This window comes from Stegostoma tigrinum, chromosome 19 (genome assembly GCF_030684315.1).
Source record: "Stegostoma tigrinum isolate sSteTig4 chromosome 19, sSteTig4.hap1, whole genome shotgun sequence".
Taxonomy (NCBI): domain Eukaryota; kingdom Metazoa; phylum Chordata; class Chondrichthyes; order Orectolobiformes; family Stegostomatidae; genus Stegostoma; species Stegostoma tigrinum.
In genome coordinates, this window is record NC_081372.1 from 57607173 (window position 1) to 57734640 (window position 127468).

Below are 127468 nucleotides of genomic sequence, written 5' to 3' on the forward strand. Positions count from 1 at the left end.
TCATTGAGTGCAAATAAGGACACACCTGGAGAAATAAAGCGTTACAGAAACCAGGCAGGCAGCCGCAAAGACTGACTTCTGTGAGCTAATTCACAAGCCCCTGTACCTGAAAAGACCCTTCCTCTTTGCTCCTAACAAACTAGAAAGGATGGAGGAGGGGAGATTGACAGAAAATACAGTACCCACGGGAGAGAGAGAAATGTTGGGAGCTCACCTCAGGACACAACGGGGGATACTGAGATGGAAAATGAAGCCAAGAAGTCTATTGGTTTTTACTGCTGAGAAATGGGTCGTCCAGGGCAACTGCTAGAGGCTTCAGGAGAAACCATTACAACTTATCGGGCCATGTAAACTCCTTTGCAGAGAATTGGAACTGATCAGAGAGCCTAACAGACCATGCTATGGCCTGGCTACAGATGAGAATCCATGTAACATCAAATCCTTAGATCTTGCGCGAATTGTTCTACCTGTAGGAAGGGTAGGTTGGCAGGGAATGGTGAGAGACCCTGGAACTGAATACAAAATGATTAAAGCAAAATACTGCAGATGCTGGTGATCAGAAACAAACACAGTGAATGCTGGAGAATCTCAGCAGCGTCTGCGAAGATGGAGAAACAGAGTTGACATTCCGAGTCTGTTTCAGAACTCTAACTTTGGGGAAAAGGTATGAGCTTCTCATGGGAAAATGCATTAAGTGCCAAGGTGGTGGGGAAAGGGATTTGAAGGAGGGAACAGGCCCCTCACTCCCACCCCCCTTTCCTGGGTGCATGTGGAATGTGACCTTGTGTTGGGAGCTGTGACTGTGGGAGGTGTCCCCTGGAAATGGCGTCAATCTGCTCCTTGGCCATGATCTGTAGGATCAAAGTTAATGACCCTCCCCAGGGGAGCAGTATCTGAGAAACCCTTCGGCGTCTAGGAGCTGCAGGGAGACAGTACCAGCCGTGGGTAAATATTGCAGGGAGCTCACAGGGTTCTGATGGCTAGGAATAGCTGGGATATGTTCGGGATCAGCCAGCATTATCCTGCTGTCAGCTTCACAGGGACGGAGGAAAGGTTGTACAGAACCCACCACAATGTGCGACAGCCTTGACCTGCAATAGAATGTGGAGCTAGGATTCCTGAGCTGGCTTTAGGGGAACGAGTGAGCAATGGGTCAGTGTGGCACTCCTGCCTAAAACAAAGAGGGGGCTCCCAGGAATATCTTTATCATCACGGGTGTGACTACCCACTTCCCAGAGACAATTCCTCTCAGAACCATATTTGCCAATACTGCCAATACTCAATGCTTCACCAAGTATGGTATATCCCTAGAGATCCTGTCAGATCCAGGCTCAAACTCGATGTTCAAAATCTTCCAGGAAGTCACAGGTAGTCTGGTCATGATGCAGTGGAAGTCTTCAGTGTGGCAACAGTGGGTGCTAGAAGGATACCAGCAAACCCTAAAATCAGTGAGCAGGCCACACTGCCATCAGCACCCTGATGACTAGGATCCAGGATCAGGTTTTCGTTAGTCGGGTGCCAGTGACTCTCCAAATGCCCGCTAAGTTTACTCCCTGTGGATTAGTTTACAGGCACCGAGTGTTAGGGCCTCCCAAAGTAATCAAAGAGAGCTTTTCAGAATAGAAGGAAGAAGTCTCCAGGTGAGACTGCACTGGGAATGATGCACTTGAGCCTGTGAAGTGGCCTGAGAACATTTGCAAATCTCCCAGAGAGCTTTGAGAAAATACACCAGGTGACCATGTGTTAATGGTCCTCTCAAAATCAGGTCCTCCTCTCTGAACCCTTAAAGACCCAGTTCAGTGGTCTATACGGCATAATGAAGAAGCTCAGGGAACTCTCTGACTGAGAACACAGGCCAGGGCAAAAAGCAAAGGATGTGACCTGTCGATATAATAAAACAATGCCTCAGTCCAGAAGGTGACAACAGGCAGCATTGTGTCCCAACTGAGAGGCTGAGGGAATCAGCAGGATTGAATTAGAGCAGGACGTGGGTGAGGCCCACGCTGAACTCTCTACTCCATGGTTACCCAATACAGAAATACTGACAAATATAGACTCCTTGTTCACCCACATGGGTGCAATAAAGTGAGCACACTGACAAAGGCATCTCCCTGTATTCAAGGGCTTAAGGAGAGACAAGCCAGGCCACACCATCCTTGCCTGACAGGATATGGACTTGGGAGAGGTTTCTCTCATAATCCCTATTGGCTAAGCCCAGAAAATCTGCCCAGGTCCAGGAGGAGATGAACAGCATTCCGGAGAACCAATTGATGGAGTCTAGCAGCAGTACCTGGAGCTTTGAAGCTGAAGGTTTTATATACAAGGTAACTACCAAAGGGTTAATGCAGTGACCATGGTCAACCCTACCTGCTGGGTCAATGGGAATGGTGATGGCCCAGTGATATGATCGCTAGACTATTGATCCAGAGACCTGGTCCATGGTCCTGTGAGGGAGCAGTGCTAACCACTGAGCCACCTAAAACAACCAGAAAGAAGGTTTGGACTGTTATGCATCGCCAACAACAGATTTCCAATGCTAGTTTACTTATTTTGGAGCGGTTTCCCTATCCCAGATTGACCTTCCTGGGGACCTGGGTTCAAAGTCTACTTTGGCGGATGGCGAAATTTTTAAAAAAGTTTGGAGTTTAATGATGGCCGTGAATTCATTGTCAATTGTCAGAAAAACCCATCTAGTTCACTTTCAGGGAAGGAAACTGTCTGGTCTGGTCTACATGTGACTACTGACCCACGGCTATTTAGTTGAGCAATTAGGGATGGGCAATAAATGCTGGCCTAGCCAGTGACACTTTCATACCATGAATGAATAAAAAAAGAAATCCCAGCTGGAAGATTACAACAGAGGATAGATAGTATAGCTTGTGTTACCAAGATAGATTTACTCCAGGGGTACTGGCCTGGCAGGTTCTCTTACTGCCTGTATGAATGATATCTTCACCTTTATGACTCCAGGCAGGATATACCGATGTGGAGACACGGCATTTGGGTTCTGAATACCCCAGCCACCTTTCAAAGTTTGTTTATTTAGACAATGGCAGCTGTAACGCAATGCACAGTGCAGCTATATGAGCTCCTAGTGACACGTGGAAAATGCATTTCTAGCAACTTGGAAGTCCTCTTCCAGATTATACAGTAAGTTGACCTCCCAAAGAGTAAGGCCCAAGTGACCCTCCAGGACAAACAGTGGGTCGAGGACAACTCACTTCCCAGGGCTTCAAACATGGATACAGCAGCACAGTTTCCTGTTCCCACAGCAAAATGGCAATGCGTGGATTCTGCTACAAGCTTGTTCAGACTCCAGCACAATAGCTATGCTGTTGACTTAACCACTACAGAGAAAAAGCAATTTTGATGGAAAAATCCCAGGCAACTTCCGAGAGGTTCAAGGCTATCTTAAGAAGTGAGCCGCCATTTGCAGCTGCAAATTTTAACCAGGCCTTAAATTGACCACTGATGTGATGACACCATTATGGGGGCTGTCCTTCTTCAGGAAGGTCAATCTGGGATAGGGAAACCGCTCCAAAATAAGTAAACAAGCATTGGAAATCTGTTGTTGGTGATGCATAATGATCCAAACCTTCTTTCTGGTTGTTTTAGGTGGCTCAGTGGTTAGCACTGCTCCCTCACAGGACCAGGGACCAGGGCTTAATTCCCACCACGAGCAACTGTCTGTGTGGAGTTTGCACATTCTCCCCGTGTCTGTGCAGGTTTTCTCTGGGTGCTCTGGTTTCCTCCCACAGTCCAAAGATGTGCAGGCTAGGTGGATTGTCCATGCTAAATTGCCCATAGTGTTCAGGGATGTGTAGATAGGGTGGATTAACCATGGGAGATGGAGAGTTGTTCTAGGGATGGGTGTGGGTGGGATGCTGTTTGGAGGGTCAGCATAGACTTGACAGACTGAATGGTCTGTTTCCACACTGTGGGCATTCTATGAAATGATACTCCACGATACAGAGGGAGCCCTCAGTTTATTGTTTACTCTGATACACTTTAAAGTTAATGGTGAATCCAGTACAGTCTAAATTGACCACTACCCATTGACCTTTTCAGAAATGTTCAACATTATGATGCCCTATGCTGCAGGTAAAGTAAGGCTTTCTCTCATTCTGAGTGCTGAACGCCAGAAAACTGGGAAAGTCACAATTGAGAGGAACACAGGACGAAAGTCTGACAGCTAACTGTGAAACCAAGAATCTTGAACTGAACTGCTTCACTACAAACGTCACTGTTGGCCGGTATCACTAACTTAATAGCCACAAATTCCGTCGTCTACTCTTCATGGAACCCAGAGACTGATTCATGTATCATTTTAATTGTTACTTTTTCACTCAATTCACATTTTTAATCTGGATGTGAGTGTGTCATGTTTTACATAGCAGCTGATGAACTCACCAAGAAAGCCTGGTAAATTTGGCTTCTTTTAATACATGAATACATTTGGATGGAAAAAAGATTCAGGCGGGATGTGTTCCTTCATAAACTAACTTCATGAAATCAACCTAAAGAGGGGTTGAATCAATAAAGGGGTGACAGTTCATCCCTTCTCACTCAAGATACAATCATTTAGGGAGATCCTGTCTGGGATCATGGCAAATCTGGGAGTCTCACATGGGAACTTCCAGCGCTGTTACTCATATCTGATTGTCGCGGCTCTTGGACTGTTACTCACGTCTGATTGGAGGGCTGCTGTGCTGTTACTGGCTTTTGATTGGACAGATTCTGAGTAGTTCCTGCAGTCTGATTGGAGGGAGTGTGGCTGGAGCTTTGGATTGATTGGAGGGGATTCTGGACTGTTCGTGGGATCTGACTGGAGTGACTGTTACACTTCATTATATTAAAGAACTGTGGATTCTGGAAATCAGAAACAAAAACACAAATTGCTCTGAAAACTCAGAAGCTCTGGCAGCATATGTGGACAGAAAGCAGAGTTAGCGTTTCAGGTCCAGTGATCACTCTTTGGAATTGATTGTAGCTCGGAAAAGGTTGGCACATATGCTGATGATATGGTGGGGGAAGCAGTAGACAGTAGATGGAGATGGAGCCCAGCGAGAAAGAAAACAGTTGGGCAGACGAAGGAATGGGTAAAGGTCAGCATCAGAGAATCAAGAGCTGCTAATGGGCACCATTGATGGCTGACAATGGGTTGTTAGTGGTGTCCCCAGTTCCTTTACTCCATCTCACCCATTCTAATCTATCTCCATGCCATCGGACAATGGTGGTGCTATTGTTGTCTGGCGGACTGATTTCTATGTTGCAGAGACTGAGCACCAGCTCTCAGATACCTCCTTCTATCTCCCCCGGATCATGACCCACCATAGAACATCATTGTGTCCACAACGGTCACTAACCTTATTTCATCTGGTGATTTCTCCACCACTGCCTCCAAACTCATAGTCTCCCAAACCCACACAGCCTGCTCCTACCTCCTTCCCAAAATCTACAAATAAAACTGCCTGGGCACACCCATTGTTTTGTGCCTGCTCCTGCCCATGCAACTCATCTCTTCCTACCTTGACTCCATTTTTGCTCCCCTTCTCCAGTTCCTTCCCACTTAACATCCACAATTCTTTGACATTTTGTGTTAGCTTATGGGCTTCAGCTGCCTGCTCTTCACTATAGATGTGCAATCCCTTGATACGTCCATTCCCCATTAGGATGATCTCAGGCATCTCCACTTCTTCCTGAAGAAAAGGACTGAACCAACCACCTTCCCCCCCACCACCGCCCGCCCCATGCCAGGCTCATCTCTCACTTTCAACAGGGTCTCTTTTAACTCCTCCCACTTTCTTCAGGTCACACAGGTGGCACTGTTATGCCAGTCTCTTTGTGGGATATGTGGAACATTCCTTGTTCTAGTCCCATTCTGGCGTCCACCCACAACTCTTTCTCCAGTATATCAATGACGTCATCAGCGCTGCTTCCTTTTCTTGTTGAAATTGGAAAAGTTTGTCAAATTTGCTGCCAATTTCCACACTGCCCTCACCTTCACCTGGTCCTTCTCTGATTCCTGCCTTCCCTTCCTCACATCTCTGTTTCCATTTCCTGGAATAGCCTGGCCACTGATATCCACCTCAAACCGGCCAGAACCCAAAGTATCTGGACTATACATCCTCACACATTGCTTTCTGTAAAGACTCTTTTCCATTCTCCCGGATCTTCTATCACCGACCAAGGGTGCCAACTTCCTCAACAAGATGAGCTCTGAAATGACACATCACAGAATACCCACCATGTGGAAACAGGCCCTTCGGCACAACAAGTCCACACCGACCAATAATTTCTCCAGATACTGAAGTGTGATTTGAACTCGTGACTCTGGATATTTTGCACATATTCCTTGTTTACCAGTCCATTAAATTAACCACCATGCTACTCTACAGCCACTTCGCCCTTCCTCACCTGAGGATTCCCCAGCACCGTTGCTGATTCGGTACTTGGTCAGGTCTGATCCACCTCCCACACCTCTGCCCTCATCCCCTCTCATCCCTCCCACAACAGCAATAGGGACCCCATGTCCTTACCTACCATCCCACCATCATCCACATCCAGAGGATCATGAGCTGCCATTTCTGCCACCTCCAGACATACATTCCCCTCCTCTCCCTTGTCTGCCTTCCACAGGGCCCATTCCTTCCAGGTCATCCTGGTCCACTCCTTCTACCCATGCACCACTGCAGAAAGTGTAACCCTTGACTGCTCACTTCCTCCGTCCTCAGTATCCAGGGGCCCAAACACACCTTCACAGGTGAAGTAGCGATGTACATGCACTTCACTCAATCTACTCTCCTGTACTTTGGGGAGGTGAAGCGTAGACTAGTGACCACTTTGCAGGACATCTACGTTCTGCTCGCAAAAAGACCCTGAGCTACCTGTTGCCTGCCACTTTAATACACCACCCTGTTTCCTGGCCAACATCTCTGTCTCTGGCTTGCTGCAGTGTTCTAGTGAAGGTCAGCACAAGCTGGAAGAACAGCACCTCATTTTCCACTTGGGGACCCTACAGCCTTCTGGACTTAATATTGAGTTCAACAATTTTGGGGCCTGAGGCACGTTCTCCCATGTCCTTTTCCCCACTGCCACACACTGGGCCTTAGTATCACATGGTCTGCCACCACAAACAACCCATTGTCAGTCACTAAATAGTCACCATTAGCAGCTTTTGATTTTCTCATGCTGACCTTTACCCAGTCCTTTGGTTGTCCAAATATTTTTTATTCTCTCTCCGGGCCCCATCTCCACCTATTGTTTACTCCTTCCCCCTTGCCCATTCTCATCTTTCGCATATATACCAGCATTTTCCTTAGCTACAGTCAGTTCTGAAGAAGAAATGTAAACTCTGCTTTCTCTCCACAGATGCTGCCAGGCCTGCTGAGTTTTGCCAGTAATTTCCGTTTTTGAGACTGTGACAGCCGCGACCCCCCCCCCCCCCCGCATTGCCCCCATCCCCCACCTCCTCACTGTGAAGTGAGCTGGAAATCAAGGCCCCGCCATTCCCACGGTCATTACAAAATTAAAGATTTTAAACAACGCAACAATGCACAGAATTCCCCAATTTACCTGGGATAGTAAGAACTGCAGATGCTGGAGAGTCTGAGATAATAAGGTGTAGAGCTGGATGAACACAGCATCAGAGGAGCAGGAAAGCTGACGTTTCGGGCCTAGACCCTTCATCAGAAAAGGGGGAGGGGGAGAGGGTTCTGAAATAAATAGTGAGAGAGGGGGAAGCGGATTGAAGATGGATAGAGGAGAAGATAGGTGGAGAGGAGACAGACAAGTTAAAGGGGCGGGGATGGAGCCAGTAGAGGTGAGTGTAGGTGGGGAGTTAGGGAGGGGATAGGTCAGTCCGGGGAGGACGGACAGGTCAAGGGGGCGGGATGAGGTTAGTAGGTAGGAGATGGGGCTGGGGCTTGAGGTGGGAGGAGTGGATAGGTGAGACGAAGAACAGGTTAGGGCGGCGGGGACGAGCTGGGCTGGTTTTGGGATGCAGTTGTGGGGGGGAGATTTTGAAGCTGGTGAAATCCACATTGATACCATTGGGCTGCAGGGTTCCCAAGCGGAATATGAGTTGCTGTTCCTGCAACTTTCGGGTGGCATCGTTGTGGGACTGCAGGAGGCCCAGGATGGACATGTTGTGTAAGGGATGGGAGGAGGAATTGAAATGGTTCGCAACTGGGTGGTGCAGTTGTTTATTGCGAACCGAGTGTAGGTGTTCTGCAGAGCGGTCTCCAAGCCTCTGCTTGGTTTCCCCGATGTAGAGGAGGCCACAACGGTTACAGTGGATGCAGTATACCACATTGGCAGATGTGCAGGTGAACATCTGCTTGATGTGGAATGTCTTCTTGGGGCCTGGGATGGGAGTGAGGGAGGAGGTGTGGGGGCAGGTGTAGCACTTCCTGCGGTTGCCAAGGAAAGTGCCAGGTGTGTGGGGTTGGAGGGGAGTGTGGAGTGGACAAGGGAGTCATGGAGAGAGTGGTCCCTCCAGAAGGCAGACAAGGGTGGGGATGGAAAAAACGTCTTTGGTGGTGTGGTCGGATTGCAGATGGCAGAAGTGTCGGAGGATGATGCGTTGAATCCGGAGGCTGGGGGGGTGGTACGTGAGGATGAGGGGCATCCTCTTGGGGCGGTTGTGGTGGGGGCGGGTTGTGAGGGATGTCTTGCAGGAAATGCGGGAGACATGGTCGAGGGCGTTCTCGATGCGGGAGGGATATAGCGGTCCTTAAAGAACGAGGACATCTGGGATGTACAGGAGTGGAATGCCTCATCCTGGTAGCAGATGCGGCGGAGGCGAAGGAATTGGGAATAGGGGATGGAATTTTTGCAGCAGGGTGGGTGGGAGGAGGCATTTTCCAGGTAGCTGTGGGAGTCGGTGGGCTTGAAATGGACATCAGTTTCTAGGCCGTTGCCTGAGATGGAGACAGAGAGGTCCAGGAAGGTGAGGGATGTGTTGGAGATGGCCCAGGTGAACTTGAGGTGAACCACAACAAAAATGCTGAGTTTCTCTAGCAATTTCCATTTGTTTTTGATTGGAGCGTTCCTAGGCCGCATTTGGACCTGATTGGACAGGTTTGGGTTGTAGTTGGAATCTGATTGGTGTAATCCAGGCTGTGTTAGGATCTGATTGGACAGATTTGCTTTGCAGCCGGGGTCTGTTTGGTGCGATCGGGGCTCTTTTGGGATCTAACTGGAGGGATCCAGGTTATAATTGGGATCTAATTGGAGACATTCTGTGTTGTTGTGATGAGAGTTAGCCCAAGACGCATCTGAAGGACTGGAAAACGGGCTGCAATGTGTTAAGATAATAAAATGTGAGGCTGGATGAACACAGCAGGCCAAGCAGCATCTCAGGAGCACAAAAGCTGACGTTTCGGGCCTAGACCCTTCATCAGAGAGGGGGATGGGGGGAGGGAACTGGAATAAATAGGGAGAGAGGGGGAGGCGGACCGAAGATGGAGAGTAAAGAAGATAGGTGGAGAGGGTGTAGGTGGGGAGGTAGGGAGGGGATAGGTCAGTCCAGGGAAGACGGACAGGTCAAGGAGGTGGGATGAGGTTAGTAGGTAGCTGGGGGTGCGGCTTGGGGTGGGAGGAAGGGATGGGTGAGAGGAAGAACCGGTTAGGGAGGCAGAGACAGGTTGGACTGGTTTTGGGATGCAGTGGGTAGAGGGGAAGAGCTGGGCTGGTTGTGTGGTGCAGTGGGGGGAGGGGATGAACTGGGCTGGTTGAGGGATGCAGTGGGGGAAGGGGAGATTTTGAAACTGGTGAAGTCCACATTGATACCATATGGCTGCAGGGTTCCCAGGCGGAATATGAGTTGCTGTTCCTGCAACCTTCGGGTGGCATCATTGTGGCAGTGCAGGAGGCCCATGATGGACATGTCATCAAGAGAATGGGAGGGGGAGTGGAAATGGTTTGCGACTGGGAGGTGCAGTTGTTTGTTGTGAACTGAGCGGAGGTGTTCTGCAAAGCGGTCCCCAAGCCTCCGCTTGGTTAATGTGTTAATTTAGGTCTGAGCGATTATTTGGGTGGGATACTGCGCTTGGAGTCAGATTAGTTAAAACCTGGTCATTAAAAAACGCCACAGCACCATCCCTGACAATTTAATAAAGTGGGTACGAGAATGATTTAAGCAACAAGAGCTACCTTTAGGCGGAATAAGAGGGCACAACCCGAAATATCAACATTAAAGGTAATTTCTTAAATAGCAGCAGAAGTCCGTAAATGACATTCTTTCCCTAACAGAACGCAGGCACAACAGGAACGAGGTCAGAGAGAGAGATTGAGAGGTTGTTGGGGTCAGTACACGACAAGTAGGAGTCTGTCCTGCAAATCTCGCAATGAGACAGGCGGGGAGGTATTTGATTTCAAAGAAAAAACAAAATGAGCCGCTGTCGAAACCGTGGAGAGCGAGTGATACTGGGTCAGGTCCCTGAGCTTGTGTAGGAAGATGCCTCGTCCTACAATTATCTCCGACATTTATAGAACTTGATGGTGCCAGCCAGTAACTAGACCAATAGAAGCTGGGCTGGGCTCTTTGGCTTTAAATAGAATCAAGAATCCGAACTGATGAGTGTTAATCATAAATCAGATTTGATTCAGCCAAGAGCAGCTACTGAGAATAAAGCAAGAGTGAATGAGAGCGAGCAGCACAGACACACGCTTCCATTGGCTGTTTGAACACTAGATCCCTTGAAACCGCTTTTCAGATCCGATTCCAAGGGATTACTCCTCGTGGCGAGTCAGTAAAGTGGAAGAAACCGGTTCCAGAACACGGACAAAGGAAAGCGGGCTAAGGTGAGGAAAGTCTTCGTAGGCGGAATCATTAGGAACAGGGAGAGGACACGCTGAAGCTTGCTTTGTCATTTAAGCTAGAATCTCGGCTGCAGCGTATCCATGTTTACAAACTGTCCACTAATCACTATTAGTCCCAGGGACCCTGCCGTGAGCAAAGCCAGGAGAACAATCACAGGAGCATTCAATAACATTTGTGCCTTTTTTCTAATTTCTGGGATTTTTTTATTCATTGTCAGAGACTCTCAGAAACATTTATGGTGAGTATTTTAAAAATTGTTTATGGGATGAGGGTGTCACTAGAATGGCTTTGTTGCCTACAGGGTAGGTAAGTTAGCCACGTTGCTGTGGGTCTGGAGTCACGTATAGGTGAGGATGACAGATTTCCCTCCCCTAAAGACATCAGTGAACCAAGCCAGTTTTGGGTTAATGACAAGTTGTGATTTTAGGCTACCTTCTTATTCCAGTTTCTTTTTTATTGATTTTCAAATTTCACTAGCTGCTATCGTAGAGTCATATAGCACAGAAACAGACCCTTCGGTCCAACCAGTCTATGCCAAACATAATCGCAAACTAAACTAGTCTTACCTGCCCACTGCTGGCCCATATCACACATCCGCCCCCCCCCCCCCCCCCGCCATCTTTCCTATTCATGTACCTATCCAAATGTTTTTTAAATGTTGTAATTGTACCTGCCTCCACTGATTCCTCAAGAAGTTCATTCCACACGCGAACCACCCTCTGTAGAGCAAATAAATCTCTCTCCTCTCACCCTTAAAATATGCCCCGGTCTTGAAATCCCACATTCTAGGGAAAAGACAACTTTTGTGGGATTTGAGTTAACGAGTTGTAGAACCGGATGGACACAGCAGGCCAGGCAGCATCAGAGGAGCAGGAAGGCTGACATTTCGGGTCTGGACCCTTCTTCAGAAAAGATCCAGCTCCGCACCTCGTTATCTCAGATTCTCCTGCATCGGCAGTTCCTACTACCCCTTGTGGGGTTTGAAACCACACCTCCAAAATATTAGTTTCAGCCTCTGAGATTACTAGCCCAGCAACATTACCACTACATCATCATCATCATCTCCCTCTGCTCCCAGCCCCATTTGCCATAATTGTGCTTTGTGGGCAGCAGAATGGCCTAGTGGTTAGCACTGCTGTCTTACAGCTCCAGGAACTTGAGTTTGATTCCAACCTTGGGTGACTGTCTGTGTGGACGTTTGCATGTTCTCCCTGTGTCTATGTGGGTTTCAAACAGGGTGTTCCAGTGTAATCTGTGCAGGTTAGATCAATGGGCTATGCTTAAAATTTCCCTGTAGAGTCCAGGAACGCGCAGGCTAGATTAGAATAGAAATTTATTCTCACGGGTATTTTAACAAAAAAAATCAGTGACAAGTTTTAGAAGTTGCTGTACTGTGGTGCCTATATTAATAACAGAAGTCATAAATAAGGGGGAAAAAAGTAAAGTTCATCACAGTTGAATTAACGGGTTTGGGATACACTGGCAAACCAGGCCAAGGTCACCATACCAGGCTGAGAAGAGACCTCTACGCCAGGACCAGACCTTAGCACCAGCCTGCTGAAGTTACCCGAAAGCTGCCAAAAAAGACCTCCACGCCAGGCCGAAGCTGACCCTCCTGGACAAGGCCGCCACACTGGGAGACCATCCCACTAGGCCAATACCATGATTCCAGGCCATTGGGAGCCCACCTTAATGCTGAGCCACAAGACACCTTAAGCCAAAGTTGTTCAAAGAAGGTAAGTTACAATAATACATGGAAACATTTTAAAAAAAACAAAGGGCTAAAATAGTAAAGCGGCTGAATAGACGAGCTCCAGGATGCTGGGCTGAGGAGCCAACATGTTGCATTGCTACCCTGCTGCCACATGGCCAATGCAGGGTTACAGGGATAAAGTGGGTGGGATGCTCTTCAGAGGGCAGGTGCAGAATTGATGGGCTAATGTAGTCATTCTGCAATTTTTACTGCGAAGGAAACGTCTTCCAATCTCCAGCCCATCTCCCACCCCAATCCAAAATCCTTTGCCATTCTCCAATTCACCTCTCATAGCTCCCCCTCTTCAAAAGACCTCTTTTCCCCCAAAGCACTTCACCCCCACCCACGTCCCTCCCCTGCCAAGTTCCCTCTCAATTTTCGTGTGACTGCACGGACCTTTTGAGGTGACTGTCTATTGTAAATAAATCATTTCTCTAGATTACAGTTTCCATCAACATGAAGGAAGATTCATTGCTCTGAGGACCTGGGTTTGAATCCCCACCATGGCAAATGGTGGAATTTGGATTCAATAAAAATCTGGAATTAGCAGTCTCATGATGACTATGAATCCATTGTCAATTGTCAGAAAAACCCATCTGGTTCATTAATGTCCTTTTTAGGGAAGGAAACCGCCATCCTTACCTGGTCTGGCCTACGCGTGACTCCAGATCCACACCATAGTGACTGGTTCTTAATGCCCTCTGGACAGTTAGGGGTTCCGAGGAAGTGTCACCAAACCCAAAACGCTAATTCTGTTTTTGCCTTTACAGATGCTGCCAGACCTGCTGAGCTTTTTCAGCAACTTTGTTTTTGAAACTGAAATGTTGTTTTAACTTGCATTTATTGAAAGTAGTGAAGGGCTTGAGGCCTTTGTTGATGGTTGTTAATCAGCTGACTGCAGCTTCCAGTGTTCTTCGTCTGGATGGTTTAATGACTCATGTTTTGTCTTAGTCTCTCCAAACAGTGGCTAGCTGATTTGGCGTTAGACACGCGGTTGAAGTGGAGTTTAATCTCCAAATAAAGGGACACGCTGTGTTTCTTGACTCACTCCTGGAGTGGAGAACAACACCAACCCATTGCCAGAGGTTCTGAGGGATTTTGTCCAAACTCACTAGCACATGAGCAACTTGAGTTGAGAAATTCTCGAGAAGACTTCAGCCAAAAATGTGGGTGTTGTCATTGAAGCACGGCAGTGTTTGGTCATTAATATGTTACTAGGTGCTCCTCCAACCCCACCCACCTCCCCCCCCCCCCCCCCCCCCCCCCATGTTTGGACAGAGGGTAGAGGGAGGAGGTAGGGGGATAAACCACAGCAGCTGTAAGAGGAGGGAGGATGAGAAAATTCAGAACAGTGAGGAGGACTCCTGTGATACAAGACATTCTGCATCTGTTAGTACCTCCAGAGCCATTTATGTTTTAATTTCACACATCTACTTTATATGTACAAGAGATCTTTATGTACATATACACTCACAAATGCATTTCAGTTCTGTATGGTAACTTGTCAAGGAAGGAAACAAACAAACAATGGAGTTTGACTCTATCCAACAAACAAACGTAAGGCATCTCTTACTTGAAGTAGAAGTATATATACATGCATTTTAGGCACCAGGAAGGTCCCATAACTAAACAGACCCCAATTTAACTTTTGGCAGAAAGACCTCAGATAGTGTTTTTTCCCCACTCTGCCTTGGCGGAAGCTGCCCCAACCTTTAGTGCGTCCCTCAGCACGTGGTCCTGACCTTGAAGTGTGTCAGTCTGTGACACTCAGTCTGAGTCAACTCCTTGTTCTGGAAGACCAACAAGACCAAAGAGCATTTTTTAACTGAGTTGATGGTCCTCCAGGCGTTTGTGTTGGTGTGCATTCAGAGAACAGACTGTAGAGCACAGACTCCTGCATCATGGAGCTGTTCGGGACGAACCTTGACAAAAATCATTGCATCTTCCACCAAAACTATGTCTGACAGACAGTGTAGCCTTTCATCAGGTCCCTGGGACATGTTGTAAACTGCTCATGTCAGTCAGTCAGTGTGTTCCCCACTCTCAGTGGATGTGTGTACCAGAGCTCACCTTCACTATTCTAATTGTGTCCAATAAGAGGTTGAGTGTAACCTGTAGGTGTCTGAAACTAATTCACATCATCAAATGAATCAGTTAGAGCCCAGCTCCAGCTCTCAAACAGACCAGTCTCTTCAAGCCCAGCATGCAATGTCAAAACCACAGCCAGGCAGTTCCAGTCACTCTGTCTGCCTGACCTAGCAAAAGAGCAGTGATAAGAAAATGAGGAACAAAGTTGGAGATTTCTTGAAAGAAAGTTAATTAGAAGGAAAAACAGTTTGAAATTTCTGCAGAGCACTTTAGTTTAGCATGTTAGGAATTTAAAATGAAATTATGTACAGTTAAAAATTATTCTTGAAGTGGTAGTTTGGTCCTCTGGGAGTATGACCTCTCACTAGAGATTATAACCTTCCTGCTGTAAGTGTATACTTGGGACCATGCAACTGAATGTGCTTCTTTTTGCTAAATGAACTGATTCAATAGCTTCAATGTTGCAATGGGCACTGAACATGTAACAGTCTCTGCTCACTTGTGGGAAGAAAGAGATGCTGTGCAAAGGCAGGAGCAGGTGTGCAGGCAGGATTACTGCAGCGAGTGTCCTCAAATCCTATCAGGCCTTAAGTTGTGGCATGGACCACTGCTGATCAGGAACAGGCAATGTCTTGTCAAGCACCACGCTCTCTCTCTCACAGGCACTGCATCTAGCCCAACACGTTTTTTCGGGAATGGTGGGAACATGCCCTGGTGACGGTACTGACAGTGGCACTATATCTCAGTCAGGGTGGACCTGGACCAAACAGTAGAACTATATCCCAGTGATAGTGGAACTGTAGCTTAATTGCGAAGTGGACACATACACGACAGAAGAAGTCTAATGTGGATAAGTGTTCTCCACGTTGGTGGAAAAACCAGAAAGACAGGTTCATGTCTGAATGGTGATACATTGGGAATGGGGGGAGGTGCAATGTGATTTGGATGTCCTTGTGTACCAGTCACTGAAACTAAGTGTGGAGGTGAGGGAGGTAAATGGGATGTTGGTCTCCATAGTGAGAGGATTCGAGTACAGGAGCAGGAATGTCTTTCTGCACTTGTACAGGGCCTTGGTGAGACCACACCTGGAGTATTGTGTGCAGTTTTGGTCTCCTTACCTGAGGAAGGATGTTGTAGTGGTTGAGGAAGTGCAGCAAAGAGTTTACCAGCCTGATTGCTGGGATGGCAGGCCTGACGTATGAAGAGACTACTGGATCGGCTAGGACAATATTTGCTGGATTTTGGAAGAATGAAATTGGATCTCATAGAATCCTACAAAGCACTAACAGGACTGGACATGGTAAATGTCAGACCATAAGACATAGGAGTGGAAGTAAGGCCATTCGGCCCATCAAGTCCACTCCGCCATTTAAATCATGGCTGATGGGCATTTCAACTCCACTTATTTGCACTCTCCCCGTAGCCCTTGATTCCTTGTGAGATGAAGAATTTATCGATCTCTGCCTTGAAGGCATCTAACGTCCCGGCCTCCACTGCGATCCGTGGCAATGAATTCCACGGGCCCACCACTCTCTGGCTGAAGAAATGTCTCCTTATTTCCGTTTTAAATTTACCCCCTCTAATTCTAAGGCTGTGCCCAGGGGTCCTAGTCTCCCTGCCTAACACAAACAACTTCCTAGCGTCCACCTCTTCTAAGCCATACATTATCTTGTATGTTTCTATTAGGTCTCCCCTCACCTTCTAAACTCTAATGAATACAATCCCAGGATCCTTAGCTGTTCATCGTACGTTAAGCCTACCATTCCAGGGATCATCTGTGTGAATCTCCGCTGGATATGCTCCAGCGCCAGTATGTCCTTCCTGAGATGTGGGGCCCAAAATTGGGCATAGTATTCTAAATGGGGCCTAACTGGAGCTTTATAAAGTCTCAGAAGCACATCACTGCTTTTAGATTCCAACCCTCTTGAGATAAACGACAACATTACATTCACTTTCTTAATCACGGACTCTACCTGCAACTTAACTTTTAGAGAATCCTGGACCGACACTCCCAGATCCCTTTGTACTTCTGATTTACAAATTTTCTCACCGTTTAGAAAATAGTCCATGTCTATATTCTTTTTGCCAAAGTGCAAAACCTTGCATTTGCTCACGTTGAATTTCATCAACCATTTCCTGGACCACTCTCCTAAACTGTCTAAATCTTTCTGCAGCTTCCCCACCTCCTCAGTACTATCTGCCTGTCCACCTATCTTCGTATCATCAGCAAACTTTGCCAGAATGCCCCCAGTCCCTTCATCCAGATCATAAATATATAAAATGAACAGCTGTGGCCCCAACACTGAGCCCTGCGGGACACCACTTGTCACCGGTTGCCATTCTGAAAAAGAGCTTTTTATCCCAACTCTCTGCCTTCTGTCAGACAGCCAATCCTCAATCCAAGCCAGTAGCTCACCTCAAACACCATGGGCCCTCGCCTTACTCAGCAACCTCGCATGAGGCCTCTTATCAAAGGCCTTTTGGAAGTCTAGATAGATAACATCCACTGGGTTTCCCTGGTCTAACCTACTTGTTACCTCTTCAAAGAATTCTAACAGGTTTGTCAGGCACCACCTCCCCTAACTAAATCCATGCTGACTTGTTCTAATCTGACCCTGCACTTCCAAGAATTTATAAATCTCATTCTTAACGATGGATTCTAGAATTTTACCAACAACCAAGGTTAGGCTAATCGGCCTATAATTTTCCATCTTTTGCCTTGATCCTTTCTTAAACTAGGGGGTTACAACAGCAATTTTCCAATCATCTGGGACTTTCCCAGACTCCAGTGACTTTTGCAAGATCACAACCAAAGCCTCCACTATTTCCTTAGCCACCTCCCTCAGAACTCCAGGATGTAGCCCTTCGGGGCCAGGAGATTTATCAATTTTTAGACCTTTTGACTTTTCTTGCACTTTCTCTTTCATAATGCCTACCATACTCAACTCTGCCCTGTGACTCTCCCTAATTGTTGGCAAACTACTCATGTCTTTCACTGTGAAGACTGATGCAAAGTACTTATTAAGTTCTTCAGCTATTTCCTTATCTCCCATCACTAGCCTTCCAGCATCAATTTGGAGCGGCCCAATGTCTACTTTTGCCACTTATTTGTTTCTTATGTATTGAAAGAAACTTTTACTATCATTTCTAATATTACTAGCTCATCTACCTTCATATTTGATCCTCTCCTTCCTTATTTCTCTCTTTGTTATCCTCTGTCTGTTTTTGTAGCCTTCCCAATCTTCTGATTTCCCAGTGCTTTTGGACACTTTATAGGCTGTCTCTTCTTCTTTGATACATTTCCTGACTTCCTTTGTCAGCCATGGCTGTCCAATCCCACCCCAGATAATCTTTCTTTTCTTTGGGATGAACCTCTGTACTGTGTCCTCAATTACACCCAGAAACTCCTGCCATTGTTGCTCCCCTGTCTTCCCCGCTAGGCTCTGCTTCCAGTCGATTTTCGTCAATTCCTCTCTCATGCCCCTGTAATTACCTTTATTTAACTGTAACACCATGACATCCAATTTTGCCTTCTCTCTTTCAAACTGCAGACTGAACTCTACCATATTATGATCGCTGCCTCCTAAGTGTTCCCTTACTTTAAGATCTTTTTATAAAGTCTGGCTCATTACATAGCACTAAGTCCAGAATAGCCTGCTCCCTTCCATCACAAGCTGTTCCAAAAAGCCATCTTGCAAACATTCCATGAATTCCCTTTCTTTGGATCCACCGGCAACATTATCCACCCAATCCACCTGCATATTGAAGTCCCCCATGATCACCGTGACCTTGCCTTTCTGACATGCCCTATCTATTTCCCGGTGCATCTTGTGCCCCTGGTCCTGACCACTGTTCGGAGGTCTGTACATAACTCCCATTATAGTTTTTTTTGCCTTTGTGATTCCTCAACTCCACCCACACAGACTCCACATCCTCTGACCCTATGTCATTCAGTGCCGTAGATTTAATTTCATTCCTAACTAACAAGGCAACCCCACCCCCTCTGCCCATCTCCCTGTCTTTTCAATAAGTTGTGAATCCTTGGATGTTTAACTGCCAGTTCTGAACTCCTCGCAACCATGTCTCTGTGATGCCTACCACATCGTAATCATGCAAGATAATTTGTGCTGTTAATTCATCTGCTTTGTTGCGAATACTACGAGCATTTAGGTAAAGTGCCTTAATGCTAACTTTCTTATCATTATTAGAGATATTGGAAATCCTAAAATGCCTTAAGCTATCCTTCCTTTTTGCTGTATTCCTAGTCTGCCTCGAGATTAAACCCACTTTTACACATGCTATCCCGTGGCTTATCTTTCCATTTAACTCCATACTCCCTGTCACATTCGCTCTCTCTTCCCCCTGACTCAGAAGTTTAAAGTCCTACTGACCACCCTATTTATCCTTTTCGCTAGAACACTGGTTCCAGATCGGTTCAGGTGGAGACCGTCCCAACGATACAGATCCCCCCGGTTCCAAAACTGATGCCAATGCCCCATGAAATGGCATCCCGCTTTCCCACACCAATCCCTTAGCCACGTGTTTACTTTCCTAACTTTCTTATTCCTATGCGAATTGGCACGTAGCTCAGGCAGTAATCCGGAGATTATGACCCTTGAGGACCTGTACTGCAATTTCTTTCTTAGTGCTTGATAATCCCTGAACAGGTCCTCTACCCTAGCTTTGCCTATGTTGTTAGTCTCAACGTGGACTACAACAACTGGATCGTCTCCCTCCCGCTCCAATATCCTTTCAAGCTGGTCGGAGATGTCCTGCACCCTGGCACCGGGCAGGCAACGCACCATGTGGGACTCCCAGTCTGGGCTTGCATAGGATACTATCTGTCGCCCTAATAATAGAAACCCCTGTAACAACTACCTGTCTTTTTGCTCCCCCCTCTTGAATGGCCTTCTGCATCACGGTGCCGTGGTCAGCTGGCTCATCCTGTCCACAGTCCTTTTCCTCATCCGTGCAGGGAGCAAGAATCTCATACCTGTTGGTCAAGGTCAAGGGCTGAGGCTCCTGCACTCCTGAACTCTGAATCCCCCTACCTGTCTCAATTACAGTCGCACCTTGACCCTGAACACTTTCTGAATTTGAGTTATTTAATCTACCGGGTGTGACTGCCTCCTGAAACAAAGTGTCCAGGTAACTCTCCCCCTCCCGGATATGCCGCAGAGTTTGAAGCTCAGATTCCAGATCATTTACTCTGATCCGGAGCTCTTCCAGCAACCAACACTTGCTGCAGATGTGGCCGCTGCCGTTCTCAATGGGATCAGCCAGCTCCCACATCATACAGCTACAGCACATCACCTAGGAATAGTGTTCCCAACAACCAGGAGTCCAAGGGTTGTTTCTAAGGATGAGGTAGGCCATATCAGACTAAAATGAGGAGAAATGTCTTCACACAGAGTGGCGAGTCTGTGGAATTCTCTGCCACAGGAAGAAATCAAGACCAAAATATTGAATATTTTCATGTGAGTGTCAGCTACAGTTCTTAAGCTAAAGGGATCAAAGAGCATGTGGTGAAAGCAGGCTTAGGGAAGCATGGTGGCTCAATAGTTAGCACTGCTGCCTCATAGCACCAGGGACCCAGGTTCGATTCCAGCCTTGGGTGACTGTCCGTGTAGAGTTTGTATGTTCTCTGGGTGCTCCAATTAGATGGATTGGCCATGCTAAATTCCCCATAGTGTCCAAGGATTTGTAGGTTAGATGGGTTGGTTATGGGGATAGGGTGTGGAGGTGGGCTTGAGTGGAATGGTGTTTGGAAGGTTGGTGTGGACTCAATGGGCCAAATGGCCTGTTTTTGCAATGCAGGGATTCTATGATTTAGAGCACTGAGCTGGGTGATTAGCCAGGATCATGTTGGATGGTGCAGCAAGCTCAAAAGGCTGGATGGCTTATTCTTGTTTCTGTTTTCTGTTACCTGTTTCCCATTTTATCCTCTCTTCTTCATACTGGAAGACTAACACACACAACTTCAGTAAGAGATGGCTTCCTGGTGATGGAGTTGTAGGGAGATAGTCAGTCAGCCTCGTCATTATCTCTTCCTATCATATTTTTCTTTCAGTTTGAAGTTTCCTATCACATTTCTACAAGATCAACACTCCATATGCCTGTCTTTAAAATTCATTCACTGGCTGCTGTTAGCATGCGAGTTCCAGGATTTTGACCCAATGACACTGAAGGAAGAATGATGTATTTCCAAGTCAGAACGGTGAGTGTCTTGGAGGGGAACTCGAAGGTGGTATGCTCCCACGTATGTGCTGCCTTTGTCCTTCTGGATGGAAGTGGTCACGGGTTTGGAAGGTGCTTTCTGAGAAGTCTTGGTGAGTTTCTGCAGCGCATCTTGTAGCTAGTACACACTGCTGTTACTGAGTGTCGATGGTGGAGGAAGTGGATGTTTGTGGATGTGGTGCCAGTCAAGCGGGTGCTTTGTCCTGGATGGCGTCAAGCTTCTTGAGTGTTGTTGGGGCTGCACCCATCCAGGCAAGTGGGGAGTATTCCATCACACTCCTGACTTGTGCTTTGTAGATGGTGGGCAGGCTTTGGGGAGACAGGAGGTGAGATACAGTTTTCCTTGCATTTGACTTGCTCCTGTAACCATTGTAGATGGTGAGTCCAGTTGAGTTTCTGGTCAATGGTAACGCCCCAGGATGTGATAATGTGGGATTCAGTGATGGTAATGCCATTGAATGTCAAGGGGCAGTGGTTGGATCGTCTCTTATTGGTGATGTTCATTGCCTGGCATTTATGTGGCACAAATGTTATCACTTGTCAGTCCGGGCCTGGATATTGTCTGGATCTTGATGCATTTGGACACAGACTGTTTCAGTACCTAGAGTTGTGAATGATGCTGAATATTGTGTGATCATCAGAAAACATCCCACTTCTGACCTTATGATGGAGGGAAGGTCATTGAAACAGCTGAAGATGGGACACTACCCTGAGGAACTCCTGCAGAGATGTCCTGGAGCTGAGATGACTGACCTCCAATAACCACAACCATCTTCCTATGTGCCAAGTATGACACCCAACCAGTGGAGAGTTTTGCACCTGATATCCATTAATTCCAGTTTTGCTAGGGCTTGTTGATGCCACATAGTCAAAGGCAGCTTTGATGTCAAGGCCTGTCACCCCCACCTCTCCTCTGGAATTCAGCTCTTTTTGTCTATGTTTGAACCAAAGCCTTGCAGGGTCTGAACAAACTTCTGTTTTGTTTTTGGCACCAGCCGATAATATCTCTTAAAAGATCATATTTTGGAATTTAAAGGTTAACAATGTCTATGATATGATGGGGTTCTGACCCTTTTTTTATAATATACCCAAGGATGATGAAATTGTCCGAGAGTGATCCTAGAACTGTACCCCAGCAAGAGTTGAACACATCAGTAAGAGTGGAATTATACCCTACTAACCATGGAAATGTTGTTCTGACTCACTGGAGAATAGCGCACTTTCTATCAGACTCCGCTGTTCCCATTTGTTTAATCAACCAAATTTCTCAATTTTACCTTCATGCTGAATTTAGGTTAAAATGATATGTACCAGAGAATTTTTATTTTCATTGACAGGGAGTAACAATTTATTGTAACCAAACTATGTTTTTAGCCAATGGCAAAAGCGCACCAAATGAATTGCTAATCTACAGCTGCGTAACTTAAACAAGAATGGTAAAAAGAGCAGGATTTCTACTTTATGTAAATTAAACTTTGATCCCCACTATTTTTGGGATGTTTTCTGTGTCCTCCTTTGTAAAGACAGAAACAGTGTGTTTTTAATTGGCCTACCATTTCTGTTTTCCTCATTATAACTTCCCCTGCTGCTGACTGGTGGCACTGGTGAGCACGGGGCGGTGCCTCAGCAATAATTGTGACAGAATGAAATTAGACAGAAACACGAAAACACTTGATTTTGTTGAGGTCAGGCGTGTTGCATAAATCATATTATTGATATTCATCTTTCAACATATTCTATTTCCAGAGTAATTGTTTGAGTTCTTATTAATTTTGGTTTCAGTTGTAAGGCTATTGAGAATCTCCCACAGGGCAATATTAGACAGCAGTATCTAATGATGCACTTAGTCCAAACTGGGTTGGAGCCAGGATTTCCTGGATGAGAGCCTGAGAACAGCCATGAGGCTGGGAACATTCCGGCTTTTAGGAAACAAACTCTCGATAAACAATCGGACCTGACGCAATGCAATGGGATGAATCTAGAGACTGGAACCAGCTGAAACCCAGCGTAGGGGCGTCTCCACTATTAATGAGGCTCCTGATTAACACTGTGGATGACTAGATACTATTTAGCCTGACACTCCTTCTCACATACACCCGAACACCCACAGCCTGCAAAAATTCATATGTACATGACAGGTGTGGGATGGGCTGTGCACGGGCCCAAATGTCTCCAACCAGAGGAATAGTGCAACAATGCAATATGTACAGGACAGTGTCAAGTGTGCACAGGACAGGATCCATTGTGCACAGGACTAGACTAACTTCAGCTGTACTTGAAATCCAAGGATAAGAACAGCATGCACAGTGAAAGCTGAGAAAGTACAGCCTGAGCCTCATATGTACAAATAGTGTACCACACAGGCACAAGAAGGGCTGTGTGCATATATGCACAGTGAGATACGTAGTTTCAGAGCACGGCATATCAAGGCAGAGGGCAATGCCCACAGGCAGGGGGCTCCATGTGCACACAAGCATGGCGCTGTCTGTATATACAGAGCATTGCATGTACAGATGGGGGCACTGTGTATACAAGCTGGTATTGTATTGGAGAAGAGGTGTGGAGGCTCTTAATTGAGAGTCCAGCATCGTCCAATTGGTTATCAAAGAATCAGATTGACATGGGTTCAGGAGTGTGGGGATGAGCCATTTAACCAAATGGGGAAGCAGTGTTGGGGTGGGGAGCCGCAGTGAAATTGGTGCGGCCAGGGTTGGTAACACAAACAGGAGCTCTGATGGGTTTCTGACACTGACTTCCAGAAAGATCCAGGATCTTCCCAAGAAGCTTTGCTGGGAGGCTGCTTCCTTCAGGAGCCTGGTGTTAGATGCTCGCAGTGTGTGAGAGAGGGCAACCCCTAGGATGGAATGGGTTAACGCTGTCTCTCTGTTCCATGTCTACACCAAAAACGGATTATCCAGAGAACACTGAGCCCTGCAGTAATCCCCAGATTATAGCACAGTGTGGAACAGTCTGCCCTCTGAGAGCATTTGACAGAACAAAGCCTGTCTTTCTTCATGCTGCGAGTTCCCAGCCTCTCAGCTCAATGTTTGTCATACACAGGACTTTCTGTAACCCCTCCACTGTTTCCCAGCAAGCAGGAAGATGCCATTGGATAGAGAGGGGTTCACAGGTCACCGGAGAGCTGAGGGTTACTGAGAGTGCAGCCAAGACTGTGGGGGTCAGTGAGTGATACCATCTAGGGATCAGAGCTGAGATTCGGCTCCCACTGTCTCCAAGCTGGCTGCAAACAGAGCCCCTCTCTCAGGACGCCACTCACAGATAAGTACGATGTTCACATCTGCTTTTTTATTCTTGATGCGTATTGTTTGTGGACAACGTACCCTTGCGGGGATCCCTGAAGTGGCAAGCTAATCAATGTAGTCACTCCTTAATGTCGACACTGCTTTCAGTAACAGGCTTCTTCGAATCCATCGCTTCAGGTAGAGACAGGGAGCATGGTTCCAAGCTCATTCCACACCCCCCCCCCCCACCCCAGTACAGCTTCACTGCTCTGAGACCGTCATCATCAGCCTCCCATGTGCTCTCAGCTCCTTTTTTTTAAACTAAGCACCTTGTCAAATATCAGCTCATAGCAGCGATGTACAATCACTGTTCACAATATGCGCGCTGGCCTCAGACAAGCAGGAGCACGCCCAGGATGGGCTGGAGCAGGGTCACAATTCTGCTTTGGGCTATTGCCTTCCATTTGATTCTGGAAGAACGTCTGATTCGATGCAGTTTTGTATTCTACATCCATGAGCTGTCCCTATCAAACCCCTGCAGAGCTATTATATCTGCTTTGCTGCCAAGCTTGGTTCTGACTGATTTCCTGTAATCTAACAGATGGCGTCCTTTACCTGCAACACAGTTGTGATTAGGTCATGGTTCGCTGACTCAGTTCCAGGCTGGTACCCAGTCATACCTCTGCTCAGAGGCACCTTCTTCAATATCACACCTCCTTCAACTTACAGACTTGGGTTGAACTGGGTTTTTTTAAAAACTCCCCAGTTTTGCTGTTCTGATCTCATCTGACATTATTACTGGGTCTAGCTTGATACATCATTTTCTTCTGGTTTTAATGAGATGGCCTTTTCCCTGAAACAGAAATGTGTAATGATGTAGATTCATATTCAACAAGAAATTGGAAGCTTATTATGCAAATGAAATTTAAGATAAAATAGAATAAACTACACTATTTTCATATAACACAAGTTTTGAAGCATGTTGCAAAATAGAATTCAAGTAGTCCCAAGGGCACTCCATTTATAGTGCTCTCACCAGAGACAGTTCTTTTCTCTTTCATATTTATAGCATTTAATTTAACTGTAGCTTCAAGTCCTCACCAAGAGAATCTAAGATCTTCCTTGATTTGGCATATGTGATTTTATACTTTCTCAGCTTGACATGACACCTTCAGGGTTTTAACCAAACACTTCTGGTGTGGACTTAAACTAACCTCCTCATATTGAAGTAACCTCTTTAATAACAGTCCTAAGGTACCTCCTATCCTCAGGAGTACCTGCTTCATGCATTGAGCTACAACTAAGATCTCTGCAACATGTCTGAACTGAAACTTAAAAAGCTTTTTATTTCAAGCTGTGATGTTTCCCTTAATCAAAAGAGAAAGTGATTCGAGAATTTTCTATCCACAAGTTTAATGCACTATTCTATTTTCTTTGTAAACGTCGGAAACTCTCTCAATGTAAACAAATTCCTATTAGACACCAAGACTATTTATCTCAGATTTTTATTAAAATCACCATGGCTCCAGAAATCCTACAAGTTAGTCTTTAAGCTCTTTCAGGCACACAGGAATCCCATATGCCACTAGTTCAAAATTCTAAAATTCAAAGCAAAGCATATTATAAGGTACGTGATTGATATACATTTTACTACACGGTATATATTCGAAAGGGAAAAATGCAAATTTGTCTCACACAGACAATTGCCTTCTCTCCTGCAGTGCTGACAGTTTGAGATATTCCCAGGAGAACACAGACTAGCTTGTATTGCTTTAGTCCCTGACACCTGTCTACATGACATTCCAGAGTTCCTCTCCAGGCAGCCACTGTATTTACATCTGTAATTAGCTTGGCTGTATCAGCCTTTTTTTAAGATAAAACATAGATTGGAATTTAAAAGTTCGATACATCCATAGGTGAGCTGGGGCTATAATCTGTGGTTGTGCCACGAGAGACTGAGGAGACATTAACTAGTTCAAATTGTGTCTCAGTCTGAGTATCTAATTCATAACCTAAGGCAAAATGAACTAAATGATACAAATTTGAAGATGATGTAAGAACTAAGCCAAACTTTGAATGTGGAAGGATGAGTTAATAAAGCTGTTGAAAAGTTCAGGGCTCAATATGAAGTTCAACACCTTCAAATGGTGAACCCATTCCTTCCCTTTCTTTTAGCTTTGCTTGTTACATTCTCTGTGCCATGTCCTGTCTCTCCTTTCCCCCTCCGCCCAACCCCAGTTGGACTGGCCATTAGACACACCATTGTTCTGCCATTCTCATGTTCTGATCACTGAGATATTAATATTCTTTTATCCCCCAGCATTCTAACACCATCATCCCGCCCGCCATCCACTCCAATATTTCATAAATGGTGTCAGGCATACACATGCACCACATCAGCCCTGATGAGGAGACATGAAGACTGGAAATGCCAGTTTGCATTCCCTCCATGGATGCTGTATGACGAGCTGTGATCTCCGGCATTCCTCTTGTGGTGTTTTCAGTGTTGATAAGCCTATTAGATTCCTGGCGTTGTTAACATAAATACTTTTGTTTTTCCTGTTCTATCCCGCTTTTAAAGTTTTTTTTTAATATACAGCTTGTTAAACCTCAGTTGGGGTATTGTATTCAATGCTGGACTCCAAGGAAGCATGGAGCGTGGTTAGAATGGTACCAGGGGTTTCAATCACCTGGGGCAGGCCCATCTTATAGTTAAGAGGAGATCTGAGTTGCTCCACATGATGAATGTCCTTGATGAAGAAAGAGGGTAGTGTTGCTAACCCTCCAAAATTGCCCTGCAGTCTTCAGGAGCTAATATTCCCCTCTTAGACACTGGTTCACACTGCCACATAGAAGTTTCGGAATTAAAACGGGAACCTAAAAACCCTTTCCATTCACCTATTTTCATGTTTTATGTCCTGAAAACATTGGAGATGAAGATAAAGACAGGTTGACCAGGCAGAAGAGGTGGATGTGGAAGGTGATGTGATGAGAACTCCAGGGAATTAGCCACTTAGAGCTGGCAGTCCTAGAGGCAGTACATAGATATCCCAGTGTTGATCTCTGACCTGAGGTCTGGGTACAACTGATGGGCAAAATGATTAGAGGGAAGGCCACAGTCACATCTTCCCACTGGCCATCTCAATGTACAAGACCAACAGGACAGGAATAATGTCCTCCTTATTAACACTTGGAGGCTATGCCACATGTCAGCTGTTCCCTGAGGTAGTCATACTCAAGACATTTAGACAGCACACTCTAAACCCACCACTGTTTCTATCTTGAAGGACAAGGGGAGCAGATACACAGGATCACCACCATCTACAAGTTCCTCTCCAAGCCACTCACCATCCTGACTTGGAAATATATTGCCGTTCCTTCACTGTCGCTGGGTCTATATCTTGGAATTCCCTCCCTAAGGGCATTGTGGGTCAACCCTTAGCAGGTGGACTGCAGCGGTTCAAGAAGGCAGCTCACCCCCACCTTCTCAAGGGCAGGTAGGGATGGGCAGTAAATAAATCCCAGAAAGAATATGAACAAAGGTGTACAAATGAATTCAGAGTTCACCCGTGACCTGATTGAGTGATGAACACATCTGAGAACAGAGAAATGAAGACGTGCATTTACATAACACTTCTCACAGCGTGAGGCTATTCCAAAGTTTCACAACCAATGATTTTTTTTCTAATGGACTTCTTTTGTTGTAGGATACCCAGCTGCCAATATGTGCAGACCACACTCCCATGTTCCTCAATCCGATAACAACCAGATAATCTGCTTTGTAATGTTGATCAAGTGATGAAGGTTACCTGCCAGTCTCGTGCTCTTCTTCAAAGCTACCATGAGATCTGACAGATCCACCTGAGCGGGTAGACAAAACGCATTGTATGTCTCTTCCAAAAAGACAGGAACTCTGATAGAACAGTATTTACTCACTATTGCACACGGGTTACCTAGAATTTGATGCTCAAGCCCTACGATAGGTCTTGAACACAGAACCATTTGACTCAGAGGGGTTAGGCAGGGCTGTGGGGCTGAATGGCCTCCTGCTGTAACAGGCTGAAGAGGGGCTAAATGGCCTGTTAATGGTGTCAATCTTCAGAACAGCTCATTTTGTTAGCAGGTCAGGGTTTTGTTGCTGTGAAATTCCTAGTCATGCAAAGAACAGGTCAGTGTGATGACAGTCACCATGGTGACTGTGACGATCAGTTCTATAGTAGTTGTGTTGCTCATTGCTGGAGTGACTGATGCTGGGTCACACACTGCCTCCTTGTTCTACAGACAGACCAGGAAATGATGGCTGCCTGGTTACTCAGCTCCATACTGCTGCACCTTGGACTGCACTCTGCCCTGGGCACCAAACCTGCCTGTAGGATCCGGATCACATCGCCAGGACTCGAACTACGTAAGATCCTGCACGAATGGGGCTGCTCCCACCCAAATAAATACATAGAAATTCTTCTACCATGGGGTTTGGGAGCATCCGAGTGAAAGTGCTGCCTTTAAACAGACCCCTTTTATTGAAGCATTGTGGGAGAGATGTGTTCCTATACACACGCTCCGCTGCTAAACCCTTTACCTCGAGACATCATGTCAGGAAAACCCATAAACATTTCCCATTTGCTACAGTGGAGGCACATCATGATACCATACCTTCTGGACAAACACACTCAGCTCCTGCACCTACATACTCGTGCACGCTCAGCCCTTGTAGACAAACACACTCAGCTCCTGCACCTACACACTCGTGCACGCTCAGCCCTTGTAGACATCACACAAGCACACCCCATGCATTTCCCATCTCACAGACACTCCTTGGCCACACATGTACACATGCATACACACAAACACACTCTCACATACACACTGCACACGTGATCCTGGATACACACTGACATACAGTAACTCTCACTCACTCATCCACACACACAAACACTTAGAGGCACGCACAATCCTACATACACACACACTAATTCACATTTACATGCCCAAAGCCAGACTCTGTCTCACACAAACTCATTCATACTCTCACACTCAGATGCACACGTGATCCCATATTCACTCTCTCACGCACACACCACACACACGTGTGAATTGAGTTAGATTGGTCAGTCATACCCTGACAGAGATTCTCTTTGGGCTGGGATAGAAGGTGAACGGTTGAAATGGGAACACAATGAGTTGGAGCAAACATTGGGCTGTAAACTAAGTGACTACAGTTGAGAAGCTCATCAGAACATTTTTCTGTTCTCTGCAGTTCGATCAGAAGCACTGAAGTTTGTTGCTGAAGAGCTGGAAAATATCTCCATAGGGGATTTTACTGGGCAGCAAGGGCCATTGCGCTACTCTATCAGTGGGTAAGTCTGTCCAAAGCTCGCTGTTTCCCTGATCATCTGTTTATATGTGTCACTGAGCGCAGTATGTTAATGTGTCACAGAGTGCACATCACTGACCTGGATCTCTCGACTGCCTCTCTGTCCTTCCACCCTGACGCGGGTCTACAATTCGAGGTGAAGAACTCATCGATCAGTGTCGCCTTCCACAGGGACATGCTGTACTGGCTGATGTAAGTCTCCCTGTAACCAGGCCCAATGAAGTCACACACACCCCTGTCTGAGTTAACACTTTGGTCAGTTGAATCGAGAGGAGGAAGTGGGAGAAGGGGAGGGCGGTGGAGCTGACTGCCTGGGCCCAGTTGAACACCTGAGCCAAGTCAGGAATGGGCCTGGAGGAGGTCAAAAATATTTTGCAAGGCAAGTCTACGTTCTGATTGTGACTGCTTTGAATGGGCCAAAGGGCCCCTTTCTGTGCTGTAGAACTCTACGACTGTCTCTCTGAAGTTGCAGCAGTAACAGGCCTGAGGAAGGATCAGTGTTAATGCATTTGCAGAGTGTCCCTACCCTGCTGGCATCACCTGGGGGTGAAGGGCAGAGTCCAGGGGAGGGAGGGGAGAGGACTACAAAGGGCAAGGAGATGCCACCATGAAGAAAGGATTGACACTTGGGGGCAGACTTGGACAATGATGCAGAGTCAGTGTTGGGCAGAATCTAGAACTTGGCCGCAGACTCGGGTGTAGAGAAATGCCCTCACCAGCTGCCGATCTCAACAGTGTCCTGCCAAGAGGCTGCTTGCTGTGGCAACACTCACTGGACCAAGGCCGATGGGGCGCAGTGGGATAACTGGAGACAACCAGCAGGAGGTGCCGTCCCACAACCTCTTACCAGGCCAGCTTTGTCTCACTCTTCCAAACACAATCCCTGGGATGGAACAGTCAAGCAAGGAATGAGCGGGAGGGTGAGAGAGGATGAGAGTTTGCAGGTAGCGAGCAACAGCCTGCAGCGTAGGGTCCTGCTCTCCACAGAGGAGGTGAGGGGCAGCGCCCCCCCCCCCCCAACCCCAGAGATTTCCCCTCGCTCTGGACAACGAGCAGCCTCTGTGAAGGTTGCCACGGGGACTGTAAATGAGTCCCACAGCTCCTCTGGCCTGTTGTCATTCTCGCTTTCACTGATTGTCAATGAGCAGGAGGCCCACCTCAGTCTCACCTGATGAGAGTCGGATCTTTTAAGTAGGCCCACTGGAGGCCCGCAAACAAACAAACCCAGCTCCTTCGCAGAGAGATATCAGCCCCGAATGTACAGTGTGGGGAAGCTTGGATAATCAGGGAAGCTCCCTGGGAAATGCCCAAAGTTCAGGAAGGGGTGACCAGGGGTCATTGGAGGTGCCTAAGATTTGAGGTGGGTGACTGAGATTGGAGGGGAGGGTGATCAGGGGTCAGAGGGGCCGATCAGGGGTCCACGAGGTAATTAGGGGTCAGTGAGGCTGTTTTGTGGTCATGTGTGGCATCATCATGGGGTCAGGGAGGGTGCTTAGAGGTCATGTCTGGGCCCATCAGGGACGATAGAAGTATGGACTTGGTATTGTAGACTGCGACTGAGGGTCAGGGGTCACCAAGAGTCAGGGTTGGAGTGACTGGGGATGAGGAGCTGTGAGCCATAGGGAAGGGTTTCAGTGTGATCACTAGGAATGGACTGTTGCCAGGTGCCAAGAGGAGGTTACCAGGAGCTGGGGGTGGAGGGGGGGGGGGGGGGGTGGATGTATAGGCAATCAGGAGTCCGCATTGAACCATTCCGCATCACTGAGGCAAGTTATGTTTTCCAGTCAGGATGTCGGTCAGATTAATGCCTCTGCCGAAGGAGCGAATATCTGGACGGTGTTAAATCTGTCCAAGAGCCAACATGGGCAGCTGAGGATCAGCAAGGTCTCCTGCACCGCTTCGATTGCAAGAATGCACGCTAAGTTTACTGGAAGTTTCAGGTAACAGTTGCACTTTGTTGTGAGTTCTGTGGCATGGACATGGGATGTAGTAACAGTAACAGCCTGTATTGTGGGCCGACCGTCACCACTACAGAGAATTTCTCCAAATTTGCAAGATGCAGATGTACTGAGAGCTGTGCATTCAGTGTTTATGACTGCTGCTTCTTCATCTCAGCAAACCACCCTCCTCCAAAAAAATTCACCTTCTTTTAGCTTCATCGACCTTTTCTTCAAGTTCACTGCTTTCGCCGCTAAAGTCTCACAGCCTCACAGCCCCCTGCATTAAAAACAAGTTAGTTATTCTGTGATAATAAAATGTGAGGCTGGATGAACACAGCAGGCCAAGCAGCATCCCAGGAGCACAAAAGCTGACGTTTCGGGCCTAGACCCTTTCTTGATTTTTAATATTACATCCCACTCCCTAATTCTGGATCTCTCAAAATTAAATATAATCTCCACTCTAAATCGACATCGAGTAACTCATAAATCTGTATCAAAATAAAAGAATGCAAATGTTCTTATTCTTTGTGGTTGAAGAGGTGATGACAGAATAGTTGTGTTACTGGGCTGTTAATCCACAGAGCCGCAAGTTCATGTTCCTGGGACGCAGGTTCGAATCCCACCCTGGCATATGGTGAAATTTGAATCCAAAAAAAAATCTCTGGAGTGCATCACACCATCTCACCAACCTCCATGTCCAGCACATCATCCTCCAGCACTTTCACACCTCCAATCCGACCCCATAACCAAAGCGATATTTCCCTCCCCACCTGTATCTGCCTTTTGTAGGGACCGCGCTCTCCGTGACTCCCTTGTTCACTCTGTGTGCCCCACTGGCCCCACCACCCCCGGCACCTTTCCCTGCAAACGCAGGGAGCGCTGCACCTACATCCGGGGCCCCAAACATACTCTCCATATGCATATTCACTGGTACATCCACCAACCTGGTCTACTGTATCCATTGCATGCGATGTGGCCTCCTATACATCGGAGAGGCCAAGCACAGACTCAGTGACTGATTTACAAAGTGTCCACCCTCTGTACGCAACAAACAATGACATCTTCCGGTTGCAAACCGTTTTAACGCCCCCTCCCACTCCCTGGGGCGACATGTCCATCCTGGGCCTCCTCCAGTGTCACAGTGACGCCACCCGCAAACTGGAGGAGCAGCACCTCATATTCCACCTTGACAGCCTGCAGCCCCATGGCCTAAACATGGAATTCACCAGTTTCAAAATCTCCCCACCCCATCTCATCCCATGTCCAACCCTCCCTCCTTGACCTGACACAACCTGTCGTCTTCTCTCCCACCTATCTGCCCCACCTCACTGACCAATCCCCACTACCCCCTACCAGCATCCATCTATCACCATCCCACCTACCTTCCCCAGCCTCACCTCTCCTCCCTCTATTTATTTCCCAGCTCCATTCCCCCTCCCCAGCCCTGAAGAAGGGTTCCAACCCGAAACGTTGACTCTTCTGCTCCTCTGATGCTGCCTGAGCTGTTGTATTCCTCCGGCTCCACACTGTGTTGTCTCTGACTCCAGCATCGGCAGTTCTTGCTGTCCCTGAGAGTTTTATCTGAATTTAATTTGACAGAGTGATTCACCAAATCTTCTAGGCCTCACAGCTGTATTTTCTTTCCTCACAGGGGATTTTATGAATTAGTCTCCAGTCTCCTAATGACAGGTTTGCGATTCCTGATAAACCAGCAGGTAATTCTCAGACTCTGCAAAAAAAAACTGCAACCCAGAGGCTAGACAGCAATAAACATCAACATTTCTGGAGTGCAAAAACTGAGTTGTATTTCTGTAACGCTTTTGATATAGCGTCGTGTGGTATCTTATACACAATTCATTAAATGATGTATGTTATATTTATATCCGTCTTTAACCTAATAAAACTCCACAAGGCTATTCAAAGTCGTGTTGTAAATTAAAATTGACACTGAGCCAGAAGGAAATATTGCAGTGACATGTAACAGTTTAGTCATGGAGACCGGCTTTAAGTGGTATTTGAAAGAAGGAAAGAGGAGGCAAAATATTCAGGGAGGGATTTCCAGAAAGTGGGAGGCAGGCAGTTAATGACGCCGTCATCAGTCCTGGAGGGATGACATCAGGGATGCACAGGAAGTCAGAATGAGAGGAATGCAGAAATCTCAGAGGGTCACGGGAGAGGAGGCGATGACACAGATTGGGAGTGGACAAGACGGTGGCGGGATCTGAGAACAAGGATGAGGATTTCAAAATGGCGGTTTTGCTTGAATGGGATCCAGTGTAGCTCAGGGTGAGAGTGAAGTTTGGGAGCAGGGAAGATGGGGAACTGGTCAATTTTCAGAGTACTCAAACTGAAACCCAGAACAGTGTGGATAAGGGTTTCATTGCAGCTGGGCTGAGGCAGAAGCAAAAACTGGATGCTATTATGAGGGAGGAGACTGGTTGAGTGATAGAGAGGACATGACATCGGAAACTCATCTCTGGGTTAAGTAGAACACCGAAGTTGGGAACATGCAGTCCAGCAAAGGGTAGAGTCAATAGCAGTGGAGCCCAAAGCTTTGGACTTTCCAATATTTATTTAATTAGGAGTCATTTTGTTCACACGGTGGTCAAAGTTAGATGCAGCATGGGAAACCAGAGATACTGGACATGTCCAGAGATGTAACAGTGAGATAGAGCTGGACATCAACCATGTTTGTGAGGGTAAAAGTGAGAGGTAGTGCTGAGAGCCAGGGACAGGTTGATGCTCTGGGCAGTGAGAATTAGAGTGAGTGAGAAAGATGCTGTCTTTTTTTTTTGTTTGTTTGTTCCTGTTTAATCTCCTTTCTCTGCCCTTGTAGATTTGCCCGGCCTTAGAACACGCAGCACTGGTGCTGCTAAACTCTCTGTTGGCGACAGTCCCAGGTTTGTTTGCTTTGACCGACATCTCTGAAGAACTCCCATGTGCATTGGTCAATGACTTTTTTAGTAGACTAACGATGGAGAGTGAGTTTTTACTGTCTCCTCAAGGAGGCAGTACTAAGATAGTCCAAATGTTGTGTTCCAAATGACAGTGCTCACCATATCCTGCATGTTGGGAGATGAACAGAAAGATTACAACCGCATAATCTATGCATTAAAGTCATTTTCAGTCACTCACTCCCAAGACGTGGATGTTAGTGGCTGGCCAGTATTTATTGCCTGTCCCTAACTGCCCCTTGAAGGTGGTTGAGCTACCTTCTTGATCCGTTGCACTCCACCTAGTGTAGGTTGACCCTCAATGACCTTGGGGAGGGGGCGGGGTGAGATTCAGGATTTTGATCCAGCTACCACGAAGGAACAGTGATTAGTTTCCAAGGCAAGTTGGTGAGCGGCTTGGAGGGGAGCTGCCCTTTGACCTTCTAGATGGAAGTGGTTGTGGGTTTGGAAGACGAAGGAGTCTTGGAGAATATCTGAGTGCAGCTTGTAGATGGTATGTGCTGCGGTTACTGAGCGTCAGTGGTGGAGGTGATAGTTAATGTTACTCCAATGGAGAGATGATTTAATGGATTAATGTGAGTGCCCATTTCTCTCGTGTTGCAGCAGTTATTCAAAGGTTGATTGTAGAGAGTAAAGACGATAAACATCTCAGACCAACGATCATGTTACTAGGGACTACTGTCTTGGCTCATTTCACAGTTTTGTTTGAAAGGAATTGAAGGTGAAAATTGGTTTGTTGTGTGTTATTGGGTTCTAAGACCACACAGTCTCCTAAAGTAATGCTGTTTAAGCCAATGGAACTTTCTGGAAGAACTCAAGGGGCGGATTTTCCAAGGAGTGTCCTCGCAGTCAGATTGCTGTTGCACATGGAGTTTTCAGGATTTCTGGCGGGAGATTGCAATCACAGAAATCTTGCAGAAGAACAGAGCAAGCCTTCCATCCAGCTGTGCCTCATGGTGCAGAATAGTCGTGTTGGGGGGGGGAGGTGTAACGGGGTGTGGAGGAGGAAGTCACACGATGGCCCCCTTTGTCACAGCAGGAGTTACCATGTTCTGAGCTTTAAATGTCCAACATGGAATCCCTACAGTATGGAAGCAGGCCATTTAGCCCATCATGCTCACACCAACCCTCTGAAGAGCATCCCACCCTGACCAACCACCCTTCTCTGTCCCTGTAACCCTGCATTCCCCATAGCTGATCAATCTAATCTAGACATCCCTGAACATAAGGGCAATTTAGCATGGCCATTTCACCTAGCTTGCAAATCTTTGGACTGTGACAGGAAATGGAGCACCTGGAGGAAACCCACGCAGACACGGGGAGAATGTGCAAACTCTGCACAGACAGTCACCTGAGGCTGGAATCGAACCTATGCCCCTGGCACTGTGAGGCAGTAGTGCTAAGCACTGAGTGGCCCTAGTGTTGTTATGAATTAGGGGTGAGGTACTGTTGTATGTTGCGCTGTGTTAGTTTTGGTGAGTGCGTTAGGAGGAGCAGTGAGGCTGAAAAACAGCATTGTTGCAATCCGTCCAGTGTTGGCAGTAAATCTTGCAAACCCCTGAGCATTCAGCAAACTAACTCAAGGGCTAATGCCCTCACCAAGATAGCACGCAGTGAGGACCATGTTGGAAGAGAGTGAATGCAGCACGGATGCAACTTTGGCATCGGGGTCCGTCAGGAGTGAAGCGGCAGGCTATGTAGAGTCGTTTAACAGTGAGAAATCCACTGTGGTACCCCACACTGCTACCTCACTGCTTCGTACTGCTGCTATGTGATTCAATAGAATAACCTTAGTGTTTGAGGAAAGCAGAGGCAGGCCACTGTCTCCCACTGTTACCCGGCTGGAACTGTTCTGCTTCAGCTCCTGTTTTATCCAGAGGTGCTATGTGGCCCAGTCTGGGATTGGGTGTGCTGGGTTCACTCACTAAATTCCATCGTTCCAGCTCTTAATCCGTGGGAATCTGGGCCACTGGGACATGCGTGTGTGAAAGGCTCTTGTCATGTCAGAAAGTCATTCCTTCTTTCCTTCTATTATCTAGTGCGAATGTCAGTGGATCCATACGTGGGGATCGATTATTCGTTCCTCAGTGACCCAGATGTGCAAACTGATTGGATGGACATGGAATTCAAGGTGAGGGCCTGGATGCAATCAGCAACTCTGAGACTGTCCACAAGGGAGCACTGTACCCACTGGAGCGGCCGTTTCCCATCTCCCACAGAGAGCAGGGGACCAAGAACCGTTGGGTTAGATTCCCAGTGCTTCCCCTGATGGCTGGGCCTGCTCCTCCAGCGGCTGAGAGTGGATAACCAGGAAAACATCCTGACTATTCACCCCCACATGCCCCAAACCTTGCTCTGCTCTTGTGCTCCTTTCATTGGACACCCCCACCTCATTCTAACTCTGTCCCCTGTGATTTCAGGCCATGTGAGGAGATCTGATGATAATGGTTCACTCAAAGGGAGATTCAAGCAACTGAGTCTGTTCATTGGTCAATTCATGGAGATTGGCTGATCTTCAATGGGCTTCCAAATGGACAGTCCCAGATGTAGGGATTCTTACTGAATAAATAGAACAGCGGCCTCCAGTCCTCAGAGACTGTGAGTTCGAATCTCTCAAGTGAGCAAATTGTGGGACCTATATTCAGTAAATGTGGCGAGTTTGGGATGGCCGAAATGCTGTCAATCCCCTCCATGGGAATAGAGGTTGCTCTCCCAGTCTGCCTCACCCCAAGCTGGTTCCTCTTGTGTAAGAACAGCAGAATTTGATCACTCAGCCTCTCCAAACCCCTTCTGCCATCCAATAAGATCATGGCTGATCTTCGAACTGAAACCCACTCTCCTGCCCACTCCCCTTCTCCCTGGATTCCCCTGAAAGGCTACCTCCGCTTCAAGTATAGTCAACGATGGAATATCCACAAGGCTTCTGGGGTAGAGCTTTCAGAGGATTCAGAACCCTTTTGTGTGGAGAAATTTCTCCCCATCTCGGTCTAAAATGGCTGCCCCAGATCTTGAGACTGCTGTCTGCTTCTAGATTTCCCCAAGCCCCGTGTTGGGGTGCGGGGTGCGGGGGGTGGGAGTGACACCTCAGTGTCGATCCAACTTGTTTCTCTGAGATCACCACCTCTCATTCTTCTACAGTGAGCGAATGTAGACCCAATTTACACAACCTGTCATCGCAGGACAAGCCTCTTATCGCAACTCAGTGATTCTTCGCTGCCTGACCTCTCATACAAGTAGATCCTTCATTAAATAAGGGGATAAAATCCACTCGCATTACTCCAGGTGTGGGCTCACCAAAGCCCTGTTCATTTAGAGTCAGAGTCATTGAGAGATACATCACAGAAACAGACCTTTGGGTCTAAATCATCCGTGACAACCAGATATCCTAAATTAATCTAGTCAATAATGTTGGCCGATATATCTCTAAATCCTTCCTTTTCATGTACCCGTCCAGATACCTTCTAAATGTTGTAATTATACCGGCCCCATGTAATAAGATGCCTTTATTCTTGCAGGTCAATCTCTTTACACCAAAGTTGAACATGTTATTTGATTTCCTCATTTTTCTATCTTCAGGATGACTTGTTGTTTTCCTTATCTCAGTAAACCCCAGTGTCTCCCGAACATCGACAAGGCTCACACCTTTTAAGAAACTTTTTTCTTGTATTCCTACCACCATATTAGGTACAGACAATAAAGCGTGACCTGACCTGCAACAGACAAATCCAGAGGATCAAATGTAGATTTAAAAAGTGGGAGCAAATACATTGTTGATCGTTAACCTTGCGTAAATCTGTGGTTGGGTCTGGCCCGTGTGTGACAGAGACACAGCGCTGCGCCCTGTTCTCTGGAAGATCAGCTCTAAACCACCACTAGCTTCTTACAGATAGCCAGGCCGTATACGGGTAATGGTTATTCAGACATCTGTAGACTACCTCCGTGCATGCGAACGGACCTTCTATAACAGGTACAGGCCGGTGCGAAATCAGTAAGAAATGGCTTTTCAGTTTCTGGGCATATTTATCAACAAAGCTAATTGAAACTCTGAAAGGTGTGAGAGGTGTACATCACCTTTGGGCAGCTACATAAATTAAATCATTTCTCCATGAGTGTGGTTTGCTCTTGTGTTACTGAGTTTCCATGTGTTCTCACTCTGGGTATTAATTATAATTGTAAGGTATGTCTGTGTATTGTTAGTTATGCTAACTAGTGCGTCTTGGGAATTGTTTTAGGGGATGTTCTACCCTCTGGACAATGAGAACGATACTCTGGTGAACAATGCAATCGTGCCTCTGGTGAAGAGCAGCCAGCGGATGGTGTATATCTCTGTGTCTGAGTACTTCTTCGATTCTGCCATGTACTCCTATTATAAGGCTGGCATTCTGAAGACCGAGATTCCCGAGAGCAAGGTGACCAAGCTCCCAATTGTTACATCCTGCTGTCTGTCAAAACAATTCTGATATCAGTGACTGAACCTCCTCATTGCTCATGTGTTTATAGATGTCCGTTGATCTTGCTTACTTGCTGAGAACAACATTCTTCGGAGCGATCATCCTGCTGGTAAGGAACCTACAGTGATTATTATTGTCTTTTCTCTTCCCCTCTGTCACAGACACTTACCTTTTGCCGGCTTGACTGTCCTGTTTATGATGATGTTCAGACCAGCAGGAGCTAGGAGCTGGGAGAAGGGTGAAATCTCAGTTAGACCATCACAAACAGTGCAAAGTGAAGCCTGGTACTCAAGGGTCCATGGAACAGTCCCGAGCTCTCTGTCTGCCTCAGGATACAGCTACTGGCAGCTGGCCCTGGGATGGTCACAGTAGTACTGTGCTCAGATATAACGACAGTGTAATCCAACCATCTCTGTTCAGGTCTGGCCATGTAGAGTAAAGGGTTAACTGTACTTTTTTCTCTCGTTATAGCCCCTGAGAATGTTTGTGTAAGAAGCTGTATGCTGGGGGTGATGTCTGATCACAAGGAACTGGGACCCAACGCTGTTAGGTTTGAGATCTGTTCTCTCTTCCAATCTCTTGTATGTAGTAATAGTTAGATGTTCACTGTGGGTTTGGATTATGTTCAACCGACAACCTAGACCTGATCTTGCAACGTAGTGGCAAATAATGACCAAGCACACACAACTGAAGGCAATGGCAACTGAGAGCTGAAGAGAAGCTGAGCAGCAGAAAGTACAGTACAGTCCGTGTGGGACTTCAGTTCTAATCCAGTTACTGGATTGCAGAAAGAAAGGCCCCATACAATGCTGACAAAGTATGGGGAAACCACACAGCCAGGAACACAGCTAGCTGTATTTCAGCCAGCCACAGTGAGAAATAGATCATTGTAGACTGCAAGACTTTACAGAAGTGGAAAGAAAAGAGCCCTCAGAAAGTGCAGGATGAAACAGTACACAGTTGATACCATCGGGAGATTCCCAGCTGGCAGGAATAAAGAGCGTCATCACTTCCCGGGAAACAGACCATTTCAGAACTAGACCAGCAGCACAAATGATGAAGTCAGACGACAGTGGTCTGTAAGTGTCTGACTATTCAAAAATTATGAGGAGAAGAATGAATTCCTGGGGGCGGTGGGGGGGGGAGGTGGGATATCACTGGCAGACGTATTCATGTTTTTGAATGGTTCATTGCAAAGAGTCACGGAGGTGTACAGCGCAGACACAGACCCTTCGCCCCCCCGCTCATCGTGCTGACCAGGTATCCCAAATTATCTAGTCCCATTTCCCAGCATTTAGCCCATTTCCCTCTCAACCCTTCCTATTCATGTACCCACCCAGATGCCTTTTAAATGTTGTAATTGTACCAGCCTCCTCCACTTCCTCTGGCAGCTCGTTCCATACACTCACTGCCCTCTGCATGAAAATGTTACCCCTTAGGTCCCTTTTAAATCTTTCCCCTCTCCCCTTAAACCAATGCGTTCAGTTTTGGGTTCCCCCACCCTGGGGAACCTTGGCTAATCACCTTATCCGTGCCTGTCACGATTTTATAAACCTCTATAAGGTCACCCCTCAACTTCCGATGCTCCAGGCAAAATAGCTCCAGCCTACTCAGCCTCTCCCTGTAGCTCAAACCCTCCATTCTGGGCAACATTCTTGTAAATCTTTTCTGAGCCCTTTCAAGTTTCACAACATCCTTCCTGTAGCAGGGAGATCAGAATTACAAGCAGTTTCCCAAAAGTGGCCTAACCAACGTCCTGTACAGCTACAACATGACCCTCCCAACTCCTATACTTTTGAGGCCAAAAATTATCTACCTATCTTCAAGTCAACCTCAGCGCAGGAGGTATTAATATCAGAGTGAGTCAGCAGAGGCAGATTACACTTCACAGAGAGCGGCGACACTTTTTACGTTATTCCTAATCATCGCTCTCTTTATTAGGCGAGGTGTGCGGGTTTTGAATCTTCTTAATTTAGCGGTTGTAGAGAAATGGAAGCTGACTCAGTGAAACAGTCTACATCGATAGAAACCCCATCCATACAGCCACTGAAAGACAGGATAGATCCTTTGTTTGTCTGAGAACCAAGGTTAGAAACAGCGGGAAAAATCGGAGATGTAGGTAACCAGAAATGTGACAGTAATATAGATCTTAGGTTGCTTTTTGAGTAGAGAATGAGAATGCCACTCCTGCTGTTGATTTACTTGAAGCAAGGGGGCCTGGACTTTCTTGCACTTTTGCAATCAATTGACAATATTTTTAAAGGCTCTGTTGTTTCCTTTGAGGAGAATCTCCCTTCTGTTATAGAAGATGACAAAGAGATAAATGTTCTGCTTATTCCACTGAACCCCCAGGTAACAATGCCACCAAAAACAGCAGGAGAAACAGGAGCCCTCTATAGGGACGGACAGTGATGAAGGTCTGAGCACTAGGGGGAGGCAGAAACAGGACACCCCCGCCCCCCCCACCCCCTCATCCCAGCAGTCTCAGCTGCCATCAGCTCAATGTCTGTTAGAGTGAACCAGACCTTAACAAAGCGACAGGAACTCGACAGAAGGTAAAGGACCAGGCAGCACTGCAAAAGTGAACAGCTGTGGAGTGAAAATGCCCTGACACCTAAAACAGCAGCAACTGAGAAGGAACTTAGGATCATTCAGTCAAAAACAACCACCAAACGAGATTCAGAACCTTCTTCAAGGAGCAAAATGGCCACAATTCCTCAAGTCCTAGATTGTAGAATGAATCTTGTGGATAGTTAGTTGCAATTAATAAAGATTGTTGATGTTAATTGACAAAGGCATTGACTAACTTCTATCAATAACTCAGACATGATCCTACAACATGCCCTGATCAGAACTAACTGAGAGAGGTATCTGTGGTTATATCGGAGTTGGTGATATTGATGGACAGAATTTGAGATCTTCCTGACCAGCTTTGTACTAATGATATAACCAGAAATAGGATTGAGGATATAAAAAGTGATTTCAGGGAGTTAGGATGGAAGCTGCAAAGCAGGACGAACAGAGTAGTGTTCTCTGGTTTACTACCGGTGCCACGAGATAGCAAGGCGAGGAACAGGGAGCGGGCGCAGCTTAACACGTGGCTACGCAGCTGGTGTAGGAGGGAGGGCTTCAGATATGTAGATAATTGGGATGCCTTCTGGGGAAGGTGGGACCTGTACAAGAAGGACGGGTTGCATCTGAACTGGAAGGGGACCAATGTCCTGGGTGGAAGGTTTGCTCGAGTAGTTCGAGAGGGTTTAAACTAGTATGGCAGGGGGGTGGGAACCTGAGCTGTATACCGGAGGTGAGAGTTGATGCAGGTGAGGCAGTAGCAAGAGGTAGACCAGCTAGTGGGAAGGATTTTCCTGGGAAGGAACCAAGGGATCAGTTAAAGTGTGTTTGCTTTAACGCAAGGAGTATCAGGAATAAAAGTGATGAACTTAGAGCATGGATCAGTACCGGGTGCTATGATGTTGTGGCCATAACAGAGACATGGGTTTCTCATGGGCAGGAATGGTTGCTGGATATTCCAGGGTTTAGAACATTTAAAAAGAATAGGGAGGGGGGAAAAAGAGGAGGGAGTGTAGGACTACTAATCAGAGATGGTATCACAGCTACAGAAGCTTCCATTGTCGAGGACGATCTGCCTACCGAGTCAGTATGGGTGGAAATTAGAAACAGCAAGGGAGTAGTCACCGCGTTAGGGGTTTACTACAGGCCCCCCAATAGCAGCAGGGAGATTGAGGAAAGCATAGGTCGACAGATTTTGGAAAAGTGGGGACGTAGTAGGGTTGTTGTAATGGGTGACTTTAACTTTCCTAATATTGATTGGAACCTCCTTTAAGCAGAAGATTTGAATGGAGCTGTTTTTGTAAGGTGTGTTCAGGAGGGTTTCCTAATGCAGTACGTTGACAGGCTGACGAGGGGAGAGGCCATTCTAGACTTGGTGCTCGGAAACGAGCCGGGGCAGGTATCAGATCTTGTGGTGGGAGAGCATTTTGGTGACAGTGACCATAACTGCCTCACATTCTACATAGCTATGGAGAAGGAGAGGATTAGGCAAAATGGGAGGATATTTAATTGGGGAAGAGGAAACTATGATGCGATTAGACATGAGTTAGGAAGCATGGACTGGGAGCAATTGTTCCATGGTAGGGGCACTATAGACATGTGGAGACTGTTTAAGGAACAGTTGTTGCGAGTGATGAGCAATATGTCCCTCTGAGACAGGCAAGGAGGGGTAAGATAAAGGAACCTTGGATGACGAGAGAGGTGGAGCTTCTTGTGAAAAGGAAGAAGGTAGCTTACATAAGGTGGAGGAAGCTAGGGTCAAGCTCAGCTAGAGAGGATTACACGCAGGCAAGGAAGGAGCTCAAAAATGGTCTGAGGAGAGCCAGGAGGGGGCAGGAGAAAGGCTTGGCAGAACGAATTAGGGAAAACACAAAGGCATTTTACACTTATGTGAGGAATAAGAGAATGGTCAAAGGAAGAGTAGGGCCGATCAGGGATCACAGAGGGAACTTGTGTGTGGAGTCTGAGGAGGTAGGGGAAGCCCTAAATGAGTTTTTTGCTTCTGTCTTTACGAAAGAAACGAACTTTGTAGTGAATGAAACCTTTGAAGAGCAGGTGTGCATGCTGGAATGGATAGAGATAGAGGAAGCTGATGTGCTGAAAATTTTGTCAAACATTAAGATTGACAAGTCGCCAGGCCTGGACCAGATTTGTCCTCGGCTGCTTTGGGAAGTGAGAAATGTAATTGCTTCGCCACTTGCGAAGATCTTTGCATCCTCGCTCTCTACTGGAGTCGTACCTGAGGACTGGAGAGAGGCAAATGTAATTCCTCTCTTCAAGAAAGGAAATAGGGAAATCCCCGGCAATTACAGACCAGTAAGTCTCATGTCTGTCGTCTGCAAGGTTTTAGAAAGGATTCTGAGGGATAGGATTTATGACCATCTGGAAGAGCATGGCTTGATCAAATGCAGTCAACACGGCTTTGTGAGGGGCAGGTCATGCCTCACAAACCTTATCGTGTTCTTTGAGGATGTGACTAGAAAAGTTGATGAGGGTCGAGCTGTGGATGTGGTGTATATGGACTTCAGTAAGGCATTTGATAAGGTTCCCCATGGTAGGCTCATTCAGAAGGTCAGGAGGAATGGGATACAGGGGAACTTAGCTGTCTGGATACAGAATTGGCTGGCCAACAGAAGGCAGCGAGTGGTAGTAGAAGGAAAATATTCTGCCTGGAAGTCAGTGGTGAGTGGTGTTCCACAGGGCTCTGTCCTTGGGCCTCTACTTTTTGTAATTTTTATTAATGACTTGGATGAGGGGATTGAAGGATGGGTCAGCAAATTTGCAGATGACATGAAGGTTGGAGGTGTCGTTGACAGTATAGAGGGCTGTTGTAGGCTGCAGCGGGACATTGACAGGATGCAGAGATGGGCTGAGAGGTGGCAGATGGAGTTCAACCTGGATAAATGCAAGGTGATGCATTTTGGAAGGTCGATTTTGAAAGCTGAGTACAGGATTAAGGATAGGATTCTTGGCAGTGTGGAGGAACAGAGGGATCTTGGTGTGCAGATACATAGATCCCTTAAAATGGCCACCCAAGTGGACAGGGTTGTTAAGAAAGCATATGGTGTTTTGGCTTTCATTAACAGGGGGATTGAGTTGAAGAGTCGTGAGATCTTGTTGCAGCTCTATAAAACTTTGGTTAGACCGCACTTGGAATACTGTGTCCAGTTCTGGTCGCCCTATTATAGGAAAGATGTGGATGCTTTGGAGAGGGTTCAGAGGAGGTTTACCAGGATGCTGCCTGGACTGGAGGGCTTATCTTATGAAGAGAAGTTGACTGAGCTCGGACTTTTTTCATTGGAGAAAAGGAGGAGGAGAGGGGACCTAATTGAGGTATACAAGATAATGAGAGGCATAGATAGAGTTGATAGCCAGAGACTATTTCCCAGGGCAGAAATGGCTAACACGAGGGGTCATAGTTTTAAGCTGGTTGGAGGAAAGTATAGAGGGGATGTCAGAGGTGGGTTCTTTACACAGAGACTTGTGAGAGCATGGAATGCGTTGCCAGCAGCAGTTGTGGAAGCAAGGTCACTGGGGACATTTAAGAGACTGGACATGCATATGGTCACAGAAATTTGAGGGTGCATACATGAGGATCAATGGTCAGCACAACATCGTGGGCTGAAGGGCCTGTTCTGTGCTGTACTGTTCTATGTTCCATGTTCTATGTACAGTAGTGGTTCCATCTTTCATCTCACACTTTAACCTCTCCTTTTTGAGCCCTCTGCTTTGAACTGCCCCTTCAACCGCCCCCTTTCACCCCTATTCTTTGGTCTCATCCTTTGACTTTGATCTCTCTAAGCTCATTCTTTTATCCCCGCTGTTTGGTGCCATGTTAAGGTGAACGATGTTGAAAAGTTGAGAACTTACAGATAGAGCTTCAGAAGCTCAGGAGGAGACAGCGCCACATGCTGCTTAGTTTGGGAACAGCAGATTATCGCAAGTTCATTAAAGGCTAAAGAAATGGTGCAGTTGGAAGGCCTCACCTATTCCTGAGGCATTGCCACTGGTACTGGGGTGGTGTTAAACATTAGATGTTAAAGTGCTAGTTACAGTGGTCAGATGTTTGTTTAGTCAGAGATTTATATAACATAACAACAAAACCCAACACCCCGACCCCACTAATCTCCTTTTAAATGTAAGGAGTAGGAAGTAAGTTTGGTGAATTCCAGGCACACATTGCAACATGAGACAATGGTTTAGTGATACAAATGGAAGCCGTAGTGATTTGTAACAACGTCAGCCAAGTCTACATTGTACAACAAGTTCGCCGACTGGGGTTGTTAATCTGGTCCAATCAGGGAGTCCCGGCTGACAGATATAAATGGGATTGTCAGAGATTCTGTTTGCTCTGAGAGCTGGCTCTGAGGGAGCTGGATTAGTGTCAAGGACTATGCATGTGTAAATAAAGGGTGACTCGATGATAGGATTCTGGCCTCTGGTGTTATTGCAATCAACTAGAGAAGCTATTCCATTGCTGAAATGGTGTAAGTACCAGTTTGGTCAGTGATGTCCACATCCAATGAATGAATAAAAACAATGCTCTTGGCGTCCACTTAATAGGAAGGAGATATTGGGGAGAAGCTGCAGAAAAAAGTCAATTTAAAAGTGGTGGTGATGGGGTGGGGGAATTCTAGTATCCTGATATAGACTAGGATGGTCATAGTGAAACAGGGCATAGAGTGAGAGGAATTCTTGATGTGTACAAGCACTTTGTAGATCAGTTTGTTTCCAGCCCCACGAGAAAGGAAGCAGCACTGAATTCCGGGAGACCAAACTTGGTGGAGTGAATATGTTTCAGTGAGAGAGCATTTGGGGATCTATGATTATATCAACATCACGTTTCGAAAAATGTCAGATACAAGCTGGTGTAAAAATACTTCATTAGGGGAGGCCAACTCCAATAAAGAAGACTGTGACTGTACCAGTGATACAAAAACAACATAATATTGGTAATCTGAAATAAAGACAAAAATTACTCTGGGTTTGGGTGAAGATTTGCTGCTTGGGTGCTGGTTGTAGATATTGGTGTGTTCGTTGAGCTGGGAAGTTTGATACTTACAGGGTTCACATTTACAAGTGAGGAGTAAAACAACTGCAAACTCCCATTCCTGGATGTGATGGTGGAAAGAAAAGAGAATGGTGACTTCACTACAAAAGTGTACAGGAAATCGACCCATACTGACCAGGTCTTAAACTAGCACAGCAACCAACCCGACTCACACAAGAGGAGCTGTGTTAACACTGTTGAAAAGGGCTGCTACATACTGCAGCACACCCAACCTGCAGAAGGAAGAAGAACAATACCTCTACAAGGTATTTACCGGGAATGGATACCCCCACAGCTTCATCCAGAGATGCCAAGCCAACAGACAACACAACCAGCACACACCAAAACCCAAAACAATAACCACCCGTAAAAAAACACTGGCAGCCAGACTGCTCAGTCCACTAGGAATTGCAACAGCACACAAACTGGCAATCGCACTAAGACAGCATCTGACCAGCGTTAAAGATTCAATAGATACCATGGACTGAACAAATGTAATTTACAAGATACCATATGGAGACTGCGCAACACACTATGTGGGACAAACAGGCAGTCAACTAGCAACCCACATCCATGAACACCAAGTAGCGACTAAACAATACGACCAGATGTCCTGGGCTTCAGTACACACAGACGAGAAAAACCACACTTTCAATACTACAATCATTGGACAACCGAAACACAGGGGAACCGGGGAGATCTTGGAGACTTGGCTTTCGGCTGCAGCCTCCATCAACAAACACTTTGAATTAGACCCAATGTACCCACCGTTACCTCATACGGCTGGAACCAGCACCTATTGGAAGCAGCAAAACCGGACCATATAAATTTGAACTGGCACAATACAACATCACTTAGCAGGAGGCTCCACAACACTGAGGGTGTCACCTCGTAAGGAGACAAAACATCTGCTTTCAAACCTCCCAACTCAGCGAACACACCCAACATCTACAAAAAATACTCGTCATCTCAATGTTGACAAAAATAACTGGAGGCCCGCGTTTCCCTTTTCGTTATTTAATTTGTGGGAATGCAGCTCAATCTGCTGCTAGCTACCTACGCTGGGAGCGGGGCAAACAGTAAGTAGAGACAATGAACAATTTAAAAATGGGATAAAGTTGTAGGGTTTTGAGGGTGGAGTGGAGAATGGGACGAACAGGACTAATGTACAGAAAACAAGCAGAAATATGGCCAGCTCCTCGTGTATTAACTCCAAATTCTCTTCAAAAACAATTTTCAAACCAACCTCAATCAGTGAGCAGAGGAGTGATGTTTGAAAGGGATGGCTGGAAGTATTTGGATGTTTGTACAGCATGTTGGAATATTCCAACATCAAAGGTACAAAGCTTTCAGCTGTAGATGTGCCAAGACAAAGACAATTCAATCAGAGGGAAAATTTGACTAAATTCATAACACATGCAATGTCTTTAGATGTTTTAACTGTGTCCTTTTCTCCCATCGCTGACACCAAGGCCCCAACCTCATCAGCTAAGGAGGCTCCTCTGCTATTGGACTTGGAAGTGACATCAGCTCCTCACTGCACCATCAAGCCATCGGGGATCACTGTCAGTGTTAGCGCCCTCATGAATGTCATTCTCCTTCCACCAAACTCGAAACCAGTCATGCTGTCCAGCATAATCATGGTAAGTGCTTTGTTTCTCACTTTACGCACAGTGCCCTGACCTTATCTCACAGAGCTCCATTCTGCAGTGGGCCCTTACAGAGACGCTGCGTGAAAATTTTCATATCGCAATAGGTGAGGCCTATCAAGGCCTTTCGCAGTTTTCTTCACCAAAGTGAAATCTCTGTTCAACCTCTGCATTTCCAAAGAAAGCAACTACCCTCCAGAACATATCTGCAGGAGTTCCTCAGGGGAGTGTCCTAGACCCAACCTTTTTCAGCAGCTTCAACAGTGGCCTTTACTCCATCATAAGGTCAGAAGTGGGCATGTTCGCCAATGATTGCACAGTATTCAGCACCATTCACAACTCCTCACTTAGATACTGACGCAGTGTGCACCCAAATACTGCAAGATCTGCACAATATCTAGGCTTCGGTTCACAAGTAGCAAGTAACATTCGCACCACACTAGTGCCAGATAATGACTATTTCCAGCAAGAGAGAATCTAACCATTGCCCCTTGACTTTCAATGGAGTTACTATCACTGGAACCCCCACTATCAACATCCTGGGAGTTACCATTGACCAAAAATACAACCGGACAAGCTACACAAGAGCAGGTTAGAGGCTGGGAACCCTGCAGTGAGTAACGCACTTCCTGACTCCCCAGATATTATCCACCGTCTACAAGATACTAGTCAGGACCATGATGGAATACTCCCCACAGGTTTTGGAGAAGATTTGTAGCTCGGGTTGTGGATGAGGTTGTAGACTTGCTCGCCAAGCCGGGTGGGTTTGGACGCAAACGTTGTGTCACCATGCTAGGTAACATGGTCAGGGCACCTCCGGTGAAGCATCAGTGTTCTGTCCTGTTTGTTATTTACATGCCTCAGGTTGCTGGGGTGGTTGGCATTACTTCCCGTTCTGTTTTTCAGTGGTTTATATTTTGGGTCCAGTTCCATGTGTTTGTCGATGGAATTACGGTTGGAGAACCAAGCCTCCAGGAATTCCCTGGCATTTTCCCTATTTGGCTTGTGCGATTATGGATGTGTTGTCCCAGTTAAAATTCATGTCCTTGAGAATTGGGCGTATCTCTCAGTGGATAGTTGGTGTTCGTGTATCCTTATTGTCAATTTTCTTCCAGTTTGACTTATTTGCATGGTCATTTGTACATTACTGGTTATGGACCCTGTGTACAAACCACTGAAAAATATAACCAGAAGTAATACTAACCACCCCAGCAAACCGAGGCATGTAAATAACAAGCGGGACAGAACACCGACACTTCACCAGGGGCGCACTGACGATGGTACCTAGTAGGGTGATGAAACTTCTGCAACCAAACACACCGGCTCAGCAAGCAAATCTGCACCCTCATACTCCCCACTTGCCCTGGATGGGTGCAGCTCCAACAACACTCAAGAAGCTCAACACCATCCAGAACAGAGTAGCACCACATCCACAAACATCCACTCCCTCCACCACCGACGCTGCGGTAGCAGCGGTCTATATTATCCACAAGATACTCTGCATAAATTCACCAACGATCCTTAAACACCACCTTCCAAACCCACGACCTCTTCTATCTAGAAAGGCAAGGGCAGCAGATACATGGGAATACCACCAGCTGCAAGTTCCCCTCTAATCCACTCACCATCCCGACTTGGAAATATATCGCCATTCCTTCAGTGTTACTGGGTCAGAATCCTGGGACTCAAACATATGAACAAGGAACAAGAGAAGGCCACTCGGCCCTTTGATCCTGTTCTGACAATCAATAAGTTCACGGCTGACCTAATTTCAATCTCAACTCCACGTTCCTGCAAACTTCAGACAATCTTTCATCTCCTTGGTCACCAAGAATCCATCTACCCCTGCTTAAAAGATATTTGAAGATTCTGCATCCACTGCCTTTTGAGGAAGGGAATTCCAAAGCCTCACATCCCTCTGAGCGAAATATGTTTCCTCATCTCTGTCTTAAATGGGTGCTCCCTTATTTTTAAACAATGGCTCTAGTTCTAGATTCTCCCACCCTCCTGACATCCACCCAGCCAAGCACTCAGGATCTTATATCTTTCAATTAAATCACCTGACATTGCTAAATTGCCTGCAGTGTTCAGCTATGCAGATTAGGTGGGTTATAAAGGGATGGGTCTGGGTGGGATACTCCAAGGGTCGGTGTGGACTTGTTGGGCTGAAGGTCCTGTTTCCACACTATAGGGAATCTATGATGATTCCTCCCCTCACCGAAACAAGCTGAACCTCAAACTTGTTTGACAGTTGCAGAGGCGGACACTTCTGTTCCCTTGGTGCACTAACCTGCCTCACTTACACTCACAGCCTGCTGTCCCTGACCATTGCCCATAGTAGAACAATCTATCCATAGATGTTACTGCCTCCAGTTATGATGAATCCAGGTAAGCTCCCTGCTCCCTGATGCATCGCAGTGTCTGTACCTGTAGTTCAGCCTCCAGCTCAAACTGAGACAAACCTGTTCAAACATCAAACACTCACTACAGAGATGTCTGCCCTGAATCACAATGGTATCTTTCCACTCCAACATTCTGCAGTTTTGACACAGCAGTACCACTCTTAGTGAGTTAATTAGTTATATTGCTCACCTATTTATGTTGCTTTTTATGCATTATATTAACTTTACCACCAATATGTATGATGTTTAAAATTTGAGAATATGGTAGGTGTCAATCAATTAACAGACAACCCTGATAAAACAATTGTCTCTGATAGGTCTTGATCTAATATTTGGTTTGACCTTCCTGCTTCAAATCCTCTCATTCCATTACCAACCAGTGAATTTGTAGACTTGCTGTGATGTCATTCTTGTTTCTATTTTAACAAGAACTGACTGAAGACGACAGCAACTGATGCTAACTCCCTAATAGATCTAAGAGTCTAACTACGTGGACACCACCATTTCCAGGGTATGACTTATCCCAGAAATGATACTTTTTTTTAATAAGTGTGGAGTACGTACATGCTATAAAGACAGGGAGCTTATGCTATATGCCTCAGCCACGCCTAATAACCTCTTACCACCTTATTAATTGTCTCGCTAGCTTTAAACATTTGTAGATACACACTGCCGTGGTCCTTCTGTTGGTCAACATTACTCCGTATCCTCCCGGGTCAAGGGGAGGTGAAAGCCTAGTGCTATTGTCACTAAACTATTAATCCAGAGACGCGAGCGATGCTGTGGGGATAGGGTTCGAATCCTGCCGTGATGGATGGTGGAATTTGAATTCAATAAATATCTGAAATTAAGAATCTAATGATGACCATTGTTGGGGGGAAACACCCATTTGGTTCACTAACGTCCTTTTTAGGGAAGGAAATTGCCATCCTTACCTGGTCTGGCCTACATGTGACTCCAACAATGTGGTTGTTTCTAAACTGCCCTCTGCGCAATAAATGCTGGCCTAACTAGCAACATCTTCATCCTGCGAATGAATTTTTAAGAAGTGTTGCATATTCAACTACCCTGTTATATCTTCCATAATACCTCGCACTCCACCTTCCTGCCCAATGACTGGAACATTTTTCTCTACCTGTAGTTTAAAACGTCCCCTCGCTGATAGTCCTACAGTTAGTTTGTTGTATCAGCTATAAACTCTTCTGGTACTTGAGTCTAAATCATTAATCTAAAGCACAAAGAGCAAGTGTCTGAGCTCTAAGCCCTGTGAGACCCACTGAAAATAGTCTTCCAGTCACAAATCCACCCACCATCCATTACCCTTTCGTTCCCGTCACTGAGTTCATGTTGGCTTATTGCCTCGGATTCTAAGGCCGTTCTTGACCAGGTGGTCGTGTGGTTCTAGTTTCCCTATAGACCATATTCATTACATAGCCCTCATCAGGCCCCACCTGTCAACTCCTGAAAAAAATTTCAATCAAATTCATCAGACATAGTCCCACCTTAACAAATCCACACTGGGGTGGCACAGTGTCTTAGTGGTTAGCACCACTGCCTCTCAGCACCACGAGCCCAGGTTTGATTCCAACCTTTGGTGACTGTGCAGACTCCACATAGACATTCTCCCTGTGACTGTGTGTGTTTCCTCCCAGTGCTCAGCTTTCCTCTCATTGTCCAAAAATGCGTAAGTTAGGTGGATTGGCCATGTTAAATTGCCCATAATGCTCAGGAAAGTGTATTAGCCACAGGAAATGTAGGGTCACAGGGATAGGGTAGGCGAATGGGTATGAGTTGAATGCTCTGCAGAGAGTTGGTGTGGACTTGTTGGGCTGAATGGCCTGTTTCCACACTGTGGGGATTCTATGACTGCTCTTGATCAGTCTGGACTTTTCCAAATGAAGGTACTTTCTGTTCTTCAGATTTAACTACAATAAATTTCCCACAACTAAAGTTAACTGACTTACAATTATTCAGATTATCCCTTCCTCCTTTTTAAATCAACATTGGCAGTTCTCTTGTACAGCCAAGCAGCATTGAAATCCTGGTCAAAGCCTCTGCAATTGGCTCCTTAATTCTTTTAATAATCTGGGATATATCTCATTTGAGCCTAATAATTTACTTTCTTTCAAAGCTTTCAAAGTCATTTCCTCTTCAATGATGTTTATTTGACCCAGTAACTCAGTCTTTCTGTCTTATGATGTTGTCGTCATTGGCTCTTTTAGACAACAGCCAGATCTTTATTGTCTGGTCCCTACCAGGCCGCACTCTTTCGTTCAGTTTCTCTATGGTATTTTTTTACAATTCACTGATAGAGTGGGGGTGTCACTGGCTAGGCCAGCATTTATTGCCCATCCCTAATTGCCCAGAGGGCAATTAAGATTCAACTGCATTGCTGTGGGTATGAAGTCACATGTAGGCCAGAACAAGTAATGATGGCAGATTTCCTTCCCTAAAGGACATTAGTGAAGCAATTTTATTTACAACTGATGTTGACTTTAGGATAACTTTTTTAATTTTAGATTTTTTTATTGAATTCTAATATTACCATCTACCACGGTGGATTTGAACCCACGTCTCCAGAACATTAACATGGGCTTTTGGATTACCATACATTACTACTGTGCCACCACCTCCCTAAAAACATCTTATAACGAATCTTTTGACTAGATATTAACATAGACTTCACATTCTCCGAAGAGCTTATCGATCTCCCAACAGTGTCTTGGCCTCTGTGTGTCTCCACATTCTCCTGTCAGTTTCATGTGTTCAATCAGACTCCGACCTGTATTTCAGCACAAACAAGAGAGTCAGTCTATAATTACAGAAAGATGACTCAGGAATCTGAATTGGAAACTGCTGCTAAGTATGGCATGTAACATTTTCACTCAGGATAGGGTGTAGAATTGGGGTGGGATCCACTGTGTACATCAGTGATTCATAGATGCAACTGCACATGTAACTACCTCAATATAATCTGATTTTTAGCTAGCGAGATGCCCAAAATGTGATTCTTATACTATCCACCTACTATGAGAAACTTACTTTGCAAAGATAAAGTACCTTCTCAAATATAGACCCAGGTCACCTTTTGAGGCAGGCCAGATTCTCTTTGGGCGTGGTCAGGTATCCAATGGGATTCCGAAGAGTAAAAGTAAATATGCATAAAAAGTGCAGCACTATAACTGACAAACTCATTGAAACCGAAGAGACCTATTACTAAAAACATGCCAAGCTGCTGAGGTATTTAAAACTCTTACATCTTAAAGATTTGTACAAACTACCTACAGAGAAATCAATGTTTGTTTGTTATTGCTCTGTGCCTGAGGGTCAGTGATTTAGAATTACTGCTAACTAACTGATTTCATGATCTACCATTCACTCAGTTGATTGATAGCTCCAAATAGTTATTGGCTATTTGAACGGTGCCAATGAATTGCAATGTTTGTGTTTTATAAGGTATTAAAGAAAGTTAGCTGTATCGATTGGTTTTGGCTTTTTACAGAGGCTCCACTTTCTGCCAATATAAATGCAAATGCAAGGATGCATGCACATCTTGACACTAAAAAGTGATTGTGAATCGGAAACATGTGCTCCATGATCCAATTTCAATTGGATTTATTGGGAGAATATATAAAATGATTAAATCACCTACTCAGCAAGCAGTGTGCACATATCCCTCTTCCACCTGGGTGGGCAAGTAGGAAGAGCTCAGGGAAATGAGTGTGACAACAAAGGGTGTGGGGAACAGGCAGCGGGGGAGAGGAGAATCTGAGCATGTTGATCACAAATAATGTCATTCTATGATTTCTGGTCTATTTTATTACCCTAATACGCTTTGTATGGTATGATCTGCTTGTATTACACACAAAACAAAACTTTTCACTGAAAATAGGTACATGTGACAATAATAAATCAAAGCAAATTTTTTTTAAAAGTACTCAGAATGGTGTAGAAACTGTGGAATGACTTTCCCTCCTTCACAAAACATTGGATAATCTCACTTCTTGAACAACATGGGAGAGTTACTGATGTCTGGATTTTCTTGTTGCAGGAATCAAGACTGAATGCCAAGGTGTCTCTGAAGGGCAAGAATCTTGGAATGAAACTGGACCTCAAAAGGTAGGATCATTGGTCCATGCAGAATATGGGGAAAGTGAGAGAGTGTGGACTCCCAGGCTGTACATCTAGGTGTCCAATTGCTCCCGTTGTATGGGGGTGATTTGACTTTGGGCTCTAGTCTGTTGAATCTATTGTCAACTCAGAGGGTGGTAACATCTCTCCAATTTCCATCTAATTCTGGCAGATAAACTCTGAAGGGTCAAACAGGAACTGAGTGTAACTCTCTGGAGCGAAACTGCAGAGATCAGGCCAGAGCTGTCGTCACCATGATAAGGAATGGGGAAGGAGTCACAAACCTCCAATTATTTTGGGTCTTGGTACTTTAACACTCACGACAATAGTTTAATGCTCACTTCCATTGGGGCATGAATTAACCAGATGCATTCCCATCATTTCTAGACCTCTGTATTACAATAGGCAATATGGTGCCTGAAACACACAACATTTTGGACAATAGACGGAAAGCTCCTTTCAAAATAGGGCAGTTTGAAACCCGGGAATGGGTCATAGAATCCCTACAGTGTAGAAGCAGGCCATTCCACCTAGTGAGTCCACATCTACCCTCCAAAGAACATCCCACCTCCAAACCCTCAACTCCATTCCTGTAACCCTGCATTTCCCATGAGTATTCCACCAAACCTGCTCATCCCTGAACTGTGGGGGTGGCGGGGAACTGGCAGAGACCCACACAGACAGTCGCCCAAACCTGGAATTGAATCCAGGTCCCTGGTGCTTCAAGGCAGCATGAACAATTAAGCAAAGTGAAGACAGGACACAGAGTATAGCAGCCTTTCTTGGGGATTCCTGCAGAGGATTGTGTGTGCGCCTGTGTGTGTATACCCCTTTAGTTATGGATATTTTACTTATTCATTCAAGAACTGTAGGATTACTAGCTGGGCCAGCATTTATTGCTTGTCCCTAGTTGCCCCTTGAGGTGGTGATGAACTGTCTTCTTGAACCACTGCAGTCCATGTGCTGTAGATAGACCCACAATGCCCTTAGAGAGGGAATTCCAGGATTTTTGACCTGGCGACACTAAGGGAACAGGGCCATATTTCCAAGTCGGGATGATGAGTGGCTTGGAGGGAAACTTGCAGATTGGGGGATTTCCCATGTATCTGCTGCCCTTGTCCTTCACGATGGTTGTGGGTTTGGAAGGTGCTATCCGAGGCACTATGGTGAATTTCTGCGGTGCATCATGTCAATAGTACACACTGCTGCTACTGAGCATCGGTGGTGGACGGAGTGGATTATGAAAGTGGTGAAAGGTGTGTGAAGAAAATGGTTCATAACCAATATCTATTTCTTTGTTTAGTGAGATTGTAAAATCAAAATATCATGTTTTTCATTGAGGTGAATCAACAACAACTCCATTTATATAGTGCCCTTTAATAGAGTCATACATCAAAGCATCCTCATGAACATGCAAGGAATTGTGAAAGTTGATTCAGACACGTTGTTCAGTGACGAAGCTGTGTGAATATGTCCCAACTGGATGGAGGGCAAATGGCAGTTAAATTGAGGACAGTGAGCAGAAAGCATTGAAACACAAACAACAACTCATATGTGTGTAGATAACAAGGTGTAGAGCTGAATGAACACAGCAGGCCAAGCAGCATCAGAGGAGCAGGAAAGCTGACGTTTCGGGCCTAGACCCTTCTTCAGAAAAGGAGGAAGGAAGGGGGCTTTGAAATAAAGAGAGAGAAGGGGGCAGGCAATGATAGAAGGAGGATAAAGGAGCAGATAGGTGGAGGGAAGACTGACAGATCAAGGAGGCGGGGATGGAGCCAGTAAAGGTGAGTGTGGGTAGGGAGTTGGGATGGGGTTGGTCAGTGAGGAGGGTGGGGCGGGTAGGTGGGAGGGAAGACAGGCAGAACAAGGAGGTGGGATGAGGCGAGTTGGTAGGAAATGGGGGTGGGTATTGGTCAGTGAGGTGGGAGGAGCGGAGAGGCGGGAGAAAAGATGGACAGGTCAAGGAGACAGGGACAAGATGGGCTGGTCTTGGGATGAGGCCAGGGGAGGGGAGATTGTGAAGATGACATTGAGACCATTGGGCGGCAGGGTTCCCAAGCGGAATATGAGGTCCTTTTCCTCCAGCCTTTGGGTTTTGTGGCTTCATCCCTGCCTCCTTGACCTATCCATCTTCTCTCCACCTATCTGTTCCTCTATCCACCATCTGTTTCTGCCTCCCCCCTCTCCCTATTTATTTGAGTTCCCTTCCCCTCCCCCATTTCTGACGAAGGGTCCAGACCCGAAACGTCACCTTTCCTGCTCCTCTGATGCTGCTCGGCCTGCTGTGTTCATCCAGCTCCACACCTTGTTATCTCAGATTCTCCAGCATCGGCATTTCCTGCTATCTCATATGTATGTAGCACCTTTTCATAATGAAGTGACACAAGGTGCTCCACAGAAGAGTTATGAACTACAATACAATGCTGAGCCAAGTAAGGATATTAGATCAGGCGACCAAAAGCTCGGTCAGAGAGTTTTTAAGAAGCCTCTTTAAGAGGAGGAAGATGAGGTGGAGAGATGTAGGGAAGAAATTCCAGAGCTTGGTGTCCAAACAAACGAAGGCTTAGGGTAGGCTGTGCACCAAGGGTAGAGCGATTCTATTAGGGGACGCACAAGAGGTCAGGAAGAGGAGTACACAGATTGCAGCAGACTGTTTGTTTCACTGGAGGAGATCAAAGAACAAGGGAGGCGCAAGGTCAAGGAGAGATTAGCTACAGGTCAGCAATTAGAGGGCTGATAGGGGAATGAGAACTCTGAGTTAAGACCAGGCATAAGAGTTTTGCATCAGCTGTAGTTTGTGGAGAGTAGAACTTGGGAGACCAGGTGGGAGTGTGCACATTTTATTTCATTGTCATATTGTTTACAGTGAGAATACAATAAAACACAGCGAAAAGCTTTCACCTGTCATCACGATTTGGTGCCATTTTGAATAATTTAAGAATAAGAGGGGGAAAATAAGAAATGGTTTAAAGAGAGTCTGTCAATCCTGAGCCAGCTCATCATCATCAGCGCCTGCACTACCATCCCTCACACAGCACTTTCACTGCCATCTACACCAGACTCAATCAACATCAAAGTCACTGATCCTCAGGCACCGTCTCTTGGTGCCGGGGCAATATTCCGCCAGTACCTAGGCCAGACCCACCGATGTCAGTGTCATTTGTTGGCGCTGGGCCCTCATGGGACATAGGATTAAAAACCAAAAGAACTGCGGATGCTGGAAATCAGAAACAAGAACAGAAGTTGCTGGAAAAGCACAGTGGGTCTGGCAGCATCTATGGAGAGAAAGCAGAGTCAACATTTAGGTCCACTGACCCTTCGTCTGAACTAATGGTAGCTATGGAAACGTTTTTACGCAGATGGGGTGGGGGAGTGGTTAAGGAGTAAACAATAGGTGGAGAGAGAGAGAGAACAGTTGGGCAGACAGAGGACTATATAATGCTCAGACTGGGAGAATGAATAGCTGTCATTAATGGCTAACAATGGGTTGTGTGTAATAGCCAAACATGTCATAACAAGGCCCGGTGTGTGGGGTTGAGCTAAGGACACGGGAGAAGGTGCCTCAAGCCCTAAAAGTGTTGAACTCAATATTGAGTCCAGAGGATGTAGAATTCCCAAGTGGAAAATGAGATGCTATTCTCCCAGCTTGCGCTGTGCTTCATTGGAGCACTATCAGCAAGCCTGAGACAGATATGTTGGCCAGGGAACAGGGTGGTGTGTTAAAGAGGCAACTTTTTACTCGTTACTCCTCCCCAAAACCTATCTTCTGTGTATGAACCAACATTTTCCTAACGGCCATCAGTTCTGAAGAAGAGTTACAGGACCCAAAACATTAACTCTGATTTCTCGCCACAGATGCGGCCAGACCTGTTTTTGTTTAAATATAGAGATGTTTATGTTCATTGGGTGAGAATGCATGTAGGAATTACTGTTTAATCATTGGAAGTCTCAGATCGAGAGGATTGAAGCTCAATAACTTATGAAACAAAGCTCTAAGGAGCAGCGAATTTAGAGTCTGGAGTCAGGACTCTGGATTGCTCCTTGGTACTATAGGAAGATTCATTTAAATAAGTGCATTTCTATGTTTGATTTCCTTTCTCTACAGATTCAAGATGCATTCATCAAAGTCCACTCTGGAGTCACTGGCAGTGAGTAAACATAGAAGGAAACTTATCGAATCTGTAGGGTCATCATCTCCTCCAGAACCCCCTCTCTTAGCAATCCATCAAAATCAATGGAAATAATAATCTGATAAACCCTCTTGTATTATCACTGTTACCGTATTGTAACTAGTGGGGTGTCACAGGGATCAGCACTGGGGCCACCAAGATGATAGCCAAATTTGCTGATGACATAAAAATAGGGAGAAGGACAAAAGCTAGCACCCAGGTTCAGTAGGTCATAGTGAAGACAAATTTGGCCTTTATTTGAAAGTAGGGAGGTTCTGTGAAACCATATGAGGCAGTAGTTAGATCACAGCTGGAATACTGTTGAACAAGTTTAGGCCCCTCATCTAAGGGAAGATATACAGGCCTTGGAGGCAGTCCAGAGAAGGTTCATGAGGATGATCCTGGGTTTGGAGGGACTGCCTTGAGGAGAAATTGAGTAGGTTTTCTGTACTCAGAATTTAGAAAAACGGGAGGAGACCTTATTGAAACGTAGAAGATTGCTAAGGACCTTAACAGGGTGGACATGGAAAAGTTGTCTCAGAGATAATGGGAACTGCAGATGCTGGAGAATGCGAGATAACAACGTGTGGAGCTGGACGAACACAACAAGCCAAGCAGCATCTTAGGAGCACAAAAGCTCCTAAGATACTGCTTGGCCAGCTGTGTTCATCCAGCTCCATACTTGGTTATCTTGGAAAAGTTGTCTCCTATTTGTGGGACAGTCTGGGACTAGAGGGCACAATTTAAGAATAAAGGATCACACATGCTAAGAAGCGATGAGGAGGAATTTCTTCTCTAATGGAATAGTGAATATACAGGATTCTTTACCATAGAGGGTAGTTGAAGCTGGGTCAGTAAGTACATCCAGGGCTGCGAGACAAATTTTTTAATCATGATGTGGAGGTGCGGGCGTTGGACTGAGGTGGAAGAAGTCTGAAGAAGGGTCTAGGACTGGAATGTCAGCTTTCCTGCTCCTCTGAGGCTGCTGGGCCTGCTGTGTACATCCAGCTCCACACCTTGTTACCTCAGAAGTCACACAACACCAGGTTATAGTCCAACTGGTTTATTTGAAATCACAGGCTTTTGGAGCACTGCTCCTTCAGGTGAAGTGGCTCGATGAAGGAGCAGTGCTATGAAAGCTTGTGATTTCAAATAATTCTGTTGGACTATAACCTGGTGTCATGTGACTTCTGACATTTTAATCATTAAGGGAATCAAGGGTTATAGGAAAATGCAGGAAAGTGGAGTTGAGGTTTCTCAGATCAGCCACGATCTCAGCAAATGGCACAGCAGACTCAAGGGTCTTTTTCTGATGAAGGGTCCAGGCCCAAAACGTCAGCTTTCCTGCTCCTAAGATGCTGCTTGGCCTGCTGTGTTCATCCAGCTCCACACCTTGTTGACTTGGATTCTCTAGCATCTGCACTTCCTGCTGTCTCAGACTCAAGGGTCTGAATTGCCTACTTCTGATCTACCTCTTATGGTTTTAGTGGTGTAGGTTCTTTCAAGAAAACCCTAACCAAACAAAATATCAGACACTGGGTTACAGGAGTCCTGCGCTGTTGGTGAAGTGCCCATTTCCTCTTAGACTCGCTTCCTTTCCCAGCCGTTGTTTATATCACTCAGTGAGAATGACGGGTACCCCCGGCCCTGAAGCATCATGTGATAGGGTACTTTTCCTCCTGCCTGTCCTCAAGTTATCACTCAGGAGCCTCTACTTGGGCATTAAAGCTTTTGTGACGGTGACAAGGCAGGGCTGGTCTAGACGGTGACGGTGACAGGGCAGAGCTGAGCCGGACAGTGACAGGGCAGGTCTGGGCTGGGCCGGACGGTGTCAGTGACAAGGGTAGGCCAGACAGTGATGATGACAGGGCTGGGCCGGACGTTGACAGTGACCGGGCAGGGGTAGCCCGGACCCTGACAGGGAGGGCTCGGCCAGGTGGCGTCGGTGACAGTGACAGGACAGGGCTGGGCCGGAATGTGACAAGTCAAGAGTTGGATCATGTGTTGCACTAGCATCATGCTGTCAGTAACATTGTGAATCGAGACCCTCTATAATGCAGGCCAGCAGGTGGTAGCAGTGCATTACTGAGACTGTGAATGGTTTGATGTTGTCTCATATTCAGAACGTGATCTGACAGATCCCTGTCTCTTTCAGCTGATTCCTCTCCAAACTCCAATGAAGGCTCTGCTGCACTTTACTGTCATGCCAATTATCAATGGTAAGTGTTGCACTCTGTGTAACAATGGTCAGTATTCATGCTGTCAGCTCAGTGTCCATTCTCGGTGTCCTGGCTAACTACTGGTGGAGTGTGTACAAAACTGTGCCGATGGGTTGGTAGTTTATAGACTCGCTGTCTCTCAGTTGGACAAGATGAAACAATGATTGCACTGCAAGGGTAATTGGTAGTTGTGGACATGCTGGGACAGTGGACATCTGTTTCAAACTCTTTTATAATATCTCTTGCACATGTACAAAGTCCCAAGTATAACCAGAGCAGCTAGCGAAGGTGTATAAACAAGCAGGTTCCCTCCACTGTGCTGTGACTCTGTAAAGCACACTGGGTATTAAACGGCCCATGTTCGGTGGAGTATCGAACAATGTAATCACACAATCATACAATCCGTACAGTGCAGAAAGAGGCCCTTCAGCCTGTTGAGAGCTCCAGAGAGCATCTGGCTCAGATCTACACCCCACCCCACCCCGACCCTGTGACCCTGCATTTCCCCACAGCTAACCCACCTAGCCTGCTCATCCCTGGACACTAGCAACAATTTAGTGTGGTCGATCCACCCAAGCTGCACATCTTTCAACTGTGGGAGGAAATCGCAGCACCCAGAGGAAACCCACGCAGACATGGGGAGAACGTTTGAACTCCACACAATAGCTGGTCCCAACATTGTCCCTCTGATATTCCCATCTGTGTGGATACATATTCCAGGAGATCACTGCAGAGTACGGAGAGTAGAGAATCTCTATATTTTTCCACTTTGAAGAACTCCTGTCCTGGGTCTTCCTGAAGAATTTTATACTGAGCCCAGAATAGTCTTGCTAGTGGCTAACCCCAAAGGCAAACTAGAGCATTCAGAGCCCAAGATTCAGTATTGCAGAACCTTTTTGGATTGAATCAAAGGACCATAGAATGATTACAATACTGCAGCAGGCCATTTGGCCCATTAAATCTGTACGAGCTCTCTGGGAGAGCAATCTCCTGTCTCTGTCTCCCCTGTCATCTCCCCATCTTCCTGCAGATCTTTCTTTTCAGGATAATTCTCCACTTTCCCCTTTGTCGGCTGTGATTTAACTCCAGACCACTGGCACAGACGGTCCCCTGGAAAGAATTACAATGTGTGTCCTGTTCCCAAGGGTCAGGGGTATGTAAGTGATATGGACGTGCGAACACCGTGTCCAGTACATGAATTGACAATCAGCCTGTTCCTATTTTACTCTCTATTTAGCACGGACTCTGGAAGGAGTGCAGATCCCTCTCCCGGAAGGAATTGACCTGATCAATGAGACGATGAGAAACCACATGGTGGGTAGCCTCCAGTACGCTAACTATTTCTTGAATCTTCACCAGGTTCAGTAAAGTCTGATCGGGAACAGTCAGAATCATCAAGATGTACAGCATGGAAACAGATTCAACTCGCCCATGCTGACCAGATATTCTACATTAGTTCCCTGGTCCTAGTTCCATTTGCCAGCACGTGACCCATATCCCCAGGACCATAAGACACAGGAGTGGAAGTAAGGCCATTCGGCCCATCGAGACAACTCTGCGATTAAAATCATGGCTGATGGGCATTTCAACTCCACTTCCCTGCACTCTCCCCGTAGCCCTTGATTCCTTGTGAGATCAAGAATTTATCAATCTCTGCCTTGAAGGCATTTAACATCCCAGCCTCCACTGCACTCGTGGCAATGAATTGCACAGGCCCACCACTCTCTGGCTGAAGAAATATCTCCTCATTCCTGTTTTAAATTTACCCCCTCTAATTCTAAGGCTGTGCCCTAGTCTCCCCGCCTAACGGCAACAACTTCCCAGCGTCCACCCTTTCTAAGCCATACATTATCTTGTAAGTTTCTATTAGATCTCCCCTCAACCTTCTAAACTCTAATGAATACAATCCAGGATCCTCAGCCATTCATCGTACGTTAAACCTAACATTCCAGGGATCATCCGTATGAATCTCTGCTGGACACGCTCCAGGGCTAGTATGTCCTTCCTGAGGTGTGGAGCCCAAAATTGGACACAGTATTCTAAATGGGGCCTAACTAGAGCTTTATAACGTCTCGGGTGCACATTGCTGCTTTTATATTCCAACCCTCTTGCAATAAATGACAAATCCCTCTTAAACCCTTCCTATTCATGTACCCATCCAGCTGTCTGTTAAATGTTGTAAATGTACCAGCTTCCACCACTTCCTCTGGCAGCTCATTCCATACACACCCCACCCTCTGCATGAAAAAGTTCCCCCTTTGGTCACTATTAAATTTCTCCCCTCTCACCTTAAACCTACGCCCCTCTGGTTTTGGACTCCCCTACCCTGGGGAAAAGTTGTCGCTGATTCACCCTAACCATGCCCCTCGTGATTTTATAAACCTCTATAAAATCCCTCAGCCTCCGACACACCAGGAAAAATAACCCCAACCTATTCAGCCCCTCCCTGCAGCTCAAACCATCCATTTCTGGCAAAGTTTCACAACATCTTTCTATGTTGTCACCTTCGGCCTGATCTACATGTTGATTACTCTGTATCCAGCGCCATACAGTACCCTAAGCTGTCCAGTTCTCTATACATATCATTATAAAGTAGGTGCTGTATTAAAGGTCATGCTAAAGGCCACATTAGTGTGGAGATTTTCTGCTCTAGCTTCCGTAAAGTTTAATACCAATCCCCGATCTGTCGATTTAAAAACCCTGTTTATAAACTGGGTCAGGCAAGGCATGGGGAGTACAGGGTAGGAGGGCGAAGGGTGCGGATATGGAGGGGCTGTGGGAAGTTAAGGAGGTGGACATGTGGTTAGGCTGAGCATTGGGGAATAGGGCACAGGCTGAGGGATTTTTTTTCTGGGGAAGCTGTGGTAAGCTGAGTCCTCTTCGATTAAAACCCACAAGGACAGGTGGAAGGGCATTTCCCCCTCTCTCTGCTCCAGTTAGTTTGAGTTCTTGACACCGGTGAGGCGTGGCCAGTCATTGTGGCATTAAAAACCGCTCCAATAGCTCAGGGGCACAGCTTTCTGATTGTCGGTCAATCACTGGCCCCTAGACATGGTCACCATCTCCAACCTCGCACCTTGCTTCATTACAACTGACGCTGGATTTAGGTTCTTGATTTTTAAGCATTTTTGTCAACAAGACTAAGTTTTTTGGGATTAATTGTTCTTTGTAATTCCCAGGGCTTTCTGTCAATTGGAGCGGACTTACATTTTTACAAAGGCCTGAGGGAGGTTATTAATATGAATAAGCAGATACTCTCTTCAAACAATACAACTGTCAGCAACTAGGCTCCATTTTTGAGAAGAATGAAGACCTCCGCATAGGATGCAAAGATCCTCAGCTCTATTATTACTTAATCATTACTCTTGTATTTTATTAACCTAACACTGGCCTGTAGATCTGTGCACTTTGTCTTAACAAGTCTTGGGGATGATTTTCCCTCGCCTTGGGCAAGTGTAGAGACAAACAGTTCAAGCGTTTATTTGCACACTGGACAAGAATCCAAGTCTAAGGTGCTGATTATTTATTATTATCTTCTGATTGGGTTTCATCTTTATAAATTGATGAGTTGCTCTCACTTAACACTGCGGCACACCTTACAATGGTAACACCATCTCCGAATCCCGAACTCATCCTCTGGTACAGTAGACTCAGAGTAAAGGGCCACAATTCACAGTTAGGTGACAGTCTAGGGATCCTATATCAACATTTCATCACAATGCCAGGACAATTACCATTTACAATGGGGCTGGTCAAAAATGTGGCTCATCAAGCGTAAAACCAACCTTGTAACTCAGTGTTAGATAGATTACAGTAAAATTCACATCAAGAGACTCTGGAAGAATACTCACTGTATAAATGAAGCAAAACACACCCTCTTTGGTATGCATACTGTTATCCTTAGCTGCATGTTCAATGTCATATTTTAATACTGAATATTAAAGACAGCTAGAAATTAGTTAACTAATTAAAACAATGACCTCCTAACATAGGAATATGTCAAATTATTGGACCTGATTTCTAGTGTGTGGGCCTGAAGGCATTGCTTCATTCACAGTCTGTTGTTAATGGAGACATAACTTAGTGAACGATACTTATCAGAAGCTTTAGATTCCCTACCTTGTGGAAACAGGCCCTTTGGCCCAGCAAGTCCACACCGCCCCTTGAAACACCCCCCCAGACACATCTCCCTATAACCCTCACACCCCTGAACTCTACAGGCAAGTTAGCATAGCCAATCCACCTAGCCTGCACATCTTTGGACTGTGGGAGCACCCAGAGGAAACCCACGCAGACACGGGGAGAAAGTGCAAACTCCACACAGACAGTTGCCCGAGGGTGGAATCGAACCCGGGTCCCTGGTGCTGTGAGGCTGCAGTGCTAACCACTGAGTCACTGTGCTGCCCCAATCAGCTCTGCCTCAATCAGCTGCCCATGAAATCCCTGAGCCATCTCAGTTTTCTGTACAGAAGGATGTCTTTCTCTGGAAACTTTCAGGTCAGGGAGGAGATGGCTTGACCCTTGATAGTCAACTCTGTGTGAAATATCACTGTTGTAGGTTTTGATCATGAATAGAACCACTGAAGTTCCACAGTGAATTCCAGTCCCCTGCCATAACTCCAGGAATTGGGGAAAACCCTCTCCCATATAATTACCAGGCCATACTGAACAATGTGTCACACATACACATGCACTTTTCCTTAATCAAGAGAAAAGGCAAGACCCAAGCAGAAATTTGTTCGGCCAGTATGTTTTCCCCTGTTCATTTTTGGCCTTTTAGTTAATTTCTTTCCTGCATTTCTCATTTCTCAACATGAAGGATGTCAGGACAACAGAATCATTCCCACTTTGAGGACTCACATCAACTCCAGTAACTATTTGTCATTGTTCCAGTTCCCACAACAACCATAATTTGCCATCACTCTGAGTGAGATTTAGTGCCAATTTAAGCACCAGCGTCAGGCTTAACCCTACTGAAACCCATAACACGTAGAACACGCAAACAGCCAACATATAGCAGAAACTTCCATCAAATTGAGGTTACAAAGATCAAGGACTATCTTCAGCCCTTGCTTGACTAGGGGAGTGGTATGCAGAGATGTTAAATGGATGTGTCATACATTTGATGTAATGGGTACTTACAGGTAGAATATTACATGTTGTTAATGATGCTGGTCATATCATACCAACAGAAAGTTCTGTAGTGTTTCTGAATAAGTTATTCCAAATACTAGTTGTATGGACAGCCATTCGAAGTGTATTCGGTGTAGTAGTAAACCATTTAGTATTACAGTGTGTGTTAATTGCACATAGTGGTGTAACCTATGTGCTTCGACGCATATAGCATTGTCGGTGAAGACAGAGGTGCACCGATGATGTTACCTAGCAGAGTGACAGAATGTCTGCATCCAAACACACCGGCTCAGCGAGCAAGTCTACAACCTCAATCCACAACCCGAGCTACAAGCCTTTTCAAAAATGGGGTAACCAACTCTTATATATTCACACACTTCTGTACTTCTTCCAATGAACAATTGTATCATTAGCTGTTTAATAAAGACAGTTGTATTGTCAGAAAAGCGTGCCTTGTTTTGTGAATGTTAGAACCAGAGTCAAGGGCTGCAGCCAATCTTCTCTGTCCGCTGCAATGTGTGTTACATTCAGTGGGAATATATATGTATTTTATTCAATAAGCTAATACAGGCCTTGTGGAAATGCAACAATCCTTATTGTAGCCACACCACTGCAATCACTGTTTTATACCGGGAATCAGCACAAGGCAAAGTTAAATAGGAACACATCTTCAAACAGACAACTCATATCTCTCAATGTTAGACTGTTGGCTCAAGTTTATAAAGCATGAGCCTCTTACTCATAGGATCATGAGTTGAAATTCATGCTGGGTGCACTTGTTTTGATTTCACAATTGAGGATGGGTCATTTACAGTGGTCAAGGCTGACACAACAGATTTTGATCATTAAGTGAATCCTGAAAAAGGCAGGAAAGTGAAGTCGAGGATTATCAAATCAGCTGCAATCTCATTGAATTGCAGAATGGACTTGATGGGCCAAATAGCCCGACTTCCTCTCCTACACCTTAAAGTCATAGGGTCTGTCTTCATGTTATACAACCTGTTGATCCAAATCGTCCATGCTGTCCAGACACCCTAAATTAATCCAGTCCTGTTTGCCAACATTTAGCCCATATCCCTCTAAACCCTTCTTATTCATGTGCCCACACAGATGCCTTTTAAATGCTGTAATTGTATCAGCCCCCACCACTTCCTCTGACAGCTCATTCCATTCACGCACCACCCTCCATGTGAAAATGTTACCCCTCAAGTTGCTTTTAAATCTTTCCTCCCTCGCCTTAGATATACGCCCTCTTGTTTTGGAGTCCCCTACCCTGGGAAAAAAAGCCTTGGCAATGCCCCTCAAGATTTTATAAACCTCTATAAGGTCACCCCTCAGCCTCCAACAGTCCAGGGAAAAAAGCCCCAGTCTATTCAGCCTCTCCCTATGGCTCAAACCCTCCAACCCCCAGTAAATCTTTCTAAAACTTTTCTGAACCCTTTCAAGTTTCACAACATCTTTCCTATAGCAGGGAGGCCAGAATTGAGTGCAGTATCCCGAAAGTGGTCTAACCAATGTCCTGTACAGCCACAGCATTACCTCCCAACTCCTATACTCAGTGCACTGGCCAATAAAGGCAAGCATATCATCGAGGGCCGAAGGGCCTGTTCTATGTTCTATATCAAACACCGTCTTCACTACCCTGTCTACCTGTGAGTGCACCTTCAAGGAACCATTATGAACCCGCATTCATGGTCTCTTTGTTCGGCACGATTCCCAGGACCTTACCATTAAGTGTATCAGTCCTGCCCTGATTTGTCTCATGAAGCATTTTCAATGCAGCCAGCAGTTTGAACCCTAAAGAATAAAAGCAAAATACTGTAGATGCTGGAAATCTGAAACAGACACAAAGAATGCTGCAGAAACTCAGCAGGCCTGGGAGCGTAAGTGGTGAGAGATACAGATTTAATGTTCCTACTCCAGTATCACTCTTTTTCGGCAACTCATATCCCACTTGGGAACCCCGCAGACCAATGGTATCAATGTGGATTTCACCAGCTTCAAAATCTCCCCTCCCCCCACTGCATCCCAAAACAGCCCAGCTTGTCCCAGCCTGTCTAACCTGTTCTTCCTCTCACCTATCCCCTCCTCCCACCTCAAACCGCACCTCCATTTCCTACCTACTAACCTCATCCCACCCCCTTGACCTGTCCGTCCTCCCCAGACTGACCTATCCCCTCCCTACCTCCCCACCTACACTCCCCTCTCCACCTATCTTCACCTCTATCCATCTTCGGTCCGCCTCCCCCTCTCTCCCTATTTATTTCAGAATCCTCTCTCCCTCCCCCTTTTCTGATGAAGGCTCTAGGCCTGAAATGTCAGCTTTTGTGCTCCTAAGATGCTGCTTGGCCTGCTGTGTTCATCCAGTTCCTCTTCGCCCAGCTCAAGCAAGGTAACTGAACGATAGGAGGACAAAGGAATCATTTCAAAGATTCCCTGAAGAAATGGAACATAGAAGTTAATGCGTGGAAGTCCCTCGTTCTGAAGAAACAGACTCGGAAGAAACTCCTGAATGAGGGTCACAATTCTTTGAGAACACCTGGCAGCAAGTGGAAGTATGAAAAAGGAACGAGAGAAATGAATGTCAATGATCTCAAGACCAATGACTAATTCCACCCCATGGAAACACCTACTGAATGTATGATCACTGATGCAGTTCCAGGATTGGGCTCATCACCCACAGATCTCATGGCCAGTAACACAAAATTTCCTGGGTGGACGATCATACTCGTTAGTGATGGATTGCTGATAATGCTGATATGAGAACAGATGACATTAGTAGGGTAAACGGAATGACTAGACCAAATGAACAGGACGGTCCACGGTGAGACATTGAGAGAGATGATGGAGGTCTGAAGTTTGTTGATGGGCAGCGGTTCTCAATTCCTGACAGGGGCAAGGAAGGCTAGTCTGGCAGAGCTGCTTTGGGTAAACTCGTCTCCATTTGGAGACAGAGATAGAGACAGCTTCTTAGATTGCCTGGAGAGAATACAGTGAGAGGCATCCTGCCATTCATTGCTAATATAATGGGAACATGAAAGAGGGCAACACACTGTCTGTGGTAAATCCAATATCAAGCAAGGACAAAAATATGGAAATGAAATGTAACGTCTCCAGCTAGGAGAGGTGGGCTTAGTGGTGTTTCATGCCACCCTTTGTTTGGAGGGCTAAGAAGCTGTGTCAAATGTTAAATCTCATCAACAGACATTCTTATAGAATCCCTACAGTGTTGAAACAGGCCCTTTGGCCCAACAATTCCACAGTGAGCCTCAGAACATCCCACCCAGATACATCCCCCCATAACCTACCTAATCTACACATCCCTGAACACTGCAGGAAATATAGCACGGCCAACTCAACTAGCCTGCACATCTTTGGACTGTGGGAGGAAACCAGAGCACCAAGAGGAAGCCTGTGCAGATACGGGGAGAATGTCCACACAGGCAGTTGCCTGAGGGTGGAATTGAACCTGGGTCCCCTGGTGCTGTGAGGCAGCAGTGCTAACCGCTGAGCCACCACACCACCCCCAAATGTAAAGCTCCGTCAACTTCAATCCAGAAACCTATCGCTGTAACAAAGGAGCACCACTGTTTCTGCCTGGCTACGAACCGAGGACCTTTCATGTGTAAGTCAAACATGATAACGACTACATTACAGAAACATCAGCCTTGACTCAGTCAGAGATCATCATCATCAAAAACACAATACTACTACTTTTAGATAAACTATGCCATTGACACACTGGGCTAATGAGCTGTAAATCAAAACCCCACTTTCCTGGAGGTTTATCAAATGATCGTAGGTCTCCAGTTTACTCAGCTGAGAAACTCAGATCTCCAAGTTATTACACTTAACAAGAGCTTTTAACCAATGGCAGAAATGAAACATGAATTACAAACTTATAATTCCCTAGAACTTAAATTCTACCCCTTTTTAAAAAACAGATTCCCATACAGACAGAGGCAGGACACCATGTTTACCGTGGAAAAGGAACAGGGAGATCAGTGAAGCCCAGTCCTGGCACCAGTCTGCATTGCAGTGCTGATGGAGTTACTCTCATTCAATTCCCTTCCAATTCATTTTGACTCTTTGATGAGGACATGAAATTGTGACACACTGTCTTGATCTTTCATTCACCAGTTGGAAATTCACTTATTTGCTGTCTCTGAAAGTGGATTTTCACTTTTTCCTTTCAAGAAGGGAATTTGCAGAGACACGGAGAAATAGGGGCTGGCTGGATTGTTCCTTTACATTTCCACTCACACATGGGAGTGAGAGAAAGATATTTTCTCATTCAGAAGCTGGGTGTTTTCCAATGTATAGTGCAAAGCTGTAGTCACTCATCCAGGAACCAATAAGACATTGTTACAACCCTAACTCCCGAACACACATAACTGGTCCTAATTGAAAACCTAACCAGTACAAAACATCCCCTAGACACATCCCTGCCGAGCTGAGGTATCTAAACATCCTACCCATTGCTATCTTTTTTTTATTCATTCAGGGTATGAGGGCATCACTGGCCAGACAGCATTTATTGCCCATCCCTAATTTCAGAGTCATCCACATTGCTATGGGTCTGGAGTCACATGTAGGCCAGACCAGGTAAGGATGGCAGTTTCCTTCCTGAAAGGACATTAATGAACCCGATGGGTTTTTCTGACAATCAACAATGGATTCATGGTCACTATTAGATTCGTGGTTACAGATATTTTATTGAATTCAAATTCCAACATCTGCCGTGTCAGGTTTCGAACCCCAGTTCCCAGAACGTTACTTGTGTCTCTGGGTTAATAGACTAACAATAATACCACTGGGCCCACTGCCTCCCCAAATTGCTTGAATAGGCCACTTTGCAGATACAACACAAAATACGCCTTTTGCAGTCCCTTGGTTTAAATCAGTTTATTTTCCCATTTTTAAATCTGTAGTCCAGAAGAGGTCTTTATACATAACACTGACAGCATTGTGTGAAGGTCCAGTTAGCAGTGATTCACCTTTCTGACTGGGATAGCGGCTGCATTATACAGAATCTTTATAGATTACATAAGATTAAATGATCTCCTGATCTGGTTTCCACTGTCTGGCTGTTTGGACAGGAGTCTTACAGAGTATGGCATCTTATCCTGGCAATCTCTGCCAGCCCAACATCCTCTGAGATATCTGTGCTCCATCACTTCATATCTTGGATTTTCATCCCTTTCCCATTAGCATCTGGGTCATAATCTCCACAATTCCCTCCTTAACTCTCTTCTCCCCACTACTTTTTTTTTCTTTTCCTGTTGCCCCTACTCTCTTCCTTCCCTTTACCTCCTGCTTTTCTGCTACCATGCTCCTTAAAAGCTATCACATGTGTCCTAATCTCCCCCTCTATGTCTCAGTGCCAAATTCTAATTGACAATCTTCGTGTGAAACACTTTGGGACATTTTAGAAGGCTGAAGAGATTTTAAGTTGTTGTTGTCGGTCTTCAATTTTTTTTTTTGACTTTACACTGTTCCTTCCAGTGCAATAGCTGCAGTTAGACCATAGAGTCATGCAGCAAGGAAACAGGCCCTTAGGCCCAACTCATCCCTGCCAAACATGTTTCCCCAACTAAACTAGTCCCATTTACCCATGCTTGGCTCACATCCCTCCAAACCGTTCCTATTCATGTACCTGTCCAAATGTCTCTTCACTGTTGTAACTGTACCCACATCTACCACTTCCTCTGGCAGTTCATTCCACACACGAACATCCCGCTGTGTGAAAAAATTGCCCCACAGATCCCTTTTAAATCTTCCTCCTCATGTCCTCTAGTTTTGAACTCCTCTACTCTAGGGAAAAGACCTTTACTTTTCATCTTATCTACACCCATCATGATTTTACAAACCTCAACAGCAGAACCCAGCCACACAGTTATGAGTGTATAAGGAGTATAGTAAGGGGCTGAGTGTGCAGATTTGCAGGGTGCTGGTGTTGAAGATTATCATGGAGGAGGTGTTGTAATCCTTACTGATTGCGGTGTGTCAGTCAGGAAGTCAAGGATCCAATTGTGGAAGGGGGAGCAGAGTGCTAGGTCTGAGAGATTGGACAGTCTCTCCTCATATGACAGTCCTGTATTCCCAAAGAGATGGAAGGGAGACGAGAGAGAGGGAGGGAGTCCTGATGTTAGAGCATTCCTAAGTGTGGGACAGGCCTGATGGAATAAGTCTTTTCCAGCTGGTCAGTTTTGTAAAACTCCCTGGAAGTTTTGATAACATTCCAGGTACACTCAGAAATTCACACAAAGTGCTCACTATTGATCACACTGTTGATAACCTCTTCCATCGTGTTCCTGATGATCGAGAGTAGGCTGATGGGGAAGTAAGTGGCCAGTTTGGACTCCTCCTGCTTCTTGAGTACAGCACATACCTGGGCAATTTTCCACATTATCAGGTAAGATGCCAGTGTTGTAACTATGCTGGAACAGCTTGGCCAGGATGCAGCAAGTACTGGAGCACAGGTCATCAATACTATGGCCAGAATATTGATGCTTTGGTGAGGAGGAGACAATCAACTCCCCTCTTTTCAATCCCCTCTCAGTCAGTCACAACATTTCCTTCTCGCATGCAGCTATTACACTTCTGTTCGAACATAGTACTTGTCAAAATTTAGGAGCTAATTACAAGGCTTTCTTAACTTAGTGAAAGAAGAACTTTAACCCAAGAAAAACATTATAAAAGGTGAAGTCAAACACATGTACAAACGTAGATAATCAGATAAAAGGGATAATGTCTGGTATGGACAAGAAGAACAGACATGATACAGTTTTAAAGTCTGATAGTTTTTGTTGTTTTAAATATTTAACCTGAAGCCATGGTCAGTTAATTGTAGCAAGCATCATCAGCGTTGGCGTCCATTGCATTTCTGTCTGTGCTTTACCCAAGAATGACTGTTGTCTGACTCTCAGAAGTTCTGATAAACTTTCTTACTTGCATATTAATAAACAGAATCGTGGTCTTTGTGTTTTATTAGAATTATTCCATCATCTTTTCTAACACATGACTGTTGACAACAGGGTTACTACTAATGTACATTTTCATTTTCCTTCCTCCCCATCCCCAAGTTTCTCTGAACTTTTATATTAACATAAATCCAACAATTTCTTTAAGTTCACCATCTTCCCCAACTCCCATGACACACCCAAAGGCTGGATATCACAGCTATTACAGAACACTTGCTCTTTTATTTGCATTATTGCTAAATAAGGATGAACAATTTCTGTAACCGAACTATCATACTGAGAGGGAATTGATATAACTCTGTTCTCATTATCCCTAATCTTTGGTTGCCATACCCACTTCATGTAAAATCAATGCTTTTCTGTTCCTTCTGAATGTTGCCACTGAAGTATGAATAATGAATGTTTTGATTTTCTGAGAACTGCACTTTCTGATTTCCTGTCTCTGACACAAAACCACTGGCTTGGTATAGCAGCTGATCACAAGTTCGCTCTGCGCCTGGAATTTGACCAATTCTTTTGTTTCCTCTTGTGATCATTCTTGATCTCTCACACTCTCTCATGGTTCTGAAGCGTATTATTTGCTCTGAGGGTTTGTTGGCATAACAGAAGTTCTGCTTTCAATAAATAACTTGCAGATGAATTTCATGACTGAAAGATTCCCAGTCAGAAATTTTGACTAATAATGAGGTGGCTTTTACTGCTCTTTCGGCTTCCTAATTGGGTCCGTGGATGAACATGTATTCAAGCAAAACCTCTGTAAAATCAACTCTGCTGTGCTGAACACTGTGTCCGGGCTGGTGAAAAGCACTTCCTTTCACCTAGTTCGGATTCTTCAGCTTGCAAGTGCTCAATGATCCCATAGAGGACAATGAAGCACAGCAGCATTGACATCATGATGGAGAGAAATTTGTTATCACTTATATAAAATCATGATAATTTGTCCATCAAACTGTGCCAAGCTTTGTGTTCCAACATCATAATGGGGAGTCAGAAGAGTGGCGGAAGGCAAGGAAAGTGAAGGGAACAAAACCTGCTCCCACAATCTCATGGGGCATCCTGACCCATGTGCCCGAGAAATATCGCTGGGCCTGCTGCTGTGCACTTTATGGGACAGTGTAATTCAGGGATTCTCTGCAGGATCAGCGATCACTTAGAGATCTGCAAGAAGATCTGAGGTAGTCTGCAAGTAGTTTATTCTATTGTTAGTTTCCTATATGTTGGTTCGCCTCACCTCCAACTGTCTCCTCAGTTCTCATTATCCCTAATCTTTGGCTGCTATACCCAGTTATTCACACTGCTTCATGTAAAATCAATGCTTTTCTGTTCCTTCTGAATGTTGCCACTGAAGTGTTTTATCAAACAGCTTACCTGACAATCAATACCCAATGAGCAGAAAGTCCCTCCAGTTAAACGTTGGGAAGACAAAACAATTGCTTTTGGAACCCACTTCAAGGTGTTAGCAATGAAAGTTGTGAGACCGTGTACAGCAAACTCTATTAGGGCCCATAGTGTGTATCTGGGAGTGTTTGATCAGTGGATTGGGGCATGTTTCCAATGCTTCAGCATTAATATTCCTGACCTCGGTAATGGGATTATTAGCAAAGGCAGGCTGAAAAATAAATAACAAGAGCATTGGGCAAGATGTGACTGTAGCTCAAAGGTTACATTCTCCTGTGTTTTTACAACAAACAACATAACAAGCATTAACAGGAGCTCTGGGGGCGGGTCTGTAGACTGAATGATTTAAACAACTCGCTCCCAGTCCCAGACACTCCAATTGCAGTGGCGGGGGGGGACTGAGAAAATGAGGAGAGTTCATTCCTCGTATCTGACCCCAGGCGTACTCAGTAGGTTGGTTTACAGTTGTGCCTGAAGCCGTCAGCAGCCTGGCTCAGTGTTGTGTGCTGAGTGTTTTATTAATGCTGTGTAACTCTCAGCATTCACCACCCCCCTAACACCCCCCACCCCTACTGCAGCGGGGCTGCGTGGTTGGTGCAACATGAGCTGCAGTGATATTCAAGCTTTATGTCGCTGCTGCTTCCCACAGGGGGTCAGGCAGCGGAGTAGCACAGCCTTAACCTCCAGACGTCTCCTTAGCACAGCCGCCTGGCTCCGGAGATGCCAGTCGGCACCTGCTGACTTACCGCTGTGGACCCAGCACTGCAGCCGCTCTCTTTGGAGATGTCAGGCCAGGGCCAAGCCAGCAAGAGGACTCCGGGTAAGTAAGCACAACCTCCGAATGCAAAGGAAAGCTGGATCAGTTTAAAGGAATGTCGAGACAGAACTCGGATCGAAGCTCAGAAGAGACGCTAATGCAGAGACATTAACCACTTGCAACCCAGCCTGTGTGTGTGTGTGTGTGTGTGTGTGTGTGTGTGTGTGTGTGTGTGTGTGTTGGGGGACGGTGGACACAGTCAGCCGTCATCTCGCAGCTTGGAGAGAGTGAGAACCGAGGATGCGTTCAGAAACACGTTATTATCACAGAAAGGCACAGGCCCAATCCATCAGCCAAACTTCACAACTTCTCCCGTTTATGCAAGTTAACCTAAACGAGAAATAGTGAGATAACGAGGTGTAGAGCTAGATGAACACAGCAGGCCAAGGAGCAGGCATTATATGCTGTGTTATAACTGTGCTGTCACCCTTACACTGGGTAGGGACAGAGCTCAAGTGATTTCACAAGATAAGGACAGTGCTACAGTGAGGGCACTGAATGCAATTGTGAATACAGCGAATAGTTTAGTGGAGGTATTGGTTGAAATTTTCCAGCACTCACTGGATTCCAAGAGGTTTCCAGCAGATGGAAAAATCACTAATGTGATTTTCTTGTTCAAGAAGGGAGGGAGGCAGAATGCTGGAAACCAAGCCAATCACTTTACTGTCTGTGTCATTGGGAAAATCCTGGAGTCTATTATTAAGAAGCAAATAGCAGGGCATTTAGTAAGATGTAACACAATCAGAGTCAACATAGTCTGGTGAAAGGGAAATCATATTTGATAAGTTTGCTTGTAATTCCTGGAGGCTTTAACAAGTGAAATTTAGGAAGGAGAATCTGTAGACATAGTGTATTTAGAATTCTAGCAGGTATTTGATGAGCTGCCATAAAAAAGATTAATGTACAGGATAGGAACTCGCAGTATGGGGGACAATGTATAACCATTAAGGGTTGGTGAACCTGCAGAAGAAAGAGAGTTGGCATTAATGGGTCTTTTCCGTGTTGGAAAGAAATGAAGTGCCACAAAAATCAGACCTAGGCCTCAATTATTTTCACTGTGCCCCTCCTCCAAGTCATTAATACAGAGTGCAATGTATCCAAATTTGCTGATGATACATAGTAGGTGACAGGACATGTTGTAATGAGGACAGGAAGAGCCAGCCAGGGGATAATAGATTGTTTAAAGTGAGTGGGCAAAAACTTGGCAGATGGAGTTTAATGCAGAAAAGTATGAGCTTATGCACTTTGACAGGAAGATTAAGAGGCAGGCTATTGTTTAAATGGAGAGAGAATTCAAAAAAATTCCAGCACGGAGGGATCCGTATGTTCTTGTGCATGAAAGACAAAAAGTTAGTTTGCAGGTCCGGTAATTAGTTAAGAAGGTAAATGGAAACATGGCCTCTTATTGCTAAGGTGTTCACATTTAAAATCAGGGAAATCTTGCATGGATGAGTTGGACCAAAGGGTCTGTTTCCATGCTGTGTGACTGTAAGTATTTAAAACAGTACAGGATGTTAGTGAGGGGCTACACCTGGAGGACTGTGTACTATTTTAGTCCGGTGTTTAAAGATGGAAATATTGACATTGGAGGCAATTCAAAAGTGATTTTATTAAGCTGATTCCTGGGATGAAGGGGTTGACTAGTCAAGAATGGCTAAAGGAGCTATGCATTTATTCATTACCGTTTAGGAGAATACTAGTACTCTGAATGAACCATACAATATTCAGAGGGAGCTTGAGAAAAGATGATTGCACAGTGTACAGAAAATGCTTCAGTTATGACGCTGGTTAGGGACTGTGCAGCAGTTATTATTGGATAAAGTCAGTGCTCGAGTGGTCTACTGATGAGTAACAGTGCTGCAGTGATCAGTTTGGACAGAACTCCAGTGGTTACAGTTGGTAGGGACAATGCTATAGTCAGTACTCTGAGAAAGTGCAATGCTATCATGATTACACGAGTATGTACTGTTTTATAGTGATGACACTGGGCATGGACAGTGCTACTGTGGTGATTATAGGTAGTGAGTGACTGGTCCATATTGCAGGCAGGAGTGACCTTGCACAGGACTTATCTGAACCTGTGGTAATAATTTACAGTGACATGGGGCTAAGGTCAGGATTATACAGTGACAGCAGTCAATTTGGATTAGGCTGGCTGCTTCAAGAATGATTGGCCATGTTAAAAAGCGAGGAACAGAAGTTGATCACTAAAACTGCTGAAACTGAAATGGAGTTGGATGTGTCTGCAGCTTTGGAAGATAGGGGAGCTCTTTAATACTGTGATGTAATCTGCACACAGACTGCTCAACAAGCAGTTTTGTTCTTTGATGCAGGGCCTGGAGGAAGACTGCTGAGCCTCAGTCACTGCCACAGACCCTGTAACTGGGGCTTGTCACTGAGTCCGAAGCTGTGTTTAGTGTGGACCATCCCGAACTGCTGACAAATCAGTCCGTGCGGCTTTCTGCGGTTCAGTTCAGATGCTCAAATCAGACTTGGTGGGGGGGTAGGAGGTGGTGGATTCTGATGCTTTTAGGATGAGCTGTGATATTTGAAGAGGCTGACATGTTTAATGACGGTTAGCATGATTCAAGGAGTTGACATGATTTACCAAGACGTTATATTTTCAGGAGGTCAGACCTGTTTTAGGAAGAGCTGTCAGCAGCAAAATCTGGGTTCTTGATGCTCGCAGTACTGGTACAAAAGGTGTTATTTTGCTTTATGCTACATGGGCACGCCATTAGCACTGGCCAAACTCAGGCCCTAGCTTGGTCAGGGTGTGAAAGAGGGCATTCGACAAGGCATTGGAAGTTTGCACAGTCAGACTGCAGAGATTGAGAGTACAGTCAATGTCTAACACTGAGTTGCACCTCTGCTGCTATTTTGAAATTCCCACCTGCAAGTAAGGCCCTTTCTCCAGCACACAGAGTTAAGCGAACCTCCAACAACATGAAGGACCTGTTGAAGGGGTCATAACTATTCCAAGGCTAGCTGCTGATTAATTCCTACTGGATCTGGATAGATGTAGTTGGGGGTTTGCAGAGTTGTTTACAGGATGTAGCTCTGCATGTTGACATGATCTTGGCGCTGCCTCCTAGGGACTGCTTGGACCATACGACCCCACTTATGAGCATTCGAGTTAACAACCCCCTTGAGCTGCAGGACGATGGTGCAGAGGCAGCACAGAGAAGGACGTGCTGCTGGAGGAGGAGTGGGAGGGGGAAGGACTCTCATCAGGGGAGTCCTCACTCAGAATTTCCCACAGTTGTTTCTCTTTCCTCCAGCTCTGTCAGGAGCAGCAGGTACTTGCCTTCGCTTCATGAAGGAGGTTCCCACTGAATTCTGCCACCTTGTGGAATTGGGACTTGCAGCCTGAGAGCAAGGTGAGGATGGCACAGCCAACATCTGTGATGCTGACTGTATTTACTTCAGATCTTACCAGTCTCTTAAAAAAGAAACATGTTGACCGTCACTAAGGAGAAGGTGCTGGGGAAGCTGGAAAGCCTGAAGGTGAATAAATCACCCGGCTGGAGTCAGGAAGGGTCCCGTGGATAGGAAAATGGCGAATGTAACACCCTTCTTTCAGGAAGGAGGGAGGCAGAACACAGGAAACTACAGGCCAGTTAGCCTGATCTTGGTTGTGGGAAAGATTCTAGAGTCCGTTATTAAGGATGAGATTGTGGAATACTTGGAAGTGCAAGGCTGAGTCAGCACAGCTTCGTCAAGGGGAGGTCATCCCTGACAAATCTGTTAGCATTCTTTGAGGGGTTAATGAGCAAGTTAGACAAAGGAGAGCCTGTGGACATGATTCATTTGGATTTGCGGAAGGCCTTTGACAAGGCGCACGCAGGAGGATGCCAAATAAAATAAGAGTCCATGGTGTTAGGGGCAAGGGGCATGGATAGGGGAAAGGCCGACTGGCATAAAGCAGAGAGTGGGGATAAAGGGGCCTTCTTCAGGACAGTAGTTGTCACTGGTAGAGTTCCAAAGGGGTCACTGTTGGGACCACAACTATTCACATCGTACATTAACGATATGGACAGAGGAACTGAGAGCACTGTTGCTAAGTTTGGAAAGACAAGTAGTGTCAAAGAAGTGGGAGGGTGGGCTGCAGAAGGAGTTGTACAGGCCAGGAGTAGCAGATGGAGTATAACATGGGAGAGTGCAAAGTTATGCACTTTGGTAGGAAGACTAGAGGTGAAGACTATTTTCTAAATGGAGAAAGGCTTTGGAAACCTGATGCCTAACGGGATTTGGGAATCCTCGTTCAGGATTCTCTTAAGGTTAACGTGCCTTGTATCTGAGGAAGGATGTGCTTGTTTTGGAGGTGATCCACAGCAGGTTTACAAGAAGGATGCTGAGGATGAAGGGCTCCTACTCTGATGAGAAGCATTTGAGGACTCTGGGTCTATACTCCTTGGAATTTAGAAGGATAGGGGTTGGGATTTGATTGAAGTTTACAGAATACAGAGAGGCGTGGATACAGTAGCTATGGCGAAGATGCCTCGACCAGTAGGAGAGACTAGGACTCAAGGGCACAACCTCCTGAGTGAAGGGATGCCTCTTTTAAACTGAGATGAGGAGGAACTTCTTCAGCCAGAGGGTGGTCAATCTGTGGAACTAATTGTCACAGAAGAATGTGGAGGCCAAATCATTGAATGTAGTTACAACAGAGACAGATAAGGCCTTGAATAGTAAAGGGATCAAGGATCAAGGGTTCAAGCATCAGGATTGGACAATCTATTGATGCAACATAGAGAAACAAACAGGACCGGCTGTGTTTCAGCATCAGTATGATGTATAAACTCTTCGATTCCTGTTTAAAATCGATGTACATCTTCGACCAGAGTCTAACCACTTCACTTGATCCAAACATTGAAGGAATCGATCAACCCAGCTGCCGTTTTGTGACCTATGACCTTGCTGTGAATAGAAAGTTGCCTTTCTAACTGTATCATTGGTTTTATTCATTGCAACTACAACTGAAGTAAACCAATCAATCTGAGGCCTTTCCTTCACAATAAACAAATATACAGGAGAAATGTTGCTTGTATCAGCAGTACTGAGCTTGGAGTAAGGGAGTGTTTTGTTTTGGGGAATGGGGTCTCCCTATCTGAGTTAAATTATCCACTTGTAGCAAGCAGGCATTTGGGAAAAACATGAGGGAGCGGTTCATGATGACTAATGTGGCCGAGTCCTCCTTACACTGAGAGTGGGGAAAACTGTTCAGCCAACAATTTCTTTGACAATGAGTAGTGGAGAGTGGATATAATTCAACAGGAAGACGGGAATTTAAGACAGAACCTGATCGAGTAGATCCATCATCCACCACAGATTCAATGCAGTTTCTGACTGATAGTGGTGGTTGTGTTAATTAAACCATAATCACATTGTGAATGTAGGAGACAGTGGATCAGTATCGCACTCTGAGTGAGTTCTGTCTAGTCTGTAGCTGCCTGTCGTTCACACTGCAGTACAAAGACTTCCTTTGTGTACTTTCGACAAGGCCCTTTTTATTAAAACGTGGGAACCTTGCTTCCTGTGATGTGTGCAAAAGAGATGTCAGTACTCAGGAATCTCAGCTCGTGGTCATTCCCAGCCTGTGACAAACGTGCCTGGTGCATGACCTTACCATTGTCTGGATGGTCAGCCACACTTTGCATTGATTGTGAACATTGGCGTGCAGTTCCCTGCTCTGTGTAGGTGCTGGGTCTGGCACTTGAATAGATAATGGTTTATGAGCGATGTGCCACAACACCCCAGTGGCTCAGTGGTTAGCACTGCTGCCTCACAGCGCCAGAGACCTGGGTTCAGTTCCACCCTCGGGTGCCTGTCTGTGTGGAGTGTGCACGTTCTCCCTGTGTCTGTGTGGGTTTTCTCCGGGCGCTCCAGTTTCCTCCCACAGTCCATATACGTGCAGGCTAGGGTGGATTGGCCATGCTAAATTGCCCGTAGTGTCCAGGGATGTGTAGGTTAGGTGCATTTGCCACAAGAAATGCAGAGATACAGGGATAGGGTAGGGGGATTTGTCTGGGTGAGATGCCCTTCAGTGGATCAGTGTGGACTTGGGCCAAATTCTACGATCCTGTCATTTTCCTCAAAATTGTGACTGCTATCTATCTTGGAAATGCACCATGGCTGTCACATTGCTGCTTGTGGGATCTTGCTGTGTGTATACCGTCTGACCACACTGCAATAAAAATTACACCATTTCATTGGCCGTGAACATCCTGAGGTTGTGAAGACATAATGTAACTGTAACAATTTATTTTGTCTTCATTATTAATGACTGTGATAATGCAGCAGACAGCAGTATGTACTAGTGAGCTGATGTCGTAAAGATTGGTGACATGGTAAGAGGTGCAGACAGAAAGCAGAAAGCGATATTGATAGCTTAGATAGATTGAGACAGCTGATAAAACGGTGGCAGGTGGATTTCAACCCAGCTTAGTTTGAAGCCATCCAAGAAGCTTGGAAACTTACAGCACAGGAATTTGAACCAAAATGAGTGTTCTCAATATTTTGTAAATGGTGAGAAGCCAGAAACGTCAAAGGAAATCCATGGATCCATGTTCATCAATCATTAAAAGTTAGTGGTTATCAACAGCCCTCCTCATTTGGGCATGCCCCATTTGTTTAATAACACAACGTCAGAAATTGCACAACGCCAGGTTACAGTCCAAGAGGCTTATTTGAAATTGCAAGCTTTCTGAGCACTGCTTAATTCCGAGCACTGGGCAATGCTCTGAAAGCGTGAGTTTTTTTTAGTAAACCTGTTGGATTATTACCTGGTGCGGGGTGACATCTGACTTTGTTCACCCCAGTCTAACACCAGCATCGCCACATTTTAATCACACAAGATCTTTAAATACTTTAGGTGACAGCTTAAAAAGGTTGAACCTACTTTTGGAGCTTGTGGGTGACTGAGTTTCACAGCTGTCAGTGAACTTTGTTGGTGAGGCACAAAAGAAAATCAAAAATACTCGGAGAATGTGGTGGGCCAGCATTCTCTTTTTGGGCTGAATGGCCTATTTCTTTCTCAAATATTATATAATAGATGATACAAATGAGAGCCAATTCTGCTACAACATCTGGATAACTCTGGACACAAAGAATGGCAGTACAGAATTCACCCGAATTTTTGTTTTAATATATTCCTGGAATATGGGCGTTGTTGTAGCATTGTTACTCATCCCTAATGGTATGAAAGCCAAGTGGTTTGCTTGTCCAGTTCAATAAGAGCCAAATGCAGTGCTATTGGTCTAGAGTCACATGTAGGCCAGACCATTCCCTCCCAATGTCACTGAAAACTCCAAAGATTAGATTAGGAGGCACAATTCAATTTGTAAGCTCTGAAATAGCAATGGTTAAAAGGGTGATCTGGTTGATGTTTGACTAGGGTTTTGAAAGGAATTTACCTCCTGGTGGAGATAACTAGCACAAAGGCATACTGCCTTAAAATCAGAGCCTGGATGTTTCTTTAAACAAAAGGGAATAGAAGAGTGGAACTCTCTTCCTTAAATTACGTTGGGTGCGCACTGAATTCATAATTTTTAGTCTGAGATCGATACAATTTTGTTAGCCCAGCATATTAAGTGAGAAGAGCAGTCGGGTGGGTGGATATAGGATATAAATCAGCTATGATTTTGTTGAATGACAGAACAGACTTTGAAAGGACTGATTGGTTTCCTCTTGTTGTTTCCTTTCTCTGTCAGACCATCCAAACAAATCCGACTCTAATTCGATGTGTTGCACAGTTTCAAACTTTTAAGCATTGACAAAAACCATCTTGGGTTTGAGCAGTTGGGGTGACACGATGGCTCAGTGGTTAGCACTGCCGACTCGGAGCGAGAGACCTGGGTTGGATTCCAGCTTCGGGTGTCTGTCTGTCTGCTTGGAGATTGCATGTTCTCCCCACATCTGTGTGGGTTTCCTCCATGTGCTGCAGTTTCCTCACCTCCACAGATGTGCAGGCTGGGTGGATTGGCCATGCTAAATTGCCCATAGTGTCTAGGGATGCGCAGACTAGATGGGCCAGCCATGGGAATTACAGGGTTACAGTAGGGAGTGAGTCTGAGTGGGATGCTCTTCAGAGAGTCATTGTGAACTTGATAGTCTGATTAGCCTGCATCCACACTGTAGGGATTCTATGAACTGTAAGTGGGACATACAGTGAAGCCAATCCCAGACTGGGTTTGGATGAACGCAACTTAGCCTCTCCCTTGTGTTAGAAAACAACTGCGAGATAGTCTCACAGAACTTGGACTGTGTTCATTTGGCAGCTGGATTTCAAAATGTTTCTTGTGAGCCGAGTGAAAAGAACCTTCTTTGAAAATAAAATTGTTTGTTTTGTCAGTGCAATATGATAGCATCGCTACTGTACAAAACTCTACATTCAGTTGCTGCACAGCTACAATAGTGTGCTTTGACAATGCATTTGATTTACTAAAGGGCCAGCAAAAGAGAAAGCATAGGGAAGCAGCACTTACAACAACTGGTATTAATATAGCATCTTTTAATGTGCTGTGCTATATAACGTATCTCCAGGTAATTTTTCAGCAACCAGACAAAATGTAACACTAAGGCCAAAACAGTGACTATTATGGGAGATTGATTGATTGGTCCAGATTTTGGCTATCAGACAAGGAGATTTTAAACAGCCTTTAAAGAAAGAGAGATTTGGGAGGGAATTCCAGAACTTTGGCCCTAAGAAGGGGCCAACAAGTGTTGGAACAGTTAAAACAAGGAACCAGGAATAGAAGAGTATAGACAGATCTCTCAGCATCAAGAGAGGTGGGACCATAGTGCAATTTGAAAATAAAGCATCAAAACCCTGAATTTTGGAGAATTTTAAGATCTTTCCCAAAATCTGGACTTTGGTATAAAACAGCTTCATAAACTGTTGAAGAATGTAACTGGAAATTCTAGAATTACCCCAAGCATGTGACTCTCAAATGTTCAGAATCGACGAACAAGTTTAAAAATTGGAAAGGTAAGAGTGAGAAGAAAGTCAGGTGAGCTTTTCACCAAAGTGTTATCAAGTTATAAAACCAGAGACCAGAAAAGGACATTCAGCAGACAGCAGTTCAAAAATGTCAAGCTGTTTTTAGGTTCCAGCCACACGGATGGGTATTGGCCAGTCAGCAGTAAAGCTCTAATATAATGTACCAGATTCACCATAGGTCAGGAGTTAAACTGGGCCTAGTGAGGGGGTCAGGGGTTCAATAGGGATGGATGTAGGGGTCAGAAGTTAAATGGGGTCTGATATCAGAGACAAGCTGTTAAATTGGAACTGATGTATGAGTCAGGATTTGATTTTCAATGCTCCATGGTCCCACGTCTCCTTATGCTGCGACATCTGTCAGTACTCTTCTAATCCTGTTCTTGATTGTGTCCCTTTGTTTTAATTGCTCCAACGGTGTTGGCCCCTTGTTAGGGCAAAAGTTTTGAAAATCTCTCCTCCTCTCCGACTCTCTCTCTCCTTGAAGACACTGTTTAAAATTCACTTGTCTGAAATCTAAAATCCAGGCCAATCGATCTCCCATTATAGTTGCTGTGTCAAAGTTAGGAGTTAAACCAGCCCTGGTTTAGGTGTCAAAGGGTTAATCAGGGATGGATGTAGGAGTCAGGAGTTAAACTTGGACTGATGTAATAGTCAGGAGGTTCACTGGGTGTGGTGGTTGAGTTAGGATTTACTGAGAAAGTAGGAACTGCAGATGCTGGAGAATCTGAGACAACAAGGTACAGAGCTGGATGAACACAGCAGGCCGAGCAGCCTGAGAGGAGCAGGAAGGCTGACGTTTTGGGCCTTGACCCTTAAAGGTCTAGGCCCAAAACGTCAGCTTTCCTGCTCCTCTGCTGCTTAGCCTGCTGTGTTCGTCCAGCTCTACACCTCGTTATTTTAGGATTTACTGATCCTGGTGTCACAGTGAGGAGTTCAAGTGGGCCTGATGGAGGAATCAAAGATAAGCTGGCATGGTGTAGGAGTCAAGGGGTTAATCGGAGAGGGATATAGGATATAGGAGTCGGCAGTTAACTGGGCCTGATGTGACAGTGTAGAGTTAATCTGGGTTTAGTGAAGGGGTCAGGCAATAACCTAGACTTGATGGCACGGTCACTGATTAATCTGGACCTGGTGTCAAGAATCAGGAATTAAACTGGGCCTGATATGGGTCAGGAATCACATGACACTAGGTTATAGTCTAACAGGTTTATTTGAAAACACAAGCTTTCAGACCTCAGTCCTCTGGGTGTCAGTGAGAGAGGTGGTATCAGACACAGAATTTATAAGGAAAAGATCAAAGAGTCACAGAATTGATGAGGAGGTGCTAAACAGACCTAAAATGCTGTTAAATCTTTAATCACTTAGAAGGTTTTAATTGGTTAATATGTATATGTAAATCTCCAAGTTCCTTTCAAGTCTGCCCTGAGCGAACTAAAGGTTTTATCAGTGTAAGGAAGAGATGACATGATATTTTAGGTCAGACAATGTAGGTTAGGTGTGAGGCCTTGTTTGGAGTCTGACTGGTTTTATTTCTAGAGTAGGAATTTATAAAACACTACATTGACTGTCTGTAAATTGTGGGCTTCTTGAACAAAATAAAATGTTTCCGTGAAGATAAATTCACTCCATAGATTCTCGTGTGTGTGTGTGTCTGTCACTGTATAGTGAGGTGGGATCGTCTGTGGTGCGACATGACCCCAAGATCCCACTTGAGGCCATCCTCATGGGGACCGAACTTGGCTATCAGCCTCTGCCCAGTGAATGCAGTGAAGGACATTTTACCTTGGATCTTTGGGTAAATGTCCTCCAAGACAGACTTCAGGATACACAACAGTGCAGAGGCTGATAGCCAAGTTCGGTCCCCATGAGGATGACCTCAAGCGGGATCTTGGGGTCATGTCGCACCACAGGTGACCTGACCACATCTCCCCACCACCCCCCACGCCCCCCTCGCTCTGCCTCTCTCTCACTGCCTCTACCAAACCTGTCTGCTCAAAAAGCAGACAATTTACAGATAAAATATTAATGCTTTGGCTAGAGCCAATATGCGTTTATGAAAGGCAAATCATGCTTAACTAATCTGCTGCAGGTTTTTGACAATGTCACAAGTAAAACAGATAATCAGTGGCTGTGCTTTCATTTGGATTGTCAGATGACTTTGATAAGGTCCTACATAAGGGACAGTGGACAGTTAAAACTCACAGAAAAGGGGGCAAAAAATTAGCACAGATTGAGATTTGGTTGACAGCAGGAAACAGGGTGGGAATGAACACATATATATTTTATCAAGTGGCAAGCAGTGACTAGTGGGGTACGGCCCGGGCCCCAGCCATCCACAATGTCTGCAAATGATCTGCATGGAGGAGCCAAATTAAACATTTTCTGTTTGCTTACAACACAGAACTGGGTGGGATTGCGAGTGACGAGGATGCAAGGAGAGTTCTGGGTATTTTGGAGAAGTTGAGTGAGTGGGTGAACACATGGCAGATGTAGTATAACATGATTAAATATGAAGTTATACATTTTGTGAAAAACAGAAAGGAAGAGTGTTATTTAAATGGTGATGTATTGGGAAGTGTACAGAGGGGTCTAGATGACCTTGCCCATGCAATGCAAGTAGACAGGCAGATGCAGCAAATTGCAGGAGCATTGACAGATACCTTTATGTCCTCCCTGGCCACAAGTGAGGCCCCCGAGGACTGGAGAATAGCCAATGTTGTCCCATTCTTAAAGAAGGATGACAGGGATAATCCTGGAAATTACAGGCCTGTGAGTCTCACGTCAATGGTAGGGAAGTTCAAATAGGATATCCTATTATTGACACATATTCACTATAAAGTGCAATGAAAAGTGTGTACTATTGCCATATATAGGCACCATTCACATTAGCTTAAAATAAAAAAAAACTTGAGAGCCCAACTTTTCCTTCTCCGCTACTTCAGCATGTTGCCAAAATTATTGGAAAAGATTTTTGAGGTCAAGATCTCTGTGCATTTAGAAGCAAACAGACTTATTAGTGATAGCATGGTTTTGTGCAGGGTAGGTCATGCTTCACTAACTTGATAGAGTTTTTTTGTGGAGGTGACCAGAGATGGCTGAGGGAAAAGCAGTTGATGTTGCCTCCATGGCCCTCACGAAAGACTTTCACCAGGTCCCTCATGGCAGACTGATACAAAAGGTAAAGTCACATGGTATCAAGGGTGAGCTGGAAAGATGAACACAAAACTGGCTCTGTCATAGAGACAGAGGGTAGTGGAGAAAGGATGCTTTTCAGAATAGAGGGTTGTGACTGGTGTTGTTCCACAGGGACCAGTGCTGGAACTGTTGCTGTTTGTGGTCTACATAAATTTATTTGGAGGAAAAATGTGGCTGGTCTAATTAGTAAGCTTGCAGACAATACAAAGATTGGTGGAATTGTGAATAATTTGTCAGAGTATACAGCAGGATCATCTACAGTGTAGAAACAGGCCCTTCAGCCTGACAAGCCCCTCCCCCCCCACCCCCCAGAACATCCCATCCCCCTAATCTATACGTCCCTGAACACCTGGAGGAAGCTCACGCAGACACGTGGAGAATGTACAAATGCCACATAGACCATCGCCCGAGGTTGTAATAAAACCCGGGTCCCTGGTGCTGCCAGCCATCAATGCTAACCACTGAGCCATCACGCTGCTCTGTTGGAAGCACAGATAGGAAAAAAAAATAGCAGATGAAGTTTAATTCCAACAAATGATGCATTTCAGAAGGTCAAGTACAAGTGAAAATTTTGCTGTGGACAGCAGGACCCTTAGGAGTAGTGATATGCAGAGGGATCTGAGTGTGCAGGCTCACAAGATCACTGAAGGTGGCAGTGTAGGTAGATAATGTAGTTTTAAAAAAAAGGCCTACAGCATGTTTGCCTTCATTGGAAGGGGTATTGAGTATAAGGATAGACAAGTTATGCTGCAGCTTTACAGAATTTCATTTAAGCCACACTTGGAAAATAGCGTACAGTTCTGGTGACCACACTCTCAGAGAATGTGGATGATGTGGAGAGGGTGCAGAAAAGGTTTACCAGGATGTTGCCTGGTGTGGGGGATTAAAGCAATGAAGAAAAGTTGGATAGACTGGGTTTGTTTACATTGGAACAGACGACGTTAAGGGGTGACCTGATAGAAGTTTATCAGAATGTGAATGGCATGGAGAGAGTGGAAAGTATGAGGTTTTTTTCCCAGGGTGGAGGAGCCAATTGCCAGGGGACACAGGTCCAAGGTGCAGGGGAGGATTTTTAAAAGAGATGTGCAAGGTCATTTTTTTTTCCCACAAAGGGTGGTGACTGCCGACAATGCATTGTCAGAGGAGGTGGTGGATGGATTGGTTTAACTGGGTTTGATTTCATTAGAGTTCAGAAGATTGAGGAGCGAATCTGATTGAAACATATAAAATTCTTAACTGAACCAGAGGAACTAGATGCGGGGTTTGGGGGGGATGTTGCCCTGGTGGAGAAGCCTAGAACCAGAGGACACAGCTTCAGGATAATGGCTAGAATGTTTAGGACCGAGACAAGGAAACATCTCTTAACTGAGAGGGTAGCAAACCTGTGGAATTCTCTCCCACAACTGATGTGGAGGTCAAGTCACTGAATATATTCAAGAAAAAGATAGACATTTTTGGAGGCATCAAGGAATATGGGAACAAGTGATAATATGTTTGATGACACATGTTTGGGTGTTCAGGTCCATTGTTACTGAAGGTGACAACACAGGTCAATAGGGTGGTCAAGAAGGCACATGGCATGCTTTCCTTCATCGGACAGGGTATTGAGTACAAGAGTTGGCAGGTCATGTTGCAGTTGTATAGGACTTTGGTTCAGCCGCATTTGGAATACTGTGTACAGTTCTGGTCGCCACATTACCAAACGGATGTGGATGCTTTGGAGAGGGTGCAGAGGAGGTTCACCAGGATGTTGCCTGGTATGGAGGGCACTACTATGAAGAAAGGTTGAGTAGATTAGGATTATTTTCATTAGAAAGACGGAGATTGAGGGGGGACCTGATTGAAATCTACAAAATCATGAGGGGTATAGACAGGGTGGATAGCAAGAAGCTTTTTCCCATAGTTGGGGACACAATTACTCGGGGTCATGAGTTCAAAGTGAGAGGAGGAAAGTTTAAGGGAGATATGCTTGGAAAGTTCTTTACCCAGAGGGTGGTGGGTGCCTGGAACGTGTTGCCAGCAGAGGTGATAGATGCAGACATGATAGTGTCTTTTAAGATGTATCTGGACAAGTACATGGAGGGGCAGGGAGCAAAGGGATACAGACCCTTAGAAAATAGGTGACAGGTTTAGACAGAGGATCTCAATCGTTGCAGGCTAGGAGGCCTGAAGGGCCTGTTCCTGTTCTGTAATTTTCTTTGTTCTTTGACATTGCATTGGATGATCAGCCATGACCATATTGAATGAGAGCAGGTGTGAAGGGCTGAATGGTATAATCCTGCTCCTAGTTTCAATGTTTTTGAGTTGCAATGACTTCATCATGACCAAGAGGATGGAGAAAATGCTTCATGAGTATTGCCTAAGCCTGCCTGAACAAATGTAATGCCTTCAGTGACTCATGGGAGTTGTGCTTAAGATTGTCCAAACAGAAGAAATACCTGCGCAGGTTTTAAACACCTCCAGTGTCTCTGACAGGCCCAGGCTGAGGTAAGGAGCTCAGCAGAGAGAGATAACAGCCTGAAGAACAGTCAATCCACCTGCTTCCTAAAACAAACCAGCTACCCACCCTGGGAGAGGGTGTCGTGATCCACAATCAGACTGTTTAGTCACTTCAGGAAACACAACACTGCACTGGAAGAAAGTCTTCCTTGCTGTAGAGGGACTGCCTAAGAAGGAAAAATGTACTGTTGCTTCTAGAAGGCTGTTTGTGTTTAGTCATGCTGTGTCACAGAATAGCAATTGATTGGCTCAGTACCAATAAGGTTCAACTCTGGGGAAGCTTAATGAGTAGTAAGTAATAAAGTCAATAAAACTGCATATCCACAAACACTGCACACCAGTCACTCACAGACAGACCCACAGGTGCCTGGAGAAGACCAGCAGCAAAGCTCAAACTCGGAGGTGAAGGTGAGGCAGGATCTGAATTGTAGCACGTAGCAGAATGGAGTGTGAATCCACACTGCTGTCTCACTGGCTGTTGTTCCTGCCTATGTTTGGCACTGTGCTTACATTCTATCCAATCCCAGACAGCCCAGAGAAGTCAACAATCAGCTCAGCTACATTCCTCACATCTGAATCAACAAGTTTCCGAAACTCAAAATGCAAAACCGATTACCACTAATCCATAGCAGTGTGCAGCTTTATCAATAAATCTCAGCAGGAGTGCACACAGTTACTGATAACCTATAAGAGAAGGGCATAGGGTTATTTAGCAAAAACTCAGCCTGTCTGCACAGGATTATTAAAAACCTGCAGCGTGGGGTGGGTACAGGATGACCAATAACCTGCAGCGCGGTGGGGTGGGTACAGGATTATCAATAACCTGCAGCACGGGGGTGTGTGGGGGTTGGGTGGGTACAGGATTATCAATAACCTGCAGCACAGGAGTGTGGCGGGGGGGGGAGGGTGGGTACAGGATTATCAATAACCTACAGCTCGGGGGGTGAGGGGATGTGGTGTGTGAACAGGATTATCGATTGCCCACAGCTAGAGTGTACACTGATATCAATAACCCACCAGCAGCATGTACAGGATTAATCTCTGAATTAATAGTGAACTCCAGTGTGACTACATTGTTTTGTTATATGGGATTATGTGAAATGGGATTATTTAGTGTCTGTATTCCATAATCATCCTCGTCTTTTGCATACTAATTGCAGAGGGGTGGTTTTGATCCTGACCCAGTTATTGAACTAACTCTGACCATCACTGCATGACAGACTGGATGTGATTATACTAGAGAGGGTACAGAGGAGATTTGTGAGATGTTATCAGGACTGGAGATCTTTAGTGATTAGTAAGTATTGGGGTGTTTTTCTTTGAAACAGCAAGACCTGTGCCAAGATTTAGTTCAACTGTTAAACATAACATTGGCTCTGGAGTGAGTGGTTTGGAAGGATCTATTTATGTTAGCAGAGAGATCTATATCAAGGAGGTATTCCTGTTAGGATTAGCAAGATGTTAAGGAGTAAATTTTTACCCAGGTGGTGTCTAAGAGTGGTGAAGACTGAAATTCTCATCGCATTTTAATAATACTGGTGTCTGCACTTAAGATGCTGGAACATGTTGGTTCGGAGGTAGGAAGTGGGATTAGGTTAGGTTGTTCTTTTGTCTGCTGATACGGCCAGTGTGACCACGGTGGGCCCCTCATAATTTTTCTATTCTTCTGTATTTCAAGAACAATCGTATCTGTGATTGCAACTCCAGGTTAGTCCATTTCTGAAGTAAAGCAGTAATGTGTGTGAGAGACAGTAGGAAATGCAGATGCTGGAGAATCTGAGATAACAAGGTGCAGAGCTGGATGAACGCAGCAGGTCGAGGAGCAGGAAGGCTGACGTTTCGGGCCTAGACCCCCCCCTTCAGCTTTCCTGCTCCCCTGATGCTGCTTGGCCGGCTGTGTTCATCCAGCTCCACACGGTGATATCTCGGTCATGTGCGTCTGCTGTGTCTTTCATAGTGTCTGTACAGACCCCATTGTCATTGCAACATACTACAGTAACAAGACAAAATACAGCAACACATACGTGCTTACATATAGATTAGGAGTGTGGAGGAGGCCATTCAGCCCCTAAAGTCTGGTCTGCTATTCAATAAGATTATTGGCAGGTCTGTTTGAAGCTTTGATTCCACATTCCTTTCAATTCCTGATACCTTTGGACCCCCTTTGTTTGTCGACATTAACCTCTTTGCCTTAAAAAATACTCGGCTGCACTCTGGGGAGGAGAATTCCCACAGTTCATAAACAGAGAGGAAAAAAATTCTCTTAATTTTCATCTAAAATGACCCCACCTCTTTCTTTTAAACTGTATCCCCTCTTTCTGTTTGGAAAAACATCCCTGCAGCATCATCTTGTCAAGTCCACTTGGGAACTTATGTTTGTCTTATGTATTTTTATAAGATTTCCTCTCATCCTTCTGAACTCTGGTGGATATAGGCCCATTAGGTGAGTGAATATTCAGTGAACTGCTTCAATTGCAAGGATAGCTGTTCTTCATTAAGAAGGCCAAAGCTGTACACAATATAGGACCTCACCAATGCCCCTTTAAAACTAGCAAAACTGCCCTACTTATATTTAATTTCCTGCACAATAACATTCCACCTGCCTTCCTAATCATTTGAAGAGCCTGCATATTAATTTTGCAGGAATCACGTACCAGGACAGTCAGGTGTGTCCCCCCCCCCCCCCCCCCGTATCGCAGAGTTCTGCAATCTCTTTCCATTGAAGTAATACCTTGCATTTGTATTCATTATTTTGCCACATACCCCTCAGTCGTTCAGAAAGGCTGCTCACTACCATCTTCTCAAGGGCATTTAGGAATGTTGGTGTTGCCAGTGACATCCCCCATGAAAGAATTAAGAAAGCACCACAACACACTGCAATATTGAACACAACATACTGACACATCAGTAAGGCATGTCAGCATCTCAACACAGCAACAATGTACCAATGCATTGCCAACATACATTAATGGTTTGGACAATCACTGAGGATTGGGGTCTGCCCAAACACTCTAGGTCTTGGTGAGCTGTAAGGGAATCTAACTCCTGCAGTACACTCTAATGCCCTCTGCATAACATACAAGACTCTGAGACTTAACAGGATAGATCTGACAAGATTGTTTCCCTTTGTGGGAGAGTCTAGGACCAACAGGCATCATCCTAGAGTAAGGGGTTGCCCATTTAAGTCAACAATGAGGAAGAATTTCTTCTCTCTGAGGCTACTGAATCGTTGTAATTTTTTACCATAGAAGGCTATTGGGGCTAGGTCATTACACATATTGAAAGCTGAGACAGATACATGAATAGTCAGGGCAATGGAGGGATATGGACAGTGTAGAGGCAAGCATCATGTGTTATCGCAGTCATGGTAGGTGGAAGAGCCTGTACCTGTGCTATACAGTTCTTTGAATAAGACAGATTTTTAATTTCTTGATTCCCTTAGAGGTGTGGGTGAAAAACAGGGAAGTGGAGTTAAGGATTACCAGATCAGCCAATGATTTCATTGAATGACAGAGCAGATGCAATGGTCTGAATGGCCTACCTCTATTTCTATGTCTCATGGTCTCATGGGGTTTGGACTGAACTGACATGCATTATTGGTGGGGGATTGTTTCTGCCATATGCTAAAAGATGACAATCTCTCTATAAAGAACAGAAACCCTGTAAAAGAGAGCTGCGTATTTTAGTTTCTGAACTCTAGTCTGAGGGACACTAATCCAGCATGATGTCTTGTTATCTAAAAACATTCACTAACCATCATTTGTACTTGTCCAGGTGAAAAGGCAATGTTTGGGAAGAAAAACCATTTCACAGATCACATGAGATCATTTAAGATTGCTGGGATGCCTTGTTGGGCAGTCCCTACATTGATACTGGAAGCTCAGTGTATGAGTTGGGGCTTGTTGGCCATGGTGACCAGACAGGTTGATTAACAGCCTGTAAATCCTTACAATATACCTGGTCACAGATGATAAGAGCAGGAGAGTCTCTGGTCAACCATCCTGGTGAAAGCAATAACAAACCACTGCAATACTGTGCCCATAAGCATGGAGCAATCAATGGAAGTCCATGGCCAAACCTCAGAATTGAGAATAGGAGAAAAGATAGTTATTGGATACATGACGTGGAAACAGGCCATTCAGCCCAACCAGTCCATGTTTATGTTGCACTCAATCTCTTTGCGATTTTTTTTTTTATTCTAATCTTAACCTGCTATCATAACTATCCATTCTCCCTAATGAAGCTTCTCCTTAAAGGTATCAATCTTATTCACTTGTCTCATTACCAGTGATAACGAGTTCAATATTCTCACCACTCTGTGGAAAGAAGCTGCTCCAGATTGGATTTCTTAGTAACTATCATATACTTGTGCCTCTCATTAGTGTTCTTTCCCAAAGAGGAAATATTCCCTCTGTATCCAGTCGATCAAAACTCTTCATAGTTTTTAAAGTCCTCCATTACATCATCCCTTCTTCATTTTCAACAGAGCAGAGATCCACTTTGTCAATCCTTTCCCGATATGTTTATCCACACCCTTTTTCATATCACTGTAATAAATCTTCCCTGCACCCCCTCCAGTGACTTTTTATATTATTTTTACAACATGGCAAGCAGAACTGTACACAATCCAAAAGGTGCAGGCTAAACAAAGGTTCAATATATGTTTAGTTTACATTCCGTATATTTTACTGCTTTTCCTTTAGAAATAAATCCAAATGCTGTATTTGTTTTGCATCATCTTGTGAATCTGTGGTGCGGTCTTTGGTGATTAATACATTTCTTCATGACCCCTCTGTTCCTCTACCCAATGCAAACTTGCATCTTCAAAATGACATCCATATTTTTCCAACCTAAAACGTTTAATCGTGTTGAAATTCATTTGCCAATTATTTGCCCATTCTGTAATTTATTAATGTCTTCCTATAGGTTGTTGCAAACCTCCTCAGTAGTAACTACCTTATGACCTCCAATTAGGTGTCATCTGTAAATTTAGAAATCATTGATTGCAAAGTCCATATGTAAATGTATAGTATGAATTACATTGGACCCTGCACTGATCTTCTCAATAACTATCCCTTACTCTGACTCTCCATTTTCTGTCTTGAAGCCAGCTAGAAATCCGTTTTGCCACTTGTCCCTGACTTCACATTCTCTAACCGTAAGTATTACTGAAGGAAGACACGCTTTTGTTCTTGCTCTCAAGACAATTTGCAAGAATACCAAAGTAAAGGGAAAATAATAATATTTATACTGTGCAAGAAGAGAATACTGATTGTTTGGGTCAGTGGATTCTGATTTTTTAAATATACCAGGCAATGATGAATGACAGTTAACTGTCAAGTCTTGAATTATGCCTAGTTGATTAATATTTACAGGATTCTGAATGACCTATATGACTTTCACATGCAAAATGAACATTGGGTAGCATTGTGAAGCCTCAAGACAATCTTGGATGTACTTAATTGTAAACCTGACAAAGGGACAGGGATAGTAATTTTTAGCAACTATGACCACTTCATCAAAATAATGGTGGGTTCTAAATTGTACCTAGAGTTACACTAACAGTGCTTTTAGGAAGACAGTTCCAGGATTTTAACACAGCAACAGGGAAGGAATGGCGATATAGCTTCAACTCAGGATGAACTTGTGGTTTGGAAGGAAATTTCAACTGGTGATGTTTCCATGTGTTTGCTGCCTACGACCTGTTAGATAGTAGAGGTTGTAGGTTTGGAAGGTACTGTCAAAGAAGGCTCGGATGCTTGGATTGGTCTTCCTCGCCCATGCTTATTTTGTGATTTCTATCTCTCCCCATTTTATTAACTCATTTTGGGTACTCCCAATTTTTTCCAATGAAAATGAAAATGGTTTAGAGAGCTTTTCCTAACTTAGCCCTTCATCAGCCTGTACCCTGTTACCCTCCATGATTCCCAACCCACCTACTGTGCCACTTGCCTTTCCTGAACATGAGGTGTTTGTTTGTAAACGTTAAGTATTTTTCGGACCACAACCCAACTGCCCAGACTCCATATGAGTGAGCCCACAAGGAGCACTATTGTAGAGATATAATTCAGTCTTTTCTTCTCTTGACATTCAGCAGGGATGACGTATTGTTACTTTATCATAGCATGGCTGAACACGTTTAGTATCAATCTGCAAATCCTTCAGACATTCCCAAGGCATGTGGTAAACACCAAAGAGTTTCCTGGTCAGCCAGACCTGCCATAGGCAAGGGTAATACCTTGCCAAGCAATAACCACAGACAAACGTGGAAATCTGTAGTCACCAACATCCTCTTCAAGACTGGTACCTAACGAGCGAGAGACAGTGGGTTCTTTTGTATGAAGTGTGGCGATTTATCAAAGATCAAATCCTACACTCGTGTTGCACCCAGACTTAGATGACTTGCTCAAAGTGGAGTTAAGCCCAGACACTGCTCATGGGTGTACCTTTGTAACGGTGAAGACAGAACTCCTCCAAACAAATTTAAAATTTGTTCGTAGAGACCAAAACACAGCCTGATAACCACAAATTTGCTGATGTGATGCTTCAATGTCAGCAGTCTAAAAGGGACTGGATGAAGAAGAGCTGAGGAACTCGCTCAATACCCAACCATCACTATGCTGCACCCTCCATTTCACCTGCCTCATACAGTCTGCTTGATCAGTGACAACTCATCTAACCCATCTCCTGTTCCAGAGAATATTTCAATGGAGGTTAAAGATTATGGCAATCACCCATGTATTACTGAATACAATAGGCATTTGTTAACTCAGTCACACCCATCCATAATACGATGCAAAAACGAGCACACTGCACTTGCCAGAGTTGCAGTGCACTGACTCTTCATTCCGCTGGCTCCAAACATAATAAAGTGAAGAAAATTATTTTAAAGGTACAAAATCAATTAGATATGATGCGACCTCACCCAAATCTGAATAGTTCCAGATGGCTGTCCTCCTGCTTCTCTGCCTATCCTCAACCTAAAGGGACCCCAGCACAGAACTGCACTACTCTTCTCTTCCCACCCCACCCCAACCAGCTGTCAAGGCTACACCTGACCCAGCCAATAGCCAACATGGGTACAACATAATAATCCTCAGGGAATTCCCCAGTGAGGCTAGATATCACAAGTCAGAGTGCCAGCACTCACCCAATAACTGCTATGCTACCGCTGGATAGAGCTCACACCTCTACGTTGCGAGGTCTCTAATTCAGGTCCCACTCCAGTGCAGTACACAGGGAGTGCTGCTTTGTTGAAGGTGCTGTCTTTCAGGAGAGAAGTCGTCACACTGTTCAGAGAAAGCAGAGTTAACGTTTTGGTCCAATGACCTTATGAAAAACTCTGCTTTCTCTCCACAGATGTTGCCAGACAGCTGAGTATCTCCAGTTTTTTTCTGTTTTTGTTTCTAATTTCCAGCATCCGCAGTTCTTTTGAGTTTTCTTTTGTTAAACCTGTTGAGGTGGGTACAAACTTCTGATGGCACACTGAAGTGGAACAGGAGAGTTCTTGTCTGAGTCCTAGTCAAATTCCTCAACGAATATTACAGAATCAATTTATCTGGACATTATCATGCTTTCAATTACAGCCACATTAAAAAAAAGAAAATGAAGCAAAATCAGTTGGGAGCAGAAGCAGATTGGGTACGATGGGCTAAGTAGTCTCTTACTGCACTGTAACCATTCTCTGATTCTGTAATTCTATAACCCATTCTGGGAACAGTGTCCTATTCTGTTAACATTAATTCACTCCCTCTCCCACTCCCCAGCCATGAATGTGTTCTTCCCACTCCACTAACTGTCTTTCCTGCTCCCTAACCAATTTGTAACCGTTCACTCATGCCCTACTCTGTGAATATTAACTTAAGCACCCCATCCCCACCTCTCTCAGAACATGAACATAGTCTCTTCCACTCAGTAAACATTAACTCACCTAATGCATCCTCAAATAAAATGTATACAGATGCTGTAACCAGTATGTATTCCCATGTAAACTAAATAGATCAGTCACGTGTTACTGCAGATTACAATGCCACCTTTTTAATATGACAGCATGATTAGCATATGTATGAATCTCTCTCCATAGGTTCGATATTCACATTGACTGAGTGATAGAACAGGTTCCTGACTCTGTACTAGAGATAATAATGGGAACTGCAGATGCTGGAGAATCTGAGATAATAAGGTGTAGAGTTGGATGGACACAGCAGGCCAAGCAGCATCAGAGGAGCAGGAAAGCTGACATTTCTGGCCTAAAGACCTGCTGTGTTCATCCAGCTGTACACCTTGTTATCTCCTGACTCTGTACTGAATGGTCACTGTCATAAACATAGTTCTGATGTATGTAATGTGAAAATTACCCTTATTGTGTTTCTAGCTGAGATGGAGCACGCAACAAAGCTGTTAGATACTGATCACACTCCACCAATGAAATTCAGAGACAGGCAGCGGTTCTTTGAAGACATCTTCCAGCCTGATGCAGATTTCTACCTCACTGCCGCACACCTGCAGATTGAGCACCAGAGGCGTAAGTTAAATTGAGTGCCCAAATGATTGAATCTAGTATTAGAGAGCAAATGGTGAATGAGAAGTGACAGAGGTTCAAAATCATAATTCTCTATGCACATGAAGTAAGATTTGCATTGCTATAGCACTGTCATGACACCAGCATGGCCTAAAGCACTTTGCATGCAATGAAGAACATTTGAAGTGCGGTCTGTGAAATGCAGCCAACAATATGTGCATAGCAAGATCCCACGTACAATAATGTAATAACGAGCAGTTTTAATGATACTGGATGTGGGATAAACGTTGACCAAGATTCATAGGAAAAACATTGGACGAAGGGCTTACATGTGGAACTAGGTAATTCAGCTCTTTGAGCCTACTCCACTGTTTAATTTGGTTGTAGTTTCAACTCCATTTTCTTGGCTGCCCTCCCATTGCTTTTGATCCCTGGTCAATCAAAAAGCTATCTAACCCGAACTTGAACTATTTCAATTATCCAGCTTTCACTGTTTTATGGACTAATCGAATTTTACAGTAAAGAAGGAGGCCATTCAACCCATCATGTCTCTACCAGCTCCTGAAAGAGCTACCCAGCTAGTCCCATTCTCCAGCCCTATCTCCATTGCACACTAACTTCATCCCTTTCAAATATATATCCAGCTCTGGTTTGAGACCTCCAGTGGAACCCACCTCTGCCACTCTCCCAGGCAGTGCATTCCAAATCCCAACAACTCTCTCAGTAGAGTTTCTCCTCATCCCTCTTGCTGACAATCCTGAAATTGTGACTCACAGTGACTGACGTACCAACGAGTGGAAACAGAATATCCTTTATTACCCTGTCAAAATTGTTCATAGTTTTGAAGACTTCAGTAAGGTCACCTGTTAATCTTATTTGCTCCAAGGAATATGAGCCCAATCTCTCTAGACTTTTCTGTCTAAAATCCCTCGTTATAGTAAATGTCCTCTGCACTCTCCAGGGCTTTAACATCCTTCCTTAAATAAGTTGCCCAGAACTGAACACAATACTCCAAATGCGGTCTGACCAATGGTTTGTAAAGCTGTAGTATCACTTCCTTGCTTTTATACTCTATTCCTCTATTTATAAACCCTAGGATCGTATAAGCCTTTTTAATAACTGTTTCAACTTGACCAGACACCTTCAGAGAACCATACAGATGAACCTGAGTTCCCTCTACTCCTGTACTCCCCTCAAAGTTTTATCACTGAACCTGTATTGTCTCTCCATGTTTCATCTGCCATAATGCATTACCTCACATTTCTCTGCATTGAAATTTATCTGCCAGGTGTCTGCCCATTTGGCCAACTTTGTCAATGTCCCTCTAAAGTTGCTCAGCATCGTTGTCACAATCCATTACTTTCCCTAGCTTGGTTCTTCCAGTGTCGCAGGGTCAAAATCATGGAACTCCTTCCCAAACAACACACTCTCCTAAATGGAAAAAGTTTGAGTGGGACCGAATGGGAATTAGGGTGTGAGGGGAGTGGAACACCTGAAAGTGGAGAAAGAAAGCAGATATAATGATGGAAGGACCTGGGGACAGGTTGGTGGGGGGGTGGGGAGGAGGAGAAGAGAACAATAAACAGTGAAAGAGGAAATATATTAATGGGTTTGGGTCTGGAGCCACAGTCAAAACATGGACAGGATGGAGTTGGAGACAACCCAAATTCCACAGATCTGTTTATATTCAAATTTAAAACCTGGTGGCAAACAGAAAATTGGTGATAATAGGACAAGTCTAGGAAAGAGCAGAGGTAGCAAACTGAAGAAAGGAAAGGGAAAAGTCGGAGGTCGATCACGTAAGGTGAGGAAAGGGTGAGAAATCAGGAATAGGGTTAACGAATGTCATCTTGACACCTGTCAATGTGTCAGGTTTATTCACTCATACACTATTTATAGCTCAGATGAAGACATTAAATGGGCTGTCCCACACACTTTCATTGCACTGAAGGTCGGGATTCATTTTTAAGACCAATTCGACAATAATACAACTCAAACATAAGAGAAGTACAAGTCTTCATAAAACAGATCCTGTAATATATACGCATAATATATAAAATAGGGGAACCAGCCATATCCATAAACTACCAGACTTTGATCATCCCCATGCCTGGGAGCTACAATAAATTTGCTGATCAGGAAACAGATACATTTGTGAACTATTCAGCCTTTGTCTTCTGAGCCCTTAAAAGTCATGTTACCTAGAGACACCCAAAGGCTAATAGTGGAGAACTATGTTGTTCGATCATTTCACTTGGTTGCTCAGGAGCCATGTGATCTCTGTACTCTGAGAGCACTGATAAAACAGAATCCAATTATATTCTGACATTAAATTGTATGAAATAATTTTCTGGAATAATATCCTGTAACCAGGAAGGGGAGAGAGGCTTCTGAATCATGGTGTCATATATCTGGGTTACTAGTACTGGTATAGACTCTTCCCCCAGTTATAAGTTTTCTGCTATTGTGGATATAGGGAGTAAAATGACAACTATGGTAATGTGGCAATCACTGAAATCAATGTTATCATCTGCCCTGTCTTATAAATTAATGGGATATATTCCTATAAAATTAAGAACATTGCACAATGTTTAAACTAAAATTTGTATCCTTTGGTGCAATAGGTACATTACATCATTGTTGCTCTTAACTCTACCGATGCATTCTGAAGAAATTGGACAATATTTGTGATAAGATATGAACAAAAAGCATTATTGTTTTACTAGGACCTTGCTATCATTTTTGGTGAATTGACTGATGAACCTGGAAAAGGGAAAGATGGAACATGCTTTATTGAGGGGGAAGGTTAATGGAGATGTAGACAATCATGTGAAATTGTCCATTGTGTCCGGGGACGTTCAGATTATGGGGCCATGAGTAGGAAATGCAGGGTTATAGAGATTGGGTGGGATGCTGTTTGGAGATTTGATGTGGACTCATGGGCAAAATGCTTCCGCATTAACTTTTAGAATCCCAACAATGCCAGAGTTTGTCTCTAATAAAATGAAATGTAACTAAATTACCTACCTGGTTCTGCTCAGTCTAGATACACAGCACTTCAAACCACACACTTTTTTTACTCTTGGTCTGTCGAAGGTAGTAGGCTCACTTTATCTCAAGAGAAATAATTAGTCCCTGTCTGAGATAACCATGAACTAATAGTGCACCAAACACAGTATTTGCCGACCATAGAATTCACCCAAATCAGATATACAAAACAGATCTCAAAATCAAGTTTACTTTTCTATTTCCTGTTAAAACAAATCCTTTTCCCACTGAAATGATATGTGGATCAGGTGTGAAAGTGGTCAGTTAGCTGTCACTGTAAATTTCTTAATTATTGTGCATGCCTGACAAACCCATTGGGCTAAGGTGTTATAGAGCCAACAGCATCCACAAAGCTACATCCTGGTCCAAGCTTTCAAGCAAAGAGAAACCAGGGTCTAAAATAAGAGTGTGGGTGATCTCATGGCGGGGAAAAAGGGCCTGGATTTCTCCATCATCCATGCTTGAGGCTTTTCTATTTCCCACAGCACCAATCGGGAGTGTCTCCTCCATGGAGGTCAATGTGGACATGCTGGAGCAAGTGGATCTCATGGATATGTCTGATCAGGAGGCACTCGATGTGTTCCTCAACTCCAGCATGGATGGCTGTGAGACACCAACACTGCCAGGTAAGGAGGAGACTCCACACCAACCTAGTGTTACAGGTTAGGGTGACCCAGGAGTCCTGTGCCAACATGCCTGGAACACAAGTCCCAGTGTCTCAGCATTAAAGGCAGCTGTGATTTCTCATACCCTATTCTGGGAAAGATCGGAGTCACTTCCGTCCTCTGTTATCCAAGGAGTATGGACGGATTGTGGCTCCATCCATGCATTAGTAACAATATCAAGGCCTAACCTATGTTAGCAGCAGCTGTTAATCCCAGGATGTTTGATCGTGTCTGTTTTGGTGAGGGAGCAAACAGACAGTCTCCCAATCTTCCTTCATCTTTAAGGATTTACTGATGCCACCAGCTCCTGCATTAACATGAGGAGGAGGAGGTGCTGGATGTCTTGAAATGCATGAAGGAGGATAGATCCCCAGGACCCAATCAAGTGTACTCCAGAATTCTATGGGAAACTAGGGAAGTGATTGCTGGGCCTCTTGCTGAGATATTTGGATTGTCGCTAGCCATAGGTAAGGTACCAGAAGACTGGAGGTTGGCTACTGTGGTGCCATTATTTAAGAAAGGTGGTAAGGAAAAGCTAGAAAACTACAGGCAGGTGAGCCTGCCATCTGTGGTGGGCAAGTTATAGGAGGGGATCCTGAGGGTCAGAATTTACATGTATTTGGAAAGGTAAGGACTGATTAGGGATTGTGAACATCGGTTTTTGCATGGGAAATTGTGTCTCTCGAACTTAATTCGATTTTTGGAAAAAGTAACAGAGGGTTGATAAGGCCAGATCAATGAACATGATCTATATAGACTTCAGGAAGGCATTCACCAAGGTTCCTCATGGTAGACGGATTAGTAAGGTTAGATCACACAGGATAGAGGGAGAACTAGCCACTTGGATACAGAACTGAATCGAAGGTAGAAGACAGAGGGTGTTAGTGGAGGGTTGCTTTTCAGACTGGAGGCCTGTGCCCAGTGGTGTGCCATGAGGATCGGTACTGGGCCCACTACTTTTCTTCATTTATAGAAGTGAGTTGGATGTGAATATAGGAGAGATGGTCAATAAGTTCGCAGATAACACCAAAATTGAAGGTGTAGTGGACAGCAAAGAAGGTTACCTCGAGAATGACGGGATCTTGATCAGATGGGCCAATGGGCTGAGGAGTGGTAGATGGAGTTTAATTTAGATGTGTTGCATTTTGGAAAGGAAAATGAAGGCAGGACTTATGCTTAATGGTAAGGTCCTGGGGAGTGTTGCTGAATAGAGACCTCTGAGTACGGGTTCACAGTTCCTTGAAAGTGGAGTCGCAGTAGATGGAATAGTGAAGAAGACTTTTAGTATCTCTCTGATGAAGGGTCTAGGCCTGAAATGTCAGCTTTTGTGCTCCTGAGATGCTGCTTGGCCTGCTGTGTTCATCCAGCTCCACACTTTTTGTTATCAAGGCTTTTAGTATGCCTTTATTGGTTAATGCATTGAGTATAGAAGTTGGGAGGTCATGTTGCAACTGTAATGCTGTGTGCAATTCTGGTCTCTTTGCTATAGGGAGGTTGTTGTGAAACTTGAAAGGGTTCAGAAAAGATGACACAGAAGTCATAGTCATAGAATCCCTACAGTGTAGAAACAGGCCCAACAAGTCCACATTGACCCTCAGATCATTCCACCCAGACCCATCCCTCTATAACTCACATAATGTACACATCCCTGAACACAATGGGCAATTTAGATTAGATTCCCTACAGTGTGGAAACAGGCCCTTCAGCCCAACAAGTCCACACTGCCCTTTTTGGAGCATCCCACCCAAACCCATCCCCCTATAACCCACACACCCCGAACACTACAGGCAATTTAGCACGACCGATCCACCAATGCACATCTTTTGGACTGTGGGAGGAAACCCTTGCAGACACGGGGAGAACGTGCAAACTCCACATTACCTCAGTAATCATAGCCCAATCAATTATACATATTATTATAATGGATTATAGCCTGGGGGTGGAATTGAACCCGGGTTGCTGGCACTGTGAGGCAACAGGGCTAACCACTGACCCACTTGTGCTCAGATGTTATCTGGGTTAGAGGGGTTGAGCTATGGGGAGAGGCTGAATAGACTGGGACTATTTTCCTGGAGTGTTGGAGGCTGAGGGGTGATTTTATGGAGGTTTATAAAATCATGAGGGGCCTGGATAGGGTAAATAGACAAGGCCTTTTCCCTGGGGTGATCCAAAACTAGTGGGCATAGGCTTAAGGTGAGAGGAAAAAGATTCAGAAGGAACCTAAAAGGGGTAACCTTTTCACACAGAGTGGTGCATGTATGAAATGAGCTGGCAGAGGAAGTGGGTGGAGGTTGGTACAATTAAAACATTTAAAAGGCATCTGGATGGGTGTATGAATAGGAAGGGTTGAGAGGGATATGGGCCAAATGCTGACAAATGGAACTGGATTAATTTAAGATATCCTGGTCGGCATGGATGAGTTGGAATGAAAGGTCTGTTTCCATGCCATACATCTCTGACGCAATGACTCTAACTTGGTTTGTTTCTTCCCACAGACGAAGAGCTCTACAATAGTGAGATCACTATCAAAGTTCCAAATTCTGCAGAAACAAAATCTCGGATGTCATCCACTTCCTCTAACTCCACAGATCCCAACAGCCTGGAGTTCAGTAATGGTGATGAGACTCCAATTGTCCAGTCTGATGATGAAGATGTCCAAGTGGACACTGCGTTACTTAGACCGATCAAAAACAAAGACACTGACACACAAGCTGGAAATGAAAGCTAACACTATGTCCAGCATCACATACAGAATAGTTCTTATCAATGAAATGTCTCTACTGTAATGAGGGGGCTAAAGCAATTAGCAGCAGTAGGAATATTCCTGTATTTTCCAGATTATTGATTCACCGAATAATAGATATTTAAATCCCATCCATAAACTCCTGGTTACCCATATTCCCAATATCTCACACCTTTCCAGTTAGACAGTCCCAGTCACACCCACTCCTCTCACACACTACAGGGATCCCCAGTTATGCATGAATTCAATGAAGCACAGTTAAATTTAACACACATGCAAATCTAGCATAGAACATTCCTTTAAAGGTTGAATATATGTAGACAAGTCACACATACAGCCAAGATCATGGATGCCGTAAAAGCATGTAGACACAAATGGGCACAGTCCAGTGTGGAACAATGACATTAGACAAATGACATGCAATGCCAATGGTGACACCACAAACAGCCAGCATGAGGCAGACTAACCATTAGGTACTTTAGTAACAGTCGCTGTCAACTTTCTAACAGAGACAACCGAATGAATCCTTTAGCAGCAAGCATTGATGCCTGAAAATGTGACCTTAGCTTGAGGAACTGACAATGTTGGAACACAGTGAACTGCCATTCAATAAATATGCCATGAAGATGACGTCAGACTGTAAGAAGCTGCTCTGGAGATTTCTTTCTTAATAAACTTATGATGGCCAATCATTTGAATGTGTCTGCTCTGGGTTTCCATTTTGTCTGAGTTAGCATAATGTTTTACACATTTGGAAAAAATGAATCATCTTTTAAAAGGCCAATTTACAAACAGCAACAATGACAGTCTTTTTTTTTGCTCTATATAAATGACAGATATTGGAATGGAGAGTGGTATTTTCAAAATTTTTAATTGATACCAAGCAGTGACAAAATGTGGATGGTATGCAACGTGATGTGGAATCATAGAAATCTACAGCACAGAAAAAGGCCCTTCAGTCCATTGTTTTCATGCCAGACAAACAACGGCTGCCTGACTATTCTCATCCCATCTTCCAACACTTGGCCCGTAGCCTTGTATGTCATGGCATCACAACTGTACATCTAAATGCTTCTTCAATGTTACAAGGGTTTCTGCCTCTACCACCCTTACAGTCAGTGAGTTCCAAATCCTACCATTCTCTGGGTGAAAAAGCTTTTCCTTGCATCTCCTCTAGACCTCCTGCTCCTTGCCGTAAATCTGTCTTCCCTGGTCATTGATCCCTTGCCCTTCTGAAGGAGTAGGTGGAAGGGAAATGTAAAGGTGGAGCACACATTGACTGGTCAGCTTCTACACTATAGTTTCAGTAGACAGAAATCAGTTCACATGCCCACTGCGGCAGCTCAGGCTACCCTCACCAATGGCAGTCAGTATTCAGAGTCTCTGAGAGCTCAACTGGCACCTGGACAGCGTCAGAGTTGGCCATCAGCACATGGGCACTGACTGAGCTGAGGCCAATGGGTAAGATACATGAGCACATTCTGTGGTGTTCACAGTTCCGTGTAACCCCCTCCACCACTATCCCTCCGCTGGGCCAGTGTCATACTCATCGTAACATCCGGCTAGACATCACCTTAGTGAAGGTCAGTGATGTGAAGCAATGGGTAAGCAGTCCATCATCCTGTCAATCTTACCTTTCCTCAGACAGCCATGTTGTCTAAAGGAGACTGTTATCTCTGAGATAGACTTTCTCATTATTTCCTACACCATCCAGCTACTAAGTGATTAAGTTGCAATTTTCCATCCTTTCCACTGGTATAGACTATGCATAGGACATATCTGTCAGTTTCTGATCCCCCTCCAGCATTCACCTTCCATTGATAGCGCCAGCATCTGTGCCCTGCTATATACAGCCATGAAAAGAATTGTGCCCTATGCCTCCCCTGCTCCCTTCATAAGGCAGATTTCACAAAGCAGTCCCTATCGCCAGTAGTAGCTCCATGCTCACTTATGGAGTGCAAATCACAAAGTGAGCACAGCTAAACTGCCTGAGTGGACCCAACAAAATGTGAGTAACTGTCCTGGTGTCTGGCTGTAAGGTTATACCTTCAGAATAAACGAGGTCCCTTGAAGTTGCACTCAGTGATGCCCTGCAACACTGGCTGCATGTGATGAAGGCTTTGGAAATAAAAATGAAGGGGACATTTTAGTTTTGGCAAACCATCACCCCATTGCCAATCTTCTCAAGTTTGATTTAACCAATGAAATAAGATTGAATGTGCACACGTGGGATATTTGTAAATCCGTGTCCAGCGTGCTGTCTTTCTATCTCTGACTGAGCAGAATGTAAGTTTACCAGTTAATTCCAATTACACCCTCAATAGTTATACTTTCCGTGACAGCCTGTCTTCCCCCCAGATCTCTTCCCTCTTATATTTTATGCTGCCTTCTTTAAGGTACCCAAAGACAACCTGTGAGCGAATAAAGGTGAGAGAGCTTTGCTGATGAAAATAATGCATTTGGTGAAAGTGACTTTGAAATACTTGGGGCAGATTTCATAGGAATTGAGAGTGAGCTGTAAGGATAATGGATTATTGGCCCAGTGAGGAGTGAAGGCTGAGTGCTGCTGCAAGTGTTCAGAGTGATTTTATGAAAAACATTTTGCGAGGCAGAGTGAAGGTGGGTTTAAAGCACTAATTGTAGTGAATGAGTAAATTGAATAATGTTTTGGTGATTTTGTTTTCCTGACTTGGTTTAGTTATTAATAAATCAATGTCTTGGTTACCACATTCCTGCTGGCCTACCTCTCTTGTGAGAGCTGCAGATTCTTCCTCCTGTCTCTTGGGTGGGAGGGCTGGTGAGATTGATGACCCTTCCACTCGTACCAACTAAACACAACAGTCATTCCACAGTCATGTAACTGTAACTGTACTTGGATTCTGTGCTGTCTAATGGTGCTTATCATTTGGAATAGCTTTCCAATGGAAAGCTATTTTCCATCCTGAGTCCATTATAACACATGAAAATTAATGCTACCACAGACGTCAACAAGAGTCAGAGAGATGTACAGCACAGAGACAGAGACTTCGGTCCAACTCATCCATACCTAGATATTCTAATTAATCCAGTCCCATTTGCCCACATTTGACCAAATCACTCTAAACCCTTCCTATTCAGTACCCAAATGACAAGGGGTAGAGCTGGATAAACACATCAGGCCAAGCAGCATCACAGGAGCAGGAAGGCTGACGTTTCGGGCCTAGACCCTTCTTCAGAATCCCAAAACACCAGCTTTCCTGCTCCTCTGATGCTGCTTGGCCTGCTGTGTTCATCCAGCTCTGCAACTTGTTATCTCAGATTCTCCAGCATCTGCAGTTCCTACTATCTCTATTCATGTACCCATTTTGACCAGCCTCCATCACCTCTTTTGGCAGCTCATTCCATATACGCACCACCCTCTGTGTGAAAAGTTTGCCCCTTAGGTGCCTTTTATATCTTTCTCCTCAACTTAAATCTGTGCCCTCTAGTTTAGGACTCCCCTACCCTGGAGAAAAGACCTTGACTACTCACCCTATCCACGCCCTTCATGATTTTATAAACCTCTATAAGCTCAACCCTCAGCCTCCAACACTCCAGAGAAAATAGCCCCAGCCTATTCAGCCTCTCCCCATAGCTCAAACCCTCCAACCCTGGTAACATCCTTGTTAACTTTTTCTGAGCCCTTTCAAGTTTCACAACATCTTTCCTCCTGCAGTGAGAACAGAAATGAATGCAGTATTCCAGTAGTGGCCTAACCAATGTCCTGTACGGCCACAATATGATCTCCCAACCCCTGTACTCAACGCACTGATCAATAAAGGCAAGTGAACCAAAAGTCTTCTTCACCATCCTATCTAGCTGTAACTCCACTTTAAAGGAATATAATTAAAGTTTATCAATATATAATAAATATGGGAATATATGTCTTTATGGTATTTTGTAAAATTATTATTATTTTATGTACCCACGAATACATTATTTCATCTGAACTGCTTCAGCCCATGCTCCTCAGCCAAGGCACAGCAGCTACTATTAATATTTGTAGTTTTTTTTAGTATTTCTGATCTGTAGCAACATCACACTAAAGATCCCCAAATTAAACCATCTTGGTAAAAGCAATCTCAATGTGAAACGAGTCAGATTAATGCTTCATTTTCCACTCAGTTACCTTCCATGAGCTGGTCTGTCCCAATTTAGTGAACTATGAACATCCTCTAATCCTCTGGTTGCTGTAATAATTGTAATTACTATACAATTAAACATAATTTTAAAATAACCTTTTGAAAATAAAGTCCTCTAACTCTTTTGTGATAAAATTTTCTTCAATGCACTTTAAAGGAAATGGGTAATTGATGGAGTAAGGCCCGAGAGAGGGAAATGCAACACCGTACATTGGCCTGAATGCCACAGCATTGACACTTTTTAAAGTCAGTTAGAAGAAAGCCTGATGAAGAAATGAGCATGAGTACTGTTACAGGAATATTTCATTCCATTGTATACTAATCACTCCCTCTACTGGTACTGTCAGAAAGAAGCCATGCATCTTAACTGTTGAGTTACAAATGAGCTATGTACCTGCCAACAGCGCATGATTCACTCAGATAGCATTTGCAGTCAGTTCTTGCTTCACCACATTTTCAAATGAAAATTGCTGCCAATCAATCATGAGCGAGGGTGAAGAGCACTTAAACCAAGGCAGGAGAATAATGGGAGTATGAGTTAGAGGAAGGAATGTTCTGGTGTGAGTAATAGAGAAAGGTCCCAGGGTGAGGGAGAGATGCAGAACAGGTTCACTTTGAGCCAACTAGAGAGAAAAAAAGGATTATTGCAGACATTACTTCTTCAATCCCTATTGCGTTTATTGACGATTATCTTTTATCGTTGCCCCTGTACAGGACTTATACAATAAGTGGTAGGGCCCTGAGTGGTGTTGTAGAACAGACCTAGGGGTTCGGGTACATAATTCTTTGAAATTTGTGTCACGGGTGGACAGGGTGGTTAGAATGATCTTTAGCATGCTTGTCTTTATTGCTCAGACATTTAAGTGTTGGAGTTGCGGGGTCATGCTGTGCTTTTACAGTATATTGGTGAGGTCTCTTCTGGAGTACTGAGTGCAGGTTTGGCCGCTCTGTTACAGGGAAGATATTATTAAGCTGGAGAAGGTTCAGAATAGATTTACCAGAATGTTGCTGTGAATGGAGGTTTTGAGATATAAAATTAGACTGGAAAGACTTGGACATTTTTCACTGGAGCGTAGGAGGTTGAGGGGTGACCTTATTGAGGTTTATAAAATCATGAGGGACATGGTTAAGGTGAATGACGAGGAGCATAGACAAGGTGAATGACAAGGGTTGTTTATTTCCCTAGGGTTCGGTTTTCGAAACTAGATGTTATATTTTGAAGGCGAGAGGAGCAAGATTGAAAAAGGACATGAGGGGCAATGTATGCAGAATGAACTTGTAGATGCAGATACAGTTACAATGTTTAAAGGACATTTGGATAAGTTCATGAATAGGAAAGGTTTGGAGGGATATGAACCAAGCACAAACAGGTTGGACTAGTTTAGTTTGAGAACATGGTCAGTGTGGACTGGTTGGACCAAGTGGTCTTTTTCCTGTCATATGACACTATGATTGTTACCCACAAGTAGAAATGTTCTCCCTGTGACCCATATTAACAAACCTTTCAAAATTTTAATGGGATCTAGCATTTTTTTCATCAAGATAGAAGACTTCTGAGCCGTTGATACTTCCCTGAGATGTACATAGAACATAAGAAAGAGAAACAGGAGTAGGCCACCTGATCCCTTGAACATGCTCTGCCATTCAAGAAGATCATGGGTGAACAGTTTGCGGACTCAGCTCCGCCTACCTGCCACTCACCATAGCCCTTAATTCCTTCACTGTTCAAAATTTTATCTATCTTTGCCTTAAAAACAGTAAGGTAGCCTCAACTGCTTCATTGTGAAGGAAATTCCACAGATTCACAACTCTTTGGCTGAAGAAGCTCCTCCTCAACTCAGTCCTAAATCTGCTCCCCCTTATTTTGAGGCTTTGCCCCTACTTCTAGTTTCACCCACTAGTGGAAACAACCTCCCTGCTTCTATCTTATCTATTCTCTTCATAATATTATACGTTTCTATAAGATTCATCCCCCATGTTTCTAAATTGCAATGAGTATAGACCCAGTCTATTCTATTCATTCAATCTCTCCTCATAAGCCAACCCTCTCAACCCCAGAATCAATGTAGCGACCCTTCCCTGTACCCCCTCCCGTGCCCCCCTCAGCGTCCTGAGGCTCCCTCCGACACCCAGTCAAGTGCCGCTGGGGCACTGGAGGGCCCCCTGGAACTTCCAGGCGGGAAGGAGGAAACAGCGCGTCCCCAGCCTGACCCGGAGCCGGACTCTCCTGCCTCCGCACCCCTGACGGGGGGATGCCACCTGGAAGGCAGCACGGACGGTTTCCTGAGCCCGGAGAGCATCCAGCAGTTAGCCCGGGCAATGGGCATGAAGGAACAGATGGAGGGGCTGGACCTTGGACTTGAGGAGGGTACTGCAGTCACTGCCCACAATGGGGGTACGAGTTGCGAGCATTAATGTGCGCAGCGTCAAGTCAACCGCGAGATGTGTGTCCACGTTGGCCTACCTGACCACCATCGAGGCGGACCTCCTGTTTCTGCAGGAGTGCGGGATACCACACCTCAGCAGGTACGGGAAATGGTCCGGCGCCTGGACCTGTGGGCCTTCGATCTGGTCGGGGGGTAACGACTGTCGCTTCTCGGGCCTGGCTATTCTGCTGCGGGGGCGCAACTTCACCATCTCTCAAGTTCAGGAGATGGTGGGGGGGCGCCTCCTAGTGGCTGACGTCACCTACAGGAATGCTCCCCTGAGGCTGATCAACGTGTACGCCCCAGCGGTACGGAGTGAGCGGTTGGCCGTCCTGCAGCGGCTTCCACCCCTGCTGGCTACGTCCAGGCCGGTCATCCTAGGCGGAGACTTCAACTGCATCATCGATGCAGATGGAAGATCCGGCGTGGGGACAGCGGGTGGGGGGAGTCAAATGGACGTCACGTCCAGATTCCTGATGGGCACGGTGAAGGACGCCAAGCTGCTCGACGTCTTCAGCACCCCTGCAGACGGAGTGCAGCGGAGGTACACCTGGTGGCGGCCAGACGGGTCTATCCGCACAAGGATAGACTTCCTGTTTGTGTCACGGGGCGTTCTCGGTCAGGTCCACCGGCGTCGAGCCGGTGTTCTTCTCTGACCACTGCCTCCTGCTGGCCGACTGTCACTTACAGGACGACCAGCCGGCCGGCAAGGGGACGTGGAAGCTCAACACGACTCTGTTGACCCCAGAGAACATCGAGGAGCTTAAGAGGGAGTACGCCTGTTGGAGAACCGTGAAACCCCTCTTTGAGTCTCCAGTTGACTGGTGGGAGACGGTGAAGGAGAACATCAAGAGGTTCTTTGTCCTCAAGGGTGTTCGGAAGGCGAGAGAGAGGCGGGGAAAGCTGTCGCGACTCCAGAAAAGGGTGCAGAACCTGCTCCTTCTGCAGTTGATGGGGGTCGATGTCACAGAGGACCTCCGCGAGGTGAGGGGCCAGCAAGCCTCGCTCTTCGCCGCGGAGGCCTCCCAGATAATCTTCCGGTCCAGGGTCCGCTCTGTGGAGCAGGACGAGACGTGCTCGCGTTTCTTCTTTCAGAAGGTGCACAAAGAGAGGTCTGTGCTTAGTCGGCTGAAGGAGGACGACGGCTCGGTGACGTCGCCTCGGCCCGACATTTTGAGGATCAGCAGATCCTTCTATGCCGGACTGTACAACACGAAGCCCACGGACAGCACGGCCTCCGAGTCATTCCTGTCGTCTATCACGGCGGTCTTAGACGACGGCACGAGGGAGTGGCTGGACCAGCCGATATCCCTGGACGAGCTGACCAGAGCCCACAAGTCCTTGGAGTGGATTAGGACTCCCGGAAGCCACGGCTTACCGGTCGAGCTATATTCCGCTCTGTGGGGCCTGGTCGGCCAGGACCTGCTGGAGGTGTACGATAGTGCGCTTCGGGCAGGGGAAATGTGCAAGTCCATGAGGAAGGGCATCATCACCCTCATTTACAAGAGGAAGGGGGAGAGGGAACAAATTGAGAATTGGCATCCGATTTCACTATTGAACGTGGACTACAAAATCCTGGCCAAGGTCATAGCCAACCGGGTCAGGTCTGTCCTGGAGTCGGTGATTCACCCTGACCAAACCTGTGCTGTGCCGGGCAGGAAGATCGCTGACAGCCTTGCGCTCATCAGGGATACAATCGTCTACGTACAGGACAGACGGGTGGACACCTGCCTCGTCAGCCTGGACCAGGAGAAGGCCTTCAACAGGGTCTCTCATGCTTACATGAGGGACGTCCTCTCCAAATTGGGGTTCGGGGAGGGCATCCGCAATTGGATCCGGCTGCTCTACGCCAACGTCGTTAGCGCAGTTGCGATCAACGGGTGGGAATCAGACAGTTTCCCTGTTAGATCTGGAGTCAGGCAGGGCTGCCTGCGCTCTCCTGCCTTGTTCGTGTGCTGTGTGGAGCCCTTTGCCACATCCATCAGGAAGGACGTGAGCCTGAAGGGCGTGACTATCCCAGGCAGCGGAGGCCTTCAGGTCAAGACCTCCCTGTACATGGACGATGTCGCCGTCTTCTGCACCGATCGTCGGTCGGTGAGTAGACTATTGGACATCTGCGGCCAGTTTGAACTGGCCTCGGGTGCCAAAGTCAATAGGGGTAAGAGCAAGGCCATGTTCTTCGGGAACTGGGACGACCGCTCCTTCATCCCCTTCACCGTCAGGACAGACTACCTGAAGGTGCTGGGTGTTTGGTTTGGTGGAGCTGGGGCAGGCACTAAGACTTGGGAGGAGCGTATCACCAAATTGAAGCAGAAGCTGGGCAGGTGGACGCTCTGGTCCCTCTCCATCGCGAGTAAGAACCTGGTTGTAAGGTGCGAGGGGCTTTCGGTACTGTTGTATGCGGCGCAGGCCTGGCCTATTCCCTGGACCTGCGCTGCTGCGGTCACCCGGGCCATCTTCCACTTCATTTGGGGGTCGAGGATGGACCGGGTCCGCAGGGACGCCATGTACAAAGACCTGGAAAATGGGGGAAAGGGCATACCGAACGCCACCCTCGCCCTGACGGCTACCTTTGTGTGCAGCTGCATCTGTGCGTAGATCCTCAGTACGCAAACACCAAGTGTCACTACTTACTGAGGTTCTACCTGTCCCCGGTGTTGCGAAGGATGGGCCTGGCCTCGTTGCCGCGGAAGGCTCCGAGTAGTTGGACCATTCCGTACCACCTGTCCTTCGTGGAGAAATTTTTGAAGGGAAACACCTTTGACCACAAGGCCGTCAGGCAGTGGTCAGCACGTAGTATCCTCGGGACCCTTCGGGAAAAGGAGAGGGTGGATCCTGTCGTGTGGTTCCCCACGCAGACTGCCAAAGTCGTCTGGCAGAACGCCTCATCGCCAGAACTTTCAAACAAGCACAAGGACATTGCTTGGCTGGCGGTGAGAGGGGCTCTGCCAGTGAGATCCTTTATGCATGCCCGGAATCTCTGCGCCACCGCACGCTGCCCTTGAGGCGGCTGCGGGGGGGACGAGACTGTCGATCACCTCCTTCTGGAGTGTGCCTATGCGCAGGAGGTCTGGAGGGGGATGCAGTGGTATTTGTCGAGGTTCATCCCGAGCAGCTCCGTGACACGGGACTCCGTGCTCTACGGGTTGTTTCCGGGGACGCACACCGAGACCAACATCAACTGCGCCTGGAGGACCATCAATGCGGTGAAAGATGCTCTTTGGTCTGCCCGCAACTTGCTGGTCTGCCAGCTGAAAGAACTGACCCCGACCGAGTGTTGCAGACTGGTGCACTCCAAGGTCCAGGACTACGTGCTGAGGGACGCGCTAAAGCTTGGGGCAGCCGTCGCTAAGGCACGGTGCGGAAAGACCACGGTATGAACCCCCTCGTCCAGAATAGAAAAAAGGGCCCTATCTGGTAACTGGGCCCAGCTGGCGCCTTCCCCAACTGATCAGGCGGCCAACGGGGACTGTGCGGGGTGACGACTGCCGTGTTTTTTTTTCCTTCTTTTTTTTTTGTTTTTTTCCTTTAGTTGGTTTACGTACCCCCTGGGTAACCCGGAGCAGCTTGCATGACTGGGTAGGTGTGTAAATATGTTTTATTTTTTGTACATCTCACGAATAAAGTATATTTTTTCAAATAAAAAAAAGGTGACAAAACGTCTGAAAACGAACCTTCCAGCTCAGCGAGCAAACTCACATCCAGATCCTCAACCTGAGCTACAAATCTTCTCAAAACTCGCTAGGATATGAATATGTTGGAAACAGTTCAGAGAAGGTTTACTAGTCTAATACCTGAAAAGGAATGGATGGTTTGTTTCAAAGAGTAGGATGGAACTTGATTGAAACATATTAGATCCTGAGGAGTCATGTGGAAAGGATGGTTCCTTTCGTGGGAGAAGGTAGAAGTAGGGATTGCTGCTTAAAAATAAATGATTGCCCATTTAAAACAGAGTTGAGGAGATTTTCTTTCTCACAGAGGGTCTTTGGAACTGTTCCTCAAAAGGCTGTTGAAGCAGAGTATTTGAATTTTTTAAGGTGGGATAGGTAAATTCTAATAAACAAGAGGTAATTCAGGATAGGCAGGCTTCAGGGGCTGAGTGGCCTATTCCTGCTTTGAATTCATATGTTCTTCTTAGCATAGAAATCAATAACCAAGGGGCAGAGGATTGAATTAATTTCTCAAAGGATTCCAGGGGAGGTTTCTGAGAATTTATTTTTCACCTAAAGGTTGATGGCGACAGAAACCCACATTGCATTTAAAAGGCACTTCATGTTGAGATGTTGTAACCAACAGGGCTATGGAGCAAGAGTAGGATAGTGGGAATTAGTTTGGTGGTTTGATTTTTTAATCTAGTACAAACATGATGTATAAATGGGCCTCTTTCTAATCACATCATTCTGCCTGCACCATACAATAGTTCCAGAAGATGGCTTTCTCAGGGAATAAGAATGAGCAATGTAAACGTGGCCAGCAACATTCGCGTCCCTATTCATATCAATAAAATATAGGTGCTGCAACATGGAAGGAGAAAGCAGACAGAGTAACACACATGTACACATACATACGCTTATTCGAAGAGTGACTATTGGATTACAGGGGCAAGTAAGTTCACTGGATCGCATACTGCGCAGTGTGATGTGGTGGCTCAGTGGTTAGCACTGCAGCCTCACAGCACCAGGGACCTTGGTTTGATTCCAGCCTCGGGTGACAGTCTGTGTGGAGTTTGCACATTCTCCCCGTGTCTATGTGGGTTTCCTCTGGGTGCTCTGGTTTCCTCTCATTGTTCAAAGATGTGCAGGCTAGGTGAATTGGCCATGCTAAATTGCCTGTTGTGTTCAGGAATGTGTAGAATAGGTAGGTTTATAGGAATGGGTTGGTGTGGACTTATTGGGCCGAAGGACCTGTTTCCACATTGTAGGGATTCTATGATCTTACATTAGAAAGGAATGTAGTACAGATCTTACAGGCAATCAGTTCTGAATTTTGGGTATTGCTTATAATGTCATTGAGATAGAACTATTATGTTCCAGAGAATTGTATGTGCTCCCAGAATGAATGAAACCAGCAACTTCAACAAATGGAACAGGAGAAGTGAGGAATACGATAACAGTGTGGAGGTGGAGGAACACAGCAGACCAGGCAGGATCAGACGAGCAGGAAAGTTGACTTTTTAGGTTGGGATTCATCCATGCAAACAGCCCTCCTTGGGTGAGGACAATAAACGCTAGCCTAGCCAGCGACACCCGCAGGTCATGAGTAAATTCAAAAAAACCTTACTCTTTTGTAGCATTTTCAATTAAAGTTAACTTGTGCTCTATGGAGCACGCTCAACCACACCCCTGGAATTCAATTCTTTTGTCCATGTTTGAACCAAAGCTGTAATGAGGTCAGGAGCTGCGTGTCCCTGGCAGAACCCAAGCTGGGCATCACTGAGCGGGTTATTGCTGAGCAGGTGCTGCTTGATAGCACTGTTACTGACACCTTCCATCACTTTGCTGATGATTGAGAGGAGACTGATGGGGCGTTAATTGGCCGGGTTGGATTTGACAGCTTTTTGTGTGCCAGACATTTGTGTGCTGGGGATGGACAATTTTCTATTGTGTCAGGTTGACGCCAGTGTTGTGACTGGACTGGAACAGCTTGGCTAGGTGAGTGACATATGCTGGAGCACAAGTCTTCAGTACTATTGCTGGAATGTTAGACAGCCCACAGTCTTTACAGTATTCAGTACTTTCAGCCATGTCTAGATATCATATGGAGTGAAACAAATGGGGTAAAAATTAGGAACAAAAACAAAGTTGCTGGCAGCACCTGTGGAGGAGAAAACAGAGTTAACATTTCAGGTCCAGTGACCCTTCCTCAGAGCTGATGGTGGCTGGGAAAACGTCAGTTTATATGCAGTAAATAGGGAGGTGGGTGGGATAGGGAGTAAACAATAGGATAGAGCCCAAAGAGAGAGAAAGACAGTTGGACAGACAAAGGAGTTGCTAACGATCAGGCTGGGAGGGTGAATAGAGATAATGGGAACTGCAGATGCTGGAGAATTCCAAGATAATAAAATGTGAGGCTAGATGAACACAGCAGGCCAAGCAGCATCTCAGGAGCACAAAAGCTGACGTTTCGGGCCTAGACTCTTCATCAGAGAGCTTTATTGTGATGGGGAGAGGGAACTGGAATAAATAGGGAGAGAGGGGGAGGCGGACCGAAGATGGAGAGTAAAGAAGATAGGTGGAGAGAGTGTAGGTGGGGAGGTAGGGAGGGGATAGGTCAGTCCAGGGAAGACGGACAGGTCAAGGAGGTGGGATGAGGTTAGTAGGTAGCTGGGGGTGCGGCTTGGGGTGGGAGGAAGGGATGGGTGAGAGGAAGAACAGGTTAGGGAGGCAGAGACAGGTTGGACTGGTTTTGGGATGCAGTGGATGGGGGGTAAGAGCTGGGCTGGTTGTGTGGTGCAGTGGGGGGAGGGGACGAACTGGGCTGGTTTAGGGATGCAGTAGGGGAAGGGGAGATTTTGAAACTGGTGAAGTCCACATTGATACCATATGGCTGCAGGGTTCCCAGGCGGAATATGAGTTGCTGTTCCTGCAACCTTCGGGTGGCATCATTGTGGCAGTGCAGGAGGCCCATGATGGACATGTCATCAAGAGAATGGGAGGGGGAGTGGAAATGGTTTGCGATTGGGAGGTGCAGTTGTTTGTTGCGAACTGAGCGGAGGTGTTCTGCAAAGCGGTCCCCAAGCCTCCGCTTGGTTTCCCCAATGTAGAGGAAGCCGCACCGGGTACAGTGGATGCAGTATACCACATTGGCAGATGTGCAGGTGAACCTCTGCTTAATGTGGAATGTCATCTTGGGGCCTGGGATGGGGGTGAGGGAGGAGGTGTGGGGACAAGTGTAGCATTTCCTGCGGTTGCAGGGGAAGGTGCCGGGTGTGGTGGGGTTGGAGGGCAGTGTGGAGCGAACAAGGGAGTCACGGAGAGAGTGGTCTCTCCGGAAAGCAGACAGGGGAGGGGATGGAAAAATGTCTTGGGTGGTGGGGTCGGATTGTAAATGGCGGAAGTGTCGGAGGATAATGCGTTGTATCCGGAGGTTGGTAGGGTGGTGTGTGAGAACGGGGGGGATCCTCTTGGGGCGGTTGTGGCGGGGGCGGGGTGTGAGGGATGTGTTGCGGGGAATGCGGGAGACACGGTCAAGGGCGTTCTTGATCACTGTGGGGGGAAAGTTGCGGTCCTTAAAGAACTTGGACATCTGGGATGTGCGGGAGTGGAATGTCTTATCGTGGGAGCAGATGCGGCGGAGGCGGAGGAATTGGGAATAGGGGATGGAATTTTTGCAGGAGGGTGGGTGGGAGGAGGTGTATTCTAGGTAGCTGTGGGAGTCGGTGGGCTTGAAATGGACATCAGTTACAAGCTGGTCGCCTGAGATGGAGACTGAGAGGTCCAGGAAGGTGAGGGGTGTGCTGGAGATGGCCCAGGTGAACTGAAGGTTGGGGTGGAAGGTGTTGGTGAAGTGGATGAACTGTTCGAGCTCCTCTGGGGAGCAAGAGGCGACGCCGATACAGTCGTCAATGTACCGGAGGAAGAGGTGGGGTTTGGGGCCTGTGTAGGTGCGGAAGAGGGACTGTTCCACGTAACCTACAAAGAGGCAGGCATAGCTGGGGCCCATGCGGGTGCCCATGGCCACCCCCTTAGTCTGTAGGAAGTGGGAGGAGTCAAAAGAGAAGTTGTTGAGTGTGAGGACAAGTTCAGCTAGGCGGATGAGAGTGTCGGTGGAGGGGGCCTGGTCTCTGATGAAGGGTCTAGGCCCGAAACGTCAGCTTTTGTGCTCCTGAGATGCTGCTTGGCCTGCTGTGTTCATCCAGCCTCACATTTTATTATCTTGGGAGGGTGACTAGTTGTTAATGGGGGCTGTTAGTGACTAATAACAGGGGGTGTGTAATGGCAGGCTATGTGGTAACAAGGCCTGGTGTGTGGGGTAGGGGGTTGGGACATGGGAGAGTTTAGGCCCTAAAATTATTGAGCTCAATATTGAGTCCGGAGGGCTATAGGGTCCCCAGGCAGAAAATCAGGCTTGTGCTGGGCTTCGCTGGAACACTGCAACAAGCCAGAGCCACAGATGTTGGCAAGAGAGCAGGGTGGTGCATTGAAGTGACAGGCAACAGGTAGTTCAGGGTCTTTTTTGAGAGCAGAACATAGATGTTCTGCGAAGCAGTTGCCAACTCTATGCTTCATTTTCCCCAGTGTAGAGGAAACCACGTTGTGAGCAGCGAATGCAGTAGACTAGATTCTTGGAAGTGCAGGTGAAGTGTTGCTTCGCCTGGAGGGTATGTTTGGGGCCTTGGATATTGGAGAGGGAGGAGGTAAATGGGCAGGTGTTGCACCTTCGCCGGTTACAGGGGAAGGTGCCATAGGGCTGTAGGGAGGTGTTGGGGGTGAAGGAAGTCTGGACCAGGGTGTCCCAGAGGGAATTGTCCCTGTGGAAGGTGGACAAGGGAGGGGAGGGGAATATGTGTCTGGTGGTGGCATCTTGCTGGAGATGGTGAAAATGGCGTCTGATGATCTTCTGGATGTGGATGCTGGTGGGATGGGCGGTGAGGATAAGGGGAACCTTATCGCTTTTGCAGGAGGGAAGAGAAGGGGTGAGGGCAGAAGTGCGGGAGATGGATGGACCCAATTGAGGGCCCTGTCGACAACGGAGGCGGGGAGTCCTAGGTTGAGGAGGAAGGTGGACATGTTGGAAGCTCCCTTGTCGAAGTTGGCCTCATCTGAACATATGTGATGGAGATAGAGGAACAGAGAGAATGGGATGGAGTCTTTACAGGAAGTGGGTGTGAGGATGTATGATCCAGGTAGCTGTGGGAGTCCATGGGTTTGTAATGGATATTAGTGGCCAGTCTAAAAATCAATTAGGTAAGAATTAGCGTGGACTTCTGGAAGAGACCAACTTGGATCAGCTATTCAGGACTTTTGGCTGAAGATTGTTGCAAATGCCTCAGCCTTATCTTTTGCGGTGATGTATTGGGCTCCCCCATCATTGAAAATGGGGACATTTGTGAGCCTCGTCTTCCAGTGAGTTAAATGCCCACCGCCATTCACTGTACCATGACTGGATGTGGCAGGGCAACAGAGCTTAGATCTGATTCCAAGACAACAAAATGTGAGGCTGGATGAACACAGCAGGCCAAGCAGCATCTCAGGAGCACAAAAGCTGACGTTTCGGGCCTAGACCCTAGATCTGATTCATTGGTTGTGAGATCACATAGCTCTGTCTCTTGCTGCTTATGCTGTTTGGCATGCAATTAGTCCTGTTTGGTAGCCTCACCAGGTTGGCACCTCATTTTTAGATCGTACTGGAGTATAATTCTGCTGCTGTTGATAGCCGATAGCATCTCATGGATGTCCAGCCTTGAGCTGCTAGATCTATTTGAAGTCTGTCCCATTTAGCACGGTCATAGCATCACATAACACGATGGAGGATATTCTCAATCTGAAGGTGGGACTTCCTCTCCATGAGGAGTGCACAGTGGTCACTCCCACCAATACTAGCATGGACAGATGCACGTGCAGCTGACTGATCAGTAAGGATGAGGCCAAATATGTTTCTCCCTTTTATTGGTTCCCTACCACCTGTTGCAGACCCAGTCTAGCAGCAATGTTGGGCTGTTGTCTGACTACTCTGTGAGTCAGCTTTCCCAATTTTGGCACAAGCCCTCAGATGTTAGTGAAGAGGACTTTGCAGGGTTGACAGGACTATGTTTTCCGGTGTCATTTCTGGTATCTAAGTTGATGCCAGGTGATCTATTCAGTTTCATTCTGTTTTTACTACTTTCTAGCAATTGTTAGAATTGAGTAGTTTGCTAGACCATTTCCTAGGACACTTAAGAGTCAGTCACTGTTGCGTAAGTCAGACCTGGTAAAGATGACAGTGAACTAGATGGGTTTTTACATTAACTGACATTGGCTTCATGGCTTTCAGTAGACATTAAATTCCAGGTTATTACTGAATTCAAATTCCGCCATCTGCCTTTTTGCAACTTGAACCTAGGACCCCGGAATACTACCTGGCTCTCTGCGTCACTCGTCTAGCGATAATACTACTAGGCCATTGCCTCCCCTAGATCAGAGAATCACAGAATGGTTACAGCACAGAGGAGACCGTTGAGCTATTGTGCCTGTTCTGGTCCTCTGAAGGAGCAAATCACCAAAAGCTATGCCCCTGTATATATAGACGAGTGAGACCATAAGACCGTAAGAGATAGGAGTGGAAGTAAGGCCATTCGGCCCATCATGTCCACGCCACCATTTAAATCATGGCTGATGGGCATTTCAACTCCACTTCCCTGCACTCTCCCCATAGCCCTTGATTCCTTGTGAGATCAAGAATTTGTCGATCTCTGCCTTGAAGGCATCTAACGTCCCGGCCTCCACTGCACTCCGTGGCAATGAATTCCACAAGCCCACCACTTTCTGGCTGAAGAAATGTTGTCTCATTTCCGTCTTAAATTTACCCCCTCTAATTCTAAGGCTGTGCCCACAGGTCCTAGTCTCCCCGCCTATTGGAAACAACTTCCCAGCGTCCACCCCTTCTAAGCCATACATTATCTTGTAAGTTTCCATTAGATCTCCCCTCAACCTTCTAAACCATTCAGCCCATCCTAATGCAACCATGTAGTACAGCGCTACATCTTGCACACTGCTGCATCAAATTGCTTCTTAAATAATTCCAGGACATTTCCTTCCATTATTCCATTCTAAATGATGGCTACACTGAATTTGAAGAAATTTCTGAAATCAGTCATAGCTGCCTTTAGCTTTTAGACGCTTGACTCTCAGACCAGTTCTCACTACTTAATTTAAATTTGATCAAAACCATGGTACCTCCCTCCTAATAGCATTGTGGGTGTACTTACACAAACATACCAACAAGGAACTACAGCAGACTATTCAGCCCTTCAAGTCTGCATAGTTTGGACTGCAGCAGTTCAAGAAGGCAGCTTGCTATTACCTTCTCAGGGACAATACAGGATGGACAATAAATGATGGCCCAATCAGCAATCCTTAGGAATTAACTAAAACCATTCTGGATTACCATTTTCCATCTCCTAATGATTTACATCCCTCTACAAAATTGACCCTTAAGTTCTTCCTTGCTAAGCACGAACAGTCACATCTCTTCCCAGTTGTGCCTCAATACTCAGGCCCCAGCAGGCCACACCCCACCGCTGCATTTCCAGTCCTGCTGATGATATAGCTTTGTTTTGTTTTCAATCAAAATGAATAATTTTCTGAAAGATTTACAACACAACAAATTGTGCATTCACATTTCCTGTTTACAAAGCTGATCTCCATACTTATTGGTCATCATAAACATTGAGTTGGATTTCGGTGACGGCTCAGTTGGAAATACACTTGGGTCTAAGTTAGACAACATTGTGTTAATACCCTACTCTAGACACGGACACAAGCTCCTAGGCCTGCAATCTAGTGTAGTACCTAGGAAGTGTTAGATTTGCAGTCTTTTGTCTAAACTTAGGCCAGTCTGTCCCTCAGGTAGATGCTACTATTTTGAAGAAGAGCAGTGGATTTCTCAGTCTTGTGGGTGACCATTATCCCTCAACCACACTGTTAAAAGGAATTATTTCCCATCATCTCATTACTGTTTCAGGAATCCTTTCAGTGTGTATTCATGTGAATTGCTCTCCAATTAGCCTTCAATACTCCTACCTGAGGAACATTTCATTGGCTCTGAGGTCCTTTGGGACATATGAGTTCCTAAATGGCATAAAGTTCTCATCAGAATTTTCTTGAACAAGAATACACCTCTTAAGTTGAAAGGCATTGCTATGAGTGGACCTGGATGTGGCTTACATTCTAGTTTGGCATACTCATTGGGCAAGCTCATGTATCAACTAGGTTCAAGCAAAATCTATGATTTGACCACCTAAGTAAGCTACACTGATCTGACAGCTAAATACGCAGGTTAAAGAAATTGAACCAACAGATGTATTTACCTGCCAGGGGAGAGTCCGCAACGATAAAGATAAATTGTACAGAATCTGTGTGAATCACAATTCATTGGGTTTTTAGTTTACTTCTGGGAGCTTTCAGAACGAGCTTCAGTCTTTCACTCTTTGCTGTCAGAGCTCATCTGTGATGGTTGTCTTCTTTCTAGCTCAGCCTATAACTAATAACCGAGCCCAGAGCCAGGAGGATGTAACATTGTTGAGGTGGTGGCGCAAAATATTGAGGAAGGTATGCTTTTTGGCATGCCTTCTTCCTTTCTTCACTTACGGGATGAGGGCATTGTTGGCCAGGCAGCTTTTACTGCCCATCCCTAATTGCCCAGAAGTTGCCCAAGAGTCAACCACATTGCTACGGGTCTGGGGTCACATGTAGGCCAGACCAGAAAATGATGGCAGTTTCCTTTCCTAAAGGGCATTAGTGAATCAGTTAGGTTTTCCCAACAATCAGCAATGGATGTATGGTCATCAATACCCTCTTAATTCCAAATATTTATTAAATTCAAATTCCACGATCTGGCATGGCGGGATTCAAATCCGGGTCCACAGATCATTATCTGGGTCTCTGGGTTAACAGTCCACAGAGATAATACCATTAGGCCATCGTCTCCCCTTCATCAAGCAAGTCCAGTTTGAATGCAGTAGGTTCAAAGCTACAAATATCCTCCATCTGCAGAGCTTCCCCAGTGATGGGTACTTTAACATTCCTTCAGAAATGTCTCTGGATTTGTGAAGTTCCTCAATGTCCTCATGGAAAGTGAACTTAGGGGCTACTGTGTTGAGGTTCCTTCATTTAAGCAATACTGGAAATATTGAAGGAATCTTCGCACACTTCAATTCACATGCCTCAAAGCATCTAGATCAGTGAGATCCCAGTGTATCCCAGCTCTGGGAAGCTATGAGCAGTAACGTTCGTAAGGAACAACACTCTAGAAAGACAACACCAAGACAGGACACTAAACCACCCTCCTTTACAACAGTCCCCCCGAAGTAGGCCTGAACAACCTTCTCAGCCGAACAACTGTAAAACTGATTGAAAACACTGTGAATATGCAAGTACGCAGCCAAAGGCTAGAACAATCACAGACAATTGAACCAGTAACCAACACATAATCTTAATGTGTCTAAAGATTGACTGCAATATGTCTCAACCTAGGGATAACTTGCTAAGGTCAAAGCCAGGCTGCTATTCCTGCCAGAGAGCAGGACACCGTACCTCTACACCAACAGTAATGATCATGATGATGGGGAAGAGGACATGGATCTTAATGAGGAGGAAACAAGTCTTGTTCCTCTTGTCTGGGTATCCTGCTGTGAAGAGGCATCAAGCCCAAAGTGGGAGACATAATCCACAGAATTGTTCCACTGCAGTCAGTTATTCTGTAGGCCTCAACTCAAATCAGCAAAGAGCCAGACATGTTTAGCAATTTGCAGCACTGCTAGCGATGTCCAGGTCAGTCATTCTGGACAGTCACTTTGACTGCATCAATGCTTTGGCTGGATGATCTGGTGGAACTGACAGGAAATTGGATGCCATGTCCATCCTAATGGATACAGTAAGACTCACAAGCTTTATGATATCTTCAGCAGCCCTGCAGGTAGAGTGCAATTAAGCTACACCTTGTCAATGCCAGACAAGTTTGAATGCTTAACAATATACTTCCTGTTTGTGTCCTAAGTGTCAGACCCACCAACGTCAAACCAGTGTTATTCTCAGACCATTGTCTCTTGCCACCTGGCCATCATTTAGAAGAAGAGTAGAGGATTAGCAGGCAAACGCGCAAGCTGAATATGAAACAGTTGATCCCAAAAAACATTGAAGAATTCACAAAGGAGAAACACATTTATTATAAAGCAACTTGCCAATGCGTAGCCCTTATTTGAGTCACCACAGCTCAGGAGAAGTGAGCAAGTCAAACATCAAGAGGTTTTTCATCCTCAAAAGTGTTTGGAAGGTGACGTAGAGGAGCAGGGGGAAATGTCCTGATTCTAGAAAATCCTGCAAAATCTGCTCCAACTGCAGTCAATGGTAATTGATGTCAAGGAAGATTTTCGAGAGATGAAAAGGCAACAGGTCCTGCTTTTTGCCTCAGACACTTCTTGGGTCATCTTCCAGGCCCGGGGTCTGTTCCATTTCTGATCAGGAAATATGTCAGTCTGTATAATACAAAAGACATTGACAGCACAGCCCCTAGTCCATCCTGTTCTCTATCACAGAGGTTGAGATGACAGTACACCAGAGATTCTTTATAATTTGCAACCACTGCACAGCTTACTGAAGCCATCAGGCCCTTCAAAATGAGTGATGATCCCAGAAGTGAAAGTTTCTCAGCCCAGTTGTATCCACCTCCACAGATCAGGGCTGGCCAGGGCCTGCGGAGGTGTACAATACCAAGCAATAAACAATTACCTGGGAGAAATGTGTGCTCTTCATTACAGGTAATAACTTGGTTTTCAGGTGCGGGGCACTCTTAATGTTGCTGTATATGTGTCCATTCCTTACTCCTGTAGCATGTCAGCTTTTACAAATGCAGAATTAACAAAGACCAAGATGTAGCTTGACTGCTGGTGAGAAAAGCCCTCCCTGTCAAATCCTTTCTCCACCCCCTCAGCCCATTTCCCCTTTCATGTGGCTGTGGTGGGAAGAAATTGCTGCCCACCTCGTTTAGGAATGTGCCTCTGCAAAGAAGGGTTGGGGAGATAAGCAGAGCTTTTTGTCAAGGGTCATCCTGAGCAGCTATGTGATGTAAGACTTTGTGCTCTGGACTGTTCCCAAAGCTGCACACAAAGACCAACATTAACTGCAACTGGAAGTCCATCAGTATGGTGAAAGATGTTCTTTGGTTTGCCCAAAGCATGTATACCTTCCAATGCAAAGAAATGTCAGTGAGCCAGTGTTGCAGACTGGCACATTTCAAGATGCAGGGCTATTTACTGAGAAACACTCTAAAGCTTGGGGCAATTGCTGCAAAGTCATAATGGGAAAGGCCACCTGCCAATGGCCCTCCCACACGGCTATAGACTATGTGAAACCTCTCAGTAGTCAATTTAACATGGAATGAATGCAATTATAAATGCAATGAGTATCAGCATTGCAAGAAGTTGATTTGTTTGCACTTTATATATCTTACTGGTCACACAGTGTACTTTTATAATGAATAGAGTATATTCTTGGGACAGAAATGGGCTAATACTCACTGGATTTTAACAGAATGAGTATCATGTATAAAATTAGTATTCTTAGAATGAGGGGTCAGCCATTCAGGACTGAGTTTAAGAACACTAAATCAAACCTGGGTCAAATCAAATTTCTGCGCATAGAAGTTTATAAGACTATATAATTCATTATCTAATAGAGTATCTAATAGAGAAGCACAGGAGTTGGGACATCATGTTATAGTTGTACAAGACATTGGTAAGGCCACATTTGGAGTATTGCATACAATTCTGGTTGCCCTGGATGTTATTAAATTGGAAAGTGTGCAAAACGATTTACACAGATGTTACCGACACAGGAAATTTTGATTTATAAGGAGATGCTGGATTGGCTGGAAATTTTTACCCTGGTGCGTAGGAGGCTGAGGGTGACCTTACAGGGATCTATAAAATCATGAGGGGCAGAGATTAAGTTGAATGTCCAAAGTCTTTTCCCCAGAGTAGGGGAGTCCAAAATTAGCTGGCATAGGTTTAAGGCGAGAGGGGTAAGACTTAAAAAGGGCATGAGGGGCAACTTTTTCACACAGAGGATGGTGCATATATGGAACAAGCTGCCAGACGAAGTGATAGAGGTGGGTAAATTACAACATTT

General features: G+C 45.5%; 2 protein-coding genes across 6 annotated transcripts; both read left to right on the forward strand.

Annotated features, from left to right (window-relative positions):
* The first annotated feature begins 10364 nt into the window (after window positions 1-10364).
* Window positions 10365-66634, forward strand: pltp (phospholipid transfer protein). Of its 3 annotated transcripts, none has more exons than XM_048550433.2 (16): window positions 10365-10806; window positions 28427-28550; window positions 29403-29502; window positions 29583-29711; window positions 31304-31459; window positions 33111-33174; window positions 34296-34359; window positions 36453-36544; window positions 38646-38822; window positions 38914-38973; window positions 47958-48128; window positions 54588-54655; window positions 58773-58815; window positions 60992-61055; window positions 62293-62369; window positions 64235-66634. In XM_048550433.2, exons 2-16 carry the CDS (start codon window positions 28439-28441, stop codon window positions 64340-64342), a joined length of 1485 nt encoding a protein of 494 aa, XP_048406390.1. In that variant the 5' UTR covers window positions 10365-10806; window positions 28427-28438; the 3' UTR covers window positions 64343-66634. The 3 variants fall into 3 exon arrangements, with proteins under 3 accessions (XP_048406390.1, XP_048406388.1, XP_048406389.1); XM_048550431.2 differs by lacking the exon at window positions 10365-10806 and adding an exon at window positions 10817-11063; XM_048550432.2 differs by lacking the exon at window positions 10365-10806 and adding an exon at window positions 23983-24186.
* Window positions 66635-74987: 8353 nt separating this feature from the next.
* On the forward strand, window positions 74988-105750 carry LOC125461387 (dysbindin-like). 3 transcript variants are annotated; one of them, XM_048550109.2, is made up of 4 exons: window positions 74988-75389; window positions 98456-98605; window positions 102136-102276; window positions 104811-105750. In XM_048550109.2, the coding sequence occupies exons 1-4, from the start codon at window positions 75353-75355 to the stop codon at window positions 105041-105043; spliced, it is 561 nt and encodes a 186-aa protein (XP_048406066.1). In that variant the 5' UTR covers window positions 74988-75352; the 3' UTR covers window positions 105044-105750. The 3 variants fall into 3 exon arrangements, with proteins under 3 accessions (XP_048406066.1, XP_048406067.1, XP_048406068.1); XM_048550110.2 differs by lacking the exon at window positions 74988-75389 and adding an exon at window positions 78673-78766; XM_048550111.2 differs by lacking the exon at window positions 74988-75389 and adding an exon at window positions 95221-95239.
* The last annotated feature ends 21718 nt before the right edge of the window (window positions 105751-127468 follow it).

Excerpts from the sequence above, each read along its gene's own strand:
- pltp (XM_048550431.2), top strand. Across the intron at positions 29,712-31,303 it reads GACATGCTGTACTGGCTGAT|TCAGGATGTCGGTCAGATTA; the intron begins GTAAGTCTCCCT and ends TATGTTTTCCAG. Across the intron at positions 31,460-33,110 it reads AAGTTTACTGGAAGTTTCAG|GGGATTTTATGAATTAGTCT; the intron begins GTAACAGTTGCA and ends CTTTCCTCACAG.
- LOC125461387 (XM_048550109.2), top strand. The coding sequence starts at position 75,353 with ATGTCAGGCCAGGGCCAAGCCAGCAAGAGGACTCCGG. Across the intron at positions 98,606-102,135 it reads GCAGATTGAGCACCAGAGGC|CACCAATCGGGAGTGTCTCC; the intron begins GTAAGTTAAATT and ends TATTTCCCACAG. Across the intron at positions 102,277-104,810 it reads TGAGACACCAACACTGCCAG|ACGAAGAGCTCTACAATAGT; the intron begins GTAAGGAGGAGA and ends TTCTTCCCACAG.